This window comes from Pelobates fuscus, chromosome 2, assembly GCF_036172605.1.
Source record: "Pelobates fuscus isolate aPelFus1 chromosome 2, aPelFus1.pri, whole genome shotgun sequence".
Classification (NCBI taxonomy): Eukaryota; Metazoa; Chordata; class Amphibia; order Anura; family Pelobatidae; genus Pelobates; species Pelobates fuscus.
The window spans coordinates 341,090,784-341,234,962 of record NC_086318.1 but is presented as its reverse complement, the minus strand read 5'-3'; the positions used below and the strand labels follow the sequence as shown (position 1 = coordinate 341,234,962).

The 144,179-nt window shown below is 41.9% G+C and overlaps 1 protein-coding gene across 3 annotated transcripts; it reads left to right on the top strand.

The window, feature by feature from the left end:
- Window positions 1-42,325: 42,325 nt before the first annotated feature.
- FAXC (failed axon connections homolog, metaxin like GST domain containing) lies at window positions 42,326-129,993 on the top strand. Of its 3 annotated transcripts, none has more exons than XM_063441329.1 (6): window positions 42,326-42,775; window positions 52,590-52,725; window positions 73,997-74,193; window positions 117,172-117,284; window positions 126,163-126,279; window positions 128,941-129,993. In XM_063441329.1, the coding sequence occupies exons 1-6, from the start codon at window positions 42,513-42,515 to the stop codon at window positions 129,222-129,224; spliced, it is 1,110 nt and encodes a 369-aa protein (XP_063297399.1). In that variant the 5' UTR covers window positions 42,326-42,512; the 3' UTR covers window positions 129,225-129,993. The 3 variants fall into 3 exon arrangements, with proteins under 3 accessions (XP_063297399.1, XP_063297398.1, XP_063297400.1); XM_063441328.1 differs by having other exon boundaries at window positions 117,172-117,389; XM_063441330.1 differs by lacking the exon at window positions 126,163-126,279 and having other exon boundaries at window positions 117,172-117,389.
- The last annotated feature ends 14,186 nt before the right edge of the window (window positions 129,994-144,179 follow it).

Sequence of the window (144,179 nt, the reverse complement as noted above, 5' to 3'; positions counted from 1 at the left end):
CAGGAGACCCTGGGGTCTCACATTAGGAGATTTACACTGCGTACAGACCCGACAAGCCTGTACAAAATCCACTACGTCTCGCTTAAGTGAAGGCCACCAGAACTGTTGAAGGAGGCCTTTATAAGTCTTGGCAACCCCCGGATGACCAGCAGTTTTGGCGGTGTGAAATAAAGTTAACAACTTTTTTCTGTCATTTACTTTAACGTATAGTTTACCAACAGGCGTCTCAGGGGGTGCTTGGGTTTGGTATGTCTTAATATTATCAAGAAAGGGAGATGAAACAACCAAACGGGTAGCAGCTATTATCTGAGACGCAGGTATAATAGATTCAGGAGTCGGGTTAACAAATTCCAAAGGTTCATACTGTCGAGATATAGCGTCAGCTTTGGCATTATGGAAGCCAGGTCTATAGGTAATAACGTATTGGAAGCGCAAGAGAAATAGAGACCATCTAGCCTGCCGGGCGGACAACCTTCTAGCATCAGCTATATAGGAGAGGTTTTTATGATCTGTTATAACCATAATTTTGTGTGAATCCTCTAATAAGTACCTCCATTCCTTAAAAGCTAACACAATAGCTAATAGTTTCCTGTTCCCAACATCGTAATTCTTTTCTGGATCAGACAACCTCTTTGAAAAGTAACAACAGGGATGGAGGGGTTCGTCATACGATAACCTCTGTGACAGTACTGCTCCCACACCTGATTCAGAAGCGTCTACTTCCATAACAAAGGGAAAAGAAGGATTAGGGTGGTGTAGCACTGGAGCCAGGGGCGTATTAGCCGCGAGGCAAACAAGGCATTTGCCTTGGGCGGCATTTTCCAGGGGGCGGCAAAAAACGCCGCCCCCAAATGCCCAAGGCAAATGTCTTGTTAGCCTTGCGGCTAACAGACATGCTGGGCTGGTTGCTGGGCGACCAGCGAGGGAGCTCTTCCCCTGAGCTCTCTGCTCAGCTCCCTCGCGCGCCGCCCGCAGAGTGAGACTGGGAGACGGAATATGACGTCATATTCCGGCTCCGCCTCCCAGCCTCACTCTGCGGGCGGCGCGCGAGGGAGCTGAGCAGAGAGCTCAGGGGAAGAGCTCCCTCGCCGGCCACCCAGCCTGCCCGCCAGTGCCGTCCTGCAGCCACTGGCCCACCAGGGAATGGGAGAACCCCCCCACCCCCAGCATTCCCAAAGGTAGGGAGGGGGGGGAGTAAATTAAAAAAAAAAAAATGTGTTAATGTGAGTGTGTGTGTGTGTGTGTGTCTCTGACTGTGTGTGTCTGATAGTGTGTGTGTGTGTTAGTGTGTATGTGTGTGTCTGTTAGTGTGTGTGTCTGTTAGTGTGTGTGTCTGTGACTGTGTGTGTTAGTGTGTGTGTGTGTGTGTCTGTTAGTGTGTGTCTGACTGTGTGTGTCTGACTGTGTGTGTCTGACTGTGTGTGTCTGACTGTGTGTGTCTGACTGTGTGTCCGACAGTGTGTGTCTGTTAGTGTGTGTGTCTGTTAGTGTGTGTGTCTGTTAGTGTGTGTGTCTGTTAGTGTGTGTGTCTGTTAGTGTGTCCGACTGTGTGTGTTTGTTAGTGTGTGTGTCTCACTGTGTGTGTCTGTTAGTGTGTGTGTGTCCGACTGTGTGTGTTTGTTAGTGTGTGTGTCAGACTGTGTGTGTTTGTTAGTGTGTGTGTCTCACTGTGTGTGTCTGTTAGTGTGTGTGTGTCTGACTGTGTGTGTTTGTTAGTGTGTGTGTCCGACTGTGTGTGTTTGTTAGTGTGTGTGTCTGACTGTGTGTGTTTGTTAGTGTGTGTGTGTCCGACTGTGTGTGTTTGTTAGTGTGTGTGTCCGACTGTGTGTGTTTGTTAGTGTGTGTGTCTCACTGTGTGTGTCTGTTAGTGTGTGTGTCCGACTGTGTGTGTTTGTTAGTGTGTGTCCGACTGTGTGTGTTTGTTAGTGTGTGTGTGTGTGTCCGACTGTGTGTGTCTGACTGTGTGTGTCTGTTAGCTAGTGTATGCGTATCTGTCAGTGAATGTGTGTGTATTTAGAAGGCGGGGCAGGGGGGAAGGGTTGGGTGGGGGTGGCGCGCGCGCGGGGGGGTGTCTGAGTTTTGTCCTGCCTAGGGCAGCACAAAACCAAGATACACCACTGACTGGAGCAGAGGCAAATGCCTTCTTGAGAGTTTCGAAGGCCTTAAGGGCTTCAGGAGTCCAAACCCTAGGGTGTAGACCTTTTTTAGTCAGCTTCGTTATAGGAGAGATAAGTGGTGAAAAGTTTTTTATAAATTTCCTATAATAGTTGGTAAATCCTATAAAACGCTGGATGGCCTCAAGTCCTTGGGGAAGTGGCCAGGACAGTATGGCTTCCAATTTAGCAGGATCCATGCTGAAACCCTGTTCAGTAATAATATATCCTAGGAATTGCACAGAAGTCTGATCGAACAAACATTTTTCTAACTTACAATAAAGTCTGTTCTGTAATAACTTTTTAAGCACCATCCTAACATGTTTATGGTGTGACTTCAAATCAGGAGAATACATAAGTATGTCGTCAAGGTACACCACGGCACAGACATGCAATAGATCCCTAAGGACATCATTTATGAGATCCTGAAACACAGCAGGAGCATTACACAGTCCAAAAGGCATGACCAGGTATTCGTAATGCCCACTACGCGTATTGAACTCTGTCTTCCACTCGTCATTCTCCTTTATACGGACAAGGTTATAAGCCCTCCTGAGGTCTAATTTAGTGAAGTACTTAGAACCTTTAACACGATCAAACAACTCAGTGATGAGGGAGATAGGGTAGGCGTTTTTAATCGTTGTATTGTTCAGAGCCCTGCAGTCTATACATGGCCTCAGATCGCCCTCCTTCTTTGCCACGAAAAAGAAACCTTCTAATAAAAACTTTACTTAAGGATTCCCATATGTACTCCTCCATGATCTGGTTCTCTTTCTCAGATAGAGGGTAGACCTTACCCCTAGGAGGCATATTACCCGGTAACAGGTTTATGGCACAGTCATATTCACGATGTGGAGGTAGCTTATCTGCCTCCCTTTTTTCAAACACCAATGCAAGGTCTGCATATACAGAAGGGACAGAAACAGAAAGTGGTTTAGCCGTGGGCACATTAAGTAAACAAACAGGACGTACATGAGCCATACAGTCTCGTTGACAGGTTTCCCCCCAGGAGAGTATATCTACACAACCCCAATCAAGTACAGGGTTGTGTTTCACTAACCAGGGAAAACCCAGAACGATGGAGGCAGTAGGGGAGTCAATTATTTGGAAGGTTAACCTTTCCTTGTGCAAAGCACACACAGACATAACTATTTCTTGGGTTTCATGGGTCACCAGATGTTTCTCAAGTGGTCTACCATCTATGGCCTCAACGGCCAAGGGTGTGGCCTTTTGGATCAAAGTCAAGGCTGCGGTTTTGGCAAAATTCTCATCCATAAGGTTGTCTGCCGCACCTGAATCGATCAAGGCTTTGGTTGTTATAGTGGTCTTATTGACCAAGAGAGAAACCGTAATGAACGGTCTAGGGATGGACACATGAGGGGACAAAGTCATAACACCCGAGGCCGACCCCTCTCTAGGCCTTAGGTGCTGTAGTTTCCCTGTACTTTAGGGCAGGTATTACAGTGGTGCCCCCTCCTTCCACAATAAAGGCATAACCCTACGATACGCTCTTTCAGCCTCAGTTAACCCCGTAGCATCCAATTGCATGGGTTCAGGGGATGGTTGCCTAGGAGCGGGTAATGCTAGTAATGCAGTACTGGGTAGAGCAAGTAACACCCGTGTATCCATCCGTCTTTGACTACGCCTCTCTCTAATACGGTTATCAATAAGAATCATATAATCTATAACATCATCTAGAAGAACAGGCAATTCTCTGGATGCTATTTCATCCAGTATGTAAGTGGCCAAACCCTCCTGAAAGGCTGTTATGAGGGCGTCATTATTCCAAACCACTTCAGCTGCTAGAGTGCGGAATTCGATAGTATAATCCGTTACAGATCTGTTACCCTGTCGGACCCTAAGCAGAGCTTTGCCAGCAGAAGCAACCCTACCGGGTTGATCAAACGTGCATTTGAAAGCTGTCAAAAAATCTGCAAAGGACATAGGAGCAGTGCCGGCGCGTCCATAAGGCGGCACAGGCGGCCGCCTTAGGGCGCCAGAGGAGGGGGGCGCAAAAATCCGAATCCCCTGCCTCTGGCTGGAGACTCGGATTTCTAATCTCACCTCTCTCCCTGCAGCCAGCACACAGCAGGAGCCTGGCAGTGAAGTCAGCCGTCCTCCTCTGATGATGTCAGAAGGGGGCGGGACTTCTACTGCTCCCAGACTCCCCAGCGGTCCTGACTGCAGCTCCAGCCTCCAGCCTCCAGCCTCCTGCCTCCTGCCTCCAGCCTCCAGCCTCCAGCCTCCTGCCTCCTGCCTCCTGCCTCCTGCCTCCTGCCTCCAGTGCAGCCTGTCCCAGCCGACCACCAGGGATAAGGTTCTCCCTCCTGGCCCAAGGTAAGCCCCTGGGAGGGGAAGGGGAATAACTTTTAGTATGTTTACTTTTATTTTATTTTGTAAATCAAAACGTTTTTTTGTTTTTTTTTGCAGCCCCTCTCTACTGCCCCTGCCCCTGCCCCCAGCATACTCCCCCTGCCCCCACTATACTGCCCCTGCCCCACTATACTGCCCCTGCCCCACTATATTACCCCTGCCCCCACCATACTGCCCCTGCCCCCACCATACTGCCCCTGCCCCCACCATACTGCCCCTGCCCCCACCATACTGCCCCTGCCCCACCATACTACCCCTGCCCCACCATACTACCCCTGCCCCCACTATACACTATACTGCCCCCACTATACTGCCCCTGCCCCACTATACTACCCCTGCCCCACCATACTGCACCTGCCCCACTATACTGCCCCTGCCCCACTATACTACCCCTGCCCCACCATACTGCCCCTGCCCCACTATACTGCCCCTGCCCCACTATACTGCCCCTGCCCCACTATACTGCCCCTGCCCCACTATACTACCCCTGCCCCCACTATACACTATACTGCCCCCACCATACTGCCCCTGCCCCCACCATACTACCCCTGCCCCACCATACTACCCCTCCCCCACTATACATTATACTGCCGCTGCCCTCACCATACTCCCACTGCCCCCGCTATACTCCCCCTGCCCCCACCATAGTGCCCCTACCCCCTCTACAGCACTTCTATTTCCCTCTATAGCCCCTGCCCCCACCATACTGCCCCTGCCCCCTCTATGCGCCTGCCCCCCACTATACTGCCCCTGCCCCCTCTATAGCCCCTGCCCCACCATACTACCCCTGCCCCCTCTACAGCCCCTCTATGCCCCTGCCCCTCTATAGCCCCTGCCCCACCATACTACCCCTGCCCCTTAACAGCCCCTCTATAGCCTCTGTCCCCACCATACTGCCCCAGCCCCCCCTCTACTGCCCCATGTGCCCCTCTCCAGCACTTCTACTTCCCTCTATAGCCCCTGCCCCCACCATTCTGCCCATGCCCCCTCTACGTCCCTCTATAGCACCTGCCCCCACCATACTGCCCCATGTGCCCCTCTACAGCACCTCTATAGCCCCTGCCCCCACCATACTGACCCTGTCCTCCTCTACTGCCCCATGTGCCACTCTACAGCACCTCTATTTCCCTCCACAACCCCTGCCCCACCATACTGCCCCTCTACAGTCCCTCTATTTCCATCTACAGCCCCTGCCCTGTCTACAGCCCCTTTATTTCCCTCTAAAGCCTCTACCCCACCATACTGCCCATGCGCCCCCTATATAGCCCATGCCCCCCTCTACAGCCCCTGTCCCCACTATACTGCCCATGTCCCCCTCTATTGCTTCTGTGACCCCCTCTTTATCCACTGTGCCTCCTCTATTTCCCTCTACAGACCCTGCCCCCTGCCTCTGCCCCCCTTTCACACGCCTCTACTGCCCCTGTCTCCCCCCTCTAATTCCCCTACCCCTATACAGCCCCTGTTCCCCCCGTCCCCCCCTCTACTTCCCATTTACCCCCACCATACTGTTCCTGTGACACCACTTTATTGCCTCAGTGTCCCTCGTTACAGCCTGTGCCCACACCATACTGCCCCTGTGTCCCCCTCTACTGCCCGTTTCCAACCACATTGCCCATTTTCTCCCACCACAGCCCCTATACTCCCTTATACAGCCCCTAACTCCCTTACTTCACATCCCTTCCACTCCCTTGTACAGCCCCTATTCCCTTACTACAGTCATTACCCCCACTACAGCCCCTCTCACCCAATTGCTGCCCATATCCCCCACACTACAGCCCCTGTTCCCACTTGCAGCCATCAACCTACTTCAGTCCCTAACCCCCTACTACAGCCCCAATTCCCCACTACATTTACTAAGCCCCCAATTACAGCCCCTAACTCTCAACTACAGCCCCTAACTCCTCAATTAGAGCCCCTATTACCCCACTAAAACTCACTACCAGCCCCCCCACCCACGATTAGGTTCTGGATCTGCCCCTGCTTTGTATACCTGTGTCTGCATGTCTCTGTATGACTATGTCTGTCTGTGTATGAAAGTGTATTTATGTCTGTGTCTGTATGTCTCTATATGACTGTGTCCGTGTGTTTCTGCCTGTGTCTGTATGTCTCTGTATGACTGTATCCATATGTCTCTGAATGCCTTGTTCTGTGTACATATGTCTCTGCATGCCTGTATGCATCTGTATGCTTTGTTCTGTATGTCTTTGTATGCCTGCATCTTCATGTCTCTGTATGTCTGTGTTTGTATAACTGTGTCTTTATTTATCTATATGTGTGTGTCTGTATGACTGTATGTCTGTGTACCTGTATGTGTTGATTGTATGACTGTGTTTGTTTGATTGTGTGCCTGAATATTTCTGTGACTATGTGCCTGTATGTGTGTGTAGCTATATATCTATGTCTATATGGCTTGGGAGAGAAAAGTTACATAAAGGGCCCCGAGGGGAAGAGGGACACACAAAAAACAGACTGAGGGGAGAGACCCACAGAAAAGGGCTGTGGGAAAGAAAGACACACAGAGGGGCTGGGGGGGAGGGAGGGGGAGAGGAGATACACATGGGGGTTGTAAGAGACATATACAAGAGGGTGTAAGACACACTAATATATACAATACACTAAATGGGGATTTCAAAAGGCTGGATACGGGACACCGCTAAAGATACATCTTATTTGTGTGTCGGGGGGGAGGGGGGCGGCAAAATTCACCTTCGCCTGTGTAGCCAAAAATCTTTGCACCGGCCCTGCATAGGAGACGTATTTTCCCACATGGGGTTGGCCCATGCTAAAGCCCTCCCGGACAAGGGGTTTATAAAAAAGGCAATTTTGGATCTGTCAGTGGGATAGGAATGTGGATTCATCACCAAATGGATATCAATTTGGTTGAGGAAACCACGACACAATGCTGGGTCACCACTGTAGTGCTGTGGCGGCGTCATATGAACTACATGAGCAGGAACGGGTACCGGAGTGGGAATGGGTTCGGGCACAGCAGCAGCAGCCTCCTGAACGGCAGGCTGCAAGTGTGCAGTACGAGCCAGTATGGTTTGTAAAGCTTGAGCAAACTGATCCATACGGTGGTCTAAACCATCCATTCTAGCCTCCTGATTAACTAGGAGCTGTGGAATGTCAGCAGGTTCCATTATGGCCCTGTTGTAATGTCACGCTTCGGGGAACCAAACACGCTAACACACACACAGAAAAGGCGCTGTACCGGACCTTAGAGTGGCCGGGCTAAGCACACAAAGAATAGTCAGGAGATAAGCCGAGTAAGGGGAACCAGAAGACAGAATAACGAGAAACAAGCCGAGGTCAAAGGTTAGGAGAAAGTCCCAAAGTCAGATAAACAAGCCAGAGAGTATGTAACCAGAAGCACAAGTTTCAGTAGCAATACTAGCAAGCAAAGACCACAACAGGGCACTGAGAGACAGGAAAGGTAAGTATATAAATCCTGTGTTTAATTCTGATTGGATAATTTCCAATCAGAATTAACAATCACACGTGGGAGATATCTATACCTCCCACTGTGATTGTAGTGCTGTGACTTTAACGCCGGGTCACGTGGCTGACCACGGCTTTATATGAATGCGCGGTCTCCCAGCGTGCAGCGTTATACATGCTGCCGCTGGGAGACGAGAAGGAGGATGCGAGTGCCGTCCGGGGCTGTGAGGATGCCGCTCGCCAACAGGTAGGGGAAGGGGAGACCACGGGCGGCGAAGAACTGAGGGTGAGTGCTGCAAGCGGATTGCAGCCTCCCCTTACAGCCGCCCGCGGGATCCTGACAGTAGAGAGAGGCAGGGAGGGAGATGCTGTAACTTCTTATTCCTGCCTCTCTCCACACAAACAGCGACCCCTACTAGCTGGCGCTGGTATTGCAGAGTAATCTCTGTTTATACTCTGTTTATTACTTCAATACAGGCACCGGCTTGGCAGCCTCAAATACCTGAGAAATACTTCTGGGAAATACCTGGCAAGAGTTTTTTTTTAAATCAATGGGCCTATTCCATGGGCCTGGGCCTGGAGCTGCAGCTCCATCAGCCCCTATGTTAATCCGGCCCTGGGTCCAGCTGCCTCCTTGGTGACATCATCTGCCTCCTTGGTGATATCATCATTAAATTGTACAATTTTAAGCCAATTCTATGCTTTCCCATAGGGAAAGAATTGGATTGGCTGAAATTGGCACGGAGGCGGGATAGGGGCGGGACCAAACACTGTTTTGGCCAATCAGCGCCTCCTCATAGAGGTATATTGAATCAATGCATCTCTATGAGGAAAATTCAGCATCTCCATGCAGAGCGTGGAGATGCTGCCCGGCGGTGCTGCCTTCTGTGCAGCACTGCTCCAGGAAGCACCTCCAGTGGACATTTGATGAGTGGCCACAGGAGGTATCCCTAGGGGGCAGTGTTTGCATGAAAATGCCTGAAGGGAATGATGATACTCACCAGAACAACTACATTAAGCTGTAGTTGTTGTGGTGACTATTTTCCCTTTAACCTTGTGAAATCAGCCTAACAAGCTCAACGCTGCAAGTAAATCATGAGTCTAACCCAGTTTAAAGTTTATAATGTTTTCTAACATGCGTTATCTACAGTAGAATGCTCTGTGAAACCTCAATTGTGATTGCTTTGAAAATTTTGCAATTTTAGTCTGATAATTTTATTGATTGATTACTGACACTGGATTGCAATTTATCCCATTGACAGTAGATGTGAAGCAGTAAATATTGTCTGAACTGATTTTTACAAGCAGGAACTATTCATACATCTCTGATTGCTGTAGTTTGAGACAGTGTAGCCGCTCATGAATCAAATCATTCAAAGGAGGCAAGTAATTTTGATATTACTCCCCATCTTCAAATTCTTCATCAACCACAAGGAAAATAGTGCTAGCTCTAAAATCTGCAAAACCAAACTTTAAGTATGCAAACCATTGCAAGTAGTCAAAACATTTTAGAACGGTTTCACTTCTCACATGGGCTCCGCTCCCTGCCTCTACTACTTCCTAAGGAGGGAAGATCTGGCTTAGGAGCTTTCCTGAGTTGTAGTGGAGATGGGGAACAGCGCGCAGCGGATCCGAGATAAGAAGTAAAACTGCTCTAAAATGGCTTAACTATGTACAAAGAAAGTGTGCCAGGACCCTCCTGGCACCATAACCACTACAAAAGCTGTTGTGTTTATGTTGCTTGGATTGTTCCTCTTAGATGTAGTGTCCATATAACAATGTCAAGAACTAGTACTATCCAATATGTTACAGAAAATATGCACAACGTGGAAGTAGGTATAGTGTACTAGCTCAAAAACACCTGTAAAGTGGTATCCCCTACACCACTTAAAACATAGAATTATACATACATAAAACAAGTGGAGCTTTTAGATTTCAGCAGGCGTTCTGTAAAAGTAAAATACATACAGAAAATAGTGCAATATGTCTATAACACAGTATATAGAAAAGGGTTAAAATATTTGTCAAACTCACAAGCCTGGAGTCATACCCTCATATGACTCTGGTGGTATAAGCCTCTGGACCATTTGGGGGTTGTCCAGACCCTTCTTTGGCAGCGTGCTGGATGTTGAGTAATTCCTTTGGTGTCTTTCTGACTGGTTTCCAAAATAGGAGTAAGTACCCAGTGTGTCAGGATTTAAAAAACGATTTATTCCAAAGAAATATAAAAACAAGATATATATATAATAAAAAATACTTATCCCAGGTAATACTGGGTAGACTCAATAGTCTCAAGTTCAAGTAGATAGTCCAAAACGCGTTTCGCCTTCTCATAAGGCTTCCTCAGTTGGCTGTTCTGTGTTCCGTCTGTTCCAGTGGCTTTTTAAATGCCTTGTTTGCCGGTTTCACAAATTTTGTCGTTTACTTCCGGTTTCGGCACTTCCGGTTTCGGCACTTCCGGTTTCGGCACTTCCGGTTTCGGCACTTCCGGTTTGCGTCCTTTTGGAACGCAACGTGCGTTCCAACATCAGTTTCGTCGTTGGACTTCCGTGTGTGGGCAATTCAACAAGCTTTATTGACATAAGGAAGTGTCCATGTGCGAGAAATACTTCATATAGGAATAATTTAAGTAGAGAAGTTCGTATATTCAGAAAATTGGTACAGTATGGACTCATATATATAATATAATATTCATACTAATAAAAAATTAATTTAAAAGGTGGTTCTTTGCATTTTTGATAAGTGGACAAGCTGGGTCTACTAAAAAAAAAGGGATACACATATAAAGGAGGTAAAAGCATAATAAATACTAAAATGCATATTAATTCATAAAGTGACATAGTTCAAAATCTTTGTTTAGCCCATATGGTATCATGGTATTAAAATTGAAGATAAATTTCATTTCCTCCTTCCCTATCTTTCTAATATAGTCTCCTCCTCTCCAATCTTTTGATACTTGCTTTATTGCACTAAAGAACATTCCTTCAGGGTTTTTTTGGTATCTTTAATTTAACAGGGACGGAATTACCAAAGGAGGATATTGAGGTCTTACAGAGGGGGCTCAAGTTTGCCCCTACTGCAGACCTCAATAAGTTTGATTTCTATATAGACATCAACAAATTCATCAGGCATCTCTGCCTAAAAAAATTCTTCTTTGACAAAGAGAATAAATCAGATGAGGAGGCAATATCAGAGTACATACACACTAACCTCAAAACAAAATCAGAATTCTTTCCTAAATACCTCATTTCGGATGAAATAAAAACGTTTGAAATAATGGTAATGAAAGAAATTAAGAAAATAAAACCATTGAATAAATATTCCCAGAATTTGTCTATCAAAGAAAGAAAAGCAGTAGAACAATTACAACACAACAAAGAAATTGTTATTAAACCAGCGGACAAAGGAGGAGGGGTAGTTGTCACTACAAAGAGTAAGTATCTGCAAGAAGCAGAAAGAATATTGTCAGACCCAGAGACATATAAAATATTGGACAAGAACCCTAGTGAGGACATTAAAAAGAAATTTGATGAGTTCATCAAGAAAGGTTTAGAAAAGGAAATATTGACCGAACAAGAAGCAGACTATTTATCCACCCCTTACCCCAAAATCCCTGTATATTACCACCTCCCCAAAATACACAAGAATAGAGACAATCCTCCAGGGAGGCCCATTATATCTGGAATAGACTCCATCTCTGCTAAAATCTCTGAATATTTAGACCATCTATTGCAACCTCTGGTCATCCAAAATCCCGCTTATTTAAAAGACACTATCCATATTTTACAAATTTTAGAGGAGACACCTTGGAAGGAAGGGAATTTTTTAGTCACATGTGATGTGACTTCGTTATACAGCATAATACCTCACGAAAAGGGATTGGAAGCCGTGCAATATTTTTTAGAAAAACACAATTTTAAAAGAGAACAAGTTTTATTCATTTTAGAAGGTATACACCTTATTTTAACCAACAATTTTTTTTGGTTCAATGAAGTTTTTTACCTACAGGTTAGGGGGACGGCGATGGGCACCAAGTTCGCCCCCAGCTATGCGAACCTGTTCATGGCGTATTGGGAAGAACAGCACGTATATCAAGGACACCCATGGGGATCGAACTTGGTGAACTATCGCCGTTATATAGACGACATATTTTTTATCTGGACAGGAAATGCTATGGACATCAACTCCTTCATTTCCTATTTAAACACTAACGAATGGAACTTAGTTCTGACGGCACAGATCAACACTCAACACATCAATTTTTTAGATCTAGATATTCATATAACAGACATGAAGATTGCAACCAAAAATCACTTTAAAGAAGTAGATGCGAACGGCTACATTCGCAAGGAAAGTTGTCACCACACTCCTTGGTTAACCAATGCACCCAGAGGACAGTTCCTAAGAATTAGAAGGAACTGTTCGAGTGACCAAGATTATTTAAGACAAGCCAATAAGATCAAAATTCAATTTTTACAAAAAGGCTATGAGGATTCTTCACTACAGGCAGCCCTAGAAAATGTCCTAAAAATACTGAGGAAGGAACTTCTGGTATACAAAAACAAAAAGAAAGACCCTAAATGGAGTAGTAATAACATTCCTTTTATATGCAATTTTAATGGTAACAACAAGAAAATTAATAAAATTATAAATAAGCACTGGCATATCTTACGAGACGATCCAGTCCTCAAGAATATCCTGCCCGATAAACCAAAAATAATTTTCAGGGGAGCCAAGAATCTAAAAAATACCTTAGTACAAAGTTGCAATAGAGAAACAAAAATAAAGAAAAACTTTTTCACAATGAATAAAGGATTCTATGGATGCGGGCAATGCCTAGCGTGCAAGAACACTAAAAATAAAAAAAGACACATAACAGACCTAGAACCCTTTATTAATAGGAAATTTACCATAAAAGATCACCTCACGTGCCACTCTAAGGGGGTGATTTACGTTTTAAAATGTCCCTGCAACCTCCTCTACATAGGCCGTACAATTCGAAGCCTTAAGATTAGGGTGGCTGAACACACAAGAAATATTAAAAATGGATTGGAGTCACATAGCGTCTCCAATCACTTCAGAATCATACACCAAAAAAACCCTGAAGGAATGTTCTTTAGTGCAATAAAGCAAGTATCAAAAGATTGGAGAGGAGGAGACTATATTAGAAAGATAGGGAAGGAGGAAATGAAATTTATCTTCAATTTTAATACCATGATACCATATGGGCTAAACAAAGATTTTGAACTATGTCACTTTATGAATTAATATGCATTTTAGTATTTATTATGCTTTTACCTCCTTTATATGTGTATCCCTTTTTTTTTAGTAGACCCAGCTTGTCCACTTATCAAAAATGCAAAGAACCACCTTTTAAATTAATTTTTTATTAGTATGAATATTATATTATATATATGAGTCCATACTGTACCAATTTTCTGAATATACGAACTTCTCTACTTAAATTATTCCTATATGAAGTATTTCTCGCACATGGACACTTCCTTATGTCAATAAAGCTTGTTGAATTGCCCACACACGGAAGTCCAACGACGAAACTGATGTTGGAACGCACGTTGCGTTCCAAAAGGACGCAAACCGGAAGTGCCGAAACCGGAAGTGCCGAAACCGGAAGTGCCGAAACCGGAAGTGCCGAAACCGGAAGTAAACGACAAAATTTGTGAAACCGGCAAACAAGGCATTTAAAAAGCCACTGGAACAGACGGAACACAGAACAGCCAACTGAGGAAGCCTTATGAGAAGGCGAAACGCGTTTTGGACTATCTACTTGAACTTGAGACTATTGAGTCTACCCAGTATTACCTGGGATAAGTATTTTTTATTATATATATATCTTGTTTTTATATTTCTTTGGAATAAATCGTTTTTTAAATCCTGACACACTGGGTACTTACTCCTATTTTGGAAACCAGTCAGAAAGACACCAAAGGAATTACTCAACATCCAGCACGCTGCCAAAGAAGGGTCTGGACAACCCCCAAATGGTCCAGAGGCTTATACCACCAGAGTCATATGAGGGTATGACTCCAGGCTTGTGAGTTTGACAAATATTTTAACCCTTTTCTATATACTATCCAATATGTTACCTTTCCTGTAGCCTATGTTAAATGTACTCCTTGTGCATTAAATTGTGCCACATATAATTACCTAGCATTGTTTCCAATCTGTATAGGTCTCCTTAAATGTTATGCAGTAAGATTTAATATGCTGATCACACTTATTGTCATCACACAGCCATTGAAATTGAAAACCAATTTGGAAACGTTGAGCTTCGGTAAAGATCAGAGAAAAGGAACTATGTTTTAATCCATCCATGTCCCTTGATATTTGATCCATTAAATATTCTTTTATTTAAAGATATGCACCCCTGCTGCTTCTTTTACCAGATCGTTACTTTCCATTATTACCACCTGCTCCTGTATAAGGAAAAAACCAATGTGACCTAGTTCACTTGTCTTAAAGAGAGTAATTATGTGGATTTTTCTTACAAAGCAGGAAATTATTATATTCTGAATTACAAATGTAGTGTAGCTGTACATCTGAAACCATAAAAAGACTAATGTACTGGAATTAATCAGCTCTCAAGCTGGCCAGGACTGCCCGTATTGTATGCCAGGTAACTGTCAGTTCCTCACCCCTTGATATTTATACTGTAGCCCCACCTCTTAATATTTTTGGATACATCAGAGCAGGGGTTCCCCATTGATTTTTCTCATGGAACCCTTTTACATAGTGTATTAACATCATGGAACTCCCCCCTCCCCCCCCCCCCCTGCAAAAAACATTGGCGCCGTAACACATACCTTTTTAATTGGCAGAGTGTAATGTTTTCTTTTTTTGCAAATTTAGTTTTTTGGTATACATACAATTATTTCTACAGATAGTAAACAGAGTGTAGTACTTAGGAGCAGGTGTGCTTTTGTGTGTAGAGTTGGTGTTTGTATGTAATGTTTGCATTTGCGTGTAGGGGTGTGTTTGGATGTAGTGTTGGCTTTTAAATACATATGTGTAGTATTGGTGTTTGAGTGAAGGGTGTGTTTGTATATAATTTTGGAGTTTGAATTCAGGGGTGTTTTTGTATGTAATCTTTGTGTTTGCAGGGGTGTGTTTGCATGTTGTGTTGGTGTTTGATTGCTCGGATGTATGCACATACACTGCCACATACATACTTACACAGATATATATATACACATTAACACAGAGATACACACAAACCCACTTTACATATACACACATTCATAAACACACAGCCACAAACATACACACTGACACACAGATACACATACTGATGCAGATACACACATATACACACACTCAGATACACACAGTGACAGACGCACACCTTAACACACAGATACACGCACACTGACACACAGATACACGCACACACACTGAAAGATACACACAGTGACACTCAGATACACACACTGATACACAGATAAGACACACTCAGATACACACTAGCACACACACAGGCACATACAGGCACACAAATACACACACTGGCACAGATACACACTAGCACATAAACACACTTAGATACACACAGATACACGCACACCGACACAGAGATACACTTACACTCAGATACACACATTGGCACATACACACTGGCACAGATACACACACACTGCTATATACACACTGGCACATACACACACACACACACACACTGAAAGATACACACACTGATACTCAGATACACACAATGGCGCATACACTCAGATACACACTGACACAGGTACACACAGTGACACATACAAACAGAAACACAGTGGCACATACACACACACACACACACACACAGATAAACACAGTAACACAAACACGGACACACAGATACACACTCTCAGATACACACAGTGACACATTAATACACACAGTGACACATACACACAGTGACACAGATACACACACACTGCCAGATACACACACACACTGTCAAATACACACACATGTCATTTTTTTATATTTGCAGTCACTCCACTGTTAGTATACCAGTTGTCTGCAGGAGGGTGAATTGCTGGCTGAGGCTGGTGTGTGTGGGGGAAGCTGCTCACTCCCAGCTGCTGCATCTCTCCCTGCAACACAGTGTTTTCTATATGAAGCTGGGAGGAAATGACCGTTCGTCACATCCTCCCAGCATCCCATACTACAGGAGCCAGGTCACGCAATGAATTGGCTGCGGCGCTGACCGGGTCCCTCTGCAGCAATGACCATCGGGTGGCCCTACCTATAGGGAGTTTATAGGGCCACCCTACCTATAGGGCCACCCAGTGGGCAAATCACAGCGAAACCCCAGTTGGGAAACGCTGCGTTAGAGTAAAACTATAAGGAGGATTCACTCCTCCTCCTCACATACATATATACACTGGGATTGCACACAATTTGCACTCACACCCGGGGCTAGATTTCCCTTTAGGCATTTTACAGGAATATACTTGATGGGGTCACCCCAAGCACCTATGCTGTCTGCCTAAACCCCCTTACAACCTGCTGCCCATGGCAATTGCTGACCAGAAGAGAGGCTGCAGGACTTAGATCACTTAGAGTTCAGTCTGAGGGAGCCTGATCTATGTACCCATCCCCTCACATTGAACACAGAGATCTCCTGGAGGGAGAATGGCCAGAAAATAGGACTGGAAACACAATGCATAAATGACAGGTACACACACCCATACTGACACACTCTCACACTTCTAAAAAAAAATGCTAGATTGCATTGCTACACACACACACTCCACAAATTGATACCCACACTGTACACACATACATACTGCGTCCCACACACAGAGCTGTGCTACTACACACACTATGCTCACACACTCACACTTCTAGGAACACGGAGCTTGAAAATATTGCTGCACACATTTTACACAACCACAAACGCACACACATAGTTTCTCAACAGGGCCGGCCAAAGACATTGTGCTGCCTGGGTCCAAGGATGAAATGCCGCCTTCCCCCCCCCCCCCCCCACAAGCACCTCACCAAAACACACCACATTATTTTATGCATTATCTGTGTTTGTGCAGTGGATGCAGAGTCTGTATGTGCAGTGAATTCAGTGTCTGTGTTTATGTAGTGGATGCATTGTGTTTATGTAGAGAATGCAGTGTGTGTGTGTTTGTATGTGTATGCAGTGGATGCAGTCTGTGTGTAGTGGTGTTGAATAGGTTAAATGTGAGGTTGGGGGGGGGGGGAGTTTTTTTTTAACATAGCTATATTTCTTTCTTTCTTTCTTCCTGCGTTCTAACTGTGGGCAGGAAGGGGGCTTGGATTTCCTGGTGGTTTGGTGCCATAGCTGGAGGATAGTGAAAAGGGGGCCCAGGAGTCTAATTCCACATCCAGCAGCAACAGGTCCTCTCCTTTCTCAAACCATGAGGCTATTGGCATGGGTTGCTACGGCAACGCTCTGGCATGCATTGCTTGTTGTGTGGACTGTTGCCATGGTAACCAGCAGCTCAAGAAAGGTTAGTACCTGCTGCTGCTGAGATGAGACTCCAGAGCCCCCTATTCAATAGACAAGCTAGCACAAGCCCAGTACTATATATATATATATATATATATATATATATATATATATATATATATATACTGGCATGACAAAGTGCTGTCTGGAGCCATGGACCAACTGGGACCAATGCACAGGCCAGCCCTGCTTCCCACACATACACACATGCTGCTACCCACACTATATACACACACAAATTGCTATCCAACTGTTACATACATTAAGATATTACACATACTGTTACTTACACTGTTACAAACACACAGTACAACAGATGCTGCTACCTACATTGTTACAAACACACACTGCTGCACAGACACAAACTATACATACACACACACTCTAAATTTTTATATATACATATATATATATATATATATATATATATATATATATATATATATAGGCAATTGAAATGGTTGGCTGCACTCAGACTTTTTCTTAAAACATAACTTTTATTTAATCATATAAGAGCAGATCAAGGTTTCAGTCCCTCTTGTGGACTTTCATCAGGATCATGAAAGTCCACAAGAGGGACTGAAACCTTGATCTGCTCTTATATGATTAAATAAAAGTTATGTTTTAAGAAAAAATCTGTGAGTGCAGCCAACCATTTCAATTGCCTGGATACTGGAGCCCTGGTGATGCACCCGGTTATAAAACAGCGAAGTCTGAGTGCAAGGTACAATAACATATATATATATTTAAATTGATTTTCTCACCCCTACTGGGTGGTATGTTTATTCCTCATTCTCGGGTCCTTTACTAGAGACCTGGGAGTCTTCAGGTTCTGCGCAGTATCTTAGCTGTTGGACAGCGATCTCAGATGTCCCACCTGGAATCTGTTGAAGCCACTCCCCCAACTTGGGAGTCACATGCCCAAGTGCTCCTATCACAACTGGGACTACTACTGCCTTCACCTTCCACATCCTTTCTAGTTCTTCTTTCAGTCCTTGGTATTTGTCCATTTTCCTTCTTCCAGATGTTATAGTTACTGAGTATTGCTACATCCACCATGACTGCAGTCTTATATATATATATATATATATATATATATATATATATATATATATATATATACACACCACATTTTTTTTTTTATTAGTCATGTTTTCCTTTTGAGTTTGGACAGAGGGGTTAAGGAGGCATGTTTGATAATTCTATGCCTACAGTGATGTAAATCTAGCCCTGGTTAGACTGCACGCAAACAAACACTGAAACACTTACATTGCACACATTAAAGCTACCACATACAAATTGCACATACACAGACACTGTTGCATCAATATTATTTCTATACAAAATATTGCCAAACTTATATTGCACACAAAACCGCACATGTGCCCTCATAATGAAGAACAACATCTGCTCTCACACTGACATTATAAACACCAAAATACAAACTATTTTTATAATTTTTGGGGAACTTTTTTCTTTTGGCTCAGTAGTTTGAAAAGGAAAACCGTACTAAAAGATGTATGCAAGATACATAGTGGGCTCCACAAATTTTAAGAGTGGGGCTAGCCTGCCATGAGTAGTAATGTTTGTAAGGTAGGGACATCCAGCAGCCCCTGCCACCTCATCCTTTTATTGCTGGCTGCTGGACTTCACCGTGCGGCTGCCAAATTTGAAGTATCGGATGGTCTGTAGATTCTGTAGATATTTGTTTAAAAGGCTTGAATTATTTGGGGGGGGGGGGGGGGGGAGGTAAACAGAATATTCAAGGATATAATTAATATGTATGTGCACAGGTTGATGATCCAAAGAGAAAGCATAGTGCCATTATGGAGTTAAGAATGTTTTTTTATGGCAAAATTGGCTTCATATTGGGGTTTTCATGCCTTCTTTTGGATCAACAGCACAACACTATGCATTTTGACGGTTGAACTACGATGACTATGTAACTATGATACAACAATGCTTTATTTACCTCTCCTGGAAGATGATTGATTAATATGCTAAAACCATTTACCGTGACGTGACAACACTTTTGACACAGAATTGATATTTTACAGTTTTTGTTTTTTTTGTATGTAAGTATACATAAGTATACATATTGATGGGAAGCACATCAAAAGGGTTGCCCAGAAGAAGGTGTATAAGATTAAGAAATTACCCAATGAAGAATCCGGCAGAAAATGCATTATACATACTGCAGGATAATACATTTTATGTGTTTCCATTAAAATGACACAATTATATGTGTCCCTGAAAATATGGTGGATATGGTAACCCTATATAAATTATGGGCTAATATTTATGTATTGGATTTATTGTACATTTCTCTAGAATACAGCCAAGATGTGGGGATACCTCTGGACTCACTACAAGTCATCCTTCAGCACTCAGGAAAGGAAAAACCTCCTGTGGAGGAAACCCCTGGGGAACCATGGCTTGAAGGACTGCCCTTCCCTCTGGGCATTAAGAGGTAAAAACAGAGAGGTTACTAGAAGCTGGGGTAGCTCTTTTTATGAGCTGATCAAGGATTCTGTTGGCGGACAGAGATGGTATATATATATAGAGAGAGAAATTGATAGAGAGAGAGTTTTCCTGAAACATTTAAATTGACAGACAAACGTATTTCCCCAAACATTTAAATGCACAAACAGATGTCCCAAAACACTTAAAAAGACAGACAGACAGGCAGCTTTTGCCAAATATCTAAACAGACATCTTTAACTAAGCATTTAAATAGACAGACTGCTTTCTCAGTCATTTAAATAGACCGTCAGACAGGACAATGTTCATCAAACACTTACAATGCCAAAAAAAAGTATGTGAACACTTTAGAAATGACTGCATTTAAGTATAAATTTGTCTTAAAATCTGGTTTGACGTTCATCTAAGTTACAGTAATTAACAAACACAATCTGTTTTAACTAATGACACACACATTATTGTATTGTTCTTATACATATTGAATACATCATTCATATATTTACAGCACAGGCTGGAAAAGGTATGTAAAACCCTAGGCTAATAATTTCAACAAAAGCCCATTGGTGTTGGGAACTGGCAAACCTGATGTCCAATTAATGAAACATGATTGGGATCCGGGGGGACAGAGGGGAGAGCTAGTTTGACTTGTAAAAAGCCCTTGAACATTTTGAGTTTGCTATTCACAAAACACTGACCAGGCATAGTGTGCATGGCAGGACACCACAAAGATTTCCAAAACAATTGCTGCACTCTTGAATTTTGCCAAAGATCACCGTTACACTTTACAGTGCTACTGAGAAATTGTTTTGTAGACTGATGAGTTGTTTGGGAACACAGAGCATTATGTATGGAGTAAAAAGGGCACTGTATGCCAACTTGAAAACATAATCCAAATGGTTAAGTACAATGGAGGGAGTATGGTAATTTGTGGCTGCTTTGCTGCTTTGTGGCCTGGACCACTTGACATCATCAAGAGGAAAATAAATTCTCAAGTTTATCAAGATATCCTACAGGATAATATCAGGGTGGCTGTTTCACCTTCACCAGCTGAAGCTCGGTAGAAGTTGGGTAATGCAGCAGGAAAATTATCATGAACTATAAAGTAAATCCACTAATGAATGGCTTTAAAAAAAGAAAATCTGCTTTTTGGAGTTACCAGTCAAAGCCCAAACCTTAACCCCATAGAGATGCTGTGGAATGAAATCATTTTCTCCAGACATCCCAAGAATATGGCTGACCTGAAGCAGCTCTGTAAGGAAGAGTGGTCCAAAATTCCTACTGAACTTTTGTGTATATTATTCCACAGCTACCAGAAATGATTGGTTGAGGTTTTTGCTGCCAATGTAGGATCAAATAGCAGGTCACTTACATTTTCCACTGCACTGTGAATGTTTAATGGAATGTGTTTAATAAAGACATGAACAATTATATTTTTGGGTGATGTTATCTTAATCACATTGTGTTTGTCTATACTTGTAACTTTGATAAAGAGATGACATTGTATGACCAATTCAATGCAGAAAAAGTTATTCCAAAGGGTTCATATGCTTTTTCTTGCCACTGTAAATAGGCACACAGAAATGTTTCCCCAGACATATAAATGGAGAAAACAGACAGATATTTTTACCCAAACATTTAAGAGACAGGCCAGTATAGTGTTAGGAAAATACATTTTTTTTTTTAGGAATACTTTATACTGGTCCTTTAACCCCTTAAGGACACATGACATGTCTGACACGTCATGATTCCCTTTTATTCCAGAAGTTTAGTCCTTAAGGGGTTAAACAGACCGACAGACAGCTTTTCCAAAGCATTTAAATAAGCAGAGGGACAGACAAAAAGCTTTCCATAAGCATTTTAATAGATTGACAGACAGCTATCCCCAAACATTTAAATAGACAATTATATAGTTTCCCCCAAACATTTAGACAGCCATGTTCCCCAAAAATGAGACAGATAAATTTTCTCCAAACACTTAAATAGACAGAGGGACAGCTTTCCCCATGCATTGAAATATACAGAAAGACAGATTTCCCGGGGGCGGAGCCTGACCGGGGAGCTGAGCAGACACGTTTACTGAGAGCTCCTGAGCCTGATCCTGGTTTTAAGCAAAAATCAGGGGGTAATCTACAATTTCTGCACCCCAGTTCACCCTGCCTTGTCACACAGGAGCAGGGGTACCGGGAGACACCTTGATCGCCTACATGCCCGCTGTGATGCTGAACCGGAGGGCCGAGGCCTACAACTCGCAGAGCTGGAGAGAGGCGGCCGCTCTCCCAGCTCACCGATCCTCACAGCACCCGCAGTATCGGACCTCCCTCCCCCCCCCCCAAGACCGGCGGGGGTTATCCCGGTCCCCATCGACATGTACCATCAGCCCACAAACGATGCAAAAACCGACGGCACTCCACAACAGGCTCCGCACCAGCAGGCTGTAAACCGCAAAATGGCGACCACAATCCTTAACACGGAGCCTGCAGAAACTCAGCCCCTCCATGAACGCCTGGATGCTCTGCTGAATAGTTTTTGGGAAAAACTGGAGCAGTGGCGTTTACACCAAACCCCCAACCAACCTGCAGTAGTGGGGAAGCGGGAGACTGCGAGCCGGAGAGGGCAGATCCCGGACATGGCCGCCAATTCTTCAATGGCGGAGTGCCCTTCTAGGCAGAGGCCCAACAGGAGATTCTCTCCAAACCACCGACCACACCGCAGGAGGGTCGCCCGCCGCCGGCGGCGGAGAACCACCAGATCCCTCCACAGCGCCCATAAAGGGAAAGACCCGGCCCAGAGAGGTACCCGAGTCTGTGGACACGAGGTGGGGGCCCAATGTAAAGCCTGGAGCTGGGGAGAAGCTTCTCACCGCACTCAACCCCTCTGCACGTTTACCCCACGGACTGACGTCTATCTCACTACACTGCCGAACAACCGACCATCCATCCGTCCGACACCAGCCTTGATCCTGACCGGCATCGGCTGAATGCTTCCAAGGACTCAGACAGAATAGGCCAGTGCTACCATTCCCAGCGACACAGCAACCTTGCCTCCTGACGGAATCGGTTCAGCTACCTTGATGGACTGGCACTGTGCTGGACTTTCCCACCTAACGATCTGAGCAGCTGCTCTAGCCCTTAAACGCCATGCACCATATTTTGAGTTCTATGTCCTTTTCTTTTATTAATTGTCTTTCATTTCTGCATATGCCTCAATACCTGGACACTGGTGTCTTATAATCTTTAGGATAGCTAGTACAAAGTTGCTAAATATTATAACCTGTAAGATTTACCTTTGAACAGCATACAGCCTGTACTATTATTGCCTACCTTGGTAGGAACGTAAACCTTATGTGACATACTGCAGTTTTAAAATGTGCAGCTCAAGTACATGATCACAGGCTACCACAATACGGATGCTCTTACATTGCTAATCATTTTTGTTGCCTAGTGCCACTGCGGTGAGGCTTATCGTTGGCCCTGCACCCAGGGATGCACTAATGGTGAGCTAACTTGCATGGCTATTTACAGTATAATAGCTGTATCCTAGTAATAATACACTCGACATAACCGGTTCCCTAGCAATGAGCACTCACGAGTGCAAAACGCACATGGTATAAGAAAGAATACTAATTTTGTTTGTTATATATAGCTACTAGCACCCCCCTGTTTACCTCTAGAACATAAGCAGCCTACTATACTCTGTGAATATCTGCAACGCTACTTTGGGTGTATTTTGTTGTGTTCTGTTCGGTTGTTTTCTACGAAACTGAATTGCATACTGTTTCTCCTTTAACAGCCTAACTAGATAGGCATGGCTCTTGATTCTACTATGTTTTTGCTAAACGACAAGATAAAAAAGAAAAATGAAGCATCGCCATTCCGGAAATGTAATATTTTAAAGCTGACAATGTCTTAACCCCCAACTGTAACCCACTTATACGTTTCCCTCCTTTTCTTCTGTACCCTATCTTATATGCTTCAATAAAAGAAAGATTGACAAAAAAAAAAAAAAAAAAAGAAAGACAGATTTCCCAAATATTTAAATAGACAAACAGACCGATTGACGAAGCTGGGCTGTGACTGGTGAAAAGCATCTTGGAGTGTGAACCAATTGCACGTTCTTTATGTATGTTTAATAAATTTTTTTTATACTATTTGGAACAGTGTCCTGTGGATCATCTGCGATTACTGCTGCTGAGTAAAAAGGGTTGTATCTCCCTTAATTGATACATCTATGTGGCGAAACCGACCTCGCCACGTGTCCTTGGAGGGGGCTGCTTGCCCGCCTCTTGCCTTTGGACTATGGACCCGACTTTATGTGAATGTGTTAACCCAGATAGCTATGCCATGGAGCTCATTCGTGTAGTTAAAGACTTCGGCTCCATGGCAATTGAACTGTGTGAATAGGATCTGCGCGCTATTCGGTAGTTTTGTGCGCTCAGATCCCAGCTATCTGGGGATATGTGAAATGTCTGTGTGTTATGTGTAAAAGGTGACTTTATGTATTTTAAAATGTTTTACTGTCTTTGTGTCCCCATGTGCTCAATGGAGTCTGTCTCTGTCCTGGGAGGTAATTGGATTACTTCTCCATTGTCTCCAGGAGAGAGGGCTCTGTAAAACCGGTGTGAGCCGGAAAGCCATGCTGGCAGGGGTTTTAAAAGATACTTTACTAACTTTTGAACCCCTGGTCTGATTCATGCCATTGTTTAATATGTTTTTCCCCTGAATGGATTGATTGTGGATATGTATTTTTATGTGAATGTGATGTATGGTTTTAGAGTTATGAAAGTTGGGTAGAAAGTATGTTTTAACTGTATGTATAATTTAGTTTCCTCTCAGAATAAGGGGAGGGAATATGTGAGATGTAACTGTGATGTGATTGGTTGTCTTATACCTCCCTGTGGACGGACCTGTATTTGCAACAACTGTAATAAAAACCAGGCTGGGTGTGCCAGCACCTCAGATTCTGACCCTCAAACCGATGTGTCGTCTCGTTTTTGGGGGAATTGGATTATATGCTGACTGCCAGGAGTGTAAGCGGATTGTATGCTTTTCCTGTTCGGCTGATTCCAGGGTTCGTGTGTTTCCAGTTCGGGAGTTGGTGAATTCGTACAGTTTGCAGTTCGGGAGATTGGTGCTTGCAGTAGCTGCTGTTCTATGGAAAAGGGGATTATCGCCTAAATGGTTTTTATCCTCTTGTAAGTGAAACGGTCCGTTACAATCTAACTATACACTAGGTGCCATGTCCAGGCACATCATAAGGTGAGAAGCAAACTGTGCACTACAGTTGTGTTTGTGACTGTTAGTTTAATGCACTAGAGTCAGCTTTGCCCCCCTGTCTCCCCTCTTTTGTCACCCACTAAATGAGGATATTTACTACCTAAACTCCGAAGGGAAGGTTGAGTGTCACCAGAGTACACTAAAGCTAAAGTGATTTGAGCCTATCCATACCAGGCTCTTACCCATGTGAGTGTATACATTTTATATTAGTCCACTGACTAATTACCAATGGTGTTACACTATATGTGTTTTAATTTTTATCTTTACAGAATTGTCATTTTTTAATGAGGGTAAGTGTAATACTAAGTGTAATACTAATGTAATACTAATCTTAGCGCTACACTAATCTTAGCGCTATATCCTTACCACTTCCTATAAACAGACAGATTGTTTTCCTCAATCAATTAAAGGGATTCTCTAGTGCCAGGAAAACAAAGTACTTTTTTCATGGCACTGTAGAATCCTACTGAGCCCCCCTCTCTCCTGCCCCCCATCCCATGTTGCTGAACCCCTTCAGTCACTTACCTGAATCCAGCGCCAATGTCCCTTGATGCTGGGTCAGGCTCCGCCCATACTCCTCCTGACGGCGGGGAAGACCTAGTGCGCAAGCATGGAAAGGGCAGCGCTTGCATTAGGATTCCGGTGATGCTGGAAGTCCTCATGCATAGCGTGAGGACGTCCAGCGTCGTTTAGACGACCTTAAGTCATCTAAGCATCAGGAAGTCCCTTGAGTGTCTGTCTTGTAGACAGACACTAGTGGAGGGCTTAACCCTGCAAGGTAATTATTGCAGTTTCTCAGAAACTGCAATAATTACCACTATAGGGTTAAGTGGCATGGGACATTGCACCCAGACCACTTCAATGAGCTGAAGTTGTATGGGTGCCTACAGTGTCCCTTTAAATATATAGGCAGCCAAAAAGATAGATTTCCCCAAAAAGTTAAACAGGCAGATAGTTTTTCCCAAAAAACATTTAAACAGATAAGGCAGGCGGGTTTCCCTATACAATTAATTATAAAGACATATAGCTTTTCACAAACATTTAAACTGGCAGACAGTTTTCCTTAAACATTTACTCGGAAAAACTGATATATTTTCCCAAATATGTAAAGATACTAACAGATAGCTTTCCAAAAATATTAAATGTTAATTAATAGCTTTCTCCAAACATTTAGACAGGCACATATATCCCCCCAAACATTAGAATAGACATACAGACCTGTAGCTTTCCACCATCATTTAAATAGACAGCTTTCCATAATCATTTAAACTGACAGACAACTTTCCCCAAGCTTTTAAAATACACATTTAACTAAACATTTAATATACAGACAGACAGACAGACAGCTTTCCTTAATCATTTAACTTGACAGATAAACAGACAGTGAATAGATTCCCAAAACATTTAACATAGACAGACAGAGAGAGAGACCAAGAGAGATCTAGCGATAGAGTAGATTAAACAAAGATTGATAAAGGATAGCTGGGTTACTATTTGAAATTCAGTAAACATTGTGCTTACAAAGATTAAACTGATGTTCATCCAGTGAAGAAACTCCAATTGTTACATGTTGGGTATACACGTAGCTGCGCAGAATATGTTGTCTCCAGAGCTCAGGTTTAGATCGATGGTTGTCAATCTCCATGCCTTCAGACATCTAGTTGAGGCATCTCCAGGCCATTGACATGGTTTGAAAGCCTAGTAGACAGGTAAAGTTCTGTAAGAACCTCAGGTGCATCTGGTAGTAAATGGAATTTCTGAGCATTTATAGCAGCAGTTAGATTTATGACATCACAGTATGGCATCACCAATTATGACCTCACTGCCCAAGATCATTCTTCAAGAGTTGCTATCGAGAAGAGTATCCTTGTAAATATAAAAGAAGACTGTGACAAAATCATGGAAGGAGTCCTCACAATTAGTTTATTTTTTTTATTTACAATTTTCAAGTAAACTTGCAACTTGCAGTTAATTACATTTAAAAATTTAAGCCAAAATAGTCATTATTTCTTCATGCATCATTTTTTGTTTGAAACCAGATCACAGTTTTCAATTAAGTACTTTTCTCTTTAGTGAACATACTCTTTTTGTTTGGTATACAATTGTTCTCTCTTTCTCTTTCTCTATATCTCTCCTTTTCTTTATTATGAGTATCATGTTTCATTCTTTTTCCTCACAGTCCTCCATAAGAATTTACATTTTTTAATATTTAAAACCTAAGATGGGTGTAGGTAGCTATGTAGTGAGATACTCTCTCTTAATGTTTTACAGTCAATGGCAAAGTTAAAAGATGTCTGCTATCTACTGAGAGCTATCTACTAACCATCCCGAACATAAATTGGAATAATTTAACTCCATATAATTAATATTATTAAAAAGGCAGGCGCAGAAACTGATCTTTATGTTACTTTACCTAGTACAATAAGTATTCAAAAACAAAATAATAGGTCGCGCTAGATACAAATAGATGAGTAGTAACAATGTAAAATAAATAAATAAAAATATAAAATAGAACAGGATCAGAAAGAATCGGAATAAAATTGTTAATATTGATATATATATCCACTTACATACACTTTAACAGTAAGTCATGGAACAGTTATAATGAATAGTCCCAATATTTTATAGTCTGCTTGTATATTCCAATGAATAAGTCGAAGGCTTGATATACAAGAATTTCCAATGAAGAGAATGGATCTTCTAATTCATCGAGTGTCTTGACTCCGTGGTGTACATGGAAAGATAAAGCAAAGAAACTCCAATAGTGCAAACTGAGGACCAATAAGAGCAGGATGAATATAGGAGAGGTATATTACTCACCTATTATTGAGCATAAACCAGCTCAAGTATAATAAGCATTCAGTGGCGTCTGCCCCCCACTGGCGGGATAAGGTGAAGATAATTCCTCGGTATAAAAAAAAGGGGGAAGAAAAACAACCAAATATAGTGCTCACTGTAGATATGATAAAAATAAATATAAACAGTAGAAATGCAGGTACTCACATTTGGATGAGCAGGATATACTGCTCAATCTATTCGTTTGGGTGGTATAGTCCCCACCTAGGATTCTTTAGCAGGTATCAGCTTCACAGTAGTATATGACCAGGTAAAATAAATAAATAAATAAATAAATAAAGGATATATGGCAAAAATAATTCTAGGTAAAACCAATATTCCTTTAATAAGATAATAAATATATAAAATTAGCCAAAACGCGTTTCGCCACACAGGGCTTTATCAACTGGCAATAGTAAAAATCAGCCTGGTACATAGATGCTTAAATAAGCTGAGAAAACAGATGCTTATTCAAATTTTAGCGCCAAAATGACGTCATCAATACACAGTATAAAATACAAATATATATTAAAACAGAGAAAATACAAGTCATTAATGATAATAATAAGAGGATGAATAAAACCCTTAATTATAACTTTAAAACGAGTGTTATTAAGTAAGAAGAATACAAAATGAAAAAGGAGTAATCAGTCACGTGATCGCGGATAGCCGCGATCACATGGAGTTCCCTAAAGCCTTTGGGTAATGTAGTGCACAGCAAGGAACATGGGAGGACCGGATGAGTGGGAAGGACAGATTGACACGTGATCGCGATCGTCCGCGATCACGTGGCATACCGCAATGGGCATTGGGTAATGTAGTTTAGACGGAGGTCGGCACAACATAGCACACCTCCGTCTCGGTAAACGAGCAGACTGCATAAAATAATGATGATTGACTGTGCAAGGGAAAATAAAAACGAGCATAATGGACATAAAGGGAGTAGTAATAGAATGTATAGGGAAAAGATAAATAAATAAAAACGAGCATAATGAGAATTAAAAGGAGAGGAAAAAAAGGAAAGGAGAGGGGAAAAAAAAAAAGGAGAAAAAACTTTGAAATAGTAAAAAGAGTGAAGAAAAGGAAATGTGTATATATAGACAGAGTATGATTATGTAAATATGTAGAGTGAGTATATGTTTGAGTGAAATGGATCTACAGGGATGACAAGAATATGTGCAAACTAGATAGTTGCCTTATAAATAAATAAACAGAGACAGCTTCTGAGAGAGTAGTGGGAAATAAATATAGAATTAATATAAATATAAATAAACAAGTCAGAATTAAGAAAAATTGTAACTTATATTGTAGCAACAGGATATAGGAAAATAATATGAGAGAAAATAGGTAAAAATAATAAAAATAAATATAAAAAATGAATAAAAATTAGATAAAAATAGAGTAAAAAGTAAAGATAAATATAAAGATAATCGATAGGAAAATAATAATAATAAATAACGGGAAAATAAATGGGTGAGTAAATAAGAAAATAAATAAATAAATGTGGAAGAATATATATAAAGAGATATGAATATAGAGAGCAGAGAAAAGAAAAATAAAGAGCAGAGAAAAGAAAAATAATAAAATAGTATATTATAAAAAGTTAAAAAGATCAAATTCTGCATTTAGTCCTTGTGGGGCAAGGGTTCTGAGTTGAAAGACCCAATACATTTCTCTTTTACCCAAAATATTGGTAATGTTACCTCCTCTCCATGGGAGGGTAACATGTTCTATCCCAATAACTTTCAGAAGTGTCGGGTCTTTATTGTGTATCATAAAGTGCTTAGAAACTGAGTGGTTGTCATAGCCCCTTTTGATGTTACGGCAGTGTTCTGCCACTCTTACTTTGAGACATCTCTTAGTCATGCCCACGTACTGTAATCCACATGGGCATTCCAATAGGTATATAACCCCTTTAGTGTTACAACCAATGAAGTCTTTAATAGGATAAGAGGTTTTTGTAATATTAGAAGAAAAATTAGTAATTTTCGAATTCGTGGTACCTTTTGTGGTTCTGCATACAATACAATTGTTACACTTAAAACAACCTTTAGGTTTAGATAAAAAATTCTTATTTTGTTGTACACTTTTTTTTGTATAATTTTTGGTAAGTATTGTTTTGAAATTCGGCGCTCCTCTAAATATAACATTGGGTCTATCTGGGATGTAGTCTTTTAAAAGGTCATCTTGTTTCAGAATGTGCCAGTGTTTGTTTATGATTTTCTTTAAGGTTTTATTCTTGTTGTTAAAATCTAAGATAATGGGCAATTGTGGGGGATCTGCTTTTTTCACTTTATATGTTAGGAGCTCTTTTCTTTCTCTCTCTTTTACCAACTCCAGAGCTACATCTAATTTTCTTACTTCATAGTTTTTTTCTAAAAACATATTTTTCAATGAGGTAGATTGGGTAATAAAATCAGCTGTAGATGAGCAGTTACGGTGAAGGCGAAGAAATTGGCTTTTTGGGATGCCATCCAACCAGGGTTTATGGTGGCAACTCGTCTGATCTATTATTGTATTTGTACAAACTTCTTTAAAAAAAGTTTTTGTTTGGATGCATCCGTCTTGGATAAAGATATTTAAATCTAAAAAATTCACTGACGTATTGCTGAATTCTGAAGTTAAAACAATACCTCTATCATTAACATTTAGATGGTCTAAAAACAGTTTAAGAGACATTTCTGAGCCTTGCCAAATAAAAAATAAGTCATCAATATAACGGAAATAGGAAACCAGGTTTGCCCGCCAGCAATGATCACCCCAGATGGCATCGGATTCCCAATCCGCCATGAAGAGGTTAGCATAGCTGGGGGCAAACCTAGTTCCCATAGCTGTGCCCTTCTTTTGAATATAAAATGAATCTAAAAACCAAAAGTAATTGTTGGTAAGAATAATATTGATACCTTGTGTAATAAAATTAATTTGAGAATCTGGGATGGAGCTGTATTGTTTTAATATCCTTTCTACTGCCTGGCACCCAATATTGTGTGGAATTATAGTGTATAATGATTGTACATCACAGGTTACCAGTATATAATTGTGACACCATTTAAAATCACTTAAAAAAGATAAAAGAGTCAGAGAGTCCTTCAGATATGATCTCGTTTGTTTAACCAAGGGTTGTAATAAAATATCTATATATTCTGAAAGATTGGATAAAACTGATCCAATACCTGACACTAAGTATTCACCCATCTAGATTTTTAAAGAGGATACATTATTTTTGGGGAAATTCTTTAGCTGCAATCATATTGTTTAAAATACTGTTTGGAGTCCCTTGCACCACTGTAATTATTACCATATTAGTTGAATAGAAATAAACAAAATTAAGTTCTGTGCTCAAACTCCCACTACTCCTAGGCGGCCGCAAAGACCATAGTACACATCAGCCTCAATACATACAATAAAAAAACGAAGAAAAGATTTACTTGCGCATTATCCCTTTCTTAAACATGTATCACTTTTTCATGTTAATGAGAAGCACATGAAAAGTGTTGCCCTGTACTATAGGGAATTGATATTCTACATTACTTCATGTTGATCAACAAATCAATGAACTATTGATCAATGATCAATTAACCCCTTAACCCTTTAAGACCGGAGGACGTCCTTTTTAAAGCGGCTCTAAACGCCGCCGGGCGGTGTACTCCCTCCGTTTTTTTTTTACTTACCCGGTCACCGGCGATCCCACGCCGGCGATCGCGGTTGGGGGGACCCCCAGGGATCCCCCGCGGCACGTCCGCCCTCTTCAGCCCCCCCCGGGCCATGTGAGAGTGAGGTCCTTGGGAGGACCTCACAATCACATGGCCGGGATAGCTGGCTCAGGTATTGCCAGCAGGGGGACTAACTGTAATGACAGTTAGTCCCCCTGCTGGCTGAAATCAAATAAAAAAAAAGTAAAATAAGTGTAAAAAAATAATAATATATACTTAGATCATATATATATATATTATATATATATATATATATATATATATATATATATATATATATACACATATATACACATACACTGTCTAGGTGTATTTTAATATTAATATATATATATAATTATATATATATATATTAATATCAAATTACACGTAGACTGACACTGATTAAATATATATATATATATATATATAATTATTGATATATATATATATATATATTTATATATAATATAAAAAAATAAATATGTAAATACGTAAAAAAAAAAAAATTAAAAGTAAATAATTACAAAATATATAGATGTGTGTTATTTCATTTTAACTGTATTTTAAAATTTATATATATATATATATATATATATATATAGATATCAAAATACATGTAGAACGAAATAATATATATATCTATATACATAAATATATACGTATATATCACTATATATATATACCTATATATAAATAAAAATATTAAAAAAAATTATATATATATACATATATATACACATATGTATATATATATACATATATTAATTCTACACATATATTTATGTAATATTTTTACAGAATTCGGTATCTTAATTAATTACAATTAGCGGGACCTGCCTGACAACCCATGCCGAAAGTAAAGGGAATTTAATTTGCTAGCACTATATTTAACCCTATAACTTTCCAAGACACCATAAAACCTGTACATGTGGGGTACTGTTCTACTCAGGAGACTTCGCTGAACACAAACATTAGTGTTTCAAAACAGTAAAATGTATTGCAACGATGATATCGCCAGTAAAAGTGAATTTTTTTTACATTTTTCACGCACAAACAGCACCTACACGGACGATATTATTGCTGCGATACTTTTTACTGCTTTGAAACGCAAATATTTGTGTTCAGCAAAGTCTCCCGAGTACAACAGTACCCCTCATGTACAGGTTTTATGGTGTTTTCAAAAGTTACAGCGTCAAATATAAGGCTTGTGTTTCATTTTTTTCACATTAAAATTCGCCAGATTGGTTACGTTGCCTTTGAGACCCTATGGTAGCCCAAGAATGAAAATTACCCCTATGATGGCATACCACTTGCAATAGTAGACAACCCAAGGTATTGCAAATGGGGTATGTCCAGTCTTTTTTAGTAGCCACTTAGTCACAAACACTGGCCAAAATTGGCGTTTTTTCCATTTTTCACACACAAACAAATACTAATGCTAACTTTGGCCAGTGTTTGTGACCAAATGGCAACTAAAAAAGACTGGACATACCCCATTTGCAATACCTTGGGTTGTCTACTATTGCAAATGGTATGCCATTATGGGTGTAAATTTAATTCCTGGGCTACTATACAGTCTCAAAGGCAACGTAACCAATCTGTTGAATTTCATTTTCAAATGTAACGTGCTATATTTGACCCTGTAACTTCCCAAAACACCATAGGGGGTACTGTTTTACACGTGAGACTTTGCTAAATACAAATATGTATATTTTATTGCAGTAAAAGCAAACAGTATTATGACATTGACAGTTAAAATGTCATGTAGAACTAAAAAAATAACAATATTTCTTATTTTCTCCCATTTTTTTCATATTAAATTATATTTCATAGCTATATTTTTTTAATATTAAATGAAAGCCCTGTTTCCCCTGAATAAAACGATATATAATAAGGGTGGGTGCATTTAATATGAAAGAAGTGAATTACGGTTGGACATATAGCGCAAATGCCAGGTTTTGTTTACGTTTTGTTTTGTTCACAACTTGTACATTTGGCTCAGTCCTTAAGGGGTTATTTGTGTGCCAATGACTGTGTGTCTTTCATTGAGTGTGTTTATCAGTGAGTGTATGCCAGTCTATGTGTATCTGTGAGAGTGCAAGGGGGCCCTTCTGTGATTCTTGCACCAGGGCTCTGTGATTCCTAGTTACCCTCTGTACATTTGTCCCACCCACATATTTCTCCTTTCTCTGAGACAACAGAAATGAATGAAAATCGGTGACTACGACTAACTTCCGGGTTCTCATGACTGAATCGCAAGATGAAACTCACGCGTCAGAGACGGCGTGCGTAATGACGATACATCGTTGAAACAAGAAAGGAGGACGAAGCACTGCCCAAGCAGGAACGGAGCACCGGACATGAATCACATCTCTAATGAACGTTTGGGGGGGTATAAAGGACAGGGGGAGGGAAGGGTATTTTTTATTGTTATTTGAACCTTGTTGTTACTGTTCACCAAGTCCCTGAGGAAGTCCGAGTTTTGGACGAAACGCGTAGGACGCCCAGTGGTGATACAGATTGTTTTCAACTGCAATGTAAATTATTAAATTCCTTTTATACTTTACTCTGGAAAGTGCACTTCAAATTTTTTTCTATATTCTCTCTTGAGCCAACATATCCCAGCCCACTTGTGGGGGAACAGTGAAGGAAGAATGCAGCTGAATTAAAGAAAGAACTTATGCTTAAGGCTGTTTTACGTCTGTGAATTTGTGAGTGGCCACTTGTAAATACATCTTATGTGATTCATTTAAAACACAGTTATACGCTATGTTATTTTATCTACTCTTGGTTTAGCATATTATCCCCTATTTGGATGTCTTTGTGGAGTTCTATGGATACTTACCTGATACAGTACCAACACTTTACTTAGTCTACCGCAATATAAAAAGAAAGCAGCCCGATCCTCCTTCTCCTACAGAGCACCGCATTTGTGGAACGACCTCCCGCACAAATTAAAATCTTCCCTAAGCTTAAAGTCCTTTAAGAGATCCCTCTCTACATACCTCAAAACAGAATGTACCTGTCATGGTTGATTATATATTTCCTACCTGTTCTATGTTACATTTTGTATATATTGTATATTAATATTGTATTTGTATTTTATTGTACACTAACTGAAACAATGCAATGATTTGTGGACCCAGGACATACTTGAAAACGAGAGAAATCCCAATGTATCTTTCCTGGTAAAATATTTTATAAATAAATAAATAATACAGGGAAGTTCCTTTCTGCTAATATTCTATCAAGCACTTAAAGGGAAACTCCAGTGCCAGGAAACTAATCCGTTTTCCTGGCACTGCAGGTTCCCTCTCCCTCCCACCCCCCAATCCCTAGTTGCTGAAGGGGTGAAAACCCCTTCAGTAACTCACCTGAGGCAGCGACGATGTCCCTCGTCGCTGCTTCCTCCTCCGCGCCGCTCCTCCTTCTGAGTCCATCGGCCGGTAGGCAAGACTGATCCCGCCCACCGGCCGAGGAGACCTAATGCGCATGCACATTAGCGCTCCCCATAGGAAAGCATTGAAAATGCATTTCAATGCTTTCCTATGGGGAAATGAGCGACGCTGGAGGTCCTCACACAGCGTGTTAGTAACCAGGAAGTGACCTCTAGTGGCTGTCTATTAGACAGCCACTAGAGGTGGAGTTAACCCTGCAAGGTAATTATTGCAGTTTGTAAAAAACTGCAATAATTACACTTGCAGGGTTAAGAGTAGTGGGAGTTGGCACCCAGACCACTCCAATGGGCAGAAGTAGTCTGCGTGCCTGGAGTGTCCCTTTAACACGCTTGTTTCGGTTTTTTTGTGTATTCCTAGTTACGCCTCTGCATCCAGCGTCTTGCAAATCCCCAAAGGAAAGCTTTGATTCAATGCTTTCCTATGGAGAAGGCCTAATGTGCATGTGGCAGTCAACATGCATGTGCATTAGGTTCCCCTTGCGCTGACATTGGAGTCGGAGACAGAGCTGTGGCAAGGGGCACTATAGTGTTAGGAATACAGCTTTGTATTCCTAACACTACAATGTTCTTTTAAAGTACAGGACAATGTGGTGGATATGGTTATTGTAATATCTTGATTTGGCTTGTATTACTCTTGCTTATAGACTGGTTGGTAATAACTGGACTTGTGCAAAAAAAAATGTTTGGACACTTTGTCCGAATCAAATTCCTTTTAAACCACACCCACGGCAAATTAATGTATTGTTTAGTTAATGTGGAGTCTTATTCACTGAAGGCATGAATCGATTCATGAATCGATAAGTTAGTGAGTGAATTTACAGAGTTAAAGGAATTTGATTCTGAGAAACAGTTTGAAAGTCTAGTAATGACCTTCTGATTTTTTATTTTGTTTATTGTTTTTAATTAAAGATTGAGTAGCAAAGACACTTCTGGACTAATGATATTGACATAATACAATCACTAGTGTAAATGATGCAACCTGTTTTATTTTAAGGTGACAAACTACAGCAATTACAGTGGCAAAGTTTACATTTGGGCCATTACAACAAATCTCTCCTTCAGGAGCTGGCAATGCAAAATCGTATGCCATGTTATTGTACTCTACAGGTATAGCAGTGTCAGCAGTACAAATATAGCATTTCCCCAGGAGTAAGGGATATTTGTATGATTAAAAATGCATTTTAATTGCAAGATTTAAAAAAAAAAAAAAAAATCATAAGCTTACAAAAAAAAGATGATCCGCAATCTGTTACTGCGATAATATTAAGTCTCACCAGCAGGGGCCAGCATTATCCTGTAATTAATATGATATTGTTAAAACCATTTAATCTGATCTTACCTTCAAAATAAAATGTTTAATATAAATAGCAAACCAAAAGGTTTTGAGGTGCCAGTTGTCCTTTAAACATCACTTATGTACGGATTAATAAATAATGACACATTACTAACAATACAGGAAGTATTGGATTGGTACCACTCCCATGATGGCATTAAGATTTTTTTTTCACAGTGTGGCGGTGTGCTTATTTGAATAAAAGAAAATCAATAAAAATCTTTACATTCAATCAATAATGGGTATATATGAGGTCAATTACCAAGGGGAATATCTACAGCTAGCAAGAGAGCTCTGACTGTGATAATTTATCAACTTAGATTAGCTTTGGGAACAAAAAAAAAAGGAAAACATTTAAAAGCTCTCTGACAAATTTCTAGTCTGTAGCCAACATTAGGGGTTGTGGAAAAAGCATGCAAAAGTTGGGCACATTTGTATTTGTAGTAGGCATTTTGCAAAAATAAAAACAGAGAATATGAGAATATTAGCTGCCCTTTCAGTTAGTCCTCATTCAGGTCTCAAAAAATTATTTTTGTGCCATTACAAAGAGTAAATATACCAATTGCATATCAGACTGACCCCACCCATAAATGGAGTCCAAAATTAAAATGCAAGCACGTTCTCTCTGCACACGCGATACAGCAACCCTGGACAATCACTGGGCCTCACCAGCAAGGTGTAGCTGATACCCTTCTAGGCACACCTACATGCCCTTCTACAGATCAGAGCTGTAGGAAAATATGTTGGAAGGTTTGACAAGTATCTAGTTCTAATATAATTGTGTCCGGTATATATGCCATGGCTTACAGATCATATCCACATACTCATTCTTGATTCCATACACTAGTGTTTATCAACTTTTTATGGAGAAGTACCCCTGCCCCAAGAATGTAAATTACAAATGAAATGTGTAGAGTCCACACTGATATTTAAGTTAATCTCATCTTGGAGAAGAAGTCTGACTAAAGTTCATTTATTTTTTAAATAAATATGACATATTGTGACTATTTTGCATATAAGGGTGAGTGCATGAATTTTTCTGAAGTGAATCTAGATCTGAAGTGTAAAATTATAATACACACTGTGGACACTGACAAACCCTCGAAGAGGACATTGAGACACACAGTTACATACAGAGGACACTGACACACACAACGTTACACACAGAGGCGATTGACACACACACAGAGGACACTTAGTATTCCTGAACAGTAAATGGATACCTTGTATAAGACCTACATTGTATCACCCCCTGCTCAATCTACCCTATAATCCCTCCATTAGGGTAAACATTCAACAACGGTATTGCCACCAAGTTCCAATGTGGTGCTGTGGATACCAACTGCAGTAAATCCACCCTCCTGCATCTGTTACAATTTGGATTCTGTTATAATTTTGAATTTTGGAAGGACTAAAATACAAGCTGGTGTAAATAAATGTAATCAATTCAATTTGATATAATTTTCCCAATGTTTGCTGATTGCATCAATTATTTGGTTTGGTTATTACTTACTGTGTTTCAAACACCCTGAACTCAATATGTCCATGTATTTGCAAATATTGTTTTGCAGGCAGAAAGCTGAGCCCTTGGAAACGAGGCCTTCGACTCAACTATTTTGCCAGAGAACCCACTGTGCTCAGCAAATGGGTTGTGGCATAAAATTAATCGCTATGTTATTGTTCTCACTGGTCTAAATGAGAAAGTCCACTGAGAAAGTGTCACATTAAGTTTGCCCATGAACAATACTAGTTTAAATTGATAAAAACAAATGTCACAGGCAAACAGCTACATGGGTTTTGCAGAGAAATGTCACAGACTTTACTTCACAAAATAAAATAGCATGTAGTATATGTGAGGAATTTACCTACAATGCTGAATAAAATAAAAAAGGGATATCAAAAGTCTAAAATAAAATAAAAATGATTTTACAACATTGGAGAATATGAAGGCTACCTCCGAAAAATTGAGTCATCAGAGCAACTGTTATTGCAACAGTCTGGACATGGGATGCCGACAGAAACAACATGGCTTCCAAGTACACTTCCTCCTAACATCCTAAATAACATCAAAAACCTTATGATGACATAAAGTACATTTAAAAAAAATAATAATTTGACAATTTTTATTGTTCAGCTTTAATAGTGAAGCATTGTAACATATTCGGTTTTACAGTGTGGTAAGGTTGGTACATCAGCTTGCATAGTACAATGTTAGGGATACAATACAGATTTGCGTTGCTGGTCCTTTAGACATTGTATAACATACTTTACATATCATACAGAACTGAAATTTCATTTATTAAAGATGAACCAGAATAGGTAGGGGGAGGGGAGGAGGGATCGTGTGTATACCTATTGGCTAATCGTGCAGGGGTGGGGAGAGGAGAGTCAATGTCACTCTATTGCGCTGCCTAGGCTGGCTCTGTGGAGATGGTAACCATTTAGTGGTGTGGAGGCTTCTAGTTGCCATGCTTTAGCTTGCCTCAGTTCGATAATGCACATTTTTTAAGAACATTACTATAGAAATTAGCAGAGTTTGAAAATATATCCCACTTTATCTTTCCAATATAGTTATGTGACCTTCGTGTGGGTAGTTATAATGTATTCATTCAACAGTTTGCTGTAAAGAACTCAGAGACAAAGCAGTGCCAGACTCAAAATTTTCCAAAATATATTGATGTAAGTTGCTTTGGTATCATGAGAATTTTCCATATTTGAGTTGAATGGAGTTGAGCCAGCTGGATACCAATTATTAATTTCAAAGGATTAGTCACGTATGACTAAGGTTGATTCCCTGAACCATGAATCGACTAAGCAATTGCATATTTTAGGTTAGAATAGCTATATTGGAAAAATTAACCAGTTCAGCTATTTTAGCAATTTGACTTTTTTGTTAAAAAAAATGCAATTCTTCGGTCAATTATTGGCTCAAAGTATATACTGAATACACTGTAGTCAGCTGACAACTGTCCTGAAAAATGTTGATTGAAATAGCATTTGTGTTGGCAATTCTCTGTTAACTCAATATTTGTCAAATAAATGCCTTTAAGATTACTGGATATTATATATATTACCAATAATGAATTCACCACCCTGGTTATTATTTTATTATTTATATAGGGCCATCAGATTCCGTAGCGCTGTACAATGGGTGGACTAACAGACATGTAATTGTAACCAGACAATTGGACATACAGGAACAGAGAGATGGAGGGCCCTACTCAATGAGCTTACATTCTAGAGAGAGTGGGGTATAGTTATGCAAAGGGTAAAAGTAGGGGTATGAAGTAGGTTGTTAGAAAAGTATTCACTAAGGGCTTAGTAGGTAATTTTGACAGTTGCAGGAGAGGATAAACAGAGAAAGGATAAGGGGCACTCCCGAGACCTGAATTTTGCATGAAAGGTGCTAGCGCTGTGACCAAAATTTCATGAATGAAAAAATAAATAGTGCGGCGCACTCAGACTACAAAACAATACAAAAAACAAAGAAGGCTACTAAAATGCCTAACTAAGTATAAATATGGGGATTTGGTTCCACCATATGGCCATATGTTGTTAAGCCCACCACTACTTTCAAAGTACCCCATTATTGGTGGGTCCTACACTACAATGTGGGAGACAAATAAATAGTAATAGTGTTAGCGTTAGTGTTAGTGTTGCAGGAGAGGAGTCATGGGAGGTGGGGGATAAAAACAGTTTAATTGATATGCTTTCTTGAAGAAGTGAGTTTTCAATGATTTTTTGAATGAGTGGAGACTGGGTGAAAGTCTTACGGAGAAGGGAAGGGAATTCCACAGAGGAGGTGCAGCCCTGGAGAAATTTTAGAGGCGAGCATTAGAGGTGGGAGTACGGACAGTGGATATATGCAAGTCTTTGGCAGAGTGTAGGGCCTTGACGGGACATACTTGTGTATTAGGGAGGATAGGTAGGTTGGAGCAGCATTATGTAGGGACTTGTAAGCAAGCACCATAATTTTAAATTGAGCCCTATCTAACTGGAAGCCAATGCAGGGACTGACAGAGCGGGGAGGCATGGGAAGTGCGAGCGGACAGGACTCTCTGGTTTACTGGTGTACTCTCTCACTATTATGGACACTGGAACTGCATCCCATCAGTTGTAGCCAGACACATCCTGTCTGAGATGAAAGTGGATAAAGTCTACAACATATTGTAGGTAGACTCTAACTCTATGCCCAGTTGATGCTAACTTTATTGATGGTATTTAAATAGAGCTGTAATTATGGTGTGCTCTTATGAAAGCAGTGCCATTTCAGCCTTGCTCATGTGATGCTTAAAGGGACACTGTAGACCCCCAGACCACTTCAGCTCATTGAATTGGTCTAGGTGCAAACTCGGATCACCCTTAACCCTGAGCATGTAATTATTGCAGTTTTTATAAACAGCCACTAAAGGGACTTGAGAATAGATAGGCGACCTTTGGTCGCCTAACCGACGCTGGACATCCTCATGCAATGCATGAGGACTTCCAGCATCATGGGAATCCCCATAGAAAAACATTGAATAATGCTTTCCTATGGGGAAATCCTAATGCGAGTGCGGCCATTGCAGCGCATGCGCATTAGGTCTCCCCCACCGACGTCAGAGGAGCGTGGACGGAGCTGAGCCAGCGCCGTGGGATATCGGCGCTGAACCCAGGTAAATTGGAGTGGGGGGGCGCTTGACAGAGGGGAAAGCTATAGTACCAGGAAAGGGAATTTGTTTTCCTGGCACTATAGTTTCCCGTTAACATTGTGAATTTGCTGTTCTAAAGGTAAAGTTTTAAAGGCCAACATCCAAGACAAAAAAGGTTACCTGTGCACTATCCAAAATCTCTATGCACATTTTAAGAAAGCTTTTTAATATCACTGCAATGGTCAATAAAGTGATAATGCTGTATCAAGGCAAACCTCTACGGTAAGTCTTCCGCTAATAAATCACCTTGCTGTTTTCAGCTAACATTAGACAGAAAAAGATGTGCCCTATTAAGGGTTAATTTGTTTGCAGGTGTTCATAGGAATTGCCATTTCTGTCTCTCTAGAGATTTTGCCTTTAAGCGGAAAGTAGCAAGATGAATAGTTACAACTGCCTTGGAGTGACAAGTGAGCTTACACTTTAATGGCTATTGCAGTGGCACTAACAGCCTGTTATTTAAAAGTGCTTGGGAATGTGGGATAACTTTTCTGTGTTTTTTTTCCATGTATATGGTATGGTGAATACTATAACCATTACTGACACCCAAGAGTAGTGAGAGTTGGAGTGCAGGGTTATATCAGGTCCACTGAACCCTAGGTTACAACTACAGTTCAGCCATATATTATTAAGCTATTACTTAAAATAATATCTAAAGACTCACTCTCTGATAGTAATTAAATTCTGCAGACATTTTCTCAGATATCCATTTTTACATCACAGTAATTTTTCTGGACACACTTTTCACATACACATAAAAGGTACCATAATATTAAATGTACTGCCTCCACGGGTAAAAGCACACACAGGAAAGGCATAGAGTGATGCCATCCAAAGCTGTGTCTCAGATAATAGTTATCCACTAGCCAGCATTTAAATCTTCCAGGGATAACATCTAGTCTGTTTTACAATAAAAGATTTAAGCAGATTGCCCCTTGTGTTGTGTGGGGAGAAGGAGGAGGGGAAGAAGGGATGGCTAAACACAGATCGCCTTGGGTACCACAGTGCAGACAACCCACAGCAGCCTGTGATGGAGAGAACTATTCTGATTGGCTCATCGCGTCAGCACAGAGAGGAAGTGAGTAGCAGGCATCAGAGGGGTGGAGAAGCAGCTCTGTGATGATGTCTATGATGCTGCAGCCTACACCTTCTAGTTCCCCCCTTCCACCCGCCGCCCCCCTGACACCCGCTCCCGGCTCCCTCGCTCCCCAGGGCTCCCAATAAACCTTCTGCCTCCCCTCTCCATCCCTCCTGCCCTTTAATGCCTTGGCACGGGGTGCAGAGCAGGAGGACATGCCCTGGGGTGTTGGTCTAGTCCCGTCCAGGTCGTGCGTGGTTGATCTGAGCCGGAACCAGAGCCTGTCCCTGTGCTGGTGTGCGGGGTCCGGCGAGCCTTTCTCCTTTTATGGGGACATCGTCGCTTTCCCTGTGCAGGATCCGGCCGGCGTTATGTCAGGGCTGGGGACAGACACCTGGTGGAAAAAGACGCTTTATCTGACCGGGGGGGCCCTGCTGGCCGCCGCTGCCTACCTCCTGCATGAGCTGCTGGCTATAAGGTGAGCTGGGCCCCATCACAGGCAGGGGGCTGATAATGTCCAGGAATAACAAGGACTCACACACCAAATCCCTGCTTTATCCACTGAATAAAACTGCAGGAGCCACCCTGCCCTACAGGCTTTGCTTGAAAGCGTTATACCTTGGATGTAAACACATTAACACACACTCGGTTTATTGTATGGAATTAGAGATGAGGGTGGGAAAAGAAAAACATATATACTCTGCCTTGCTGTGAAAATCAGCTAGAATGATCAAGTAATGAGTGATGCAGATTATATGTAAGATATATAGTCTTATCCTCTGTTTGGGATAGTGTTTAGAATCTAGAAAATAAAGACAAGCAAACTGGAATTTTATATCAAGACACAGGCTGGCATTGAGCATATGTCTGATTGTTATCCTTTAGGAAATCTAAGAGCATTCTGAATGTTAGGCCAAATATACATGAACTGGAAAGATTCGAGAACTCAATGTTCCTTTATTTACTATTGGGGGGAGGGGGGTTATTCACTAAACAGTGAGTTGCAGTTTAATTATAAGCAGATATATTGCAAAATCCAAGCCAGAAGGATCAATCTGTGGCTATTCTTGAGTTTGAGAATTTTTAAAACCATATTATTTTGGAGTATGTTTTTAAATCAGTCTTTTCAGTTCACTACTACTCTCTTAATAAATAAACCCCATAAGAACGTTTTATGTTAAACCATCAATTGTTGGGAATTTACCAGGAAATGAATTCACCAGGGAATTGACATTTTAAGACCAAAATAGCTGACCTTCACATTCAGACAACGAGAATTTTTCAATATGGTTGTTGTGGCATTATATTGCCAAATCCCTGGTGAATTCCTGACAATTCACAGTTTGGTAAATAACGTTCCCAGTGTTTTAGATGATTATTGGGTAAACCTGCTTGAACATAAAGGAATCCAGCATTTATACTATTCTATAAAAGATTTGTAAAGCATTTAAAATCACTTATAAATTGTTAGTTTTTAAAAAAATATTTTGCTCTTTTTTCTTTTAAAGATTTGCAGGGTTATTCACAGAATTTAAAGGGAATTTCAAAGTCAAAAACTCGAAAAATTCTCTAATTCAGTTGTGCTTCCATATTAGCTACTTCGTCCTGAAATTTGAAAGTCACATTGAATTCTCACTTTAGTGATTAATCCTGTTAGCAATTAAATATACAATCCAGTGTAGGCCAGGCACAGACAGGGCACACATTACATTGGAAGAGGAAAGGAAATAGAAAGATTGGATGACAGATGCAGAGGGCAGAGCTTAAAGCAGTGATTGCCAGGCATGGGAGGTAAAATACAGGGTAAAGGTAAATACAGTGGTGTGGATTTTTAAATTTTATTTTATTTTTAGACTTACCAAACATATTTTCATTAGATATCAAAGATAAGTGGAAATAATATAAAACATCTTGGCAATGGACAGTTCCATTTTAAGCAGGCCTAGAAGTGTTCTGGCATTCCTGAGGTGTTGAAAGTATAAACACAGGACAGCTGCTTAGCTCGGATATGTGTTCAAAGATATTTGGTACCCAAAGCAGCTGTATCATCATACAGAGTCAGGCAATGCAGCGCCGTGTAGAAGTCAGGGCAGGGCACACATATACATATCTAAAGAGAAAATGGCAGCATAGCAAGAGAAAGGGAGAGAAGAAAGACAGGAAGAAAACACACTGACACTCCAGCACCACATTCCAACATCACCATTGAGGACAGACAGCAAGTCCCCAACACACTCAGATTAGGCACTAGTGATTATTACTACCAGCAATTGCCTGATGGCACCCCCGACACAGAAAGTGTTTTGTTTTCTCTTCAGCCGCCACACCCCTTGTGTACCTCTCCTGCACCGCTCACCTCGTGGTCAGTTTCTCCAATTTCCCTCAGCCATTCATATATGTCTCCAATACCCTTCATCACACAGTTCATCACTCCGAGCCCCTTCACACATTGCCTGCCTCTCCAAACACTTGCCTATCGTTTGCATGCCTCTCCAGAGCCCCTCACTCTATCAAGTGACACACAGCTCAGTTCACCCCTTGAGTCTTTCCAACATTATCTCTACCCCTTGTATCTTTCTCAAGCTTCCTCGCATGTGTTTCTCCCGTACCTCTTACACCCTTAAGTGTCTTTCCAAACCCTTCCTTACCCCTTTAGTGCTTTTCCCGCCCTGTCTCCCCTTGTGTATGTTTCTAAGCTTCCTCAACCCCTTGTTGTCTCTCAAGCCCCTTTACCCCATATGTTTCCCTCCTGCCCTTATCCATACTTCACATGTGTCTCTCCGGTGGCTTGTTACAACTTAAACTGCACTCTGACACTTATAATGTTGCCACACTGGCTGGCGGGGAAATTATAGGAGTTATTAAACTGCTGCATGTCCAACTGTGCTAAATGTATGTTAAAGGTATGTAATGCTGGCAAAGTATCTTTGGGGTAGCTTTGCCAGATCTGTGCGTCTGCCTTTTGACCACTCTGTTTATAGAATGTGTGATGCTTTACTTCAATATGTTTACTAATGATAAGTATTATTTTAGCAACTAATGTATTTGTTTCACTTATCTGGGTTTATTATTGCTGATTTTGAATAGTCTGTCAATGTGAAATAGTTTCCGTCAAGAATATTTCCATAGCACTTTAATATTCCATATGCACGATATTAGAGAATTGTCATTATACACATATTTTAAAGTCGCATTATTGAGGCCTACAGCAGGTATGAAGTGCCTCATATTTCTCACTATAGAGAATAGAAGGGGCCTCAAACTGTCACAGACACTGAGCAGCGGTCCAAGCTCCCTATGTATAGTCAGGTTCTGTCTGTTATTTTACCATAATTATCACCGTTAGATACAAGCCACAATTAAGATAATGAATCTGTCTTATACTCTACTAAGTAAATCTGACATGAGCAGCTCCATAGTACTGGCTAAACAGAACACACTGATGTATAGTTCAATCATTAATGCAGAAGGGTAAGTCTCTACAGGGAGTGCAGAATTATTAGGCAAGTTGTATTTTTGAGGATTAATTTTATTATTGAACAACAACCATGTTCTCAATGAACCCAAAAAACTAATTAATATCAAAGCTGAATATTTTTGGAAGTAGTTTTTAGTTTGTTTTTAGTTATAGCTATTTTAGGGGGATATCTGTGTGTGCAGGTGACTATTACTGTGCATAATTATTAGGCAACTTAACAAAAAACAAATATATACCCATTTCAATTATTTATTTTTACCAGTGAAACCAATATAACATCTCAACATTCACAAATATACATTTCTGACATTCAAAAACATAACAAAAACAAATCAGTGACCAATATAGCCACCTTTCTTTGCAAGAACACTCAAAAGCCTGCCATCCATGGATTCTGTCAGTGTTTTGATCTGTTCACCATCAACATTGCATGCAGCAGCAACCACAGCCTCCCAGACACTGTTCAGAGAGGTGTACTGTTTTCCCTCCTTGTAAATCTCACATTTGTTGATGGACCACAGGTTCTCAATGGGGTTCAGATCAGGTGAACAAGGAGGCCATGTCATTAGATTTACTTCTTTTATACCCTTTCTTGCCAGCCACGCTGTGGAGTACTTGGACGCGTGTGATGGAGCATTGTCCTGCAAGAAAATCATGTTTTTCTTGAAGGATGCAGACTTCTTCCTGTACCACTGCTTGCAGAAGGTGTCTTCCAGAAACTGGGAGTTGAGCTTGACTCCATCCTCAACCCGAAAAGGCCCCACAAGCTCATCTTTGATGATACCAGCCCAAACCAGTACTCCACCTCCACCTTGCTGGCGTCTGAGTCGGACTGGAGCTCTCTGCCCTTTACCAATCCATCCATCTGGCCCATCAAGACTCACTCTCATTTCATCAGTCCATAAAACCTTAGAAAAATCAGTCTTGAGATATTTCTTGGCCCAGTCTTGACGTTTCAGATTGTGTGTCTTGTTCAGTGGTGGTCGTCTTCAGCCTTTCTTACCTTGGCCATGTCTCTGAGTATTGCACACCTTGTGCTTTCGGGCACTCCAGTGATGTTGCAGCTCTGAAATATGGCCAAATTGGTAGCAAGTGGCATCTTGGCAGCTGCACGCTTGACTTTTCTCAGTTCATGGGCAGTTATTTTGCGCCTTGGTTTCTCCACACGCTTCTTGCGACCCTGTTGACTATTTTGAATGAAACGCTTGATTGTTCAATGATCACGCTTCAGAAGCTTTACAATTTTAAGAGTGCTGCATCCCTCTGCAAGATATCTCACTATTTTTAACTTTTCTGAGCCTGTCAAGTCCTTCTTTTGACCCATTTCGCCAAAGGAAAGGAAGTTGCCTAATAATTATGCACACCTGATATAGGGTGTTGATGTCATTAGACCACACCCCTTCTCATTACAGAGATGCACATCACCTAATATGCTTAATTGGTAGTAGGCTTTCGAGCCTATACAGCTTGGAGTAAGACAACATGCATAAAGAGGATGATGTGGTCAAAATACTAATTTGCCTAATAATTCTGCACGCAGTGTACTTTAGGGAATACTTAAAACGTAAAATATAAATTTGACACTCTCATTGGCAGGCAATATTTCCTTAGATAACTTTGTAAATAGATACAATAAAATGGTTTATGCTGTTTGAAAAATGTCCACTATAAATCAACCAAGAACCTAGATTTACAAAAAACAAAAACCTTTTATGGGTTTTCACTGACTTGAAGAGTACTAGGACTCCAAGAGAAATAGACCCATTGTAGAATATTCCTTAAGTAAATCAATATATAAAATCTATATAATAGACTGCATTTTATTAGGTTAAAAGGCCTTCTTTCCTAGCTGTAAATGTTAGTATTTCAAGTCGCTATATGTAGTCATGTTAGAGGCCATTTACTTTAGACCTCAACTGAGGTCACTCCTTGAACTTTAACAAGAGTTGCTGATAAAAATAAAAGTGACAATTTAACACAAAATAATGCAAGAGTCATTTCAGGAAACCATTTTGAAATGTACTGGAGCTGTGACACAATTAAACTAACAGCTACAGCTTCAGACTGCAGAGGGTACTGTGATTGGTGCCTAGTGGACCCATGGTAACCTGTCAGAATGTTCACAAATAGTTTAATCACTGAACCATAAACACAACAGCGGGCCATAAGGATTTTGATGTTCATTTCATTATCAGCAGTCTTCACCAGCAGTATGAATTGCACAGCCTCTGTCCATGGTGCTGATATCAGAGTTAAAACTTGAAGTAACGACAGTCCAGTCACTATTCAAACACTTTATGTACATAGTACAGGTATTAGAGCTCTGTTAGGATTTGAATTGTGCTTTTCCCCCACCAGCAGAGTAGGTGAGGACAATATGTATTTTTATTAAACAGAACCCATTGTTCTGTATACTTGTGACTTCTCCAGTTCTTATTCAAACACTACAGTAATTGCTAGATCAGACATAGGCAACCTGCGGCACTCCGGATGTTTTGGACTACACCTCCCATGATGCTTTTCCAGTAGTATGGGCGTAAAAGCATTATGGGGGATGTAGAGAGAAAGACTGGAATGGGTTAACTAAACAGCGCACCCAATATCCGTCCAGGTACCCTAATATAGGCTGCTCTGCCAATGATAGGCAAAAGAGTGCCTTTTTAATTAAAGAGCAAAAATAGAACTATAATTTTATTAAATCCCGATTTGGGTAAGAAGCAAAAAAAGGTGTATAAATAAACAATGTGGGTATAAAGTGCAAAAACGAAAAAATAATAAGTTAAAATAACTGAAAGTATGGGTCTCTAATGTTGATGTATAAATTCAGACAGATATACTTGTATATACCTCATGGGTCGAAAAAAGGAGTACAATTATAGGTGGCTAGATTATTGGAATATTTGGGAAATACAGAACAGTGTGCCCCAGATTTGGTAATAGAGGTGTTCAGTATTGTGTAGCTTCAAAGCAGTTTGGGATACACGAGATAATATGTAGATATCCCCCTGTTCTGACTGAAATAGTCTCAGCTAGCTATCTCACAATTAACTGTCTATGAAGATACTGTCCTGAACCTAGCTAAAAATTTAGCTGAATAGTCCTCAATTAAATTACCCCGATCAACCTCCCATAGTTTCCTAAACAGCAGTGGTCCTAATCTAAAATAATCCACAGTAGTGGGAACTAGCCCAGTGGGAACTACTGTAGATTATTTTAGATTAGCTAGGTTCAGTACAGTATCTTCATAGACAGTTAATTGTGAGATAGCTAGCTGAGACTATTTCAGTCAGAACAGGGAGATATCTACATATTATCTCTTATATCCGAAACTGCTTTGAAGCTACACAATACTGAATACATCTTTTTGAGGTGGCTGAATGCCATTATAGAAGCTGGAGCAGGGACTATTCTGCTGGAACTGTTAATACTTATTCGAACCTAGCCGATACTCTGCTCTAGATACCATGAAAGAGCAATCTACTATGATTGGCATCCCGAGCATCCTATTGTAGGAGGGAGCTTATCCTTGCTGGTTTAGTCACCTATTTGGAATTAATCAGGTGTACTTATACCACATTAGGCTCCTTCTATATATTTTGCTTATCTACATGTGTAGAGGCATTGTAATACCCCTGCATACTGTCGAGCAAGCTATTCTCACGGCTTGCAGCATATATGAACCATTGGGATATTATCATCGGGGAATAATTTGCTGCAACCCCGTTTATTTTCACTGCTAGTTTCCCGATTGACCTATTACCAAATCTGTCACGCTGCTCTGTATTTCCCCAAATATTCCAATAATCTTGCCACCTCTAATTGTACTAATTTTTTCGACCCTTGAGGTATGTACAAGTATATCTGTCTGAATTTATACATCAAATTAGAGACCCTTACTTTCAGTTATTTATAACTTTACTTGCAGGATGCTCTGCACTACATATATACTTAGAAATCATACTGGTATATCCTCTTGACAGTATCCACTTTGCACTAGTCTCAGACTCAGACCGGCACTTTGTAGCAAACTTTGTTCCAACATTTCATCAAACCTGTCTCAGTTTGTACCACCACCTGCGTGGATAGTCAATTATGTGGATACCATCGATCTAAACACCAGCGGTTGGTCCTATTTTAACTACCGTATATACTGGAGTATAAGTTGAGTTTTTCAGCACATTTTTTGTGCTGAAAAACCCCAACTCGGCTTATACTCGAGTCAATGTCTGTATTATGGCAATTTACATTGCATTTTGCAATTTATATTTATATATTCCAGCCCCCAGTCTGTATTATGGCAATTTACATTTACATTGCCATAATACAGACTGGGGGCTGGAAGCGAGCTCTTACCTCTCCTGCAGCTCCTGTCAGCTCTCTCCTCCTCCGCGGCGGTCCGTTCAGCACCTCGGTCAGCTCCCAGTGTAAGTCTTGCGAGAGCCGCGGGGTCATAGTGCGGCTCTCGTGAGACTTACAGTGTGAGCTGACAGAGAAGCTGCACGGACCGGCACGGAGGAGGAGGGAGCTGACAGGAGCTGCAGGAGAGGTAAGTGCTCTCCGCCAGCCCCCCTCTCCCCCCCCCACTGAACCGCCAATGCCACTGGACCACCAGGGAAGGAGAGCCCCCCTCCCTGCCATGTATCAAGCAGGGAGGGGGGACGAAAAAAAATATATAATAATAAAATAAAATAATATTTATAAAATAAAAATAATATTAAAATAATAATTTAAAAATAAATAATAATAATTAATAATATAATACAATAAATATTAATAATAATAATTAATTAATAAAAACAATAATCAAAATGCCCACCCCCCACCAACACATACACAAACACACACTGCATCACACACACTCACACTTCATTCATATACACACACTGCACTCATATACACACACTGCACTCATACACACACTGCACTCACACACACACTGCATTCATACACACACTGCACTCACACACACACTGCACTCATACACACACTGCACTCATACACACACTGCATTCATACACACACTGCACTCATACACACACACTGCACTCATACACACACACTGCACACATACACACACACTGCACTCATACACACACACTGCATTCATACGCACACACTGCATTCATACACACACACTGCATTCATACACACACACTGCATTCATTATATACACACACTGTAAATAAATATTCAATTAACAATTTTTTTAGGATCTAATTTTATTTAGAAATTTACAAGTACAAGCTGCTGCATTTCCCACCCTAGTCTTATACACGAGTCAATAAGTTTTCCCAGTTTTTTGGGGTAAAATTAGGGGCCTCGGCTTATATTCGGGTCGGCTTATACTCGAGTATATACGGTAATTATTTTTCGTTTTTGCACTTTATACCCACATTCTTTATTTATACACCTTTTTTTGCTTCTTACCCAAATAGGGATTTAATAAAATTATAGGGTTTTTTTGCTCTTTAATTAAAAAAGGCACTCTTTTGCCTATCATTGGCAGAGCAGCCTTTTTTTAGGGTACCTGAATGGATATACGGTGCACTGTTTAGTTAACCCATTCCAGTCTTTCTCTCTATGATTTTTTTGGGTTATGTCCTAAGTACCCTATAACCATTTCAACTATGGTGAAAGTTCTCTCTTCTCTCACCATCGTTGAACTTTTTCCAATTATGGCGGATGTAGTCCATAACATCTTGAGTGCTGAAGGTTGCCTATCCATGTGACAGAGTGAGAGTATTTTAAATGAGGGATCCAAAACAAGCACGTGGCAGCAACAAATGATTGTGATAAAACAAACTGAAAAAGGAATGAAGTATACAATTATATTAACAATTACCATGACAGAAGGATGAGCAGTGTTCACTCTCTGACCTTGGAAGCGTTTAATGATATCCGTTAGAAAGCAAATATTCATGTACGTTCACATCACTTCAAGAGATGTGAGCACAAGCAAATACCAATCAGGATACAAAAATAAGTCTTTTTTGGTAAGTCTTTTAATGACTGAATACAAATCTAGAATGTTCATATCAGGGAATACTATCAATTGCTAGTTGGACTTTGATTAATTGATTACTGAACTGAAAGAAAACCTGAAACCCCTTTATCTGTTTCATTACTGAGTTAGGATACACCATTTGCACCCTTAGCATTGTTTTGCTGCTTCAAATTTCTGAAAAGCAAAATTATTTTAAAGGACCACTATAGTGCCTGGAAAACAAGCTTGTTTTCCTGGCACTATATAGTCCTTAGGTCCCCTCCACCCTCAGGGTCCCCCCCTGCTGGGCTGAAGGGGTTAAAACCCCTTCTGCCACTTACCTTAATCCAGAGCCGGGCTCCCTTGGCGCTGGTGACCTCCCCATCCCCTCCGACGTCAGGTCCTGAGTGGAGCCAAATGCGCATGCGCGGCCAGAGCTGCGCATGCGCGGCCAGAGCTGCGCGTGCATTCAAGCCGCCCATAGGAAAGCATTACTTAATGCTTTCCTTTGGACGTCAGCGTCATCTCAGTGTGATTTTCACACTGAGTATCGCAGAACCGGCCTCTAGTGACTGTCAGGAAGACCTTAGCTAGTCTGACCTTAAATTTGAAATCAACTTTGAATTGACCTTGAATTCTCAACTTTCATGACTAACCCTGTAACCCTCAATATCAGTAAAATCAACTTCAAAGTTAAAAATCTGTTTAGAAAGGAAGAATGTTTTGTATGCTTAATTGCCCATTCATAAGATATACAACACTGAGCTTTAGGTTTTTACTCATTTAATTACACCATACATATCCATATCAAATGTTTTGTATTTTTAACAGAAAAGAACAGGAAATTGATTCCAAAGATGCAATCATTCTCCATCAATTTTCACGGCCAAACAATGGGGTTCCAAGTTTATCTCCATTCTGTCTGAAAATGGAAACTTACTTACGAATGGCTGACTTACCATATCAGGTAAAATGTACATAATTGTATTTGTTTATTAAGAAGACAAGTTTATATTTGTTTCTCATTTGATTAAAGGCACAACCTAATCATCATCGTATTTTTGTCTTAACTGGAGGATTCCTCAATGCCTAAAGTCCAAAAACTTAAATTTGAGACGTGCTGGTTGCTCACGCAATGCCCTGAAAGTCTCTGAGTACTCAAGCATAGGTTGATTCAGCTGTCAAAAAAAACACAACACTCCTTTTGGTGATGATGAATTGACAGAGGCTCTCTGTGTTAATTATTTGATGCCCATATGGTCAGTGGCATTTTGACCTTGCCAAAATAGCTGCAGTGATTTGATGTGGCTAAATGATGTCTGGAGAACCTCTAAAGGGGAAGTAGCTAAAATCAAACAACCAATCAGGGACCATGGTTTAACTGTAACTGTAATACTGTTGAACCTTTTGGTGGCTTTCTAATAACAGTTATTTTGGTCATCATCATGAGAAAGAATCTGAGGGAGTCGAAACTTCGGATCTCCACCTGGATCACATTTTGTTTTTAAAAAATAAATAAATAAATATATATATATATATATATATATATATATATATATATACAGTCCAAAGAAAGGCCCATTTTGGGTACTATAATCCAAGAAAAGTGCTTAATTCAGTTAGTAAATGTGCAAAAGTAAAGTCGATGTTTCAGTCCCACTGAGAGACTTTTTCTTTTGCTGTTAAATGAGCTGCTAATGTGAAAATTATGAATAATTTAAGCTGAAATGTAAACAAAGGCACTTTTCAGGTGTAGAATCATACTGCTACTGGCTCCTTCCCAGTGATTTTGTTAAATTCTTGCATGACTCATACTGTTAGTGACTGCCTTTCTCTAACCTACTATTGATTAGAGTATGTCCACTGTTAATCTATATACATCCAGGATAATTAAAGGGATAATATAGGGCTAGGAATACAACTCTGTTAATATATTAATAATATGTATGGAAGATTTGTTAAGCGTAACCCAATTTCAGAATAGAACCAGTTAAGAAATACAATATTGAACTATTTTAATGCCCAGGCAAACATACAGCAAATGGTATCAAGATTGTGGGACCAAAAATACACAATATATCAAGCATATTCTTGACCACACGCATAGAACATGTGGAGATCCACAGTTATCTGTTGTTGAAAGTCGTGGGTACCATTAACCTTGCAAGTCTGGAGGGCATTGGTGGCCTTTACAGTACACACTTGGAGTAGGAAAAGGTGATTTTCTTTTCCTTTCAAAAAAATGACTAGCCAATCAGGACCCAGGGGTTTCTGCTAGGGTCTGGGTCTAGGGGCTTCTAATATGGTAGTTCTGTTTGGGCTTTGGTTTTTCTGCTTTAGATGGACCATACAGGACTTGCTTTAGCACTCGCCACTTTATTGGATCATACCCTGCAGTTACTTGCACTTGGTATGCTAAGGACATTCCATTGTTTTCTGGACTGTGCACCAAGTACTAGCGTTCTGCCATGCACATAAGGATTTTAAACTTGGTCCTGGACTAAATTATTGATTCACTGCACACTCTGCTCTTTCTTACAACCATGTATAGCATCTCCTTGGATAAATTCGGGCTCCTCGCTATTTTGGCTGTGCAAAGTTTATTTTTCTTGTTTAATCAACTTCCTATTTGTCATCATCTGTGGAATAGGCTCACAAAATAGCAAAAAAATTATGCAGGGAAGGGGGGCAGAGCCAGCACTCAGCCCGATCAGTCGCATGCCTGCAGCTCTCCAACGATCGGACGCCCTAAAACCCCAAAAACCTACCAAACCAGCTGCCTACTGCTTTGCAAGAAGCATTACAGCACCCCATCACCAATGGGGAAGAAAACAAAAAAACTGCGACCGTATCGGCCGCGGCAATCCGCCGATATCGGTGAACTATTCCGGAGGCCGCATGGTGCAGCAGGGCCTAAGATGGCGGCCGACATGGACAAATACTCCGACAGCACGGATGATTTCCCGCTACACTGTCCGGAGGCTCTAGAATACCGAGAGCTGGCAAATACAAGCCAGCCGACTGGGGGCCACCCGGTGACCACGGAGATACTCACCTCGCTCCTCTCAGGTTTGCGCCAGTCTTTATCGACAGAGATATCCCAAGTGAGAGAGGATGTCAGAGAGTTTACCACCGTTGAACAACTCACCCAAGCTCACACAACCCAGGTGGCAGACCTCCAGACACAGGTGAGGGAACTCACCACAGCCCAGACTGCACTGTCCCACCAATTAGCTGCCATGGAGGACAAATGCAGATGGAAACACATTAAAATCCGAGGTATAGCTGACTTGCTGACCCCGGCAGAGCTACCTCACTTTCTCCGCAGGCTGTTTGCAACCCTGCTGCCCACCAAGCAAGCAAAAGGGATACAGCTAGAGGGCATGTTTTGTTTACCCAAGCCGCCACAACTCACTGGCACCGCTACTGGGGACCTCCTTGTCAAACTACTGAATGGGCAAGACAAAACTGCGCTAATGGGCGCCATTAAAGGGAAAAATCCCTATAGCTTCGAGGGCATGGACATAACATTTTACGCTGACCTATCCCGCACCACTCTGCAATGGCAGAAATCCCTTCGACCACTGACGACTGCACTGGCGGCCAGAGGGACGACGTACCGCTGGGGACCAGCTCATGTACTTATAGTACAACACCAGGACACTGAATACAGAGTCAACGCTATAACAGAGATGGACACTGTAATGGCAAAACTGGGCCTACATAACCCCCCTCCAGCCACAGCAACATGGGACCCAGCCAACATTGTACCATTTATTCCGTATCAGGGGGCGCACAGAGGAAGGAAAATCCGTGAACCACCACCGCCTGTCTAACAAGACTCACAAGTTTAATATGTTTTGCTTAATATGTTTATGTTTACCCTTGGTTTTACATTCTTGTATCTTACATTACAACTACCGGGATTGCCCGGAAAGCTGGCTCCAATATATCAACCACCCCCCCCAACTCCAAACAGCACACGGCTGGCTTTAACTCACTGACGAGGAGTTGTATTATACGCCGTCCTGGGCACTACGCTCCTGATTAAATACCTATGTTGGTCTAGGCCAGGTCACGGCCCATCTCAAACCTAACCTACCGACCCCTATGACGGCCAATTACAGTAATTTTCACGCACCTGAACTAGCATGGGTACAATTCCCCTACCCCAAGATAGTACACTCTCTAGAAGCGGTAATTGATAAAGTACGCTCCTACAGCGCCCGCCGCGGCACCACCACCCTCGATAACGCCACCAACCAGGTGGAACTAGAGGTTTTATATAAGTTCCTGCTGATCACACTTTTAGAACGTTGCCTAAAATTGCTCTTTATAAATAAATCCCACTGTGTCATTGATGTGGTCTTAAACAACTGCAGTGCTCAGACAGATAGTTGATAGTTACGTTAATCATGCTCTGCTTCATATAACAAGAAAAAATAGCGGTCTGAGACTCTGTTATGTTTGCTAATGAGATGCACAGACATATCATCTCTTGTGTTTATGCTTGTTGTAGATAACATAATTTTTTTATGTGAAACTCTAAAATGAAATCTTCAATGCAGTAGTTTTCTCAAGATGGATAACTGTTTCAACGAGGATTGGGATACTGCCTTTTGGTAGTTTAGTTTTAAAATAGATCTGACTGGGAGATACCATAAAAAATAAGGACACCCTTGCCACCTAATTTCCATGCATCAGATAAATCTATAAGGCGAAGCAATAGAACGTAGCTAATGCACTTTCTATTTTGTCTATGAATTATAAATGATGCTGTAGTATGAAACAGGGAATGGCTTAGACTAAGAAGAAAACAACAAAAAATTCCAGGAGATATTTGTGTGAAATTAAAGCTTTTACGGAAAAAAAGCTATTGTGCTACACATCAGTGGTAACTAACTTGAACTAAATCTTCACAATGACAATGGGATCTGTAGCAAAATCAGAAGAGTCAAATGTTAGCTACCTTTAATTTTTGAAGTGGCATTGAACCCTGTGATGTGTTTGCTTTATTGGAAAGACCTCCCCAAGTGGACAGAACTGCTTACATGGTGGCCATTGGAGCAGGAGAGAGAGGGGAATGGAATATACTTTCCTGAAGTTCTTCTTGGTGATGCCATCATCCAGTTTAGCAGTCTCCATCCTACTTCCTGCTTCATCCTCCACATTGCAATTTCACACATGATAAAGTACAAAATAGAAGGATATCCTCTGGGGTCCTTTACAAATCAATAAAAAAAATCATAGGAGTCCATTGTAGGTGATGTCTAATGGGAAATGGCCAGGTGCATTAGAACAGAGCTGTTTGAAGCTCTTCGTTTACACATTTTTGTAAAAATCTGCATATATATGTTATATTTTCTGGTTGTATTGGAATTTCAATAAAATGTAAACTTGATCTCTATGAATTTGTCATAAATATTATATCTTTTTGAAATCTAAACAGTGATAGTACCTTATATTGGACATTTCTGAGGTTATCTGTTAGCTTTAGAATGTTTGACTATGTATTTGCTGATGATCTATTATCGTCTTTAATTCTTTGTACACTTACTAAAAGGCAAAGCAGACAAATACATCTTCCAGCAACCAAGTACTGAACTCAAATATCTTGTATAAATGAGGATAAATAACCATACCTTGATTTTCTATGTCACCTTGGACTTGGCTTTGGGCGGACAGTTTTTATTTAATCAGGCATAGGTCATTTTTGCACTTACTTGTCCGTTGTAATAAAAATTACTGTTTATATCATGGGTCGTCAACCTGGTCCCTACCGCCCACTAGTGGGCGTTTCAGGATTCCAGGTGGGCGGTAGGGATTTTCAATTTTTTTTTTTATAAATTGGGCAGGCGGGCGGGCGCGAGCCGGCGGTACCACTGTGACTGGGTACCGCCATCACCACTTGCGGCCCCGGCGGCAAACCGCCGGGGCCGCATATGGAGGGGTCCATCGGGTGGCCCATGCTGTCAGGGCCACCCGATGGATGTGGATTGTGAGGGGGCCCGGTCAGCGCTGGGCGCTTTAACAGCGCGACCGGGCCCCCTGTGATGACATCAAATCTGCTGGGAGGAAGTGATTCCCCGGTCACTCCTCCCAGCATACAGAGAGCCGCGCGGGAGGAAGGAGGAGGAGGGAGTCAGAGTTGGAACTCTGACTCCCATGCACCTGAGCCACCACTGGACCCCAGGGAAAGTCACCCTCCTGCACCTTAAAGGTAGGAAACAGGAGGGTGACTTAAATATAATGTGTGTTTGTTTGTGTATGTGTCTTTGTATGTATGTCTTGTGTGTGTCTTATGTAAGTGTCTTGTGTGTGTATGTCTGTATACATGTGTCTTGTCTTTGTATGTATGTCTTGTGTGTGTCTTATGTGTGTGTGTATGTCTGTATATATGTGTGTCTTGTCTCTGTATGTATGTCTTGTGTGTGTCTTATGTATGTGTCTTGTGTGTATGTCTGTATACATGTGTCTTGTGTTTGTATGTATGTCTTGTGTGTGTGTCTGTATGTGTGTCTTATGTATGTGTCTTGTGTGTGTGTGTATGTCTGTATATATGTGTGTCTTGTCTTTGTATGTATGTCCTGTGTGTGTCTTATGTATGTGTCTTGTGTGTGTGTGTGTGTATGTCTGTATACATGTGTCTTGTCTTTGTATGTATGTCTTGTTTGTGTCTGTGTGTATGTCTGTATATATGTGTGTCTTGTCTTTGTATGTATGTTGTGTGTGTGTCTTTGTATGCATGTCTTGTGTGTGTGTTTGTATGTATGTTTTGTGTGTGTGTGTGTTTGTATGTATGTTTTGTGTGTGTGTGTGTGTCTTTGTATGTATGTCTTGTGTGTGTGTGTCTTTGTATGTATGTCTTGTGTGTGTGTGTCTTTGTATGTATGTCTTGTGTGTGTGTGTGTCTTTATATGTATGTCTTTGTGTGTGTGTGTCTTTGTATGTATGTCTTTGTATGTGTCGTGTGTGTGTGTCTGTCTGTATATATGTGTGTATGTATGTGTCGTGTGTGTGTCTGTCTGTATATATGTGTGTATGTATGTGTGTCTGTTTCTTGTGTCTGTCTGTATGTGTATGTGTCTTTGTATGTATGTCTTTGTGTGTGTGTGTGTGTGTGTGTGTGTGTGCCTGTCTGTCTGTATGTGTGTCTGTATGTATGTGTGCCAGTCTGTTATAGTGGGATACCTAGCTCAGCCTTCCTACTGGGCATTGCTATAAGGAAGGTTAAAAAAAAGGGGGAAAAAAGGTGGGGAGGGGAATTGAGGAGGGAGAAGAGGGGAGCTGACGCACAGATGAGAAATCATATTATGCGCAAACAGAGAAGTCGTCTGAATATCACCGAAAGAGGAGACCTTCGTTTGTTCCTTACAACCTCAAGGATCTCATTAATCACTAGTAAAGGTAATTTCAATTTACTTTATTGTTTTCTCATTAAACTTTTTATAAAGTTAAAAACATTATAAACATGCATTAATTGCAAATAAAAAGATAAATGTACGTACATTTATTTTTTTTAAAACACCCTCCTTTCGAAAAAAATATTCCGCACTTGCGCGAAAACTGGTGGGCGGTAAGGAAATTTTTTCAACCAAAAAGATGCATTAGTGGGCGGTAGTTAGAAAAAGGTTGACTACCACTGGTTTATATAGTTGTATGTTCTTCCTAAAGGTAATTCAAAGCACTTAGTTCGCAGACATAACTGCATAGGCAGCTGATAAATAGATGTAATTGTCAATCTCACTAGTAGATACTCGTTTTATTTACTGGGAGGATAAAATGTTTAGTTAATCCTCCCAGGAGTCAAACACGCGGAGTTTTGTTATCCAGTGAGTTTGTTAACCCATTAAGATACATTACTGGCCATCAAAAAGATCTTAGTTATGTCCCCTGGTTCAGATCTTCTGCTGATTATTGTGTCAAGTTGGTGTGTGAATGAGGATGGCAAGGGTTATAATAGAGTTTAGTAGGCAATATGAATTAACTGTTTTTTTGTCACTAGGAATTCAAAGAGATCAAGTTTGAAGCAGATCAACATATAGGGTCACAAATACTGCTTCTTACACATATTACTGCAGAAAAGATTGCATTATGGTTTCCCCTCAGATTACATGGGGATGCAAAGCTTAATATACAGCAGGTCGGCCTATCTCATTCTGGATGTTTAGGACATATTTGTCTGCAAAGAGTGCCCTTGGCCCTGGACCACAAAAAGTGCCTGTGCTGAAATCAGTTGGACTGCAGTATCAAGTGTACTAACAGAACCAAACTAATCGTTCTGAGCATGTCTCTTATATATGTGAATAGCAAGAAGGAATCCGTGGATTCATATTTTATGATTAGAAAAGCACAGTGGGGACTGGCTAGGGTCTCTTAAAGGATTACTCCAACCACCAGGACCTGTCTGCTTTAAGAAGTGGTCATAGTTGTAGGAGTCAGTATGTGTAGTGTTTCTGCTTGAAACTCTGCACATACTGAGAAATTTGCTCTTTTGTGTGGGTTTCTTGCACCCCCAGCACACATGACACAGGCAACCTGGAACTTTGTTCTGGACTGCCTAATGTCAATTCCGTGCATTATTTACGACTGATGTCCGCATGCAATCGGTAATCAGATTTTTCACTTGCAGGCTGAGCTCAAAGTTCATCTGCAAGTGAAGCCCTCTTCTACACCTCCCTTCGCATACATTACATACAGGTTACTTTGTCTGTGCTACCCGCAACCTCCTATTCATATGCACAGTAATGTTTTGTTGAGTAATGCTGAGATGGCAGGGACACTCTCTTTCTCCAAACCAGTGCATTTAGCTAGTGGTTCTGGTACTTAGAGTGCCCCTTTATTATTTATAAATAGCTACTGGCTGCTGGTCCAAATTGTTCTGTACAAAATAAAATATATAGTAAATAAACCACAACATCCCCAGTATTCAGTTAATGGATGAAATCATTAGTCATTATGCAGTAGAAATGTTTGTATCTTTCCATTTTTACTGCCAAGTATTTTTGTCTCAAGTGAAAGCCCTTGTGGTTGTATTATTCACGCACTACTACTTTATTATGGTATTTTCCTTGCATGTAGAAACAGTTTTCTGCTAAATGCGGAGGAAACTGTAACCTGCAGCAGAATGTAATAAAACACAACTATACAACTTTAAATATATATATATATTAAGCCAGGTACATGTGATGTTCTATTTTGAAAGGATTGTCTAACTCAAAACATTAGGATTAGAGAGATAAATAAATTAGAGCAAATTTTATTTTTCAGATGGATGTTCCATTGAGGGTATTCTTTTTATTTTATTTTATTTTTTTATGGGCATACACATATACTTTACTGTCCAGTAATTAATTTTCATATCAGACATAATCATTACACAAGTTGTCTGGATAATACTGGAGAGTAATACAAAACACAAATACACCACATATAAGCTGTTAATTATTAAATGACAATTTTGAGCAAGGTACTTGTGGGAGCATCTGAGAAGACTATAAATCCTAATGACATATAAATCATAGTCTGCTTTTATCTGTATCGTTAGGGGGTAGCCTGGTCCTTTATAATTTGTCCAATAAGCTCAACCATTTTTTAAAATCTAATTTTCAAATGAATTGGAGATTTCCATCTTCATCTTTAATTGGAAAAGAAGCTGTTACTTAATCATAGTCCAACAAGGCACCATAGGGAATTTCCAATATATTGCCACCAATGTTTTGGCGTCCATCAATATATGAATAACTAAAACAGTGAGGTGCCTAAATATGTTTAATATTTAGATGTAGTAGAAAAGCTCCTGGACTAAAATACATTTTAGTATGTTATTTTTTTTTGTATTTTAGTTGCCAACATTCTCCAAAGTAATTGCATTGGTTGACAGTCCCACCAGAGTGGTAGATGTCTCCAAATAATCCAGATAGATGTTGAAGCCGTGGGTTTCACACCTCCAACGTCTATCTGGACCATCTGGAGACATCTTAGCTAATCTACTTGGCACCATATACCATCTATTTAGAAGTTTATAATGTATTTCATTTAAATTAAGACAATGTATGTTTTTATAGATCATAGTCAGGGAACTTTTCCATTCATCATAACTTGCTTTAATATTCAAATCTAATTCACATTTGTTTATAATGGGACAGATATAATTTTCTGGATTTCCTGCAATCAATTCTGCACATCCTGGAACAATTTTTTTTAACAATGGAATTTTTAAAAAGCTTATCAAACAAATGGGTCGGACTAATACTCCTACTCATCAAGTCATTTTTCATTCTTAAGTAAGAGAAAACCTCATTATTGGGAAGATTGCACTTTTCTTGTAATTGGGCAAAGGGGATTACAGCCCCGTCAGCTATTAAGTCTGATGTTCCATGGATACCCCTGGATTTCCATTGTATAATATTTAAATCAACTATATCATTGGAAAGTATCTCAATTGGGGCTCCTAAGGCTATTCTGTTAATTAAACCAAATCTTTTCTTTAACTTTATCAGTGTACCTGCTATATCTTTCACGATAGGTTTCTGAGAAATATTCAGTTTAATCAAAGGAAAGTTCGTCCAAAATATATGAAGTATGTTATATGATCTCATCTCTGTTTTTTCAATAAGATAAAAAAAATTATGTAAACGAGCAACAAATATGGGGATTCAGTTACACCACATGATCATATTATGTTAAGTTCACCACTTTGTCTCAGTGCCCCAATATAGGTTGGTCCTTCACTAATTTTAACATTGGAGATTAACATGTTAACTGGAATAATTACTGCTCAAACTGCTTCCAGAGATTCTTCTCAATGTATGCTTTCCTGTGGTCACATCTAAAGGGGCACCTAGAGTGGATGGGTGGGGTGTTCAGCCCAATAAGAAAGATAACCCTGAAATAGTACAGATCAGGAGACAAACTACTTGTGGAATGACCTTCAGTCATTCAAATGAAAAAAACATTTAAATCTTGATGATCCGATGTCCAAATATTTCAAATACCAGGAGCAGGTTGTGAAAGATTCCTGTCGAGAGGAGTAGGATAATGGACCTATATTCCAAGACAGTGAGGTTGAATCGGAGTGTTGTCTTCCCAAGTCAGAAAGCCATGGTAACTTTTCTATTATAATGATCGGCAAGAGAATGCCACACACTTCCACTTTTTCTGGCCGCATCGGTTAGCCTCAAGGTCACTTTAGGTGCAATAATTCTTCACTTGAAGTTTTAAAACATTTGGCTAATTGGCAGGCTCATCACATCTGCAGTTCTCAGAGTATTTTATTTAATTTTTATTGTCCCCGTGAGTGGAGAGAACTGCAATGGTTAGAAAGATAGTCAGGTTCAAATCCTGAAAGAATGGACTTACACCTAGGAAATGATAACAGAGATTAATAGAGAGTTCAAGAGATTCCAGCTCTAGTTGTAGAAAGGGACACTCCAGACCCCTGAAGTGCTATAGCTTGCTGAAAAGTTTTGTTTGTGAAGAGTGTGTCTGCTTTATTTAATTTTGCAAAAAGTACATATTTCAATAGATATACAGTGGAACCTCAGAACTTGAACGGTCCCTTACGTGAACAATTTGGTAGTCGAACAACATTTTTGAGAAAAATGTCTTGGTTCACGAACGATCCTCTGTTCCTGAACAGATAATGCCACAAACATGTTCAGTTTTAAAGATATGTCTCACTTTAGACACATTTTAAATACCAGAAGAACAATTATATATCCCCATCCAAACAATATCTCTTCTCCTTTCCACTTATGCCATCAACTCTCATCATTACACGTAAAGTGAAGTAACATTTTCTTTTTTTTATTTACTGTACATTGTGTTTATTTATTTTTTTATTTATGATTTTATGCATGTAAGGTATTATTTTTGTATTTTTTTTTAAATCTTTATTTTTGTTGTGCGGGAGGTTACAGACATATCAACAGACGCCACAACAGCGTATCTCAGGAGTCACATAGGTTAGACAGTGGCGTGGTAATTTGCACATTTTTTTTATATTTGTAAGCTTAGCTAAACATTTATTCCAACAAAGTGAGTTTTAGTGTAAATAGAAAACATATAGGTTATTGACACACGTTTAGTTAAGGACCCAGAATCTGCTCGCGTTTGCAGCCACGGTTAGCTATATATTAAATGGCGTCCAAAGACATCCGTGTGGCTAGGCTAACTAGCTCTGCATCAGGTTTGGGAGCAACAAGACAATCCTGCATCGCCTTTATGCCATGCTATTCAATAGAGGGCTCGTGTGGATCCGCTCGACTAATGCCCTTTTTCGGCAGGTTATTTATTCTGAATAAACTAGTGGCATGGTTGTGGCTGAGACAGTGATTCCAGCATGTCTGAGAGCTGGACTCATGCATGTGTGCTCAAAATTAGGGTGCTATTTCTGCTAGGCTTATGAAACACCATCTCATACGTTGCAAGTATTAGCTAATATAGTACATCCTATGACTGAGTTACTGCACTATTTCCTTTGGTGTAGATTATATTACCCAAACCTAAGCAGACACATAGTGGGGTATTTAATGGCAGGCTGCTGATCACAGGTTAATCCTGCTGAGAAAGGTTATGGGCACTTGTGCAAGTTGAAGCGATGCAAGAAAGGGAAAGTGCTTATGAAATCATATAACATGGCTAGGCTGGTACATACAAAATTAAAGCAAAAGTATGAACTATGTACACGCTAATTGTGGTATCTGGGCCTTATTCTGCTGACTGTTACAAAGTCCCTTGAAGAGGTTAATTGTATAAAGATGGCCCCAGCTCCACATGTCACTCGGGTGGATCTCTTTCAGCCTATGCTGACTGTACTATGCTATACCGGACTGTCCAGCATGGTGGAGACCTGCCAGGCGGCGGCTCTCTTGTTTGGTGGGGAGACGCCTGGCCCCGGACAGCCTGTGGAGCAGCTCAAAGGTGGCTGCGGCGGTTTCTCCATGTAGCCCAGGAGAGGTGGTGGTACGTTGGGGTTCGGTACTTCCCGGCAGCGGTGGGTAGAACGTCTATCCGCGACTCGCTGTCTCATCCGGTTGCGGTGTTTCCACGGCTTTCGTCGCTTTAGTGTAGTTGGGTTAGTGTGGGGTAGCTGTCGGCCCACAGGAGGCCTCCCAGGCTGCTCCTTATTGCATACTCGGTCTTCCCTATCGGGCTCCTGTATGGCCTTTGCTTGCTTTGCACGGTTTAGCAGCATGGCCCAAAACTTGTCAAATATGGCTCCCAGAGTGTCCGTTACATTGGCCTCAGGGCCTGCTGAGACAGGTTGTGGCAGTGTCAGACCTCGTGTTGTGGAGCCTGGTGCTTCCGCCATCTTAAGTGACTCCTTTCCCGAGTGGCTTGGGAGTTTCGCAGGGCTCATAGAAGCGTCTGTGACTGAGGCAGCTTGGGTCCTTGAGGACCGGGATAACCTCCACCGGTCCAAGGGGGCGAGGTGATTTGGGAGTGCTCCCTTGTCAGCCAGAGAACCGGGAGAGCGTCCGTCTCTCCTCGGCTCCCACCCGCACAGGCCGCAGGTCTCGATTTGGTCCGCCCAGCACCGTAGAGCCATGTGTCGGGTATCTCCAGTTGCAGTGCAGTCTCCTTGTCACGAATATTGCGTTTAGCAGTCGATGTGATCGGGTGGTCGGGCGTTAAACCCAGAATTTTGGCTTCAGACTCAGGAGCTCTCAACATGCACGTCTAGTCTGCTTGGTAGTCAGGCTCCGCCCCCTGTAAGGTATTATTAAACTGTTAAATTTGTGTAAATTTTTGGGGTCTGGAATTAATTAATCAAATTAATTTGCATGGGAAATGTTGATTACGTTCTCGAACAAAGCGGAACTCGAACAGCCTTCTGGAACGGATTTGAGTTCTGAGATCCACTGTAGACAATTTTACAAACTAACCTTGTTACACCCACTTGGCTTTCAAACAGACAACCGGTCATGTTACTTCCTGGTTTGGTTAGCTCAGTAGAGCTAAACTTCAGAGGCAGCAATTGTTCAGAGCGCCTGCAAAGACTTCTGTTTGAGCTGCATTGGGAAGTCTGTAATTGGACAGCCACATAAAGTCTGGGTGGGGTTAGATGGGGAGTGATTGAAAAGGTAGAATTGCAGCTTTTGCAAGCTGTTTTAGAAACACCTCAATTAAAAATGTATAATTAATGCAAGTTTTCATTTGGGGTATATCTATTCAACAGTGATTTTGTATTTATTTTGTATTTGGGCAATGGAGAGTAACTACATCATTGAAACTTCTTGACACTGTTTTTCACTCTTCCTCTAAATAAAGATAAAAATATGAATTGGAACTGCAGTGTGCTTCTAGTGTCCAAGAAATTGGAAAATATTTAACCCCCTTAAGAGAAAAGGGTGCAATGTTGATGGAGGACTATAGAACAATTCATCTTGCAAAGAAGTTGTAATTTTATAACATGACAGGAGGCTTCGTATTTGCTTAAGTCTCTCTTTACTAGAACTCCACAGCAGCACAGAAAACAACCAATCAGAAAAAAGTTAGGTACTATAAAACTCCCCTCCGCATGCATCATTTCCTCTTTCTTTGCTGCTCCGCACCAGTACAGGTCAGAGTACCTCTGCCTCCTGCTAATATTAGTGGGTGGCTGTATGGTTTTTATTATATTTTCAGTGTTTCACTTGTTTATGTGTTTTCACTTTATTCTCCTCTGCATATTGCTCTGGGGCTTGTGGGGAGTTTGTTTATTTTGGCTTCATTTTCATCTCCCTGGGGATTCTTTCCCTCTCTGCCCCCTTTAATTTTCCCTTCTCTGTTCCCCTGGACCTCATTCCTCCGGTCGGCGGGGTTCTGTGTTATTGCTCACACCCGCCGGCCGGAGGCTTTCACGTGGCCGCCTGCTGCCTGCCTTGTCTGCGGACCGCATGGCCGCAAGGGGAAGAGGGGACTTCGTCCTACCCCACCTGTAGTTTTCTTCTTCTCCGGTCGCGGTGTTGTGGTACCGCCGACCGGAGGCTTTGCACATGGCCGCCTGCTTGCAGGTCCGCAAGGGGAAGAGGGGGCATTCGCTGCCCCACCTGCGGTTTTTCTCCTCCTCCGGTCGCGGTGTTAGGGTACCGCCGACCGGAGGCTTTACACGTGGCCGCCGGTTTGCAGGTCCGGTCGCGGTGTTATGATGCCGCCGACCGGAATCTCGGCATGTGGTTGCCTTCCCTGGCCGGCTCTATACGCGGCCGCATGTGTCCGCCGGGGGAGGAGAGAGCAATTACAACCCGCTCGCCCCCCCCGACCCCTCTCCTCACGGTCATACCGGTTTCTCGTCTAACCTGATTGTTAGCTCTCCTTTCTATGTATATCTCACAAATTACTGTGTTTGTTACATGGGCCTTAGTGGCATTTTCTATCTGAGAGTGATGTGTGTTTGTTTGGCACATATACACAGATGCTGTGAATTTTGCTGCCAGGTGTATGGCACGGATTACTGTGGGTTTTTTGCTGACCGTGTAATTCACAGATCACTGTATGTTTTACTGACAGTGTATTTCTAGATTTAGTATTTCTACCGTGTGTATGCAGTTTGCTGTGTGTCTGACTGACGCTGTATATCTCAGACTTCGTTTTACTGACAGTGTATATGACAGATGCTTTGAGTTTTTGCTGACAGTGCATTTCTCAGTCCGCTGTGTTTACTGACAGTGTATTTCAGGATTTGTTTTTTTTTTTTTTTTTTTCTGACTGGGTATGTCGCCGTTGCTGCGCGTTTGACTGACAGTGTATTTCTAGATTTCGTTTCTGACAGCGTATGTCTCAGTTGCTGTGTGTTTGCTGTCAGTGTGAATCACAGATCGCTGTGAGTTTGCTGGCAGTGTATTTCTCAGATCACCGAGAATTTTGGACAGTGCATGTCGCCTATTTCTGCGCGTATCACGGAGTTCTGCGAGTTACAGGCTCTGTACATGTGTAGACAGTGCCAGTTAGCTCTCGGATTCGTTTGCTTCTCAGTATATATTTTTTCTGGTCCAGCTATGAGGTCTCAGATGGGACTGCTCGGGTATGAATTATCTGTCCGTGGCATGTATAGTATGGCTATCAGTCCTGGCTCTGTCTCAAACTGGTACGGGAGGCCAGTCTACGCTGATGCGGTACAATTTTATCAGGTTCTCGGGGGAATTCATTAATCCGGCCATGGTTTAGCCCCTCTCCTCGCAGTGTCCGTGATTTCACAACCCCTGCAGGTGGTATGATGATGGTAATATATAATACGCTAGAATTCCTTCAGATCTGTGAGAGCATATGCTTACCTATTCACAGTTCAAGGACAGTTTCACTCAGTGTATCTTCCATTCACGGGCATGATGGTCGCTGGACTACCTCCGTTTTACCCAATACAGCTGGAATACCACTTTTCCCTGCTGGGCACTTGGGGGACCGCCAGTCCCGGTTCAGGTTATTACAACGGCATTACGCTGTCTAAAAGGGTTGGTGTCTAGGGGTCCTACGTCACAGGATGCTTTGAGGATCCACACATTTTTAGGGGCCTCTATCCAAACTCAGAGGTCCCCACTTTCACTCAGTACCCCTCGTAGGCGCTACGGAATTGGATGGCGCTATATAAATAACGTGTTATAATGATATAACTATATACACGACCCAGGATTGGCCTGATATGTCTGTGCCCCATTGATAGGCCTGCTCTGTCTGTGCCCCATAAGAATGGCCTGCTCTGTCTGTGCCCCATAAGAATGGCCTGCTCTGTCTGTGCCCATAAGAATGGCCTGCTCTGTCTGTGCCCATAAGAATGGCCTGCTATGTCTGTGCCCATAAGAACGGCCTGCTATGTCTGTGCCCATAAGAACGGCCTGCTATGTCTGTGCCCATAAGAACGGCCTGCTATGTCTGTGCCCATAAGAACGGCCTGCTATGTCTGTGCCCATAAGAACGGCCTGCTATGTCTGTGCCCATAAGAACGGCCTGCTATGTCTGTGCCCATAAGAACGGCCTGCTATGTCTGTGCCCATAAGAACGGCCTGCTATGTCTGTGCCCATAAGAACGGCCTGCTATGTCTGTGCCCATAAGAACGGCCTGCTATGTCGGTGCCCATAAGAACGGCCTGCTATGTCGGTGCCCATAAGAACGGCCTGCTATGTCGGTGCCCTTTTATTGGCCCTCCTATGTCGGTGCCTATTTGCTTGACCAACTATTCTGTGTCCGTTAGTTTGGCCTGCTGGGCCTGCTCCATTGGTGCCGAACCCCCTTTGGCCGCAGGCCTGGGGCTATATCACTGAGGAGAGGCCAGTGCCCACCAGTGACATGGAAATAGGCAGGTGTCCGGACAAGCACCGTTGCCATACTATCCAAGAGGACGCCAATATACGGCCATCTGGATATGGTAGGTAGGGTGAAGGCCCTAAACCTCAGACCTGAAGGGCAAGTTTTTTCCTATGAAGACCCCGGACACACATCCGCGGTTTGCGCCAGACCGGCGACGGCACATCTCCAAGGAGAACTTTGCACTGGTGAGGACCGGTACTCAGACACCTACAGGAGAACGCGGTGTCTTCCTTGTCTTTAACAACTAACTCCATATCTGCCTCCCGGTATCCATATAGCTATCGGTAGTTATTCCTGCGTAAGGTTAGCTCCTGGCCCTGTTCGGTGGGGCTTACTTGTCTTGCCTTCCGGCCTGCTTTTGCCTTCTAGCTGAGATAGGATTTGCGTGTTTACTCGTTCTACGTTATTGTTGTCTTTTTCGTTTTCGTGACTTCCTTTTCCTTTCGCTCGGGTCGTCGAGAGGCCTGACTTGACCTCCTCCGACCTCCCGGGTGCTCGTGGATTGCGGAGAACGTCTCCAGCTTTCCTCAGACTACCAACGATCCGCCTGGACCCCGCGCGCGCGCACGGGATCCGGACGGTCAGTTGATAGTTTTCCATCGTTTTCCCGTAGATTACCCTCAGCCTTAGGCTGATACTCGTATTTGGTGTACCCTATAGTTGGTCACCCTGAGTCTCTAGGGACTCTAGCTTGGATCACAGGAGGGTGCGGCCCTCCACCTCTTCGATCCGAGAATATTTTATCTTCTGGAACAGTGAGCGTACCCCTCTCGGATACGGAACCGGACACTAATTTGTTATTAGAGGGCGCAGCCCTCCCTCAACCTCAGCCAGAGACTGAGCTGGATACAGGGGTCATGTTTGGAGGAAGCATTCTCCTAGAGAGGAACGGTCACGGATGCAGACTCTACTGTTTGGTTATTTGCGGGTGCGGCCCGCTCAGGCTATCAGCCGGACGTTAGCACGATATTTGATCTCATTAGTAGAGAGCGCGGCTCTCTCGTACACTCGACGCTCTACGGTGCCATCCATTTGTTCATCACACAGACTTGTACCTGTGCAAGACATCGATGACTACATGGAGGGGCGTCCCTCCTGCATTCAAGTAGATCTGACGTCCGTGCTACTGATTTCGATATAGAGGACTGCCTGGTCATGCAAGATATCCATACTTAGACTGGATCCCTCTAGTCTATCTCCTGTAATGGAGGGACATTCTCACAGGGGTATAACGAGGGGTGACTCCCACTTATTTATACACATTCCTGGAGATGGTACGGCCATCGGATGGAACCCAGGTATTATGGGAGTGCAGGTCTGGGTATATTCTGCACCATAAAGAACAGAGGATTGCTTTCTGTTTTTGGATATCCAGACCATTGTGAACAACTGCTCAGACGGTTTTTCTCCCATATTTAGGTGGCAGGTGATACGGGGACCTTCATGGAGCATGCGGGCTCTGCCTTGCTCGGGAAACAGGATTAAGGAGGGCCTATTACCCGCTCTGAAGGTAAAAAAACGTACGTATGGTTCACATGGTAAGACCGGAAATCCCGGTTTGTCTTGACCTCCCCGGTCCTCAGATCTTGGGATACGATGGCAGGACTGCCCCGTCTCCTCGAAACGCATACCTGGTGAGCAGGGTTCGGAGATGGAGGACCCTCCATCTATACTCTAGTTATTCCTCACGGGAGCCATTTTGTTGGTTTCACGCTACCCTACTTTTCAACCATCGTCGAGGAGACCTACGGGACCTTATGGTGGTACCTGGTATACCCAGACTTCTACACAGACATCTTTCACTCTTTGACAAGGGCATTTCTGGATGGAAATCTGCGTTCCTGTTTGCACTTCCCATTCCTTTGAAGATTTCTGGGATTCCCTATTCCCAGAATAGTTGACCTCCGTTCCTCCACTCAAGTTCAGTTCGGAACCCTGAATGGACGTCTTTTGGAGCCCTTTCTCTACGGCGTCCGAGGTTTTACACAGTCCGTTTGGACTATTGGAATCACTTAGTATACGACTGGTTTGGACACACTCTCATTGTGTGCGTTATGAATTTATGCTCGGATGAGACATCCCACCGGGTAGGACAGGAAGGTACGAAAGATCCTCCTCGGTTTCTATTGCGATTTTGGTGGTGGTCTTCGGTGCATTCCTTGAGATTGGAGATCTCCCTGCAAGGCCGCATCACCGAATGGCCCTGGCACGATCGGAGATGCCGCCTAAGTCCTAGTTCGGATTTCGAAGTTATACAACTACAGGAATGTGGCTAATAGGTCAGCTTGCCAGCTCATGGACCGACTTCTAGGAAACAGGTTGCTACACCAGGTACAATGGATTTACCGGCGGAGGGTGCTTTTTTCCGTATTTGAGATACTTCGTCGGTTGGCATCTCCTTTGACCTGTCGGCTGTCATTTATCGTATTTGGAATGTCCAATTAGGATTACTCTGATATTTCCGGGAATAATTACCAGCGACACAAACAGCGTTGGATTGGTGAACTGAGCGTTGAAACAGCAAATACGAAGCCTCCTGTCATGTTATAAAATTGTAGATTATGCTAGCTTTAGTGTACCTATAATCTTAATTTTATTAATGACAGGAGGCGAGTATTTCCCACCCATTCTTGTCCCTCCCTTGTTTAATGTTATAGTTTAGATTATCGGGTAAGTATGCAACTCTGTTTGTTGTCTCTGCTACCTGTCGCTTGTTCCTTATGTCTGTTTTTTTCCATAAGTAGGGTTGGGATATTTTCATATTAGGTTAATTTGGTTGCTGCGTTGAGTACCTACATGTTTATTCAGAGTACATTTCATTGGATAATCAACCTGTTCGATTCTGTTTTCTCTCGTTTCAGTTTACAGTCCATCTACACTATCTAATTTGACGGTTACACTTGGATGGTGGACATCGTTATATTCATCGTATCTAGGACTTCGTTTCTTCCCCATGATGTTCTCTGCCTTTTATTCTGTTTTGTCGCAGCTTGAAAGAGGAAATGATGCATGCGGAGGGGAGTTTTATAGTACCTAACTTTTTTCTGATTGGTTGTTTTCTGTGCTGCTGTGGAGTTCTAGTAAAGAGAGACTTAAGCAAATACTCGCCTCCTGTCATTAATAAAATTAAGATTATAGGTACACTAAAGCTAGCATAATCTACAATTTTGAATGGGTGTTTTTATATTGGTGAGCTTTAAGTATATAAGTTCCCCAAAACATTTAAATAACCGTGAACTGTTCTTATAAGGTCTTTCCAAAATATTATATGGTAGTGTGTATGTATTATTTCCCCAAGTCCAACATAAACTACATTTCTATTTAACCACTCTTACCTTCCAATTTATTCCAGGCCAGCACACACATTTTCTATGCTCTTAGTGCCTATATACAGAATAAAGCCTGATCATAATGTCATTTCTCAGATCTTCACATATTACAGCTTATCCACTGATAAAACTTTTTCCATGTTGCTCATTTCTCATGTGGGAATAAGCAGATACCTTTACGGTAATATATTGTTTACCTTTTGATAAACCTTGTAACATGATGTATTTTAAGATTCACATTGTTTTGTACTTTTCTGTGCTTGGCTGTATTGATTTTCACCCTTTGATAAAATACCCAAGCATATTGATATTTCCTCTATCTTAAAGTGCTTCTTACTTTGCATTTGGCTGGCAAAGCCTCCTGAGTAAATCAGCTATAAGTAAGTCTTTGCCTGGACATTAACAGATTGTGGATTCTGATGTCATCATAATTTTGATGTCTTGACAACAAATGCCACAACCTCCTTTCACAGGCATTTGGCAATGCGTTCATTATTCTAATCTTCAAGAGGTAGAGATCTGAGTGCACTGCTACTGGTCAGCTGTGTGTCTAATGACAAAATATGCCCGTTCTAAAAAGTTAGGCAAATAGCTTCTTTTCATGGCTCAATTCTATTTGAAGGGTAAAATTAATTTAAACATATTTTATCACTTTATTCACTATTTTCTTATTCATTATATTATATGTATGCCACTGGTCTTGCCTTAGGCATGTCCTTTATAGCCAGAAAACGCTGGTGCAAGACCTTACCGCAAATGGGCACAGACATTCCACATCAAATTGAATTTGAGCAAAAGTATTCTGCTTAAATATGATTCTACGTTTTATTTTTTCATTTGATCTGTATATTTTATGGGAGTTTGGTAGCACACTTTAATGGGGCATCTCCTCTAAAGAGCGAAATGTATTTATATATACCATTAACAGTTCTAATCTATAAAAACAATATTCATATTTGGTTTACCTAATTTAATCTTTTCATATGTTGTTTGGATATCTTGGCCCATCTAGTCTGTAATTCAATATAATTCATCACCTCCACATCAAAGTGCATCATTTCAGCCTTTCTTTTCTCTCTTTTTTTCTGTGTGGTATATAGAAAAGGTAACTAAAATGTGTGGGTCATCTGGGAGCTAGGGGTTTACAGCCAGGGTGGGCAATCATGATGGCGGTAACAAAGCAATGTCCACTGTCCATAATATGATTGACAAGCAATTATTCCAGCCTACACCAAAAGGTAACTACTAGGTATTATTTCAGCCATTTTGTGGATTGTTTGTTAAGATTTGACCAAGACTGAAAGTAAAATGTTGCCAGGTAATCTTTTGATGGTGACTTGTTAATCGCAATATATGTTGTGGATAAAATGTCTAATATATAGACTCTGGAGTGAAGGATTTTCAGCACAATAATTCTTTTTTTTGGCAATTAATTTTTTTATTGAGATGAGAATGGAATAAATTTAGCATATAATAATGTTATTATTAATGTGCTTTTGATGACAGTTTTACTACTAACGAATGAAAATTGCCATGGACAATAAATGTAAAGTAATAAATACAGTTCACACAGCTTTTTCCCATTGGCCTGCTGACTTTGTTTACTACTTGTATTTCAGAATTACTTTGATGGGAAGCTGTCACCTCAGGGGAAAATGCCCTGGATAGAATATAACCACAAACGAGTGTCTGGCACCGAATTCATTATTGATTTTTTGGAAGAAAAACTTGGGGTTAATTTAAACAAAAATCTCAATCCTCATGAAAGAGCTGTATCCAGGGCTGTCACAAAAATGGTTGAAGAGCACTTTTACTGGTGAGTTTACAATGCAGAGGGATGCAATTTAAACTGACAGGTTCTATTGGCCAAACTGTAATGTCCATGGTAGGAATTTAATAATCGCCTTCTCTTGATCTATTCGATGACATAGGCAGAAGTAACAAGTATTTGGTACAGAGATAGTTGTAACTAAGTTACGCAACCGAAATGTGGCATATCCATTTTCTGACAGTTATTTGACTCTATCAAATGCATTAAAGCAACACAACTTTTTGGCCTCCTTAGCCTTTCGAAACTGAGCACTTTTTGAAAAAGAATATTTGCACAGCATTTATTTGACTGAAGGTATGCATAGCTAGCACATACAGATTGCTTTACAGACAAACGTAAAAGTTTAAATTATCCAAATTTACACAATTTTTATTTTGAATTTATCCGATTATACTTTTTAGAAGTTTTGGGGGATTAAAAAATCCTTAGACAGTGCACAGAAGTGGAGGCTTGTCCATAGGGCCAGCTGGGTCATTGCCTCATAAATATTTGTTGCAATTAAAAAAAATAATAATAAACTATATGATTATTTTTTTCTGTTGGGATTTTTAACATTTTTTTGTGTAAACTTACAACTTTTAGATGAGTATGTTTAAACAAAAGTGTTGTGTATTTCCTTTAAATTATTAGTACTGCATTCCATTCCCCCCTTATTGCTGCTAGTAAGAGTAAAACAAAAGCATGGCTAGATTTCTGGTTGTGTGAAAATCAGATTTAATCCTATGACATTAGCTGTATGACATCCACCTATTCTTTCCACTGAAGAACTCCACTTCCCCTGATGCAGCCTCCATTATGACTCCATTCCTGCTGCATTGTTTAAACCTTGTGCTAGTGCTGCTTTGTGGAGAAGGTTGTATACACTGCAGCAATCTTGTAAGTAGGAGCTGTCACAGTGTGTAAACAACAACGTCACTGAAACACTTTGTGTGTGAGAAGAAAATGGACAGAATAATAGAGCTTTGTCTGATCACAGAGGGGTACTTTTGTGAAAATTGCTTATATCACAGTGTTTCATTGTAAATGAGGGTGTCACGATACCTTACTCTTGCGCACCCGTGTGGTGGAATTTCGATTTCCAACTCCTCCCGGCGTTGGCACGGCATGTTGGATGCCGCCTGCTCTCATAATGCCACTTTTATGACGCGGTGCATGCATGACCATGTCATAGCGGCAATGCTGCGAAAAAATATTAAATCTAAAATAAATATTCAACGCCTCCTGACATTTTGAGGGAGTGGTTTTAAAGCAAAAGACTCTCCCCTAGAAATAGAGCTCCTTTTGCTTTTGTTCAGTGCCGTATTGTGGTTCACTTGTTGTTCCCTCTATTGCTATTGTATTTCCTGATAGTGTTTACTGGTATTTTAACTTGGCTTGTGGTTGGACTATTCTGCGTATCTGGTATCCTTGACTGAGGTAATTTTCTCATTTTTCCTGTTTTCTGGTTTCCTGTCTCGGCTACTCCTTATCGTTATCCTGAACTTTGGCTATTTCTTGACCCTTCTCTCGCTAACCACGTTAAACTCGGCCATTCTAAGGTCCGGTAATACGTTCTCTCTAAAAAGGGTTGTATTCTACGTGTTGGGGTAACTTTGTCATGACATAGGGCTGCACGGTGTCAAAATTGAAGAGATAGTGTCTGACAGCTGTCCACCATCTTTTGAATCAATCCCTGTACTTTCTCCCCTGTTGTCTCTAAATGTCAGGATCGGGACAGGGATCCAACACGCAGAGTACAAACAGGTGGTAGGTACGTATACCGGACCTTAGAATGGCCGGACTTAACGTAAGGAGTAAGAAGAGAATGGTCTAGGAACAAGCCGAGGTCGAGGGAACGAGAGGACAGGTAAGCGAGAGACAAGCCGAGTCAAAGGGTAACAGAGATAAACAGGGTAGTACAAACAAGCCGGGTCAGAACCAAAGAGACAACTAGAATACAAGAGCACTGAGTGACTAGACAGGCTAGAACCACGACAGGGCAATGAGCAGATGCCGAAAGCCTTACTTTATACCTTGATTCTAGAGGGTAATCACGCCCCCGACGAGTCCTGATTAGTGCTCGGGACTTGACTGACAGGTCGACCCGGGTTGGCGTCATGACGTCGACTACTGAGCGTCGCGTCATATAAGGAAGTGGATCCCTCGCGGTCGGCTTGTAAATGGCCGAGAGAACCGCGAGGAACGGAAGAAACAACCCCTCTGGGAGGATAAACGTCTAAGTCTCTCACCTCCTCTGAGGTAGAGACTACAGGTACCCTGACAGTACCCCCCCTCTCAGAAACGCCCACCGGGCGGAAGGAACCGGGACGAGATGGAAAACGGGAGTGAAAAGCCCTGCGGAGGCGAGGAGCATGTACATCCTCCTGAGGTACCCAAGTCCTCTCCTCAGGACCATATCCCTTCCAGTCAATAAGATATTGTAACTTTCCCCGGGAGATTCGAGAATCGATGATGGAGTTGATTTCATACTCCTCCTGACCCTCAACCTGTACAGAGCGAGGAGAGGATATAGTGGAGGAAAATCTGTTACAGACTAGCGGTTTCAGTAAAGAAACATGAAAGGAGTTAGGAATGCGTAAGGCAGCTGGAAGAGCTAGGCGATACGCAACTGGGTTAATTCGAGTCAGAACCCTGTAAGGACCAATGTAACGAGGAGCGAATTTCATAGAAGGAACCTTCAAACGAATGTTTCTAGTACTCAACCATACCCTATCACCTGGAACAAAAACCGGAGCCGCCCTTCTGTGCTTATCAGCGTGTTTCTTGAACAACATGGAATTATGTAGGAGAATTTGTCGAGTCTGATCCCACAACTTCCTCAAATTGGCAACATGAACATCAACCGACGGTACCCCTTGGGAAGGAGAAACCGAGGGAAGAATGGAAGGATGAAAGCCATAATTCATGAAGAAGGGACTGGAACGAGTAGAATCACAAACAAGATTATTGTGTGCAAACTCCGCCCAAGGAATCAAACCGACCCAATCGTCCTGGTGTTCAGAAACAAAACAACGCAAATATTGTTCAATCTTTTGATTGGTACGTTCATCAGCTCCGTTAGACTGAGGGTGATAGGCAGAAGAAAAATTCAATTTGATGCCTAGTTGAGAACAGAAGGATCTCCAAAAACGTGAAACAAATTGGGAACCTCTATCGGAAACAATTTCGGAAGGTATCCCATGTAAGCGAAAAATCTCTCTCGCGAATATCTCCGCCAATTCAGGAGAAGTCGGGAGTTTAGTTAAGGGCACGAAATGAGCCATCTTAGTAAACCTATCAACCACCGTGAGGATCACAGTCTGTTTTTTAGAAACAGGCAAATCTACAATGAAGTAGAACAGGACCATGGTCTCTCTGGAATGTTCAAGGGATGTAACAACCCACATGGAAGCGTATGAGGTTGCTTAGTCTTCATACAGACCTCACATGCTCCGATGAAATCCCTAATATCCTTCCGTAAAGAAGGCCTTTAGAGATCAAGGAACATGTCTTGCGAATACCCGGATGCCCAGCCGCCTTACTGTTGTGAAAACACTGTAAGAGTTCCAGTTGGAGTTCAGGAGGAACGAAATGCCTTGCCCCAGGAGTCTGTCTAGGCGCCAGATGCTGCAACTTCATGATCTGACCAAGCAACGGAGAGTGAATCTTAAGACTCGTGTTGGCGATAATATTGCACCTGGGTACTATAGAAGACAAAACCGGCTCAGATATCGCAGAAGGTTCATATTGTCGAGACAAAGCATCGGCTTTAGAATTCTTAGAACCAGGTCTATAAGTGAGCACGTAATTGAAATGCGTGAGGAATAAAGACCAACGATCTTGCCTGGAGGACAAGCGCTTGGCCTCCCCAATATAGGACAGGTTCTTGTGGTCTGTCAAAATAGTATCAGGATGTAAGGTGCCCTCCAATAAATGTCTCCACTCCTTTAAAGCCATGATAACTGCTAGTAGTTCCCTGTCACCAATGTCATATCTGCTCTCAGGGCCTGATAGTTTCTTGGAAAAAAAACCACATGGATGTAAGGGCTTATCCACACCTAACCTTTGGGACAGGATGGCACCTATACCTGTCTCTGAGGCGTCTACCTCGAGTAGGAAAGGCAGAGTCGTATCAGGGTGAACTAAAATTGGTGCAGAAGCAAACAGTTCCTTGAATGTTTTGAAGGCAAGAAGGGCTTCAGTAGACCAGTTCTTAGTGTCAACCCCCTGTCTGGTCATATTGGTAATAGGAGCTATAATTGAAGAGTAACCCTTAATGAAGCGCCTATAATAGTTGGAGAATCCAATAAACCTCTGAATGGCCTTGAGGCCCCTGGGTAAAGGCCAATCCAAAATGGACTGGAGCTTATCCGGGTCCATCTTAAACCCTTCCCCAGAAATCACATAACCAAGAAAGTTTATCTGGGATTGGTCAAAGCTGCATTTCTCCAATTTGCAGTACAGGCCATGTTGAAGAAGCTTGCGCAATACCCTTCTGACTTGTCTGTGGTGAGTCTCAATCTCTCTAGAGTGTATAAGTATATCATCCAGATATACAATAACGCAGTCATGTTGAAATTCCCTAAGAACTTCATTGATCAGGTCCTGAAATACTGCCGGTGCATTACAGAGGCCAAAAGGCATTACTGTGTATTCATAGTGCCCATAACGGGTATTGAACGCCGTCATCCACTCGTGTCCCTGCTGAATTCTCACCAAGTTATACACCCTCTGAGATCTAACTTGGTGAAAATCTTGGAGCCTTTTAGACGATCAAAGAGCTCGGTAATCAAAGGAATTGGGTAGGCATTTCTAATGGTTATTTTGTTCAAACCTCGATAATCAATGCAAGGTCTTAGTGTACCATCCTTCTTTTTAACAAAAAAAAACCCAGCCCCGGCAGGAGAGGAGGATCTCCTAATGAATCCTTTTTCAAGGTTCTCACGAATATACTCCTCTAAGACTAAGTTCTCTTTAGTGGACAAAGGATATATATTACCCCTGGGGGGCATAGTACCAGGTAGTAGATTAATCTTACAATCAAAAGACCTGTGTGGAGGTAAAGTATCAGCATTCTTTTTGTCAAATACTGCCTTTAAATCCAGGTACAGGGGCGGTATTTGTACCTCTGTAGAGTAGGTAGAATTAATCGGTGTGTTAACTGCGCAAAGCGGTGACACTGTCCGTAAGCACCTGTCCTGACAACCCTGACCCCATGAGATTATCTCCCCTAATTCCCAATCAATAATAGGGTTATGTTTTTTTAACCAAGGGTACCCCAGGACTATGGGAACAGAAGGAGAAGAAATAAGCAATAAAGATATGTCTTCCTCGTGTAAGATACCAACAGTTAATTTAACGGGTATGGTTTCACGGAAAATAACAGGCTCAACTAAAGGTCTACCATCTATGGCCTCAACGGCCAAGGGTGTCTCCCTTAACTGGGATGGGATAGCGTGTTTGGTAACAAAAACTTGGTCGATAAAGCTCTCAGCAGCTCCGGAATCTATCAATGCCATAGTTTCTAGTACTCCCTTCTCCCAAGTTAAAGAAACGGGTAGCAGAAGCCTGTGATCTTTATAATGAAGATTAGAGGACAAAATAGAAACACCCAAGGCCTGTCCTCTAGAGAAACTTAGGTGCGAGCGTTTCCCGAGCGATTAGGACAATTTAGGCGTAAATGACCTCTGACTCCACAGTACATACACAACCCCTCCCTTCTCCTGTACTGTCTCTCCTCTTCTGAGAGGCGAGTATTGCCTATCTGCATAGGTTCTGGAAAAAGTGAGGTTGTGGATTCAGAACTTTGAAATGAAGGAGCTAGTTTAACCCCTTAAGGACACATGACATGTGTGACATGTCATGATTCCCTTTTATTCCAGACATTTGGTCCTTAAGGGATTAAAGGAAGGTCTACGGTTTCTCTCTCGAGTGTTCTGCCTCTCTCTTAAACGTTCGTCAATGCGAGAAATAAAAGAAATTAAATCCTCCAAATTTTCAGGAAGCTCTCTAGTAGCAACCTCGTCAAGGATTATGTCTGATAACCCGTTTAAAAATACATCTATATAAGCCTGTTCATTCCACTTAACCTCTGCCGCCAAGGACCTGAACTCTAGTGCATAATCCACAAGTGTTCGGTTTTCTTGTCTAAGGCGCAACAGTAATCTAGCTGCATTGACCTTTCTACCTGGAGGGTCAAAAGTTCTTCTGAAAGCAGCTACAAAGGCATTATAATTATATACTAACGGATTATCATTTTCCCACAATGGATTGGCCCATCTCAAAGCTTTCTCAACAAGTAATGTGATAATAAATCCAACCTTCGCCCTATCTGTAGGATAGGAGCGGGGTTGTAATTCGAAATGGATACCTATTTGGTTTAAGAAACCACGACACTTCTCTGGAGAACCACCATAACGTACAGGTGGAGTGATACGGGAAGAAGCACCTACAGTGGCTACCTCTAGACCTGAACTCACAGGAGAGATAAAAGTATTACGCATCTCCTCTGGTTGATTACCAGAACGAGATAGTAACGCCTGTAGTGCTAGAGCCATCTGGTCCATTCTGTGATCCATGGCGTCGAACCTAGAGTCAGAAGGACCAACCTGAGTGTTTGTACCTGCAGGATCCATTGGCCCTGTCGTAATGTCAGGATCGGGACAGGGATCCAACACGCAGAGTACAAACAGGTGGTAGGTACGTATACCGGACCTTAGAATGGCCGGACTTAACGTAAGGAGTAAGTAGAGAATGGTCTAGGAACAAGCCGAGGTCGAGGGAACGAGAGGACAGGTAAGCGAGAGACAAGCCGAGTCAAAGGGTAACAGAGATAAACAGGGTAGTACAAACAAGCCGGGTCAGAACCAAAGAGACAACTAGAATACAAGAGCACTGAGTGACTAGACAGGCTAGAACCACGACAGGGCAATGAGCAGATGCCGAAAGCCTTACTTTATACCTTGATTCTAGAGGGTAATCACGCCCCCGACGAGTCCTGATTAGTGCTCGGGACTTGACTGACAGGTCGACCCGGGTTGGCGTCATGACGTCGACTACTGAGCGTCGCGTCATATAAGGAAGTGGATCCCTCGCGGTCTGCTTGTAAATGGCCGAGAGAACCGCGAGGAACGGAAGAAACAACCCCTCTGGGAGGATAAACGTCTAAGTCTCTCACCTCCTCTGAGGTAGAGACTACCGGTACCCTGACACTAATAAACCTCCCCAAGCTCTATGCTTTGAGTTCCACCCTCACTCTCTGTCCTGCCGAAAGCTCTCCACTGTAGTCTTATCCAGGTATGAAATTAAAGCACAGTCCCCCAGAACTTTGTCTGATGCTCTGCACATAGAAATGTTTAGTCGTGACCTCAAATAGTAATGTTTTACCTTTAGCACTACAGATCTTACTGAGTACATTTTCCATGAAACTCAGCTAGCCACTGGCTAAGTGTCTTGAAAGATATAATATACATGAACTGCAGTGTTACTGGTAAGTCATAAGGGTCATTAACCATATAAAGTCATTTTTAATTTTTATAAAATACTAAAGTATATAAACAAAAACAGATTGGGCGCTAGGTGACACTGTAAGTAATAACAACCTTAATATATTGATAGAATATGGTAAACTCATATATGAAACATAGAAACATAGAAACATAGAATGTGACGGCAGATAAGAACCATTCGGCCCATCTAGTCTGCCCAAATTTTCTAAATACTTTCATTAGTCCCTGGCCTTATCTTATAGTTAGGATAGCCTTATGCCTATCCCACGCATGCTTAAACTCCTTCACTGTGTTAACCTCTACCACTTCAGCTGGAAGGCTATTCCATGCATCCACTACCCTCTCAGTAAAGTAATACTTCCTGATATTATTTTTAAACCTTTGTCCCTCTAATTTAAGACTATGTCCTCTTGTTGTGGTAGTTTTTCTTCTTTTAAATATAGTCTCCTCCTTTACTGTGTTGATTCCCTTCATATATTTAAAGGTTTCTATCATATCCCCCCTGTCTCGTCTTTCCTCCAAGCTATACATGTTAAGATCCTTTAACCTTTCCTGGTAAGTTTTATCCTGCAATCCATGAACCAGTTTAGTAGCCCTTCTCTGAACTCTCTCTAAGGTATCAATATCCTTCTGAAGATATGGTCTCCAGTACTGCGTACAATACTCCAAGTGAGGTCTCACCAGTGTTCTGTACAATGGCATGAGCCTCTTTCCACTGCTAATACCTCTCCCTATACAACCAAGCATTCTGCTAGCATTTCCTGATGCTCTATTACATTGTCTGCCTACCTTTAAGTCATCAGAAATAATCACCCCTAAATCCCTTTCCTCAGATGTTGAGGTTAGGACTCTATCAAATATTCTGTACTCTGCCCTTGGGTTTTTACGTCCAAGATGCATTATCTTGCACTTATCCACATTAAATGTCAGTTGCCCCAACTCTGACCAGTTTTCTAGTTTACCTAAATCATTAGCCATTTGGCTTATCCCTCCTGGAACATCAACCCTGTTACATATCTTAGTATCATCAGCAAAAAGACATACCTTACCATCAAGACCTTCTGTAATATCACTAATAAAAATATTAAAGAGAATGGGTCCAAGTACAGATCCCTGAGGTACCCCACTGGTGACAAGCCCAAGCTTGGAATATACACCATTGACTACAACCCTCTGTTGCCTGTCATTCAGCCACTGCCTCACCCATTCAACAATATTGGAATCCAAACTTAAAGATTGCAGTTTATTGATAAGCCTTCTATGTGCAACAGTGTCAAAAGCCTTACTGAAATCTAGGTAAGCAATGTCTACTGCACCACCCTGATCTATAATTTTAGTTACCCAATCAAAAAAATCTATAAGATTAGTTTGGCATGATCTCCCTGAAGTAAATCCATGTTGTCTCTGATCTTGAAAGAAAGCCATGTGTTGTTAGATGTTCAACAATCCTATCCTTTAACATGGTTTCCATCACTTTCCCCACTACTGAAGTAAGACTTACTGGCCTATAGTTGCCCGACTCCTCCCTATTACCTTTCTTGTGAATGGGCACAACATTCGCCAACTTCCAATCTTCTGGGACTACTCCTGTTATCAATGATTGGTTAAATAAATCTGTTAATGGTTTTGCTAGTACACCACTAAGCTCTTTTAATAGCTTTGGGTGTATTCCATTAGGTCCCATTGACTTATTTGTCTTTACTTTTGACAGTTGAAATAGAACCTCTTCCTCTGTAAACTCACGTGTAATTAATGACTCATTTATCCTTTTTCTTAACTGAGGTCCCTCTCCTTCATTTTCATCTGTAAATACCAAACAAATATATTCATTGAGGCAGTCAGCTAGACCTTTATCCTCTTCTACATACCTTCCTTCTTTTGTTTTTAATCTAACTAATCCTTGTTTTACTTTTCTTTTCACATTTATGATTTATAATTACTAAATGCTAACTTTTAGTTTTTTTACTATTTTGGCCACATCTGTGGAGTACCACAGTGGTTTCTTGAATTTTTTGCTTTTACTGACAAGCCTAATGCAATTTTCTGTTGCCTTCAGTAGTGCAACTTTTAAATAATACAATTTCTCTTGGACTCCATTTAAATTGCTCCAGTCTGATAATGACTCCTTTATACATATTCTAATTTTAGAAAAGTCTGTTTTTGTAAAGTCTAAAACTTTTGTTTTTGTGTGGTGTGACTCAGTCACTGTTCTTATATTAAACCACACTGACTGATGATCACTGGATCCTAAACTTTCACCTACAGTAATATCGGATACCAAATCTCCATTTGTTAACACTAAATCTAATATGGCCTCTTTACGAGTTGGCTCCTCAACGACTTGTTTTAGAGAGAATCCCAGTAGGGAGTTTAGAATATGTGTGCTCCTGGCACAAGCAGCTATTTTTGTTTTCAAATTCACATCAGGAAGATTAAAGTCACCCATGATGATAATTTCCCCCTTCATTGTCATTTTAGCTATTTCCTCAACTAGTAGATTATCTAACTCTTCAATTTGTCCTGGGGGCCTATAAATCACACCTACACGAATTACTGTGTGATTGCCAAATTCTAATGTAACCCAAACGGACTCTATGTTCACCTCACTAACTTTTATTAGGCTAGATTTTATGCTATCCTTCACATACAGGGCCACCCCTCCCCCTTTCCTGCCTTCCCTGTCTTTTCTATATAAAGAGTACCCTGGTATTGCTATGTCACAGTCATTTTTCTCATTATACCATGTCTCAGTAACAGCGACTAAATCTACACTATCAGTTGCCATTATTGCCACAAGTTCATGGATCTTATTCCCTAAACTGCGAGCATTTGTAGACATGACTCTAAGCTTATAATTTTTTAACACACTTGCTACAGGCACCGTCTGTCCTTGTTTTGGGGGACAATTGGATTGATGTTTTATCACCCTTTTGCCCCCCACTCCTAGTTTAAATACATCCTAGCAAAACCTCTAAACTGCTCACTGAGAACATTTGTTCCCTTTTGAGAAAGATGCAAACCATCTTTTTTGTACAGTTTATTTCCATTCCAAACAGAGCTACCATGAGAAATAAAGCCAAATCCTTGCTCTCGACACCATTCACCAAGCCACAAGTTAAAGTCCCTAATACGCATCCGCCTGTCGTTCTGAGTGTTATGCACAGGCAGAACTTCAGAGAATAACAGTGTGGAAGCAACCTGCCAAATATCATTGGCAAAAACACTAAAAACTTCCTTAACCTCTGAAACCTCATTGCAAGCCAAGTCATTTGTCCCTTGATGGACAAGTACATCCAATTCCCCTTCCTGCTTTGCTCGCTTAACAATATACGTCTCCTGTCTCTGTGAGCAGTAGCTCCGGGAAGACACCTCACAAGACCACCATTGTCCATCTCCACACCTCTTATGATGGAATCCCCCAACAACAACTGCTTTCTATTAGGCCTCACCATAGTCTCCAAGCCTCTCTCCACAACACCACTAGCCTCAGTGACTCCCTCCACAACACCACTTGCCTCAGTGCCTCTCTCCACAACACCACTAGCCTCAGTTCCTCTCTCCACAACACCACTTGCCTCAGTGCCTCTCTCCACAACACCACTAGCCTCAGTGCCTCTCTCCACAACACCACTAGCCTCAGTGCCTCTCTCCACAACACCACTAGCCTCAGTGCCTCTCTCCACAACACCACTAGCCTCAGTACCTGTCTCCATAACACCATTACACTCTGAAAGTGCAGAAAATTAATTATGTAGAGCAACAGACTGTGCAATATGCCTTTTATCCACAACTCCAAGTCTACCAGATCCTACAGTGATCCATCTGCCATTCCTATTATATCTCTGCGGCAGTGGCTTTGCAGCAGTTACAGCCTTTTTGTTTACCAGATAATGTACAAATCTCAGACTTCAAAAATACAATCTCCTGCCGCAAAATAGAGAACTGTCTACAGATTAGACAACAACCAAACCTCCAAAAAGTGGAACGTGAAACAAATGCATAGCAAATATTACACTGAACTAAGTCTGCCATTCCAATGAGGTGAATAATTTAAATCAAACGAATCTTAACTTTTTATTTATCCTCCTGAATACCTCAGATTACCTCCAGTTTATCTCCAGAATATCTCCAACCACACACACTTAGACGCAACACTTGAAGCAACCAAGCTATATTAGCCAAGCTAATGACAACAACCCTTATATACTCCTAAAAAAATATATGGTAAACATATTACTCATTACTCATTGAAAACAAAAGAGATAATACTCGAAGAGGCTGGAATGAACCAGACTAGTCGAGTATACCTGGAGAGAAAATCGATAGATAAATCAATGAATAAATGAATAGATAATTAAATAAATAAATAAATAAGTAGATCTATATACAGAATAACTACCTTATACTCTGAAATAGGATAGGTAGATGCACCAACACACAGTGTTATCTAGCCTTAATGGCTCACCTCCATTAGTTCCCTAGTTACCTAATATCCTAATCACTCTCACAATTGCTACTGGATACTGACTTTAATCGGCAATTTAGCATGGTCAAGTCCAGTAGATTAGAGTGTGGACCATAGGTAATTTGTCAGATAGCTGACCCGGGTATTCAAGAGAGGTCACTAAAGAGTCTAATATATGGATAAATGCCGGGTGGCTATTAGTCGATGCCAGTACAAACCGAGCCTAATATATTACGGCTACGGGTAACTGGTTAGATCAAACATACGCCCAAATACAGCATTTGCAGTGGCATATAACTCCACCTACATCTATTAGCTATTATGCAAAATTACTAGCCTCTGTGTAGTTATCATAGCTATAGAGTGGTTAAACATGCTTGAAAATTCTTGCCATACACCCCAGAGGAGATACCTGGGTAGACTCCAATATACAAAAGTGACCAGACAAAGAAAGGAGGTGAAAGAGATAATTAGATTAAAGTGCCTCCATGTGCAGAACCATACTTAGAATGTTGGTTACCTGCACATGGTGATAGATAGCTACGGGTGAAACAAAATGTGTGCGTGAGAAAAGAGCCCAAAGAGCCCGACGCGCGTTTCGGTGCTGTCTTGCACCTTCGTCAGGGGCTGACTGGAGACTAGTCCATAGTCTCCTTTTATGTGTAATCACTAGCTTGAACCTCTGAGCTTTGTCCAATCAGACAGCCGGTGGTCCGATCATTCCGGCGCCAAACACCCCCACGTGGTGGTATGTAAATGAGCTGCCTCCTTTAGCCAATCCCATATCAATGTTGATCTATCTCGGTAACAGCCTGTGTTAACCCTCTCAGTGCTGGGTTAATTCCCTGATGCAGAGGTGGCTGTGTAGCGATATTACAGTGAATACTGTGATTCGCATATCTCGTAGCTCTGGGAACATGGTCGGTTCCGTTCATAGAGTATACATTATAAGGATATAGATTCTATATCTTTGTATTATTGCTAGAAGCCGAGCATGAAAAATGGAATTTATCATCCCAGAATGGATAAAAGATAGACGTTCTTAATGAAGCCTAGACGTGAGATATAGAAGAGGATGGGATATATGTGATAGAGAGGTGCCCTGTGAGCCCTATTTTGGGATGATGTTGAAAACAACTTGAGGAGTCTGTCAGCGAAATGCCCAGTCCTGTTCACTAGGAGAGGTAATTATTCCTTGCCTTGCCGTATGGATTAACCCACTGGGTGCCGAGTGGATTCCAGGCACCTAGTATTCATAGTGATGGTGGTTAGCATCCCTTACGATATCCGTGACAGACTTCCGCAGTCTACATGCCCATGATAGGGATTATGATGAGCCCTACCGTATCGATAGCTCATCTGGATGTCGAGTAGGTTCCTAGGCATCCAGATTCAAATAGGTCCGATATGGCTTTAGCAGAGCGCCTCTCTGACAACTAATGAGACTACGTGGCTTGGTGTATATCATTATGATTAATAGTATCCATGAACTAGCGATTTTGATTGCTAAACATTGTAACAGCTATAACTGTGTTAGCTATTCGCATTATTGTTGAGAAACAATTAGTTCATGGCTATGTATAGCTTGAAAGCTCAATTGAGAGTCCCAGTTGGATAAGGCTTGATATAAAAAGGAGGAAGGGTTTAATATGGTTCTATTTCTAGGGACATGCCAGTTGTGGATCTTAGAGGAGCAGTGGTTATAGTAGAACATATATACATATTTACAAAATTCACAATATATACAAATTGCATTTTAATAGTAATCTTATTATTAAGGCAAGCTCGAATGAATAGAAAGAGGCGATAATTAGGAGGTTGCATGGTTAAAGTGAAGAACCCATTTAATTCGTAAGGTACGAAAAATGGGGTTCTTCCTGACCCTACTTCATATATCAGATGAAAGGGGTATAGGAAAAGCCTTCATTTAGGCCATTGGGAGATAAGGTTTTCAATGTAAAAATCCAGTAGCTCTCCCGTTGTAGTAGTTTAACGTCTATGTCTCCCTTTCTAGGTCCTAGTTTGATTTTTTCAATGCCATTGAAACGTAAGCCATGCGCTGAGCCATCATGTCTTAGTTTAAGATGTCGAGAAATGACCGTATCAGTTTGTCTAGAGGGGTTTACGGAATTTACGTGCTCTAAAATTCTTTTCTTGAATGGTCTGAAGGTCTTGCCCACATACTTTAGATTGCAGCTGCATGTTAAGAGATAGACCAGTCCTGTTGTTTGACAGTTAAAGAAGGTCTCAGTTGTGTATGTCTGTGTATTAGTTGAATCCGAGAAAGTTTTTGATTTCTTACGGATGTACTTACAGGCCTTACATCTACCGCATTGGAAAGTGCCAGTTGCTGGAGTCCTTAGCCATGTATTTTCTACTTTGGGTAGTGAAAGGTGGCTTGGTACCAATAGGTCCTTCAAATTACGACCTCTTCTGGCCGTAAGTGACACATGTGGGGTTAGGACCTCTTTTAGATGTTGGTCCTGATAAATCAAGGGCCAGTACCTTTCCAGTATCCGTTTCACTGGGTCCCATCCATTATCAAAGGTACCAATACATCTAATCAGGTTTTGTGTCCTGTCCTTAGTGGTATTGTCCTCTAAGAGGGTTGATCTGTCGGTCATTAATGCTCTTTTGTAGGCTGTTTTAAGGCATCTATTAGAATACCCCTTCGCCTTGAACTGTACCCTCAATGACCTAGCTTTGGTTTTAAACTCATCTATAGTGGAGCAGTTTCGTCTGACACGAAGGTATTGTCCTACTGGTATCCCATATTTCAGAGGCCCAGGGTGGTAGCTTTGCCAGTTCAAGAAACTGTTGGTGGCTGTGGGTTTCTTGAACAGGGTCGTAGAGATATGGTGTTCTTCATCGGTGGTTTTTAAAGTCAGGTCCAAAAAGTTAATTTGTTTCCCCCCTATCTCGTATGTCAGTCTGAGGTTCAGATTGTTAATATTCAAAACTTTCACGAAATCCTCAAACTTTTCTGTTGAGCCTGTCCACACAATTAGCACATCATCGATGTACCGTTTCCAGAGTTCGATGTGTGCATGATAGTCCGAAAATTGCTGGCTGAACACGATGTTTTCCTCCCACCACCCCAGGTGGAGGTTCGCATATGAGGGGGCACAAGTCGTCCCCATAGCAGTTCCCCTCACCTGGTGGTAGTGGGTACCTTCGAAAAGGAAATAATTATGTGTAAGGATAAATTGTAGGAGTTGTAATACGAATTGATTATGGTCACCCAGAGATGTCTCTCGTGTCTGGAGAAAGTATTGGACATTGTTCAGGCCTATTTTGTGAGGGATAGAGCTGTAGAGTCCTTCTACGTCCAGGCTACATAGCTTTGCCCCAGTGGGCAATGTCAGGCTGTTAAGTGCTATCAGAGTTTGTTTTGTATCTCTTAGGTAAGAGGGGAGAGTTTTCACAAGGCCACTTAAAATCCGTTCCACATATACACTGCAATTCTGGGTGAGATTGTTATTGCCTGATACTATCGGTCTTCCAGTGATAATTTCCTGTTGCTTGTGTATCTTAGGTAATGCATAAAAAGTGGCTATGGTTGGTTTTTTGTTTAACATAAATTTGTGTTCATCCGTGCTTATGAGTTTATTTTGAAGAGCTTGGTCAAGAATATTCTTGAGATCGACCAGGAATCTATTAGTAGGGTCTGCAGCTAATGCTACGTATGTGTCCCTATCATCCAGTAGTCTATGTACCATTTTGACGTATTCCGTCCTATTTAGAATTACCAGGTTGCCTCCTTTGTCGGATGGTTTAATGATTATGGTGTCATTCTTTCTAAGTTTGGCTAGTGCTCTGGTCTCTTGGATGCTTAGATTACTGGACTGGGGTCCTGGTTGTGCTTCAATATCCATGGTCTCTATTTCTTTGCAGGACAGTTCAACAAATAGATCGATGTATTTATATTCCGGTATATACGGTGTGAACCTGCTTTTCGGTTTCAAGTTAGTGTATGGAGCTAACTGTGCTCTGGAGGTATCGTTACTATTGAGTAGTTCCACCAGATTATCTAGCAGGTTCATATCTCTTTCTTCTAGGCCTAGTCTTATTGCTTGTTTAGTTTTTTGTACGCAATGATATTTATGCAAGGCTAGCTTCCTAGCGAACAGATGGATATCTTTGGTCCAATTGAATTTGTTGAACTTAGGTGTAGGGACAAAAGATAGACCTTTTTTCAGAAGCTGCGTTTCTATAGTAGTGAGCTGATAGGAGGAAAGGTTAATAATTTGACTCTCCTGGGTCAATAAGCTTTCCTCCGTTGGAACCCTCTTGTGGATCTGCTTCTTGTGTTTCTTTGTGGTCTTATGTCCTGGTTGGTCCTGTCTAAAAAATTGATACCCTTCTTCAGGATGCTCTTGGGATTAGAATCTGATGGAGTAATAGAGCTATCAGAGCTAGGTTCAGGTTCAGAGCCACTGGAATCGTATTCAGAAGTGGAAAACTGGTCAAACTCCACCCTTCTATTCTGTCTAGATCTCTGATAGATATTCCCTGTCTGAAAGTCTTTGGTATCCCGTATAAACTTAGAGTGTTTACGAGTTTTGATTGCGGACTGAAACCTGTCCAGTTGGTTTTTTAATTTGACCTCCAGCTGTTCAAAGCTGCTCTCTGTTTTAAAGGTTTCAATTTTTTCCACCTCCTCGTCTACTTCTTTGTTGATCTTTTCTAGTCTTTGTTTCTCAGATCTACACAAAATGTCCATAAACTTTCTAGAGCAAGTACTTGCTGCCTCTTCCCACTCCTTAATGTATTCAGTCCCTTCTATATGCGGCCCTGGGATATTTTGGACTCTGAGTCCCCTGGGTATTAGCTCTTTGCTTACGTATCTTTCAAGTGAGGCGACTTCCCACCCTGCTTTAATTTGTTGTTTAAAGAGATATGTTAGATGATTAAATGCAGAGTTGATGTTCGTATGTATTACGTTATCATTGAGATGTCCCTCAGAAAATACTGAGTCAATGTCAGTATACCATGATTCTCTAATAGTTTTATCGGATAAAAATCCAGCCATATTCGAGCAATGCCTTTAAGGCGATGGGTATTGAAACCGTTATTTACAGTAATTAGAGAGGTTCCACTTACGATGGTGGGTCAAAAAAATTGGCACCACCTCACTAGTGGAACAACACCTTATTGGACACTCCAGGAGTGTCCTGGGGCTTAACCCCTTCAGATCAGAATGAAAACAAAAGAGATAATACTCGAAGAGGCTGGAATGAACCAGACTAGTCGAGTATACCTGGAGAGAAAATCGATAGATAAATCAATGAATAAATGAATAGATAATTAAATAAATAAATAAATAAGTAGATCTATATACAGAATAACTACCTTATACTCTGAAATAGGATAGGTAGATGCACCAACACACAGTGTTATCTAGCCTTAATGGCTCACCTCCATTAGTTCCCTAGTTACCTAATATCCTAATCACTCTCACAATTGCTACTGGATACTGACTTTAATCGGCAATTTAGCATGGTCAAGTCCAGTAGATTAGAGTGTGGACCATAGGTAATTTGTCAGATAGCTGACCCGGGTATTCAAGAGAGGTCACTAAAGAGTCTAATATATGGATAAATGCCGGGTGGCTATTAGTCGATGCCAGTACAAACCGAGCCTAATATATTACGGCTACGGGTAACTGGTTAGATCAAACATACGCCCAAATACAGCATTTGCAGTGGCATATAACTCCACCTACATCTATTAGCTATTATGCAAAATTACTAGCCTCTGTGTAGTTATCATAGCTATAGAGTGGTTAAACATGCTTGAAAATTCTTGCCATACACCCCAGAGGAGATACCTGGGTAGACTCCAATATACAAAAGTGACCAGACAAAGAAAGGAGGTGAAAGAGATAATTAGATTAAAGTGCCTCCATGTGCAGAACCATACTTAGAATGTTGGTTACCTGCACATGGTGATAGATAGCTACGGGTGAAACAAAATGTGTGCGTGAGAAAAGAGCCCAAAGAGCCCGACGCGCGTTTCGGTGCTGTCTTGCACCTTCGTCAGGGGCTGACTGGAGACTAGTCCATAGTCTCCTTTTATGTGTAATCACTAGCTTGAACCTCTGAGCTTTGTCCAATCAGACAGCCGGTGGTCCGATCATTCCGGCGCCAAACACCCCCACGTGGTGGTATGTAAATGAGCTGCCTCCTTTAGCCAATCCCATATCAATGTTGATCTATCTCGGTAACAGCCTGTGTTAACCCTCTCAGTGCTGGGTTAATTCCCTGATGCAGAGGTGGCTGTGTAGCGATATTACAGTGAATACTGTGATTCGCATATCTCGTAGCTCTGGGAACATGGTCGGTTCCGTTCATAGAGTATACATTATAAGGATATAGATTCTATATCTTTGTATTATTGCTAGAAGCCGAGCATGAAAAATGGAATTTATCATCCCAGAATGGATAAAAGATAGACGTTCTTAATGAAGCCTAGACGTGAGATATAGAAGAGGATGGGATATATGTGATAGAGAGGTGCCCTGTGAGCCCTATTTTGGGATGATGTTGAAAACAACTTGAGGAGTCTGTCAGCGAAATGCCCAGTCCTGTTCACTAGGAGAGGTAATTATTCCTTGCCTTGCCGTATGGATTAACCCACTGGGTGCCGAGTGGATTCCAGGCACCTAGTATTCATAGTGATGGTGGTTAGCATCCCTTACGATATCCGTGACAGACTTCCGCAGTCTACATGCCCATGATAGGGATTATGATGAGCCCTACCGTATCGATAGCTCATCTGGATGTCGAGTAGGTTCCTAGGCATCCAGATTCAAATAGGTCCGATATGGCTTTAGCAGAGCGCCTCTCTGACAACTAATGAGACTACGTGGCTTGGTGTATATCATTATGATTAATAGTATCCATGAACTAGCGATTTTGATTGCTAAACATTGTAACAGCTATAACTGTGTTAGCTATTCGCATTATTGTTGAGAAACAATTAGTTCATGGCTATGTATAGCTTGAAAGCTCAATTGAGAGTCCCAGTTGGATAAGGCTTGATATAAAAAGGAGGAAGGGTTTAATATGGTTCTATTTCTAGGGACATGCCAGTTGTGGATCTTAGAGGAGCAGTGGTTATAGTAGAACATATATACATATTTACAAAATTCACAATATATACAAATTGCATTTTAATAGTAATCTTATTATTAAGGCAAGCTCGAATGAATAGAAAGAGGCGATAATTAGGAGGTTGCATGGTTAAAGTGAAGAACCCATTTAATTCGTAAGGTACGAAAAATGGGGTTCTTCCTGACCCTACTTCATATATCAGATGAAAGGGGTATAGGAAAAGCCTTCATTTAGGCCATTGGGAGATAAGGTTTTCAATGTAAAAATCCAGTAGCTCTCCCGTTGTAGTAGTTTAACGTCTATGTCTCCCTTTCTAGGTCCTAGTTTGATTTTTTCAATGCCATTGAAACGTAAGCCATGCGCTGAGCCATCATGTCTTAGTTTAAGATGTCGAGAAATGACCGTATCAGTTTGTCTAGAGGGGTTTACGGAATTTACGTGCTCTAAAATTCTTTTCTTGAATGGTCTGAAGGTCTTGCCCACATACTTTAGATTGCAGCTGCATGTTAAGAGATAGACCAGTCCTGTTGTTTGACAGTTAAAGAAGGTCTCAGTTGTGTATGTCTGTGTATTAGTTGAATCCGAGAAAGTTTTTGATTTCTTACGGATGTACTTACAGGCCTTACATCTACCGCATTGGAAAGTGCCAGTTGCTGGAGTCCTTAGCCATGTATTTTCTACTTTGGGTAGTGAAAGGTGGCTTGGTACCAATAGGTCCTTCAAATTACGACCTCTTCTGGCCGTAAGTGACACATGTGGGGTTAGGACCTCTTTTAGATGTTGGTCCTGATAAATCAAGGGCCAGTACCTTTCCAGTATCCGTTTCACTGGGTCCCATCCATTATCAAAGGTACCAATACATCTAATCAGGTTTTGTGTCCTGTCCTTAGTGGTATTGTCCTCTAAGAGGGTTGATCTGTCGGTCATTAATGCTCTTTTGTAGGCTGTTTTAAGGCATCTATTAGAATACCCCTTCGCCTTGAACTGTACCCTCAATGACCTAGCTTTGGTTTTAAACTCATCTATAGTGGAGCAGTTTCGTCTGACACGAAGGTATTGTCCTACTGGTATCCCATATTTCAGAGGCCCAGGGTGGTAGCTTTGCCAGTTCAAGAAACTGTTGGTGGCTGTGGGTTTCTTGAACAGGGTCGTAGAGATATGGTGTTCTTCATCGGTGGTTTTTAAAGTCAGGTCCAAAAAGTTAATTTGTTTCCCCCCTATCTCGTATGTCAGTCTGAGGTTCAGATTGTTAATATTCAAAACTTTCACGAAATCCTCAAACTTTTCTGTTGAGCCTGTCCACACAATTAGCACATCATCGATGTACCGTTTCCAGAGTTCGATGTGTGCATGATAGTCCGAAAATTGCTGGCTGAACACGATGTTTTCCTCCCACCACCCCAGGTGGAGGTTCGCATATGAGGGGGCACAAGTCGTCCCCATAGCAGTTCCCCTCACCTGGTGGTAGTGGGTACCTTCGAAAAGGAAATAATTATGTGTAAGGATAAATTGTAGGAGTTGTAATACGAATTGATTATGGTCACCCAGAGATGTCTCTCGTGTCTGGAGAAAGTATTGGACATTGTTCAGGCCTATTTTGTGAGGGATAGAGCTGTAGAGTCCTTCTACGTCCAGGCTACATAGCTTTGCCCCAGTGGGCAATGTCAGGCTGTTAAGTGCTATCAGAGTTTGTTTTGTATCTCTTAGGTAAGAGGGGAGAGTTTTCACAAGGCCACTTAAAATCCGTTCCACATATACACTGCAATTCTGGGTGAGATTGTTATTGCCTGATACTATCGGTCTTCCAGTGATAATTTCCTGTTGCTTGTGTATCTTAGGTAATGCATAAAAAGTGGCTATGGTTGGTTTTTTGTTTAACATAAATTTGTGTTCATCCGTGCTTATGAGTTTATTTTGAAGAGCTTGGTCAAGAATATTCTTGAGATCGACCAGGAATCTATTAGTAGGGTCTGCAGCTAATGCTACGTATGTGTCCCTATCATCCAGTAGTCTATGTACCATTTTGACGTATTCCGTCCTATTTAGAATTACCAGGTTGCCTCCTTTGTCGGATGGTTTAATGATTATGGTGTCATTCTTTCTAAGTTTGGCTAGTGCTCTGGTCTCTTGGATGCTTAGATTACTGGACTGGGGTCCTGGTTGTGCTTCAATATCCATGGTCTCTATTTCTTTGCAGGACAGTTCAACAAATAGATCGATGTATTTATATTCCGGTATATACGGTGTGAACCTGCTTTTCGGTTTCAAGTTAGTGTATGGAGCTAACTGTGCTCTGGAGGTATCGTTACTATTGAGTAGTTCCACCAGATTATCTAGCAGGTTCATATCTCTTTCTTCTAGGCCTAGTCTTATTGCTTGTTTAGTTTTTTGTACGCAATGATATTTATGCAAGGCTAGCTTCCTAGCGAACAGATGGATATCTTTGGTCCAATTGAATTTGTTGAACTTAGGTGTAGGGACAAAAGATAGACCTTTTTTCAGAAGCTGCGTTTCTATAGTAGTGAGCTGATAGGAGGAAAGGTTAATAATTTGACTCTCCTGGGTCAATAAGCTTTCCTCCGTTGGAACCCTCTTGTGGATCTGCTTCTTGTGTTTCTTTGTGGTCTTATGTCCTGGTTGGTCCTGTCTAAAAAATTGATACCCTTCTTCAGGATGCTCTTGGGATTAGAATCTGATGGAGTAATAGAGCTATCAGAGCTAGGTTCAGGTTCAGAGCCACTGGAATCGTATTCAGAAGTGGAAAACTGGTCAAACTCCACCCTTCTATTCTGTCTAGATCTCTGATAGATATTCCCTGTCTGAAAGTCTTTGGTATCCCGTATAAACTTAGAGTGTTTACGAGTTTTGATTGCGGACTGAAACCTGTCCAGTTGGTTTTTTAATTTGACCTCCAGCTGTTCAAAGCTGCTCTCTGTTTTAAAGGTTTCAATTTTTTCCACCTCCTCGTCTACTTCTTTGTTGATCTTTTCTAGTCTTTGTTTCTCAGATCTACACAAAATGTCCATAAACTTTCTAGAGCAAGTACTTGCTGCCTCTTCCCACTCCTTAATGTATTCAGTCCCTTCTATATGCGGCCCTGGGATATTTTGGACTCTGAGTCCCCTGGGTATTAGCTCTTTGCTTACGTATCTTTCAAGTGAGGCGACTTCCCACCCTGCTTTAATTTGTTGTTTAAAGAGATATGTTAGATGATTAAATGCAGAGTTGATGTTCGTATGTATTACGTTATCATTGAGATGTCCCTCAGAAAATACTGAGTCAATGTCAGTATACCATGATTCTCTAATAGTTTTATCGGATAAAAATCCAGCCATATTCGAGCAATGCCTTTAAGGCGATGGGTATTGAAACCGTTATTTACAGTAATTAGAGAGGTTCCACTTACGATGGTGGGTCAAAAAAATTGGCACCACCTCACTAGTGGAACAACACCTTATTGGACACTCCAGGAGTGTCCTGGGGCTTAACCCCTTCAGATCAGAATGAAAACAAAAGAGATAATACTCGAAGAGGCTGGAATGAACCAGACTAGTCGAGTATACCTGGAGAGAAAATCGATAGATAAATCAATGAATAAATGAATAGATAATTAAATAAATAAATAAATAAGTAGATCTATATACAGAATAACTACCTTATACTCTGAAATAGGATAGGTAGATGCACCAACACACAGTGTTATCTAGCCTTAATGGCTCACCTCCATTAGTTCCCTAGTTACCTAATATCCTAATCACTCTCACAATTGCTACTGGATACTGACTTTAATCGGCAATTTAGCATGGTCAAGTCCAGTAGATTAGAGTGTGGACCATAGGTAATTTGTCAGATAGCTGACCCGGGTATTCAAGAGAGGTCACTAAAGAGTCTAATATATGGATAAATGCCGGGTGGCTATTAGTCGATGCCAGTACAAACCGAGCCTAATATATTACGGCTACGGGTAACTGGTTAGATCAAACATACGCCCAAATACAGCATTTGCAGTGGCATATAACTCCACCTATATCTATTAGCTATTATGCAAAATTACTAGCCTCTGTGTAGTTATCATAGCTATAGAGTGGTTAAACATGCTTGAAAATTCTTGCCATACACCCCAGAGGAGATACCTGGGTAGACTCCAATATACAAAAGTGACCAGACAAAGAAAGGAGGTGAAAGAGATAATTAGATTAAAGTGCCTCCATGTGCAGAACCATACTTAGAATGTTGGTTACCTGCACATGGTGATAGATAGCTACGGGTGAAACAAAATGTGTGCGTGAGAAAAGAGCCCAAAGAGCCCGACGCGCGTTTCGGTGCTGTCTTGCACCTTCGTCAGGGGCTGACTGGAGACTAGTCCATAGTCTCCTTTTATGTGTAATCACTAGCTTGAACCTCTGAGCTTTGTCCAATCAGACAGCCGGTGGTCCGATCATTCCGGCGCCAAACACCCCCACGTGGTGGTATGTAAATGAGCTGCCTCCTTTAGCCAATCCCATATCAATGTTGATCTATCTCGGTAACAGCCTGTGTTAACCCTCTCAGTGCTGGGTTAATTCCCTGATGCAGAGGTGGCTGTGTAGCGATATTACAGTGAATACTGTGATTCGCATATCTCGTAGCTCTGGGAACATGGTCGGTTCCGTTCATAGAGTATACATTATAAGGATATAGATTCTATATCTTTGTATTATTGCTAGAAGCCGAGCATGAAAAATGGAATTTATCATCCCAGAATGGATAAAAGATAGACGTTCTTAATGAAGCCTAGACGTGAGATATAGAAGAGGATGGGATATATGTGATAGAGAGGTGCCCTGTGAGCCCTATTTTGGGATGATGTTGAAAACAACTTGAGGAGTCTGTCAGCGAAATGCCCAGTCCTGTTCACTAGGAGAGGTAATTATTCCTTGCCTTGCCGTATGGATTAACCCACTGGGTGCCGAGTGGATTCCAGGCACCTAGTATTCATAGTGATGGTGGTTAGCATCCCTTACGATATCCGTGACAGACTTCCGCAGTCTACATGCCCATGATAGGGATTATGATGAGCCCTACCGTATCGATAGCTCATCTGGATGTCGAGTAGGTTCCTAGGCATCCAGATTCAAATAGGTCCGATATGGCTTTAGCAGAGCGCCTCTCTGACAACTAATGAGACTACGTGGCTTGGTGTATATCATTATGATTAATAGTATCCATGAACTAGCGATTTTGATTGCTAAACATTGTAACAGCTATAACTGTGTTAGCTATTCGCATTATTGTTGAGAAACAATTAGTTCATGGCTATGTATAGCTTGAAAGCTCAATTGAGAGTCCCAGTTGGATAAGGCTTGATATAAAAAGGAGGAAGGGTTTAATATGGTTCTATTTCTAGGGACATGCCAGTTGTGGATCTTAGAGGAGCAGTGGTTATAGTAGAACATATATACATATTTACAAAATTCACAATATATACAAATTGCATTTTAATAGTAATCTTATTATTAAGGCAAGCTCGAATGAATAGAAAGAGGCGATAATTAGGAGGTTGCATGGTTAAAGTGAAGAACCCATTTAATTCGTAAGGTACGAAAAATGGGGTTCTTCCTGACCCTACTTCATATATCAGATGAAAGGGGTATAGGAAAAGCCTTCATTTAGGCCATTGGGAGATAAGGTTTTCAATGTAAAAATCCAGTAGCTCTCCCGTTGTAGTAGTTTAACGTCTATGTCTCCCTTTCTAGGTCCTAGTTTGATTTTTTCAATGCCATTGAAACGTAAGCCATGCGCTGAGCCATCATGTCTTAGTTTAAGATGTCGAGAAATGACCGTATCAGTTTGTCTAGAGGGGTTTACGGAATTTACGTGCTCTAAAATTCTTTTCTTGAATGGTCTGAAGGTCTTGCCCACATACTTTAGATTGCAGCTGCATGTTAAGAGATAGACCAGTCCTGTTGTTTGACAGTTAAAGAAGGTCTCAGTTGTGTATGTCTGTGTATTAGTTGAATCCGAGAAAGTTTTTGATTTCTTACGGATGTACTTACAGGCCTTACATCTACCGCATTGGAAAGTGCCAGTTGCTGGAGTCCTTAGCCATGTATTTTCTACTTTGGGTAGTGAAAGGTGGCTTGGTACCAATAGGTCCTTCAAATTACGACCTCTTCTGGCCGTAAGTGACACATGTGGGGTTAGGACCTCTTTTAGATGTTGGTCCTGATAAATCAAGGGCCAGTACCTTTCCAGTATCCGTTTCACTGGGTCCCATCCATTATCAAAGGTACCAATACATCTAATCAGGTTTTGTGTCCTGTCCTTAGTGGTATTGTCCTCTAAGAGGGTTGATCTGTCGGTCATTAATGCTCTTTTGTAGGCTGTTTTAAGGCATCTATTAGAATACCCCTTCGCCTTGAACTGTACCCTCAATGACCTAGCTTTGGTTTTAAACTCATCTATAGTGGAGCAGTTTCGTCTGACACGAAGGTATTGTCCTACTGGTATCCCATATTTCAGAGGCCCAGGGTGGTAGCTTTGCCAGTTCAAGAAACTGTTGGTGGCTGTGGGTTTCTTGAACAGGGTCGTAGAGATATGGTGTTCTTCATCGGTGGTTTTTAAAGTCAGGTCCAAAAAGTTAATTTGTTTCCCCCCTATCTCGTATGTCAGTCTGAGGTTCAGATTGTTAATATTCAAAACTTTCACGAAATCCTCAAACTTTTCTGTTGAGCCTGTCCACACAATTAGCACATCATCGATGTACCGTTTCCAGAGTTCGATGTGTGCATGATAGTCCGAAAATTGCTGGCTGAACACGATGTTTTCCTCCCACCACCCCAGGTGGAGGTTCGCATATGAGGGGGCACAAGTCGTCCCCATAGCAGTTCCCCTCACCTGGTGGTAGTGGGTACCTTCGAAAAGGAAATAATTATGTGTAAGGATAAATTGTAGGAGTTGTAATACGAATTGATTATGGTCACCCAGAGATGTCTCTCGTGTCTGGAGAAAGTATTGGACATTGTTCAGGCCTATTTTGTGAGGGATAGAGCTGTAGAGTCCTTCTACGTCCAGGCTACATAGCTTTGCCCCAGTGGGCAATGTCAGGCTGTTAAGTGCTATCAGAGTTTGTTTTGTATCTCTTAGGTAAGAGGGGAGAGTTTTCACAAGGCCACTTAAAATCCGTTCCACATATACACTGCAATTCTGGGTGAGATTGTTATTGCCTGATACTATCGGTCTTCCAGTGATAATTTCCTGTTGCTTGTGTATCTTAGGTAATGCATAAAAAGTGGCTATGGTTGGTTTTTTGTTTAACATAAATTTGTGTTCATCCGTGCTTATGAGTTTATTTTGAAGAGCTTGGTCAAGAATATTCTTGAGATCGACCAGGAATCTATTAGTAGGGTCTGCAGCTAATGCTACGTATGTGTCCCTATCATCCAGTAGTCTATGTACCATTTTGACGTATTCCGTCCTATTTAGAATTACCAGGTTGCCTCCTTTGTCGGATGGTTTAATGATTATGGTGTCATTCTTTCTAAGTTTGGCTAGTGCTCTGGTCTCTTGGATGCTTAGATTACTGGACTGGGGTCCTGGTTGTGCTTCAATATCCATGGTCTCTATTATCTCCCAATGGCCTAAATGAAGGCTTTTCCTATACCCCTTTCATCTGATATATGAAGTAGGGTCAGGAAGAACCCCATTTTTGTACCTTACGAATTAAATGGGTTCTTCACTTTAACCATGCAACCTCCTAATTATCGCCTCTTTCTATTCATTCGAGCTTGCCTTAATAATAAGATTACTATTAAAATGCAATTTGTATATATTGTGAATTTTGTAAATATGTATATATGTTCTACTATAACCACTGCTCCTCTAAGATCCACAACTGGCATGTCCCTAGAAATAGAACCATATTAAACCCTTCCTCCTTTTTATATCAAGCCTTATCCAACTGGGACTCTCAATTGAGCTTTCAAGCTATACATAGCCATGAACTAATTGTTTCTCAACAATAATGCGAATAGCTAACACAGTTATAGCTGTTACAATGTTTAGCAATCAAAATCGCTAGTTCATGGATACTATTAATCATAATGATATACACCAAGCCACGTAGTCTCATTAGTTGTCAGAGAGGCGCTCTGCTAAAGCCATATCTGACCTATTTGAATCTGGATGCCTAGGAACCTACTCGACATCCAGATGAGCTATCGATACGGTAGGGCTCATCATAATCCCTATCATGGGCATGTAGACTGCGGAAGTCTGTCACGGATATCGTAAGGGATGCTAACCACCATCACTATGAATACTAGGTGCCTGGAATCCACTCGGCACCCAGTGGGTTAATCCATACGGCAAGGCAAGGAATAATTACCTCTCCTAGTGAACAGGACTGGGCATTTCGCTGACAGACTCCTCAAGTTGTTTTCAACATCATCCCAAAATAGGGCTCACAGGGCACCTCTCTATCACATATATCCCATCCTCTTCTATATCTCACGTCTAGGCTTCATTAAGAACGTCTATCTTTTATCCATTCTGGGATGATAAATTCCATTTTTCATGCTCGGCTTCTAGCAATAATACAAAGATATAGAATCTATATCCTTATAATGTATACTCTATGAACGGAACCGACCATGTTCCCAGAGCTACGAGATATGCGAATCACAGTATTCACTGTAATATCGCTACACAGCCACCTCTGCATCAGGGAATTAACCCAGCACTGAGAGGGTTAACACAGGCTGTTACCGAGATAGATCAACATTGATATGGGATTGGCTAAAGGAGGCAGCTCATTTACATACCACCACGTGGGGGTGTTTGGCGCCGGAATGATCGGACCACCGGCTGTCTGATTGGACAAAGCTCAGAGGTTCAAGCTAGTGATTACACATAAAAGGAGACTATGGACTAGTCTCCAGTCAGCCCCTGACGAAGGTGCAAGACAGCACCGAAACGCGCGTCGGGCTCTTTGGGCTCTTTTCTCACGCACACATTTTGTTTCACCCGTAGCTATCTATCACCATGTGCAGGTAACCAACATTCTAAGTATGGTTCTGCACATGGAGGCACTTTAATCTAATTATCTCTTTCACCTCCTTTCTTTGTCTGGTCACTTTTGTATATTGGAGTCTACCCAGGTATCTCCTCTGGGGTGTATGGCAAGAATTTTCAAGCATGTTTAACCACTCTATAGCTATGATAACTACACAGAGGCTAGTAATTTTGCATAATAGCTAATAGATATAGGTGGAGTTATATGCCACTGCAAATGCTGTATTTGGGCGTATGTTTGATCTAACCAGTTACCCGTAGCCGTAATATATTAGGCTCGGTTTGTACTGGCATCGACTAATAGCCACCCGGCATTTATCCATATATTAGACTCTTTAGTGACCTCTCTTGAATACCCGGGTCAGCTATCTGACAAATTACCTATGGTCCACACTCTAATCTACTGGACTTGACCATGCTAAATTGCCGATTAAAGTCAGTATCCAGTAGCAATTGTGAGAGTGATTAGGATATTAGGTAACTAGGGAACTAATGGAGGTGAGCCATTAAGGCTAGATAACACTGTGTGTTGGTGCATCTACCTATCCTATTTCAGAGTATAAGGTAGTTATTCTGTATATAGATCTACTTATTTATTTATTTATTTAATTATCTATTCATTTATTCATTGATTTATCTATCGATTTTCTCTCCAGGTATACTCGACTAGTCTGGTTCATTCCAGCCTCTTCGAGTATTATCTCTTTTGTTTTCATTCTGATCTGAAGGGGTTAAGCCCCAGGACACTCCTGGAGTGTCCAATAAGGTGTTGTTCCACTAGTGAGGTGGTGCCAATTTTTTTGACCCACCATCGTAAGTGGAACCTCTCTAATTACTGTAAATAACGGTTTCAATACCCATCGCCTTAAAGGCATTGCTCGAATATGGCTGGATTTTTATCCGATAAAACTATTAGAGAATCATGGTATACTGACATTGACTCAGTATTTTCTGAGGGACATCTCAATGATAACGTAATACATACGAACATCAACTCTGCATTTAATCATCTAACATATCTCTTTAAACAACAAATTAAAGCAGGGTGGGAAGTCGCCTCACTTGAAAGATACGTAAGCAAAGAGCTAATACCCAGGGGACTCAGAGTCCAAAATATCCCAGGGCCGCATATAGAAGGGACTGAATACATTAAGGAGTGGGAAGAGGCAGCAAGTACTTGCTCTAGAAAGTTTATGGACATTTTGTGTAGATCTGAGAAACAAAGACTAGAAAAGATCAACAAAGAAGTAGACGAGGAGGTGGAAAAAATTGAAACCTTTAAAACAGAGAGCAGCTTTGAACAGCTGGAGGTCAAATTAAAAAACCAACTGGACAGGTTTCAGTCCGCAATCAAAACTCGTAAACACTCTAAGTTTATACGGGATACCAAAGACTTTCAGACAGGGAATATCTATCAGAGATCTAGACAGAATAGAAGGGTGGAGTTTGACCAGTTTTCCACTTCTGAATACGATTCCAGTGGCTCTGAACCTGAACCTAGCTCTGATAGCTCTATTACTCCATCAGATTCTAATCCCAAGAGCATCCTGAAGAAGGGTATCAATTTTTTAGACAGGACCAAACAGGACATAAGACCACAAAGAAACACAAGAAGCAGATCCACAAGAGGGTTCCAACGGAGGAAAGCTTATTGACCCAGGAGAGTCAAATTATTAACCTTTCCTCCTATCAGCTCACTACTATAGAAACGCAGCTTCTGAAAAAAGGTCTATCTTTTGTCCCTACACCTAAGTTCAACAAATTCAATTGGACCAAAGATATCCATCTGTTCGCTAGGAAGCTAGCCTTGCATAAATATCATTGCGTACAAAAAACTAAACAAGCAATAAGACTAGGCCTAGAAGAAAGAGATATGAACCTGCTAGATAATCTGGTGGAACTACTCAATAGTAACGATACCTCCAGAGCACAGTTAGCTCCATACACTAACTTGAAACCGAAAAGCAGGTTCACACCGTATATACCGGAATATAAATACATCGATCTATTTGTTGAACTGTCCTGCAAAGAAATAGAGACCATGGATATTGAAGCACAACCAGGACCCCAGTCCAGTAATCTAAGCATCCAAGAGACCAGAGCACTAGCCAAACTTAGAAAGAATGACACCATAATCATTAAACCATCCGACAAAGGAGGCAACCTGGTAATTCTAAATAGGACGGAATACGTCAAAATGGTACATAGACTACTGGATGATAGGGACACATACGTAGCATTAGCTGCAGACCCTACTAATAGATTCCTGGTCGATCTCAAGAATATTCTTGACCAAGCTCTTCAAAATAAACTCATAAGCATGGATGAACACAAATTTATGTTAAACAAAAAACCAACCATAGCCACTTTTTATGCATTACCTAAGATACACAAGCAACAGGAAATTATCACTGGAAGACCGATAGTATCAGGCAATAACAATCTCACCCAGAATTGCAGTGTATATGTGGAACGGATTTTAAGTGGCCTTGTGAAAACTCTCCCCTCTTACCTAAGAGATACAAAACAAACTCTGATAGCACTTAACAGCCTGACATTGCCCACTGGGGCAAAGCTATGTAGCCTGGATGTAGAAGGACTCTACAGCTCTATCCCTCACACAATAGGCCTGAACAATGTCCAATACTTTCTCCAGACACGAGAGACATCTCTGGGTGACCATAATCAATTCGTATTACAACTCCTACAATTTATCCTTACACATAATTATTTCCTTTTCGAAGGTACCCACTACCACCAGGTGAGGGGAACTGCTATGGGGACGACTTGTGCCCCCTCATATGCGAACCTCCACCTGGGGTGGTGGGAGGAAAACATCGTGTTCAGCCAGCAATTTTCGGACTATCATGCACACATCGAACTCTGGAAACGGTACATCGATGATGTGCTAATTGTGTGGACAGGCTCAACAGAAAAGTTTGAGGATTTCGTGAAAGTTTTGAATATTAACAATCTGAACCTCAGACTGACATACGAGATAGGGGGGAAACAAATTAACTTTTTGGACCTGACTTTAAAAACCACCGATGAAGAACACCATATCTCTACGACCCTGTTCAAGAAACCCACAGCCACCAACAGTTTCTTGAACTGGCAAAGCTACCACCCTGGGCCTCTGAAATATGGGATACCAGTAGGACAATACCTTCGTGTCAGACGAAACTGCTCCACTATAGATGAGTTTAAAACCAAAGCTAGGTCATTGAGGGTACAGTTCAAGGCGAAGGGGTATTCTAATAGATGCCTTAAAACAGCCTACAAAAGAGCATTAATGACCGACAGATCAACCCTCTTAGAGGACAATACCACTAAGGACAGGACACAAAACCTGATTAGATGTATTGGTACCTTTGATAATGGATGGGACCCAGTGAAACGGATACTGGAAAGGTACTGGCCCTTGATTTATCAGGACCAACATCTAAAAGAGGTCCTAACCCCACATGTGTCACTTACGGCCAGAAGAGGTCGTAATTTGAAGGACCTATTGGTACCAAGCCACCTTTCACTACCCAAAGTAGAAAATACATGGCTAAGGACTCCAGCAACTGGCACTTTCCAATGCGGTAGATGTAAGGCCTGTAAGTACATCCGTAAGAAATCAAAAACTTTCTCGGATTCAACTAATACACAGACATACACAACTGAGACCTTCTTTAACTGTCAAACAACAGGACTGGTCTATCTCTTAACATGCAGCTGCAATCTAAAGTATGTGGGCAAGACCTTCAGACCATTCAAGAAAAGAATTTTAGAGCACGTAAATTCCGTAAACCCCTCTAGACAAACTGATACGGTCATTTCTCGACATCTTAAACTAAGACATGATGGCTCAGCGCATGGCTTACGTTTCAATGGCATTGAAAAAATCAAACTAGGACCTAGAAAGGGAGACATAGACGTTAAACTACTACAACGGGAGAGCTACTGGATTTTTACATTGAAAACCTTATCTCCCAATGGCCTAAATGAAGGCTTTTCCTATACCCCTTTCATCTGATATATGAAGTAGGGTCAGGAAGAACCCCATTTTTCGTACCTTACGAATTAAATGGGTTCTTCACTTTAACCATGCAACCTCCTAATTATCGCCTCTTTCTATTCATTCGAGCTTGCCTTAATAATAAGATTACTATTAAAATGCAATTTGTATATATTGTGAATTTTGTAAATATGTATATATGTTCTACTATAACCACTGCTCCTCTAAGATCCACAACTGGCATGTCCCTAGAAATAGAACCATATTAAACCCTTCCTCCTTTTTATATCAAGCCTTATCCAACTGGGACTCTCAATTGAGCTTTCAAGCTATACATAGCCATGAACTAATTGTTTCTCAACAATAATGCGAATAGCTAACACAGTTATAGCTGTTACAATGTTTAGCAATCAAAATCGCTAGTTCATGGATACTATTAATCATAATGATATACACCAAGCCACGTAGTCTCATTAGTTGTCAGAGAGGCGCTCTGCTAAAGCCATATCGGACCTATTTGAATCTGGATGCCTAGGAACCTACTCGACATCCAGATGAGCTATCGATACGGTAGGGCTCATCATAATCCCTATCATGGGCATGTAGACTGCGGAAGTCTGTCACGGATATCGTAAGGGATGCTAACCACCATCACTATGAATACTAGGTGCCTGGAATCCACTCGGCACCCAGTGGGTTAATCCATACGGCAAGGCAAGGAATAATTACCTCTCCTAGTGAACAGGACTGGGCATTTCGCTGACAGACTCCTCAAGTTGTTTTCAACATCATCCCAAAATAGGGCTCACAGGGCACCTCTCTATCACATATATCCCATCCTCTTCTATATCTCACGTCTAGGCTTCATTAAGAACGTCTATCTTTTATCCATTCTGGGATGATAAATTCCATTTTTCATGCTCGGCTTCTAGCAATAATACAAAGATATAGAATCTATATCCTTATAATGTATACTCTATGAACGGAACCGACCATGTTCCCAGAGCTACGAGATATGCGAATCACAGTATTCACTGTAATATCGCTACACAGCCACCTCTGCATCAGGGAATTAACCCAGCACTGAGAGGGTTAACACAGGCTGTTACCGAGATAGATCAACATTGATATGGGATTGGCTAAAGGAGGCAGCTCATTTACATACCACCACGTGGGGGTGTTTGGCGCCGGAATGATCGGACCACCGGCTGTCTGATTGGACAAAGCTCAGAGGTTCAAGCTAGTGATTACACATAAAAGGAGACTATGGACTAGTCTCCAGTCAGCCCCTGACGAAGGTGCAAGACAGCACCGAAACGCGCGTCGGGCTCTTTGGGCTCTTTTCTCACGCACACATTTTGTTTCACCCGTAGCTATCTATCACCATGTGCAGGTAACCAACATTCTAAGTATGGTTCTGCACATGGAGGCACTTTAATCTAATTATCTCTTTCACCTCCTTTCTTTGTCTGGTCACTTTTGTATATTGGAGTCTACCCAGGTATCTCCTCTGGGGTGTATGGCAAGAATTTTCAAGCATGTTTAACCACTCTATAGCTATGATAACTACACAGAGGCTAGTAATTTTGCATAATAGCTAATAGATATAGGTGGAGTTATATGCCACTGCAAATGCTGTATTTGGGCGTATGTTTGATCTAACCAGTTACCCGTAGCCGTAATATATTAGGCTCGGTTTGTACTGGCATCGACTAATAGCCACCCGGCATTTATCCATATATTAGACTCTTTAGTGACCTCTCTTGAATACCCGGGTCAGCTATCTGACAAATTACCTATGGTCCACACTCTAATCTACTGGACTTGACCATGCTAAATTGCCGATTAAAGTCAGTATCCAGTAGCAATTGTGAGAGTGATTAGGATATTAGGTAACTAGGGAACTAATGGAGGTGAGCCATTAAGGCTAGATAACACTGTGTGTTGGTGCATCTACCTATCCTATTTCAGAGTATAAGGTAGTTATTCTGTATATAGATCTACTTATTTATTTATTTATTTAATTATCTATTCATTTATTCATTGATTTATCTATCGATTTTCTCTCCAGGTATACTCGACTAGTCTGGTTCATTCCAGCCTCTTCGAGTATTATCTCTTTTGTTTTCATTCTGATCTGAAGGGGTTAAGCCCCAGGACACTCCTGGAGTGTCCAATAAGGTGTTGTTCCACTAGTGAGGTGGTGCCAATTTTTTTGACCCACCATCGTAAGTGGAACCTCTCTAATTACTCATTACTCATTACCTTGGTAAACTTATTAGCTCCTTTGGCTTCCAATATCATTTCTATGCAGATGACACGCAAATCTACCTGTCCTCTCCTGATCTCTCCCCGTCCCTCTTGACTAATGTATCTGACTGCCTCTCTGCTATTTCTAACTGGATGGCTGCCCACTTCCTTAAACTAAACTTGACCAAAACTGAAATTCTGGTCTTTCCTCCCTCAAGTGTTGTTACTCATGTGTCTCCCTCCCTCCAAGTCAACGGTGCTACCATCAGCTCCACCACGCAGGCTCGCTACCTAGGTGTTCTCTTTGACTCCGACCTCTCCTTCAAGCCTCATGTTCAATCTATTGCCAAATCCTGTAATTTCCATCTCAAAAACATTGCGGGCATCCGCCCCTAATTAACAACTAAGGTGTTGGTCCATTTCACTGTCCTTTCTCGCCTTGACTACTGTAATCCGCTTCTCAGTGGTCTTACGTGCTCCCAACTTGCGCTGTTACATTCCATAATTAATGCGGCGGCGAGGCTCATCTTCCTGTCCACCCGCACCTCCCATGCCTCACCCATGCCTCACCTTTCTGTCAGTGCCTACATTGGCTTCCTATAAAATATAGAGCTCAATTTAAAATTCTGGTTCTTGCTTTCAAATCTTTACATAATGCTGCTCCCACCTATCTATCCTCCCTTATACACAAGTATGTCCCGTCTAGGCCCTTACGATCTGCTGAAGATTTACGTCTATCTTCTGTCCCTACTCCCACCTCTAATGCTCACCTTCAAGATTTCTCGAGGGCTGCACCGTTCCTGTGGAACTCACTTCCCTCCTCCGCTAGATGCTCACCGAGTTTCCACTCCTTCAAAAAATCGTTAAAAACCCACTTCTTCATAAAAGCGTATCAATTAAACTGTTAATAGCTCCTGACTGAGTCCTCTTCTGCAACTGTCACTCGTCTAATACGATCCTTACCTTTTTGTGTCATTTTACCCCACTCCCTCTAGCATGTAAGCTCATTGAGCAGGGCCCTCAACTACTCTGTTCCTGTGTGTCCAACTTGTCTGGTTACAACTACATGTCTGTTCGTCCACCCATTGTAAAGCGCTGCGGAATTTGATGGCGCTATATAAATATCATAATAATAAAAATAATATTATGTGAGGAAAGTCCAACAGGACAAGGGCAAATTTTACGGAGAGGGGCGGAATCAAATTTCAGGGGTGTAGCCTAGCACTAAAAATCTTCACCATCCGCCTCTGGTATACAGGGAGTGCAGAATTATTAGGCAAGTTGTATTTTTGAGGATTAATTTTATTATTGAACAACAACCATGTTCTCAATGAACCCAAAAAACTCATTAATATCAAAGCTGAATATTTTTGGAAGTAGTTTTTAGTTTGTTTTTAGTTATAGCTATTTTAGGGGGATATCTGTGTGTGCAGGTGACTATTACTGTGCATAATTATTAGGCAACTTAACAAAAAACAAATATATACCCATTTCAATTATTTATTTTTACCAGTGAAACCAATATAACATCTCAACATTCACAAATATACATTTCTGACATTCAAAAACATAACAAAAACAAATCAGTGACCAATATAGCCACCTTTCTTTGCAAGGACACTCAAAAGCCTGCCATCCATGGATTCTGTCAGTGTTTTGATCTGTTCACCATCAACATTGCGTGCAGCAGCAACCACAGCCTCCCAGACACTGTTCAGAGAGGTGTACTGTTTTCCCTCCTTGTAAATCTCACATTTGATGATGGACCACAGGTTCTCAATGGGGTTCAGATCAGGTGAACAAGGAGGCCATGTCATTAGATTGGCCTCTTCTTTTATACCCTTTCTTGCCAGCCACGCTGTGGAGTACTTGGACGCGTGTGATGGAGCATTGTCCTGCATGAAAATCATGTTTTTCTTGAAGGATGCAGACTTCTTCCTGTACCACTGCTTGAAGAAGGTGTCTTCCAGAAACTGGCAGTAGGACTGGGAGTTGAGCTTGACTCCATCCTCAACCCGAAAAGGCCCCACAAGCTCATCTTTGATGATACCAGCCCAAACCAGTACTCCACCTCCACCTTGCTGGCGTCTGAGTCGGACTGGAGCTCTCTGCCCTTTACCAATCCAGCCACGGGCCCATCCATCTGGCCCATCAAGACTCACTCTCATTTCATCAGTCCATAAAACCTTAGAAAAATCAGTCTTGAGATATTTCTTGGCCCAGTCTTGACGTTTCAGCTTGTGTGTCTTGTTCAGTGGTGGTCGTCTTTCAGCCTTTCTTACCTTGGCCATGTCTCTGAGTATTGCACACCTTGTGCTTTTGGGCACTCCAGTGATGTTGCAGCTCTGAAATATGGCCAAACTGGTGGCAAGTGGCATCTTGGCAGCTGCACGCTTGACTTTTCTCAGTTCATGGGCAGTTATTTTGCGCCTTGGTTTCTCCACACGCTTCTTGCGACCCTGTTGACTATTTTGAATGAAACGCTTGATTGTTCGATGATCACGCTTCAGAAGCTTTGCAATTTTAAGACTGCTGCATCCCTCTGCAAGATATCTCACTATTTTTTACTTTTCTGAGCCTGTCAAGTCCTTCTTTTGACCCATTTTGCCAAAGGAAAGGAAGTTGCCTAATAATTATGCACACCTGATATAGAGTGTTGATGTCATTAGACCACACCCCTTCTCATTACAGAGATGCACATCACCTAATATGCTTAATTGGTAGTAGGCTTTCGAGCCTATACAGCTTGGAGTAAGACAACATGCATAAAGAGGATGATGTGGTCAAAATACTCATTTGCCTAATAATTCTGCACTCCCTGTACAGTGTCCATTATCTTGCAATATTTTGTAGAGGGACTGAAATGTTGGTGTAAAAGCTAAAAATTTAAATTTTCTCACAATCAATAGGTATGACAAAATAAATACAAATGGACATAATGCCCACTTACAGTACTGAAAAATAATATATTTCTAAAATAAAGGTATTTAAAAAGTTCTATTGTAATCTATTGTAAAGTTCTATTGTAACACTCTTTAGATTGCTAATGTAATGCTAATGGTGAAATGGTAGAGCCCATTCACTTTTCCACCCTGTTTGAAGGAATGGTATAGCCCATTGAAACTTCCTTTACTGTTTAGAAGGAGGGGATGAGCTGACATTTTCAGCACACTTGCAGCTATTTAATTAGTGACTAGTGGCTTCTGGCAGATCAGTTTGCTTCTCTACACACTGGTATTCATTCCTTTGACACACAGCAACCACAAAGACAGTGGGGAATAAAGGTGGATTGGCGCTAGTAGAAGTAAATGTCTAAAACCACTCACAAGACACCACACAGTAAAATGAGTAAGAAAATATACATATAAGGTTGTTGGGTTTTTGTTTTTTAAAATCCACTTCATTGTACATTTTCTCAATTTACCCCCTACTCCCTCAAATGTTTTTTTAAATTAATTGAATACCATGAAATTTCATATTTGTGGGATCCTTTTTATGGCAGATTAAAAAATGTAAAGATACATTATGATTAGGGTAACCTCTTTTAATGTTATATATGTGCTCACGTATTCTAGTCTTTATACATCTCAATGTTTTATCCTCATATTGTAGGCCACAAAGCCACGTGAGCACGTATATAATATTCAGAGAATTACAGGTTATATTTGTATATATTGTTACTCATTCCTAAAGTATAAATGAACGTGAGTGAGGCTTTATGTACTAAATTGCATTTTGCAAGAAAGTTTATGCTCAGTGAAGGGGTTTATATGTTGTATTTTTTTTTCTTGCACGTTGTTTGCCACAACATAGGCCTCTAGAACAGACATGAGTCTCATGGGCGTAGGAACCCCCACAAATCTGGGGGGGATAGCATTCTTACTCGCCGGGTATATTCTTATTCAGTAAACTGGGTGTTGTTTATCCCATTGTACAGTGCTACGGAATTTGATGGCGCTATGTAAATAATAAAATAATAATAATAATAATAATGTTAAATTTTAAGTGTGTGTGTGAAATAGTATAATGTGAAGCATATCAGTGTATCGCATAGTGCCACAGCAATACAACAGACAGTAATGTGTGAGGTGCAAGTACATCACAGAACACCTCAGCAATAAAATGCATGGGAAATTGCAGTGTGTGAGTGTATCACAAGCTCTACAGCAAAATAACTCACAGGAACGTGCAGTTTGTGAGCGTATTACAGATTACCTCATCAATACAATGCACATGAATGTACAGTGTTTGAATATATATCAGCCAACCCAATGCGTGGCAAAACACTCCGCTGCACCAATCAGCATCTCCTCACAGAGATGCGTTGAATCAATGCATTTCTATGAGGAGTGTTCAGCGTGAATGCTAGTGCTGCACGTTGTGCAACACTGGACTAGGAAGCACCTCTACTGCCTTTTTCTGAAAAGGCAGTGCGCTTGCATTAAAAAGCCTGCGGAGACATGCTATAAACACCAAAACTACTATGTTTAGCCATTGTGGTTCTGGTGACTATAGTGTTAGATGTGAGCATTCCATGTGCTCAGTATGGCATCCCTATCCAGATGTGAGCATTCCATGTGCTCAGTATGGCATCCATGGCTAGATGTGAGCATTCCATGTCCTCAGTATGGCATCCCTGGCTAGATGTGAGCATTCCATGTGCTCAGTATGATATCCCTGGCCGGATGTGAGCATTCCATGTGCTCAGTATGGTATCCCTGGCTAGATGTGAGCATTCCATGTGCTCAGACTGATATCCCTGTCTAGATGTGAGCATTCCATGTGATCAGTATGATATCCCTGGTTAACCCCTCTATCCACCCGTCCCTAATCGTCTCCCCTTCAACCACCTAGCCTCCTAACCCCCATAAAACAAGTAATATATCTTCTTGTACTTACAGTACTGAAGACACCAGCAGTGCTCTAGGCTCAGGGTTCAGGGCTGAAAGCGTGAGGCGCTGCTCTGCAGTTGTAGGAGACCGGGGCCAGGGCCGGTGCAAGGATTTTTCCCGCCCTAGGCAAAAGTAAAGTGCGTGTGTGTCTGTGTGTGTAATGCATTGTGTGTTTTTCTGTGTATAAGGAGTGCATTGTGTGTGTGTGATGGATGTCACTCTCCCTCCCCCACCCTCCCTGTCAATTTCTTTCTCCCTCCCCTACCAATTTCTTCTCCCCCCTTCCCTACGAATTTCTTCTCCCCCCTCCCCTACCAATTTCTTTCTCCCCCCTCCCCTGCCAATTTTCTTCTCCCCCCCTCCCCTGTCAATTTCCTTCTCCCCCTCCCCTACTAATTTCTTCCTCCCCCTCCCCTACCAATGTCCTTCTCCCCACTTCTCTACCAATTTCCTTCTCCCCCTCCCCTACCAATTTCTTCCTCCCCCCCTCCCCTGCCAATTTCCTTCTCCCCCTTCCCCTACTAATTCCTTCCTCCCCCTCCCCTGCCAATTTCCTTCTCCCCCCTCCCATGCCAATTTCCTTCTCCCCCCTCCCCTACCAATTTCTTCCTCCCCCTCCCCTGCCAATTTCCTTCTCCCCCCTCCCCTGCCAATTTCCTTCTCCCCCCTCCCCTACTAATTTCTTCCTCCCCCTCCCCTGCCAATTTCCTTCTCCCCCCTCCCCTACTAATTTCTTCCTCCCCCCTCCCCTGCCAATTTCCTTCTCCCCCCTCCCCTACTAATTTCTTCCTCCCCCCTCCCCTGCCAATTTCCTTCTCCCCCCTCCCCTGCCAAATTCTTTCTTCCCCCTCCCCTACTAATTTCTTCCTCCCCCCTCCCCTACCTGTGTTGTAGCGTGGCCGAGCTCTGTATGGTCCGTGGGTACAGGGAGCTTTTGTTTCCTGTACCCGGCCGGACTAAAAGGAAGTGCACACTCAGTGTGCACTTCCTTTTAGTCCGGCCGGGTACAGGAGACATACAGGGCTCGGCCACGCTACAGTGAGGGAGTGACAGGAGGGAGCGCTGAGCGCTTCCCTCATGTCAGCCCCTCTCCTCATGCTGCGCCCGGGCGGTGCGCCCTCATGGACGCACCAGCCCGGGCAAAGCTGCAGCCGCCTGAGGCTCTCTGCAGAGCGCTCGGGCGGCTGCAGCATGAGGGGGGCCGGCGGACATGGGGGGGATTTTTGCATTATCTGTCCCCCCCGGATGATTTCCTGGGGGGGATGCGTCCTCCCCATCCCCCCCGGTTCCTACGCCCGTGATGAGTCTCCAGACTTCCTTATCAGAGTATGTACACAACTTATCCACTGACTGCATCACATGAGCTTATCTGCAAGGCTGGAGAGTCCAATGTCTACCAGCCAGTGGAAGTTTTGAGCCCTATATATATGTGTATATGCATATATACATATATATATATATATATTTTACACATTTTTATTTTAATGCAAAAACTACAGAAATCCTCTGAAGAAGAGAGATGTCCATTAAATTTAATGATATAAGTTATACAATCTTAAGAAGAATGGAGCAATCCATTTAATTGTAAGCCAGGTCGTACCACAGAAGTTAGCAAAGTCAGGGACCATGTAAATTAAACAGTATTCTTAAGAGAACGGAAGAGGAAAACCACAAAAAAAGACAAAAAATTAGTTACCAGAAATCCTTCCTGATTGACGGGTCAGCTAAATACATTCAATATTTTAAGGCAAGTCAAATGTCACACCAGAGAATCATAGTTAGTGGAGTTGGCATGTAATCTGAAATCGGTTCACACCAGTAATTCAGTCCGAGGTGAGTAGGATTTAGGTTAGGAGGAGGTTTCAAACAAGCCAGTGGGGCTCAATATGTATAAATTAAAAAAACAATTTTTTTTTAAAATCTCCCGAATGCCCCTACTCGCTATACCGCGAGTAGGGGCATGTCTACTAATAAGTATAAAAAAAGCACAAAAAAAACTATTCCCCCCCTTCCCCGGCCCCCACCCCTGAGTGGTGGGTGGGGGCCAAAAATGACAATGAGGGGGGTGACCTATTGTCCTTCCCCCTGGCCCCCACCCCTGAGCGGCGGGTGGGGGCCATAAATGACAATGGGGGGACCTATTGTCCTCCCCCCAACCTCCACCCCTGAGCGGCAGGTGGGGGCCATAAAGGAAAATGAGGGGGGGGTCCTATTATCCTCCACCCCCAGCCCCCACCCCTGAGCGGCGGGTGGGGGCCATAAAAGAAAATGAGGGGGGTCCTATTATCCTCTCCCCCGGCCCCCACCCCTGAGCAGTGGGTGGGGGCCATGAAAGACAATGAGGGGGGGACCTATTGTCCTCCCCCCCAGCCCCCACCCCTGAGCGGCAGGTGGGGGCCCTAAATTAAGGCCCTAGTCACCCCCCCAACCGAAATAAAAAATAATCCCCTGCCTACCCCCTTCACCCTAAAAATAGTGAGGGGGAAATAAAAGAACTAACTACCTGTAAAAAAAAATACAACTTACCATTTGATTTCTTCTTTTTTCTAAAATCTTCATTTTTCAGCCCCAAAAAAGGCCAAATAAAAACCATAATACCCGTCGAACTTGTAAAAAAATTAAATAAAAAACCTGAGGGCCAAAAAAAAATCAGACAAAAGTCTTTGCCCGCCTTGCAATTAGGCTCAGAACACTAATTATCTGTCAGTCTCTTCATTTACCTGTCAGAGCACTCTGAATGGATGGCTCTGAGCCTAATTGCAGGGTGGTGCAATGCTTTATAAGCCTCTCACCGCTTTGCGGAGCTCAGTCTGCGCCATGCCCTCGCCGGGTGAAGATGGATTCAATTTTTTTAGCGTAGTTTTTTTTCCTTTTTCGTCTGATTTTTAGGTCACTCCCTCATTATTCTTTAGGGCACCCACCCACCGCTCAGGTGTGGGGACCGGGGGAGAGGACCATAGGTCCCCACCTATTGTTATTTAGGGCCCCCACCTGCTGCTCAGGGGTGGGGGCTGGGGGGGAGGGGTCTAGGGTTTTTTTTGTGTTTTTTTTTAACAGTGAGCAGGCTGCTCACTGTTTAGTAGACATGCCCCATACTCATGGTATAGCGAGTAGGGGCAGCATTTACTAATACTAAGTAATCTTTACTAAGTATTAGTAATTGTGTCTGAAATACCAATTTAGGTCTTTCAGCCTGGGAACAGGGAGGAAAGCTTAGAATTGTGGGAAAATTTATCTGGCCTCCGGAAATGAAGCACCCTTTGCTCCTCCGCTGGTCAGAGATGGTCAGGCGTAGGAAACCTCCATAAGACAAATAGTCCCTACTTTGTCTTATGTTTTAAAGAAAACTAGAGCAGACAGGAAGAAATGAAGAACATATGATTGATTGAGAGAGGGAGAGAAGAGCAATCGATTAAATAAAGGTACGTTTTGCATGACAGTGCTGCTTTAAAGGGACTCTCTGGACTCCATAGCAACTTCAATACAAAGAAGTTCCTATGGTGCCTGGAGTTTTTTTTTTTTTTTTTAAATCATGAGAGTAGTTTTCAAACTTATGTAACATATTATTTGTCTGGGAAAACCTGAAAATATGAGCTTTCTAATTGTCCAGACTAAAATGAATATGCTGTGTTTTAATAGCTTCACATTATGAACTATTGCAAGCATAATATATCTTATTGTATTATTTGTATCTTTGCAGGACTTTGGCATATTGCCAGTGGGTAGACAATCTCCATGAGACTCAGAAAATGCTTTCTGTTACTGGACCCCTTAGTGACTTACTAAAGTGGATTCTGTGCCACCTTACTAAAGGTATTGTGAAACGGGAGATGTATGGACAAGGCATTGGTCGTTTCTCTGAAGAGGAGATTTACATGCTGATGGAGAAAGACATGCGATCACTAGCCGGACTTTTGGGTAACACTAAAAGTGCTATCTCTGTTCCTTGGGCATTAGTAAAAATTGGAGATATTTTTAAATCAATTCATAGTTCCATATGTATATATTTTTTTATTTTTCAGTTTACATAAATGTAAAAGGAGATGGCTTCTATAACATAAGGATAATTGTATTATCATTCATTACTGTCAATACAATCCTCATGTTCTGCCCACGAAAAACAAACTTAATGAAACGTAAGGGCACACTCTAGCTAACAAACCAGTGGCTTTGGTGCATAGATACTGTTCTTTCCTTGGTCAGTATATAACAAAGTTCATTCTCAAAAATAGCAATGCTACATTTGACTGGAAAAATGCCTCAAGTGGCTGTCTGATGGACAGCCTTTAGAGGCTCTTCTTCCTTGCACCCTTTGCTTTTTCGATGATGTTGAATGTGGTAAATGCTTCTCATACTAAACAATGGATTCAATGCAGGGCCGGCGCGTCCATAAGGCGGCACAAGTGCTCCTGCCCCCCCCTCCAGCTCCTGTGTCCACTTTCCAGCTCCTGTCCCACCCCCCTCTCCAGCTCCTGCTCCCCTCTCTCTAGCTCCTGCCCCCCTCTCTCCAGCTCTTGTCTCCCCCACGCTCTACAGCCCTTGGGTCCCCCTTTCAGCCCTTGTGTCACCCCCTTCTCAGGGCCTGCGTCCCTCACCACAGCCCCTGTCCCCTCTCTCAGCCCATGTAGCCTGATTTGTCCCCCACCACAACCCCTGTCCACCCCTCTCTACTCTTGGAGGGAAGAAAGAGACACATAAAGAGGCTGAGATACACAAGTGGGGTTGTAAAAGACACACAAGAGGGTGTAATAGATCATATATATATATATATAGATATATATATATATATATATATATATATATATACAGTATATACAGTATTTGATCTAAGTACTTTTATATACACATACATACATACACTATCATTCTAAGTGTATTTTAATATTAACATATATATATATATATATATATATAATTAGAATGACGTTAATCCTATATATATATATATATATTAAAAAAATACAAATAATTACATTTAAATGAAAAAAATGTAATAACAAAAAATTATATTCCTGTGTAACTTTATTCTAACTGTATTTTGAAATGAAAACACATATATATTTATATCAAAATACATTAGGATGACGTTATAAATATATATGTATATCTATATATATATTTATCTATCTGTCTATCTATCTATCTATCTATCTATATATAAAACTATATATAAATAAGAAAAAAAAAATATATATATATTTATTTATATACATAGATGTTTAAATTCTACATATAAATGTATGTAATATTTTTACATAATTATGTAATTTTATTCATTACAATTTGAGGGACCTGTCTGACAACCCAGGCAGAAAGTCCAGAGAATTTGTTTTGCAAGCCCTATATTTATCCCTGTAACTTTCCAAGACACCTTAAAACCTGTTCATGGGGGGGTACTGTTTTACTTGGGAGACTTTGCTGAACACAAATATTAGTGTTTCAAAACAGTAAAACATATCACAATGTTAGTGTTGATATCGTCAGTGAAAGTGCAATTTTTCACACACAAACAGCACTTTCACTGATGATATAATTGCTGTGATAAAGTTACAGAGTCAAATATAAGGCTTGCATTTCAGTTTTTTTCACATTGAAATTTGACAGATTGGTTATGTTGCCTTTGAGACCGTATGGTAGCCCAGGAATGAGAATTACCCCCATGGTGGCATACCATTTGCAAAAGTAGACAATCCAAGGTATTACAAATGAGGTATGTCCAGTGTTTTTTAGTAGCCACTTAGTCACAAACACTGGCCAAAATTAGCATTCAAATTAGTTTTTTGCATTTTTCAAAAACAAACAAATATGAACGCTAACTTTGTCCAGTGTTTGTGACTAAGTGGCTACTAAAAAAGCCTGGACATACCCCGTTTGTAATACCTTGGGTTGTCTACTTTTGCAAATGCTATGCTATCATGGGGGTAATTCTCATTCCTGGGCTACCATAAGGTCTCAAAGGCAACATAACCTGTCTGTTATGAAATTTCAATGTGTATAAACTGAAAAATGTGACATGCTATATTTGACCCTGTAACTTTCCAAAACACCATAAAACCGTGAGACATTGCTGAATCCAAATATGTGTACTTTATTGCAGTAACCACTAACAGTATTATTACATTCAAAGTTAAAATTCCACGCAGAACTAAAACAATTAAAAAAATCTTCATTTCTACAATTTTTTTATATTTTATTAATATTAAATTATGTTTTATATTAGACATATAGCGCAAATTCCAGGTTTTGTTTACATTTTGTTTTGATCACAACTTGTACAATTGGCACAGTTCTTAAGGGGTTAGTTAGAGTTCCTTTACATGTTGACTTTACTAGTTGGTTTTAGCTAACAATGTTTCCAGGATCTCATTGGCTGCACCGTGTTTGAGATATGAGACTAATGAATAAAATATTCATACACAAGGACAGTATAACCTTTCTTTACATTAGATTAATATGTACGTCCATTTAAATTACATCGACATCTGTCTTTAGACATGAACAGGCTTGTAAATATCAATATGTTACTTAAATGAAATCACATTTCACATATAAATTATGCATTTACCAAATGCATTTGTTTCACATTGATTGTGCTTGTGTAGTGTGCACTAAAAATCTTAGGAGCTTATTTTACGCCAGTTTACACTATATATTTATATATTTAGTAATAATGACAGCATTTCTTTGAGGGTATTTAGACTTCTGTGTACACGCGTCAGTCTTGAAAATGTCTGGGTAATCTGGGTATGAGAGTATCTCACTATTGGCTGGGATAACATTAGCAACACACTAAATATATTGTTTTTATTTTAGGTTTTTTACTAGTAATTAAATATTCAAACATCGTTTTTTGGTTGTTTTTCTTACATTGTACTATACAAAATATTTTCAATAAAAAAAGTTTAATTATAAATATTCAAACATCAACCACATAATAATTCTCTGCCATCAACACTTATATTCAATCACGTTTGAGCTGGTGAGATTGTATGAGATTTTGTAACATCCTATCCCGGTGAATATATGTCATGTATGGGAGGTTTAAGTGGCTCTGTCATGGTCCATTCATATTTTCTTTCACTGTTACCTTCCAACTCTCTCGGTTCTAAATGTCACTCCCCCTCTCCCCCCAACCAAGTGGAGGTATCCTTATGCTGTAATGTAAACACTGTCTTTTCACTGACAAGATGGTGTTTACTGCAAAAAGCCTGAAGGGACTGATTCTACTCACCAGAACAAGTACAATAAGCTGTAGTTGTTCTGGTGACTATAGTGTCCCTTTAAGCTCCACTCTTTGTCAAGGTTTGTAGCAGAGGAAAAATAGATAAGATAAAATAGTCCCTATTTTGTCCTATGTATCTTATGAGAAAAAAAACAAAGGAAGAAAAGAAGAACAAATACAGAGAGAGACAAGAAAACTATTTAGAGAAAGGTAAGTTGGGGGTGACAGAGCCACTTGCATCACTATGTAAAAGAACAGCAAATATAGATGCAGCTCACTTAATTTTAGTGAGCTATGGCTTTCAATTAACTTTTCAAACATCACTATGGCTCATTGTGAAGATGGTATAGTCATTAAGGTCATCAAGGTTCCTCAGTCATTTATTCAATTTGGGAGACATTGTGGGCTATTCATTACAGTGTGAATTGTTGAACATTTTAAATCAATTCAAAGTGGATTTAAAATTTGAGACCAAAATAGCTGAACCGAAATCATAGTTGATTTGGAGAATTTTTTTCCGTTTAGCTAATTTGGCCTAATATTAGATACTCTGAATTTACTTTGAATTTTACCACATGACAGGAGGCTTCGTATTTTGCATAATCTTTCTTTACTAACTCCCATAGCCGCAAAAAAAGTGAAAACTGAGAACCAATCACAATGCAGTATAGGGTATAAGAGGCGTGTCATATTACATAATTTCCTCTTTCTTTGCTGCTCCATCACAAGATAAGTACAGATTTTGGTTTCTCCTCTCTGTCCTTTATACTTCTTATTTACAGTGATTTATATCATATTTTCTAGCTTGTACCATATTCTATTGCTACCCAGCTTGTATTTCTCCTGTTACTACTGACCTCCATCTCTCTGGGGATAACCCCCTCTCTTTCGGGGCTCTTTCCCTCACTCCAGGGACGCCCCCCTAGCTCTGGGACCCTTCTTCTGTTTTTTTCCCTTACCCCGTTTACAGGAGCACTTACCGGCATTCTCGCCGTTTTCGCCTCAAATCCCCAGAGCCAGACCTCTCTTCGCATTTTTTTCCTGCCTTTTCCTGTCGTTCGCACGTCCTTTCACTTCACGAACGGCATTAATTTTACCGTTCATTTGCGAAGGTACGTTTCGTTTGCCGAACGCTTATTGTTCGACAATTTAATACTGGCGTTCGCGTTTGTCTATTTGTGCGCAGAATGCCCGCACCATCCTTTGGCGCTTGCGTTTGGCTAAATCCCTGCGCACGAACTCCCGGCTCTGCCTGGCGTTCGTGAAATTCCTTTTGCCATACTAAACCTCCCCATTTTAAATGCTTTTCATGGTCCGGCGGCCATTTTAAACGGCTACTGCTGTCCTGTTGCAGACTCCAGCTAAGCTTCTCTGCCAGATACTCTGGATCACTCTTCTAGAACTCTGCCTCCTTCTCATAGCTCGCAGTGGGACCAGGTCAGGTTAGTGCTTTGCACTTGGGGTCGGTTTAAGCCAGTTGGACTATCCTTATTCTGGCTGGGGTGAGCCCCCATTCATGTGCTGCTGAACGGACCTGTCCATGCAGGATTCTGATTTCCTTGGTGAGCCCCAGTGACAGCCTTCTCACTACCTTACTTGACCTACCACTCACATACCCTCTCAGGTTAACCATCACCTACTACCATACCACCCCCTGGTCCCCAGGCCTCTCTAGTTGTTCGTGCCCAAGTGCCCTCACGCATATTCACCGGGTGAGCCCCGAGTGTTGATTCTAGACCATGGAAGAATCAAGAAACCCCTCAGATCTCCAGGCCATGACTGTGGCAGCTGTAGCTGCATCTATGGAAAAGGCCTTTGCTAAATCGTTCCAATTGGAACAGGACGCATCTAAGCCCATTCCCAAGCCGGCTCATTATGGAGCGGATTCTGAGGACTCCGATTCTTCCAGGGAGCGCTTCCACCCTCCTAAGCGCCACTGGAAAGGCGAAGCCATGGGACCACGTAAGTCCAAAGGAAAGGCCCCTGCTAAGCGCAAAAGAGCTACGAGCCTATCAGCCCAAAGACCCGCTCAGGTAGCACATACCAGACAAGGTAGCACATACCCCCGAATTCGACCCTCTCATGACCACATTCATGTCCCTTGGGGGTCAGGACCCACGCAAGGGCGTGGAACGCGGCTTTAAGGGAGCCCAAGACAAATTGCTAGATGCCATCGGGCCATTAGCAAGGATCATGGACATGGCGGATCACCCCAGATATGGTGCGTGAGTGAGCACGGGATACCCGAGAGCGGGCACAGAGGTGCTTCTGTTTCCTCGGGAACACTAACGTGGCCCTCTCTTCGGAAAGGCGCTTTTTCGTATTGACGACAAACTTGTCGAACTGGGGGATAAGGAATTGGGCCCTTTAGCAAGGGGCAAACTGTTTGGAGAGGCCTTCCTTACTGAGCTAAATAAGAGGGTCAATATATTTACGTCCCTTAACAAGGCGCAAACATCAATGCGGAAAGTATTCCGCGGCCCTAACACCCGAGGTGTTTTTGGGAGGGCTGGTCGGCAGAGGGGCCGTGCCACCAGCCGCTTCTGGCCATCCGGCCCCCGCACAACCAGGACACAGCCATTCTACCCGGATTCATCTACCCGACATCGAGTCCACCAGTTCAGAGGATCGGATCGTGGCCATGGCGGCCGAGGACGCTCCAGAGCGAGATTCTCCAACGGTAAGTCACCATTCTACCCTACCTCTAACCTCTTGCCATATCGCAGGTCGTGTTTCTCTTTTTTTCCAGAATTGGGCAGACCTATCAGACACATGGATACTCCAGACGGTGCGGGGCTATCAAATAGACAACGCCACTCCAACAGGCTCCACCACGCCCGATCCAACTAACGCCGGCGTACGCCTGTTTAATAAACTCGGAACTGCAAGACTTACACTCCAAGGGTGCCATCCAACCAGCTCCGGACTCAACCGGGTTTTACAGCAATATCTTCCTTGTCAGGAAGAAAACCGGGGAATTCCGACCCGTCATCAACCTCAGGGAGTTCAACTCCCACGTGATGTACCGCCATGTCAAAATGGAGGGTATCCACCTTCTCCGGGACCTTCTTCGGGACAACGACTGGTTCACGCGTCTAGACCTCAAGGACCCATACCTTACTATCTCCATTTCTACTAGTACGGGACACCTTGGTAATTCACCTGTCTCCCGTTTGGCCTCAGTTCGGCCCCGTGGTGTTTCACCAAGATGATGAAGCCGGTAATGGCGAAACTCAGGGCCCACGGCATAAGATGCATCATTTACCTCGACAACATTTTGACCAACCATGGTTCCCGGATCTTCTGGAACTGTCGAACAGGGATCCCCTCCTCCTACCAGATACTCCGACCATCCTCAGGAACCCGATGGGACTACCCCACCTGCTGGTTAGGGAGAAATGGCTTCCTCTGGTGGCCTGGACTCTTTCCGGGGTTCCTGGCGAACCGAAGACTTATCGCAGGAGACTAGGGATCTACTATGGGATTCATGGGCACCAGGAACAAGGAGGTGCTACTTATCAGCATGGACAACTTGGTGTCTGGGACGGGATCTCAATCCCTTTACTGCACCTATTCCCTCCATCATGAATTTCCTCACCTCCCTATTTACAGCCGGGAAATCATACCGGTCTATCAACGTGATACGTTCAGCCATTTCAGCGGCTCATACGCCGACTCAAGGGACACCTGTGGGTCAGAACCCACTCATCTGTAGACTCCTCTGGGGCATGCACCTTCGGCGCCCCCCCGGAACCTCAAGACTTTGGGACGTTGGCATTGTCTTACATTTTTTACGGGACTGGCCTCCTAACGAAAATGTATCACTCCTCCAGCTTACGGTGAAATTCACCTTCCTGCTCTGCTTAGTCTCCTTTCGTCGGGTGTCCGATGTACGCGCTTTTGACGCCGACGCATTTACCTTTTGCCCAGCGGGTGTAACCTTCCAGGTCTCTAGACGCACGAAGTCCGACTCTTCCTCTGTCTTTTACCCCTTTTTTCCCTCTGACCCTCAGCTCTGCGTGGTCTCTACTCTCTGTCAATATGTGGAACTTCCAATCGTCAACTTCTCATCTCGTACGTCCGCCCCTATGGTCCAGTCTCGGTCACCACGTTGGCCAGATGGGTTAGATGGCTCTTTGCCCTTACCGGGATTGACCAGGCTTTTGGAGCACGCTCCGTTCGAGGGGCCACGGCCTCTTCCACTTACGCGGTAGGGGCCTCCCTTACGGATATCTTGTGAGCGGCGGACTGGACTAGAGAATCCACCTTTAGGACATTCTACTTCTGTCCTCCATCTAATCCAGCTTTTGCTCTACTTTCTCAGCGTTGAAATTGCAAAATACGAAGCCTCCTGTCATGTGGTAAAATTGAAGATTATGTTAGCTTTAGTGTACTAATAATCTTAATTTTAATAATGACAGGAGGCAAGTATTTGCCCTCCTTACTCTCTTTCGCTCTTCCCTCCCTCTGTTTTATTATACCTATAGCATTTGTTGCTTCTTTTACTGTATTAGTGTCTAACTTTTGCCCATCTAGGACTTAATGTATATATTCAATGTGGGTGGGCTATTTAATTAATACTTGTTTATTCATTAATCTTAAGGGATAGATATTCATTGCTTTTACACAACCATTTTTGGAATCGAATACCTTTTATATTCTCTTTTCAGTTTAATCGGAAACCACAAGGGACTATTAAAGACTCCGTTCAAGGTTTCATCATCATTATGTCATTGAAGATCATCGTTTGAACTCAAGACATCCTAGTTTGGATCTCTACCTGTTTCCTGTTCAAGTTATTCATGTTATTCTATGTTTATCCTGTATTAAGGACTTGTGATGTCGCATTACTTAAGAGGAAAAGATGTAATATGACACGCCTCTTATACCCTATTCTGCATTGTGATTGGTTCTCAGTTTTCACTTTTTTCTTTGCTGCTATGGGAGTTAGTAAAGAAAGATTATGCAAAATACTCGCCTCCTGTCATTATTAAAATTAAGATTATTAGTACACTAAAGCTAACATAATCTTCAATTTCCAATGATTCACTCTTTTGTAAATAATCCTGTAAGGATATTTAGGATATGCCATATTTGTCTGGTGGTGAATGGATTTTATTACTTCCTCTAGATTAGGATGCAGCACCCTAATTATGTAATTTCTGTTCTTGTGATTTGTTGTGTATTAGGCAGTGGAGGAATTCATCTGCAGATCCAATATGCATCCTTTTATTAAGTATTAAGTCTGTTTCCACTGACCAGCTAATAAACAATTTTATTAGTTACCAAAGCCTGCTGAGCCCTACACACACCCATACCTCTCTACATTTGAAATGGATAAGGAGGGGTGCTTTAGTTTCATGGGGTGTGGGTGGGGCTGTGGTACATTTCAGATAATTGTACACTATGTGCTTATTGATTCAGTGTCTATTTTATTGTTTTAATAAATGTTGTTCATGACTGTTTTAGGTGATAAAAAATACTTCATGGGACCAAAGTTTTCAACTTTAGATGCAACAGTGTTTGGCCATCTGGCTCAGGCAATGTGGACCTTACCAGGAACAAGGCCAGAGAGGCTAATCAAGGGTAAATCCATTTAATTGCTTTGTTCTACTGCTTTGTTCTAAATACACAATAGAAGACAAAATGTACAGTCTAATTTACAATTATTATCTTCATTTATAGAATGTAAATGTTTCAATGCTGTTCAGAGTTGTCTCCCAGGTGGACCTACAGATGTTCTTAAACCACAACCTACATGTTCATTAGTCAGATTCTGACTGGATTGCCAATGATCATATTTACTATAGAAAAATCTGGTAGAAATGTGGTCATTATGACCACAAATCTGCATCACCAGATGCATTCAGTGTCAGCTTTAAAATCTGTGTTTTTTGCATCTGAATAATATACAGTGGAACCTCTGAACTCGAACTTAATCCGTTCCAGAAGGCTGTTCGAGTTCCGATTTGTTCCAGATTTCCCATAGGAATTAATGTAAATTTGTTTAATCCATTCCAGACCCCCACAATTACATGGATGGGATATGCAACTGTTCTTCTGGCATTACATACAAAAGCATATAAAATGGCTGTATCAGGTTTAAAATATCTAATACCCCTCTTTCCTCTGCTTGTATCCTTATGTCCAAAGTCCCTCTTACCTTACATGTGTCCCTTTGTCCTCTGGTATCCTTCTCCACATATTTTCCTCTTTCTCCTTGCATAATAATTATGTCCATATCCATTCACCTTTTACTTTTGTCCCTCTGCCCTCTGGGTTTCTTCCCCCTATATTCCCCTCTATCCCTTTACATAGCTCACCTGCCCATATTTCTTCATCTCACACTTGTATCCCATGCTTCCCCACACTTGTGTCCCTCTGTGAATGACGCATGATGTGTTTGGGTACCGAGAATCGTTCACATACCGAGACATTTTTTCCGCAAAATTTTAGTTTGACTTCCGAATTGTTCGAGTTCCGAGGTTCCACTGTATAAAGTATACAAAAATAATAAAAAAATTGCAGAGCATAAATAATACATAATGAAATTCTGAATAAAAAGAAGTAAAAGATAACAGGCCACCACATCTTTAGCATTATACAATTATATGCAAGGGCAATACAAACAATTGTCTGGAAATCTATTAATAAACAGGACTATACATAGGACACGAGCTCATGCATTTAGACTGGAAGACAAGAGATTTAGTCTAAGGAAAATGAAAGAGGTTTTTACAGTAAGAACAATAAGGATGTGGAATTCTGAGCCGGAGGAGGTGGTTTTATCAGAGTCTATACAGATGTTTAAACATCTATTGGAAAAATACTTACACATAATATTCAGGGATACAATTAATTAGTGGGGTAATAGTTTCTTGATCCAAGGAGATATCCGACTGCCATTCTGGGATCAAGATTTGTTTTTCCTAGTTTGTTGTAAAATTGGAAGTCCGTCAAACTGGGTATTTTGCCTTCTTTTGGATCAACAGCAAAAACAGATGCAAGAAAGGCTGAACTTGATGGGCGCATGTCTCTTTTCAGCTATGCAACTATGTAACCTGATTTAAAATATCTGCTTGACGGATGATTTAAAAACAGTCTAAGTAAAGGCATTTCATTTTCAATGACTTAATATTACTGACACTATAACTGTAAAAACATAGTCAAGGTGCCTGCCACCCCTGTTAGAGGAATAAAAGGTGTTAAACTTATCTTATTTCCAGCACTGCACTGGTCTCACTGGAAAAAAAATAAACAGCACTATAAATCATATAAATAGAAAACACTCGCCAAGCTACGTACACAAAACTAAAAGTAAATTGTTGGTTAGTACTCCAGGTGTACACAGCGACCACAACATCAATTTAGACTGGTAAGAGAGTACACAGACTCTTGGCCTGTGACAGTTGCAATTGATTATGTAAATAATGCCACATGACACATTTAATTTTCTGCAGAGACTGCTCAAAAGCACATCTTGTGTTACAATTACTAGTCCTAGTGTAAAATAAATATATATATATATATATATATATATATATATATTTAACCATTAATACCTCTGTCATCCTTGTGATTAAAAGATCATATACAAATAAATTAGGATAATGGTTTTGAAATGGTTAAATGTGGTAATAAAACACAATAATAAATTGACACTTTGAGGCATACGAGTAGCATTGACAAGGTCTTCAACTCTGTTTAGCAACAAAAAGCATGCACATTGACCACAAGTAAAAATTACAATGGAGTAAAATAATTAGACTAATTATTGGCGGGGTTAATTTGATTTGCTGAAATGAAATAGAGAGCTCATACAAAAAATATAAAGAAATTGCAAATTTACTTAAAATGAAAGTGCAAAAATAGTACATGCCTCTCTTTCTCTCTGATGTTGTGAGGCCTGAGACATGCCATAGTAACAATGAGTACTGCGTGCCGAGTGATAACATCTTGTCTAATCTCTGTGCCCAGTGTCATTCACAAGATCATAAAGGAAACAAAGCACATCCCCTCATGACTTTAGTGCTCTTTGATTAGGGAGATAAATAACTATGCTCTGCAAGAGCTTAGCAACCTAAACCTTTTAGTACCCAGGTGATAATGAATGTAGGGATGGATAGGTTGATGGCTGGGTGGTTGGATGGAAGCAAAGATAGATGGATATAATGAATTATCTTGTCTGAATGTTTGGATAAAAAATTCTGAAAGAAAAAAAAGGAACATTTTAATTTATTATTGCAGGTGAGCTAATCAACCTCGCCATGTATTGCGAACGAATCAGGAGGAAATTCTGGCCAGAGTGGCATGATGACAACGATAACACATTTTATGAAACGGACGATAGTGGCGAGGACAGCAAAACACAAACCCCGCTGCCCGATTTTAGCTTTTATTCAAGGACAGGGACCTTTGATGATGATGGGAACAGCATATCTCAAACTCCGGACACGGATTTCACAGGACATTCACTCTTTGACTCAGATGTGGACATGGATGAGTTGATAGATCATGAACAATTAAAGTGAAGCACATCGCCTCTTATTTCACTGATCTTTTATGATTGAGGCCTGGCTGGACAGCCATGAGACAGGCTTCATAGGCTAGATAGAATATATTAATAATCCAGGTTTTGCACATTCCATCGGTTGAAACAAGCCTTATGTGAGCAAAACTGGACAGGTGCATTTATTAGGTTTTAATATTTTATCATTACCTGAATTTTGTGTGTTGTGGACTACGTAGAAATGCTTGAATTATATTAGCAATGAAATACAATGCCTAGAACACCATATTATATAGCCTTTTACAATGTCCTGGAACCAGCCTGACAAGGTGTATGAGTGCAAATTAATGTATCAGAGCAGCAGAAGATACTATATGTGAAAGCATAAATCTTTCGAAAGTAAATGTAAAGATTAGTAATTGTATTGCTTGCACTTTTGTATGAACTGATCGAGTGGGAGGAAGAAAAATTTGCAGATTTTGAAAATGAATATGGTGTGTGTAAGCTAGTGAGAAAGTAAATACACATATCACATTAGTTTTTTTATTTAATTGTTCATGTACGCACATGAAAGTTAGATGTTTTAACATTATTGAAATAATCTGCTGTTTATGCAGTTTGTAATAGCTTAAAAAATTCATATAATATCACATTTTATTGATATTTGTGAAACATTGAGGCAGTCTTTAAAATAGGGTTACAGAAGCTGCCATTTTCAGGGACATATTTAAACACCGGATTTGATATGAAATCTGTCAAGGGTTATTCATTAAAGTACAAAAGATTGTGAATTCAAAGAGAATTTAAAGGGCTTTATTTACTAAATGCCAAACTGGAGCAAATGAAAAGTTAACATTTAGGAAAAATTTTTCATTTTAACTGTAGACAGATATTGACTATTTTAGCCTGAGTTTTACAATTTGGAATTTAATTCACTAAAATTTTGAGTCTAGTGCAGGGTTCAGCAACCTATGGCACGTGTGCCATGCATGGCACTTGAGGTGACTTTGCACGGGACCCGAGCCTGCCAGAGACAAACATGCTCTGGCCTAGCAGGAGTCCCTGTGGGACTTCAGATATCTGCTAGTGCAAACTGAGCAGTGATTGCAGATGGTGAGGGACAATCCTCAATTTACGTATTACAGCACTTAGAGGAATTATCTCAGATCACTTCCTCCCAGCACTTGTGAACGGCAAATCGGCACTGGAGTAAAGCATCCCACAGCAGCTATCGTAGCTCCTGCACTTGACCAGTAGCTGTCCAGCTCGGTCCTCACTGGACTCCAGGGAAGCCACCCACACCGCTAGATATTCACAGAGCTGCAGAATAAGCCTCCCCCTCATACAAATTTAGCCCACACAGAAACACACATACAGTCCCCACAAACACAACATCACTGACAATCAGCATACACGCACACAACCCCACAAGCAGCTTCTCACATGCAATTCCACAAACAGCCCTATAAATTTACAAACCACCAAACACACAGTGTGACATATTATCCACACGCACACACAACTCAACAAGCCGCCTACATAGACAGCCCACATTCATAGGTATCATCCGCAATACCACAAATTACTCATGAACACATACATTATAACAGCCCACATACACACAAATACAATGTTACAAAGTAACTGCAACACCCATAAATAACAAAAGTACAATAAGACACCATACACCCCAAAATTTAAAATTAAAAAATAGTACCGGCACTCCAAGGTACTTCAAGATCTTGTTTTGACATTGTACTACTAAAAGATTGCCTATCCCTGGTCTGGTGAATAAAGTGAAATTCAAATTTAGAAATTTTAATAAAATTCAGTTACGTTTTCAGTTTGGCTATTTTGGTTTGAAATTTGAAAGTGAAAGTCCTGGCAATTCACACTTCAATGAATAACCGTGCCGTATGTTCTTTTCTCCAGATGGTTACACAGTGTTCTTATTTGGAATACTGTCATACTGGTAAAGACTTTTTTATATACAGGTAAACTAAACCGGTACTAAACCTGTTGATGGCTAATGTGGACTCTGTTCCTCCTGACACCCAGGTAATCAGTGAGATCATAGGAACTGTAATTTACATTCACAGGAGTCACACATACTGAAATGATGTACCATCAAGGTCTATCACTAAACACCAAGATATGCTGAGTAGAGATGTCCCGAACAGTTCGCCGGGAACTGTTCGCCGGCGAACAGAGCTTGTTCGCGGTCGCCGTGGCGGGCGAACATATGCGATGTTCGGTCCGCCCCCTATTCGTCATGGAGGTGGGAGGGTCTGGGAGGGAGGCTCTGCTGCTGATTGGCTAGAATGTGTCTGCTGACTGTGAGGTACAGGGTCAAAGTTTACTCAATGATGACGAATATGGGGCGGACCGAACATCACATATGTTCGCCGGCTAACAGTTCCCGGCGAACTGTTCGGGACATCTCTAATGCTGAGCTGAGAGGTGACTTTAAAATTTAGGATTAAATCTATTCCAACAGAGGATTTTTTTTAATTTTAATTTAACAAGCTTAATCTTCATTTTATTATTTACTTTTCAGTGCATCACGATACACACAGAGGTGTTCACTAATGTAAGAATTGTTGTGAATTTTAAGTGAATTCAAAGTGAATTTCAAATTTAGGTAAAATTACCTGAAGTGGGAAAATCTTCATGGTAGCTGTTCTAGTTTTGTTCTTTTGGTCTTAAATCTGAATTTACTTTGACTTCTTGACAGCTCGATTTAGTGAGTAACACTGACTGCTTAATGAATAGACCTCATCAACGTTCCTCATCCAATCCTCAAAGGCTGTCAATGGAAAAGAATTCAAGTAAAACATGTCACCCACAATGATTGATTTCATGGTTTATCTGTTTTTAATAAATGCTACCCTTACAGTCTTGTGATAATGGAAAATATGGTAAAATAATTTCCCATGTTTGAAAAGTTACATTTACATTTTCAATTATAACAGATGTTCTTTGTGCCTGTATAATTTTGGTGGATTCATCAAAAAACAAATACTCCGATATAAAATAAACAAATACCTTTTCGTGGTAGAATAGCCTTAATTTTCTTTAATATGCATATTGCTTAATGTACACTTCCATTAATAGCATCTGATGTGTGTGTTAGTTAATGTAAAATTATTTAAATTATGTACCAAGTATGTAATTACACTTCTGTTGATAGTCACTCTATGTGTATCTCAAGTTGACTTGCATGTGTACTATACAATCCCTCAGAAAAAAACAACTGACCAGGATATGACTTACCCAATCATGATGTTAATATAATATATATATATATATATATATATATATATATATACACACACACACACACTAATATATGTTAATATATTTATATTGTAGAAGGCTGATAGCTTAAAGGGACACTGTAGTCACCAGAACTACTATGGTACAAGTAATTGTACAGGATGTGGTAAGCATGTTTCTCCCCATGACATATTTGAGTAATTTTCCCAGTCAGCTATATTTGGCTATATAAATTCGGCTACATTAAAATTCACCTTTAATTCTCACTGTAGTGAATAACCATATGTGAATTTTTTTTTTACAGGGTCATTCACAAAAGTATGAATTGTGAATTCAATGCTAATTTCAAATCTTAGTGTAGAAGGGCAGATATGAAAACATTGCTAGAAAATTTTTCCAAATTTTAGTGAACTGAACCATATTCATTAAGGTATGTGATAAGCCGTATGGGACCGTAATTATTTTAATATGACAGATGCATGATATCATATCCCGGCAGCTGAGTGCTGTGGAGAGAGAAGAGCACAAGACCTGGTGGAACTTGTTAGCTGGCCAGGGAAGGGGGGCTCTCATTCCCTGGTGGTCCAGTGGATGGGCTGTTTAGTAGGGGGGCTGGCAGAGAGCTCTTACTTACCTTCACAGCAGCTCCTGTCAGCTCCCTTCTCCTCCGCGCCGGTCCGGTCACCTCTCTGTCAGCTCCCACTGTAAGTCTCGCGGGCTCTCGCAGCTCTCGCGAGAGTTGCAGTGGAGCTGACCGGATGGGCGCGGAGGAGAAGGGAGCTGACAGGAGCTGCTGTGAAGGTAAGTAACAGCGCTATGCCAACCCCCAACAGGACCGCCGGGCTTGTAATGAGCCCGGCGGTCCTGGTCTGTATTATGGCAATGTAAGTTGCCATAATACAGACATTAACTCGAGTATAAGTCGAGTTGGGTTTTTCAGCACAAAAAATGTGCTGAAAAACTCGACTTATACTCGAGTATATATATATATATATATATATATATATATATTGTGACCTTTATGGGCAAAGCAACACAGTCCTCTAGGGTAACAGGCATAGAACAACAGTCTCTGGTGCAAAAATGGTGTGGTTTATTTATAGTGTGCACAAAATCCATACAGCAATCAGTTCAAAAACTGCAGCACAACAGAAAGGAAAATCTACAAAATAAATCCTAGCTCAAATTTGAGCACTAACTAAACATAAAGAAATGTCCCTTACTCACCAGGGTAATAAACTACACAAATCAAAAATAAGCATTGGTTTCACCAACCTTTAGCACATTGTTTAGATGCTGCTCTGTACAGACCTGCTCTCTCTCTGCAGGTCAGATTGTATCTGACTCTTTCTGCTCTGAGACCTGCTAATTAAAGCCTCAGCAGTTGCTTATTGGGCAGGTGAATGAGTATAGACTATGGAGGATTCTGGGTCCTAGATACCTTCCTTCTATTACCCTCCCATAGACTCTGTCACATATCCTCCCCGCCAGCTTAGACCCATCGGTCGTAGCGACCTTTGACAACGAACAATGGACTCTGGATAAACCATCTGCATTCCCCTGGTCTTTACCAGCTCTATGCTCCATAGAGAAGTTATATGGCTGAAGACTAAGGAACCACCTAGTTACTCTGGCATTTGTTTCCTTGTTATGTCTCATCCACGTCAATGGCGCATGATCTGTGACAAGTTTGAACCTTCTCCCCAACAGATAAAACGTAAGTGTTTCCAGTGCCCATTTTATGGCTAAGCATTCTTTCTCAACCACTGAGTATCTCTGTTCATGGGGATTCAGCTTCTTGCTCAGGTACATAATGGGATGTTCTTCTCCCCTGTGTACCTGAGAAAGAACCGCTCCTAGGCCCACATCAGACGCATCTGTCTGTACCACAAATTCTTTTGTAAAGTCAGGGGCAACCAAAATTGGGTCAGCACACAAAACCTCCTTCAGGGTACTAAATGCCTTCTCTACCTCGGGAGTCCACTTGATCATAACTGGGCCTTTTGCCTTAGTTAGTTCTGTCAACGGGTTTGCGATCGTAGCAAAGTTAGGTATGAATCTACGGTAGTAGCCCACTAAGCCCAGAAATGCCCGAACTTGTTTCTTTGTCACAGGACGTGGCCAATCCACAATAGCATCTACCTTACTTTTCTGTGGTTTAAGGAGACCCCTCCCAATAGTGTAGCCCAAATACTTAGCCTCCTCCAAACCTATCGTACATTTGGATGGATTGGCAGTTAGACCTGCATCTCGTATAGACTTTATTACTGCCTGAACTCGGGGAAGGTGTGTTTCCCAATCTGTACTGTGTATAACCACATCGTCAAGGTAGGCAGCCGCGTATTCACTATGGGGCCTAAGGATTCTATCCATCATTCTTTGGAAGGTGGCAGGTGCACCATGCAACCCAAAAGGTAAGACTCTATAGTGAAATAAACCATCTGGTGTGGAAAAAGCTGTTTTTTCTTTGGCCCGCTCCGTTAAGGGAACTTGCCAGTAACCTTTAGTCAGATCTAATGTAGTCAGATATCTGGACCGTCCTAATCTCTCTATTAGGTCATCAACCCTAGGCATGGGATAAGCGTCAAATTTTGATATCTCATTTAATTTTCTGAAATCATTACAGAATCTGATTTCTCCATTTGGCTTGGGTACCAACACTATAGGATTACTCCATTCACTTTGTGATTCCTCGATAACCCCTAGCTCAAGCATCTTTCAGACCTCTGCGTTGATGGCTTCTTTTCTGGCCTCTGGTATTCGGTAGGGTTTTAAGTTAACCCTTTTTCCAGGTTCCGTAATTATGTCATGTTTAATAACATGAGTCTTTCCGGGTACTGGAGCAAACACATCCCGATTTCTAAGAACAAACTCTCGGACCTCATTTCTCTGATGAGGTGCTAGAGTGTCAGCAATGTTAACCTCTGGTACTTTGTCTACTTTGGTCAGAGGAACTTTATCTGTCATGGCCATCAAGGCCTCTCTGTCTGTCCAGGGTTTAAGTAAATTTATGTGGTATATTTGTTCGGGCTTTCTTCTACCAGGTTGTCTCACCTTATAATTAACCTCATTGACTCGTTCAATGATCTCGTATGGGCCATGCCAGTTTGCCAGGAATTTACTTTCTACTGTGGGGATTAGTACCATAACCCTGTCTCCAGGTTGAAAGACCCTAAGTCTAGCATTCCTGTTATAACTAGCTTTCTGGGCTTCCTGAGCTCTCTCCATATTTTCCCTGACAATTGGCATTATGGCCTCAATGCGATCCTGCATTTGTGCCACATGTTCAATAACACTCCTGTGAGGCGTGTGTTCCTGTTCCCATGTTTCCTTCGCAACATCAAGGAGACCTCTAGGATGTCTGCCATATAATAATTCAAAAGGTGAGAACCCTGTGGAAGCTTGGGGGACTTCTCTGATAGCAAACATTAGATATGGGAGCAAACGATCCCAATTCTTACCATCTTTATCAATTACCTTACGGAGCATTGCTTTTAATGTCTTATTAAATCTTTCCACTAACCCATCCGTTTGTGGGTGATACACTGAAGTTTTCAATTGTCTAATCTTCAATAAGTTACATAGCTCTTTCATCACTCGTGACATGAAAGGAGTACCTTGGTCTGTAAGTACTTCTCTAGGTAGTCCAACCCGGCTGAACATAAACATTAACTCTCTGGAAATGGTTTTAGCTGAGGTATTTCTTAAAGGTATAGCTTCGGGATACCGGGTAGCATAATCTAGTACTACCAATATATATTGGTGCCCCCTAGCGGATTTAAGTAAAGGACCAACCAGGTCCATGGCAATTCTTTCAAATGGGACTTCTATAATGGGAAGAGGAATGAGGGGATTACGGAAAGTTTGGAATGGAGCCTTTCTTTGGCATTCTGGGCATGACTTGCAAAATCGCTCTATAGCAGAGTAAATTCCTGGCCAGTAAAATCTTCTTAGTACTCTCTCCCTAGTTTTTTCAATCCCAAGATGCCCCCCCAATACATGGCTGTGAGCTAGTTTGAAGACTAGGTTTCTGTGGGATTGAGGTACCAGTAATTGCTCAACCTCTTCAACCCCCCTCCTCTCTACTCGGTAAAGTAAATTATTTTTTTCTGCAAAATAGGGAAGGGACAATTGGGTTTCCGGGTTAACAGGAGTACCTTCCACTACCTGAACATTGTTACGGGCAGCTACCAATGTTTGATCCTCCCATTGGGCAGCCCTAAAATTTCCTGAGCTAATACCTAGATGATGGAACTCCACCTCTTCCCTTAGATTGTCTACTTGGGAGGAATCACTTTCATTGTGTTCCCCTTCCTCACCCAAACATACGACAGTGGGTTCATTTTCACTATATTGCTCCAAATCAATCGTAGAAAAAGGGAAACCATTCTCTAACCCCACTGTTTCTGCCTCTACCTCTGTACGTTTATCCTGCTTTATTACAGTATCTTCCCAAATTTTCCGAAAGAGGGGAAAATCACGCCCCAATACAGCATCATAAGGCAATGATGGTACCACCCCAACTCTATGTTTTATCACCCCTACCGCGGTAGCAAATTCCACCTCGGCCGTGGGATACGTGTGGGTGTCACCATGTATGCATATTATATCCAACACGTGAATTTTATCAACTTGCTCACTCTGAAGTAAAGATCTCTTTACCAATGAAACCTCACTCCCAGAATCTAAGAGTGCTTGCACACTCCTCCCCTCCATATTTACAGATTTGACATGATTAATACCACCATTACTTGTTAAAGCAGACATTTGTGTGTATACCAACATTGCACCATGTTTCTCCCCCCTCCCCAAATTACATTCCATAGGTTCATCAGTCTGTGGACAGTTACGTGCAATATGTCCAATCTCCTGACATCTATAACACTTTATCTCTTTCTCAGTCTGGCCTTGTGGCCGGGTTGGGAACCTGGGTACCCAATTTTCCAGGTAGTCAGTCTGTCTATGGGTCTGTACAGAATCTTTTTTCCCATCGGTTTCTTTAAATCCACCAGACTTCTTTGAAGGTATCCTGTTACCTTGCAATTTGGCGTTGAGGTAAGGTTCTTTACTCTGAGTTTCATTAGCAAACCGGTATCTCTCTGTCAAGTTCATCATTTCTTCAGGGTCCTTTGGATCCGCTTGACTGACCCATTTCCGTAGCGCTATCGGCAGACTCCTGAGGAAGCGATCCATAACCACCTTTTCAATGATTACTGCAGCAGAGTTGATTTCTGGCTGTAGCCACTTCTGGGCAAGTCTCAAGAGGTCATACATTTGTGACCTAGTAGGTTTCTCGGTATCAAAAACCCAAGCATTATATCTTTGGGCTCGCACTGCAGGCGTAACTCCAAGCCGTGTTAGTATTTCCGCTTTCAATCGGTCATAGTCTTGTGCTTGGCTGAGAGGCAAATCATCATACGCTTTCTGTGATTCTCCACTGAGGCAAGGGGCTAATAATCCTGCCCACTGACCTGGAGGCCATCCTTCTTGGGTAGCAATCCTTTCAAAGGTTGTCAGGTAAGCCTCCATGTCATCAACCTCACTCACTTTATGTAAAAAGTCAGTAACTCTAATCCGGCGCCCCCTATCCATAGTAGGGGTAGTTACACTTGACAGCATGGTTTGTTGCAAAGCACTTGTTAGTTTGTCTCTGTCTTCCCGCTGAGTTTCCATAATGCAGTTTATTTGTGTGGCCAATAAGCGGTTTGTCTCCTGTTGGACCGCAACAGCCTGTCGCTGTGTCTCCATGAGGCTACTGATCTGCGCCGCTGTTACACGGTTTGTGTCTTGCTGGGTAGTAGTGGCCTGTACCAAGGCTTTTACTAACTCTTCCATCTTGCTTGTTTTTTTTTTTGTTTTTTTTAGCCACTTGGTAAATACCACACACACCACACCTGCAGGCCTCTGTTTCAAACAACCAGTCTCAGTTTGCAGAGTCGCAGTACCTTAGGCCTCTATACCCACAGACCGTATAAATGTGCTTTAAATGCCCGCATTCTCCACCATTAGTGTTGTCGCGAACCCGAAATTTTCGGTTCGCGAACGCGAACTTCCGCAAATGTTCGCGAACCGGCGAACCGCGCGAACCGCCATTGACTTCAATGGGCAGGCGAATTTTAAAACCAACAGGGACTCTTTCTGGCCACAATAGTGATGGAAAAGTTGTTTCAAGGGGACTAACACCTGGACTGTGGCATGCCAGAGGGGGATCCATGGCAAAACTCCCATGGAAAATTGCACAGTTGATGCAGAGTCTGCTTTTAATCCATAAAGGGCAGAAATCACCTAACATTGACACCTGTCCTCAAAGCCCAGCCCTGATACACACTGACACAGAGCAGAATAGAGACTGTTCCCCCTACATAGGGTCACTTGGCAGATATGGATTGACACCTGTCCTCAAAACCCCTGATACACACTGACACAGAGCAGAATAGGGACTGTTCCCCCTACATAGGGTCACTTGGCAGATATGGATTGACACAACTGTCCTCCAAACCCCTGATACACACTGACACAGAGCAGAATAGAGACTGTTCCCCCTACATAGGGTCACTTGGCAGATATGGATTGACACCTGTCCTCAAAACCCCTGATACACACTGACACAGAGCAGAATAGAGACTGTTCCCCCTACATAGGGTCACTTGGCAGATATGGATTGACACCTGTCCTCAAAACCCCTGATACACACTGACACAGAGCAGAATAGTGACTGTTCCCCCTACATAGGGTCACTTGGCAGATATGGATTGACACCTATCCTAATGATCCCTGATACACACTGACACAGAGCAGAATAGAGACTGTTCCCCCTACATAGGGTCACTTGGCAGATATGGATTGACACCTGTCCTCAAAACCCCTGATACACACTGACACAGAGCAGAATAGAGACTGTTCACCATCCACAGAGACCATGATACACACTGACACAGAGCAGAATAGAGACTGTTCCCCCTACATAGGGTCACTTGGCAGATATGGATTGACACCTGTCCTCAAAACCCCTGATACACACTGACACAGAGCAGAATAGAGACTGTTCCCCCTACATAGGGTCACTTGGCAGATATGGATTGACACCTGTCCTCCAAACCCCTGATACACACTGACACAGAGCAGAATAGGGACTGTTCCCCCTACATAGGGTCACTTGGCAGATATGGATTGACACCTGTCCTCAAAACCCCTGATACACACTGACATAGAGCAGAATAGGGACTGTTCCCCCTACATAGGGTCACTTGGCAGGTATGGATTGACACCTGTCCTCAAAGCCCCTGATACACACTGGGGGGAGCTAATGTCCTCCCCAACCCCTGCGCGGTGGGTGGGGGCCATAAATCACAATGGGGTGACCTACTGTCCTCCCCCCTCGGCCCCCACCCCTGCGCGGTGGGTGGGGGGCATAAATCACAATGGGGGGGCCTTCTTTCCTCCCCCCCGGCCCCCATCCCTGCGCGGTGGGTGGGGGGCATAAATCACAATGGGACGGACCTACTGATAGGAGTGGAGTATTGTTCATATCAGTTTAATACCTTCCGCGTCTCCTATCAGTGGACGTGTAAATGGCAGAGATTTTTAATTGTTGAATCACCTCCCCTTTTTAGGCCAAGGTGGGAAGATGCTTAGACCACTGGTATATTGGTGCCATCTTGGAGGATTTTAATTTTTGGTTTGGTTTTTGAAGCCACAGTGCTGCACCAGTGGGCCTAAAAATTAGGCATGTACACATGCCTGAAAAATTTTGTATTGTTGCAGCCGCTGCTGTAGCAGCGGCCAGAAAAATTGATGTTTGTTTCACAGGCAGAAAGTGCCCTAAAACATGGCGGCTTGAACCCTAGTTGGTGGCGGATAAGTCACGCAAGTCAAACGTCATTCAGAGCTAAAATACAGCAGCGTGTGGACCATTTTTAGCCCAAGGCAGCTCATCTCATCAGGCCTTTTTTAAGCGAATGTATCGCCCAGTGTCAGTCCCTTCGGGATCAATCCCTCATTCATCTTAATAAAAGGTGAGGTAATCTAGACTTTTTTGACCTAGGCGACTTCTCTTCTCAGTGACAATACCTCCTGCTGCACTGAAGGGCTGTGGCGATGCATAGGACTTAAAAAGGTCCGCATGTCCTCCATCAACAACACATCTTTAAAGCGTCCTGTCCTTGCCGGCGTGGTCGTGGGAGGAGGAGGAGGAGGAGGATGACTTCCACCTCTCCCCCTGTTAGATTCCCGTTGTGCTGTGACATCACCCTTATACGCTGTGTAAAGCATACTTTTTAATTTATTTTGCAAATGCTGCATCCTTTCCGACTTGTTGTAATTGGGTAACATTTCCGCCACTTTCTGCTTATACCGGGGGTCTAGTAGCGTGGACACCCAGTACAGGTCGTTCTCCTTCAGCCTTTTTATACGAGGGTCCCTCAAGAGGCAGGACAGCATGAAAGACCCCATTTGCACAAGGTTGGATGCCGAGCTACTCATTTCCCGTTCCTCCTCCTCACTGATGTCATTGAAGGTATGTTCTTCCCCCCAGCCACGTACAACACCACGGGTACCAGATAGGTGACAACGAGCACCCTAGGATGCCTGTTGTGTTTGGTCTTGCTCCTCCTCCTCCGCCTCAAAGCTACAATCCTCCTCTGACTCCTCTTCCTCACAATCCTCTTCCTGCGTTGCCGCAGGTCCGGCAAGCGATGCTGATAAGGCTGTTTCTGGTGGTGATGGTGACCACAACTCTTCCTCTTCCTCTTCACGCTCATCTACAGCCTGATCCAGCACTCTTCGCAGGGCACGCTCCATGAAGAAAACAAATGGTATGATGTCGCTGATGGTGCCTTCGTTGCGACTGACTAGGTTTGTCACCTCCTCAAAAGGACGCATGAGCCTACAGGCATTGCGCATGAGCGTCCAGTAACGTGGCAAAAAAATTCCCAGCTCCCCAGAGGCTGTCCTAGCACCCCGGTCATACAAATATTCATTAACAGCTTTTTCTTGTTGGAGCAGGCGGTCAAACATTAGGAGTGTTGAATTCCAACGTGTAGGGCTGTCGCAAATCAAGCGCCTCACAGGCATGTTGTTTCGCCGCTGGATATCGGCAAAGTGAGCCATGGCCGTGTAGGAACGCCTGAAATGGCCACACACCTTCCTGGCCTGCTTCAGGACGTCCTGTAAGCCTGTGTACTTATGCACAAAGCGTTGTACGATCAGATTACACACATGTGCCATGCACGGCACATGTGTCAACTTGCCCAACTTCAATGCCGCTATCAAATTTTTTCCGTTGTCACACACCACTTTGCCGATATCCAGTTGCTGCGGAGTCAGCCACTTTTCCACCTGTGCGTTCAGGGCGGACAGGAGTGCTTGTCCGGTGTGACTCTCTGCTTTCAAGCAAGTCAAACCCAAGACGGCGTGACACTGCCGTATCCGGGATGTGGAATAGTACCTGGGGAGCTGGGGGGGTGCCATTGATGTGGAGCAAGAAGCAGCGGCACAAGAGGACTCAGCCGAGGAGGTTATGGAAGAGGATGGAGTAGGAGGAGTAGAGGAGGTGGCAGCAGGACTGCCTGCAATTCGTGGCGGTGTCACCAACTCCTCTGCAATGCCAGCATTCCTTGCTTGTCAGCCGTCAGCAGGTTTACCCAATGCGCAGTGTAGGTGATATACCTGCCCTGACCATGCTTTTGCAGACCAGGTATCAGTGGACAGATGGACCCTTGCCCCAACACTGTGTGCCAGACATGCCATGACTTCCTTTTACACAATCGAGTACAAGTTGGGGATGGCCTTTTGTGAAAAGAAATTCCGGCCGGGTACCTTCCACTGCGGTGTCCCAATAGCTACAAATTTTTTGAACGCCTCAGACTCAACCAGATTGTATGGTAAAAGCTGGCGGGCTAATAGTTCGGACAAGCCAGCTGTCAGACGCTGGGCAAGGGGGTGACTTGGTGACATTGGCTTCTTACGCTCAAACATGTCCTTGACAGACACATGACTGTGGGCAGATGAGGAACTGCTCAAGGCGGGAGACGGAGTGGCGGATGGTTGAGAGGGGGCAAGAAGGACAGCAGTGGTTGACGTGGCTGAAGATGCTGGACCAGGAGGAGGATGGCGTCTTAGAGTAGGCGTGCTGCTTGTACTCATGTGTTGATCCCATAGGCGTTTGTGATGTGAGATCATGTGCCTACGCAAAGCAGTTGTACCTAGGTGGGTGTTGGACCTCCCACGACTCAGTTTCCTTTGGCACAGGTTGCAAATGGCATCGCTGTTGTCCGAGGCAGACACACAAAAAAAATGCCACACTGCTGAGCTCTGCAATGACGGCATTCTGGTGGTGGACACAGCATGCGTTGATTGGCGTGCTGTCGGGCTGACTCCGGGTGCCGATGCATGCTGTCTGACTGTGCCACTAGCTCCTTGCGACGACCCCCCCCTGCTTTCAACTCGTCTCCTCCTCCTCCTCTCTGTCTCCCCATCTGAACTTTCGCCCTGTTCTTCTTCTTGCCGAGCGGGCACCCACGTGACATCCATGGACGCATCGTCATCATCAACCGCTTCGCTTGTATCTGACAACTCAGAAAAGGAAGCAGCAGCGGGTACAACATCATCATCATCACACCGTACCTCCATGTGTTTAATGCTGCCTGCCGACATATCCCTGTTATCTACATCCTCTAGCAATAATGGTTGCGCATCACTCATTTCTTCAAACGGGTGTGTGAATAACTCCTCTGACATACCAAGTAAAGCGGCTGTGGTGCTAGTTTTGGTGGTGGCGGCAGGCGGGTGAGTGCTATCTTGAGAGGTGCCTGAAGCTAAGCTGGAGGAGGATGGTGCGTCAAGGTTCCGAGCGGAGGCTGTACAAGATTGGGTGTCCTGTGTTAGCCAGTCAACTAAGTCCTCAGAACTTTTCAAGTTCAGGGTACGTGGCTTCTGAAAACTGGGCATTATTCTAGGGCAAAAGGGAATCACAGCGCCACGACCACGACGGCCCCTGCGGGGTGGCCTGCCTCTGCCTGTCATTTTTTTTGGGATTAGGGGTACTATGCGTGCAAGCTACTGTGAGACCAGATATGATTGGCAATGTGCACTGGAACAGTTCTGCAGAGCACACGCTGAAGGAAGGACTGACAGAGCCGCTTGAAGACAAGTAACTGCTATTCAATCTATAACAGTGAAAAACAAATTTTGGTTTTAAAAGCACGCTATAGAGACACCAGATATGATTGGCAATGTGCACTGGAACAGTTCTGCAGAGCACACACTGTAGGCCTGAGACACCCGCTTGAAGACAAGTAACTGCTATTCAATCTATAACAGTGAAAAACAAATTTTGGTTTTAAAAGCACGCTATAGAGACACCAAATATGATTGGCAACTGTCAAAGCACGCTGGAACAGGTCTACAGAGCACACGCTGAAGTAGGCCTGAAACACAGACGCTTGCAGACAACTAACTGCTCTTCTATTACAGTGAAAAAAATAAATTTATTTTAAATGTAAAGCTTAACCAATTGTTAAAACAGATATGAGTGGTGGCACTGGGCAAGTAGGCAAAGTATCCAATGTGAACCTCACACAGAAGCTGGCAGGCAGGCAACTGCTCTTCTATTACAGTGGAAACAAAATTTTGGTTGTAAAAGCACGCTATAGAGACACAAGATATGAGTGGCAACTGTCAAAGCACGCTGGCAGGGTTGTGC

Bases quoted from the DNA above. Each gene is read 5' to 3' on its own strand.
- FAXC (XM_063441328.1), top strand. From the start codon at position 42,513: ATGCCCTGGGGTGTTGGTCTAGTCCCGTCCAGGTCGTGCGTGGTTGAT. The intron at 42,776-52,589 runs GTGAGCTGGGCC...TATTTTTAACAG, and splicing joins CATGAGCTGCTGGCTATAAG to AAAAGAACAGGAAATTGATT. The intron at 74,194-117,171 runs GTGAGTTTACAA...GTATCTTTGCAG, and splicing joins GTTGAAGAGCACTTTTACTG to GACTTTGGCATATTGCCAGT.